Source organism: Heloderma suspectum, chromosome 2 (assembly GCF_057233095.1).
Source record: "Heloderma suspectum isolate Gila_16-S chromosome 2, 16-S_ref, whole genome shotgun sequence".
Classification (NCBI taxonomy): domain Eukaryota; kingdom Metazoa; phylum Chordata; class Lepidosauria; order Squamata; family Helodermatidae; genus Heloderma; species Heloderma suspectum.
In genome coordinates this window covers 284,962,120-285,084,015 of record NC_139459.1, presented here as the reverse complement: position 1 = coordinate 285,084,015, position 121,896 = coordinate 284,962,120, and the positions used below count along the sequence as shown (strand labels likewise).

The window sequence follows — 121,896 nt, the reverse complement described above, 5'->3', positions numbered from 1 at the left end:
GAATGTGCCAAGGTCTGAACTGATCCAACACTAGGTCCAGGTGACCTTAGGTTATGCAGTCCCACTGAGGATTTGCCAGGGACTGCTGCAGAAACCCCCATTTGACTTATACCTCTGGGGGAGGGTACTGCTTTCTGAGGCTGCTCATCCAAGTCGAATGTTAAACTGGACAACCAACAACGAGCCATTGTCTGCAGAAAGCCAGAAACAAACAATGGCCTTTATCTGCCAATTTATTCCAATACTGATCATTAGCGATAATAAATCTTCCTCCAGGAAATGGTCACTTGGAGGACCTTCCAGGAAAAGTCTCTTCACAGCTAGACTTCCTAATCTCTTCACAGAATCAGAGTGGCTTGAGTTTTATTCTCTTGCCCCTGGACACATATATTGCTCTATAAGTATTTGGGGGAAACAACCAACTTCTGATTGCATAGTAACATTGTAGAAAATACATCTTAGCAAGAAATTTCAGTCCCAGGTATAGCTTGCTACGAGACCATTCACTGCACCAGTGAAGGCCAAATCACTGAAAACAAGAGAAGAAAAGCTTTCCCCCGAGTCTGAGCTTGCTGCATAAGGGTTTCATTTATTTGTTGAACAAACTGGTGGTTTTCATTCAGCTGTTGCTGTTTAAATCAACAGAGGCACAGGAGTGAAAGACGGAAGGTACTTAAGGTAAATACCCTGATAGGGTTCTGACACTGGGTCACAGAAATGTTGCACGGCCCAGTGAATGTTGCTAGGAATGCTTGGAAGTCACAGATGGGGAGGATCTTGCATATAGGTATGTCTGTTCTGGGCAGAATGAGATTGCATGCAAAGCACAGGAAGTCCACACACACATATGGTTGAGGCCCAACTATGTTATGCTGCAGCCACCTGCAGTATTAGCCTGGTGGCTCCCTCTGTGTTCCAACACGCTCTTGGGAGGGGGCACTTTGCAGCAGAAAGGGCTTAACTCCTCTCCTGCCACTCACTTTCCCCATGAATCCCCACCCCCACTCCAGCTTTGCAGCTGAGAACAAGCCACCTGCCAAAATCAAACATGACTGCAGTATAACATGTGAGCCTCTTTTTGCACTCTTTATGCGATCGTATTTTATGCAACATTGTTTTTCATTTGAAAGGGAAAGCAGAAGAGGGGCATTTGTAATGCAAATGTGCATTTTGGTCAATGTAGGTATGACATTCACATTATAAAACACAACTGGGCACTTTAAGTTTCATGTCTAAAAATGCCCAGAGACTTTAGACTGCTTTCTGTCTTCTGGCCAGAGCCAGGGTAAGCTTGGGACAATAAGGTTCCTTAGATCTATGAATAAATATTTGCCTCCTCTGCCACCAAGGACAATTACATCCACAGCTCAGTGATCACATCCATTCGCTTTCTAACCATATGCATTATATAGGGGAAATCCACTGGGATCAGGTATCTGTTTCTTCAAACATGTGATCTTGTCTCCTGCTGCATACAGCTGATATTTCTGTCACTCGTCACCTCCAGGACAGCACTGCCTTCCAGCATCCACCATCCCCAGCAGCAACTCCCCACTATTCCCACCCAGTCTTGGAAGCACAGTGTTGGCTGTTCTTCCAATACGTAGTGCTGGTAGCCTCCCTTTGCCTTCGAGCTGCCACAGGGTGAGATCCCTAATGGTCCCTTCTCTACACCATGTGGCCCAGTCATAGTGAACACCCTACTCCTAGGGGGCAGCGCTGAGTATAGACAGGGTCTTCCTGAGTAAGGCCGCCCCACACCTTCCCAGCCCTGATACCACCAACCCGCAGTGTGTGAGTGAAAGACATCAAGACAGGGCAGGGGAAGGTAATGCTTTGGTGTCTTTGGAGTCCTCGTCTCCATTGCTAGCGGCGGAGGGAAGTGCTGTGATTCCAGCAAGGAAGGTCTCTAGGCTCAGCTCATCAGCAAGGTGATCCCTTCCATCAGGACAAGTCCCATCGCAAGGACAGTTCCCAGAGAGGTTGATTTTCATCCACGAAGAGGAAGGTTTGTCCATAATGCCTCTCTTCCTCCTCCTCCTCCTCCTCCTCTCATGTTCTCCTCTTGCCATGTGCTGGCTCCCCCTTCCGCTTATGTGGCTGCTGCCTGCCTGGGCACCCGGTTCCTCTCACTGTGCTGCTTGCCCCTGCCCTTTTTGCCCCCGTCCAGCATGTTCTTGCTCTTCGGGGGCCTGCCTTTGTGCCGCAGCTGGCGGTCCCCACACCACACGCGCTCACAGTACTCCTCTACTTTCTGCAGGTTGCCATAGCCAATGAGGTGCATGATGTCTTTGAACCACATCTTCTGTCCGTGCAGCTGGCGGGGATCAGGACCCCGGCAGGGCAGGCGAGGCGGCTCTTCCTCTTGCTCCCGCTGGAAGACCTGCTCCAGTTGCTCACTCTCAATCACCTCCAACAGGATTTTGGTGACGGTCTGAGTGAAGCCATGCTCGTGAGCCTTGCAGTAATAGGTTCCGGCATCCTGGCGGAAGAGCTTCCGGAACAGCAGTCCCTGCTCGGTCTTCATGATCCGATCATCTGTCTTCACCTGGAAGAAGCGTCAGGGAAAAGGAAATAAAATAGGCGGCTAGATGGGACCAGATTTCTGCGGGTGCACCAGGACTTTCTCAAGGCATCACAGGGAGACAAGAGAATGGTTGCCAGTTTGTCAGAAGGAAGTAGTGGCATGGCTGCCAATATTTACACAGATGTAAACCCTGTTGTGTTATGTGCAAAAATACAGCATCCTGAAAAATGTCACGATTCATATGTTTTTGACAGCTGTGACAATGTGCTTAAAAATATGTAGCCGATGCCTGGTAAAGATTCAAAAGGGGGGGGGGTGCAAGTGCGCGCGCACATGCATTCACAGGCTGGCATCAAGGGTAGTCATGACTGGGCACCTGTCAAGGACCCACACCCCAGCAGGAATCCACTGACAAGTCCCCTGGAATCCACTTCACCACTGAAACCTGCTTGTTCATCTGCCTCTCACTCTGACCCAGACAACAGTGGTGGTGAAAAGGTGCAGATGCTCACTGGCTCTCTGCCCGTCAAACAAGCAAATGGGGTCAGTGATGAGAAAGAGGATGAGGAGCAATGGCAGCTGGTGACAATGGTGGTGAGAAGGTGGACTCGCTGATGGGGCCCACTGAGGGTGCCTTGCCCAAGGGCCCTCAGCAATCTGGAAATGGCAGTGTGTGTGTGTGTGTGTAGCATTTCCAGTGATCAGAAATGCATCTTGACCCTCCCCACAACTAGGAGACATATTAAGTTATGAAAAATAGTTGTTTAATACACATAATTTACACGGATCATATAATCCAGGACTCCTTGATAGGGATATTTAGAAATGAAAACTACATATACTCCTACATAATGGGGATGCTGCAGAAGATTGGGTCAAGGGAGAGGAACGTCCACACAATTAGTGAAATCCAGAGGAGGAAAGTCCTCAGGATCAGAACAGAACAATTCCATTGGTTGTTCACATTGGTCTTGAGTTCTTTTTACTTCCTGAAACAGCAAATCAGGCTACAGGCTCCTCTGAACCACATGGAGCATGCTTCAATACGACAATGGAACCAATTCCCTAGGGAGGTGGTGGGCTCTCCCACACTGGAGGCATTCAAGATGAGGCTGGACAGCCATCTGTCAGGAATGCTCTGACTTGGATTCCTGCACCGAGCAGGGGGTTAGATTTGATGGGGTTGTAGGCCCCCTCCAACCCTACTGTTCTATGATTCAGTGTCCCAGCCTGCAGTTCTGCCTCTTGCTAAGGCATGCAAGCCCGAGCTGCTCTCCCTGTCATTCTCTCAAGTTTGCATAGTGTTGGACTTGTCAGACCCCTTGACACAACGGAGTCTGCAGGTTGAGATTTGGTGGCCTATAATTTCCTGGAAAGAAACCACCTCTTATTTCAAACTCTCCCCAGCTGTGCACACCCGCTAACCCTATCCCTTCTTTGCAATTAGGCCGTGACCTTCTCTGGCTGTTTCACTCCTACTTAGACGCTTTGCCGCAAAACCTTCCACAAGCGAGAAAGGATCTTTCCAGGGAAAGAGCGCTTGCCTAACCGGCTGCCCCACCAAAGGGCACCCAAAATGCTAGATGGAGAAGCTGTCTTTGTTCAAAACACACACACACGATGGCACAGCAAGCTCTGTCTTGAGGGAGGCTTTGTTCCCCGATAAAATCTTCCACCTGTAAAGATCCATTTCAGTCAGGTCCTATGACATGACTCTCACCTCCTAGGGGAAAGCTGCTGCACCCAAAATCAGTGCTGAGGAGAAGGGGGTGGAGGCACACAAGAATCCATTTAATTTCCCCCTTTTTGATGACTGACTTGTATTTATTTGTCTTACATCCAGAACAAGGAACCCAGCGGGAATGACACATTCCATTACTCTGTGTGGTCCCTGAGAAAGCTATGGGGATCAGGGGGGCAAGGGAGAGGTCTGACACCATTCGCTCTCTGTACGACACCAGTGCTGTCCTGATTAGCAGTTGACAGTCTTGGACTAGAACTTCCTCAGCTGTGTTTACTCGCCAGTCCGCCTTCTATGCCCCTTTTGCTCCAGAGAATTCCCCATTAACCATACACTATTATCACATCTTTCTCAGCCCAGCTTCCTGGGAATTAGACTGGCTTGCTAACTCTGGGAAGAGAGGGGCAAGACCTCACACAGTAGGAGCGTGGGCCTCTCTATTTTCAGTTTAATTCAAGAATTCCTTGTGAAGCTCCACAGAGCAGACAAGACAAAGAAACCAAATGTAGAAGGGTCATAGAAGTGGGAATTGGGGGGTGGGAGGGACCACATGAAGTAACAAGAGGCTGAAGGGAAGTACAAAGAGAAGGTCCTGAAGAATCTGTCAACATCTGGACAGGAGGACTCAGCTGTGTCAACTTGGTGTGACACAGACTAACACAGCAATACAATGGTCCCTAGGAGAGCATCTCAGGGACCACAGGATATGTTGGATTCCCCCTCCTGAGGCTGTAGACACTCCTATGACCTCGGGAGGGGGAATCCAACATTGGGCCATTCTCCCTCCTCTGGCCACGCCCCCTCACAGCCATTGCAGCAAGCACCATGGCAGCTGTTCATCCAAAGACCTCAGAGAGGTCAAGAAGGGGGCATTCCGGTGGGCGGAGGGGAGAGGAGAGGCAACTGTCAACAAGATCCTATGCCCTCTCCATCGCCACAGGAACATAGGAAGCTACCTTATACTGAGTCAAACCCTTGGTCCATCTGGCCCAGTATTGTTGACACTGACTGGCAGTGGTTCTCCAGAGTTTCAGGCAGGGTCCTTTCCTAGCCCTACCTAGAGATGCCAGAGACTGAAACTAGGACCTTCTGCTTGCAAAGCAAGGGCTCTGCCACTGAGACACGGCCCCTCCTGACCATCCCTGACCACTCTCCGTAAGTCAACTAGATGGGCTCAGAGGCCTGTCTTGCTGAATTTGTTTTTTGTAAGGAGGAAAGGGAAGTGAAATCACCTCCTGTCCTGCTCTCTAACTCATCTATGGTGGCCCTCAATATAGTTCTCCAGGGTCAGCTCTGCTCTGAGTACACAGAGGGTGTACTTTCCTTCTCAGGCATCTATTCAAGTGCTTTCCATAGATGCTTCGTATTTCAGTATAGATACTCCCTGACCTCCTTCAGCTCAAGCTTAAAGGGTTTGGAAGATAACTATAGCTCTAAATGGGAAAAGGCAGTAAGAGTCCAGAGGGAAATTGGGTGAGGCCTGGGCAGCAGGGCCAGGCCTTGCTGCCTGGAAATGAAGGGAGTTGTAATCCAACACATGTGGAAGGTATGAGTTTGAGGCAGGCTGGCTAAGACAGAGCCTTTCTACACATTGTGCTCAGAATGGTGGTGATGGTGGTGGCTGGGGGGAAAGAATGCTGGAGTGCAGATAACTAGAATCCACAGTTATCCTGCCAGGAGAAAAAAGGTGGTAACTGAAAGAGACAGCAGGAGCAATATTTGGTTAGGTAGACTGGTTATTTGTATGCATTTAGGGTCTAAATGAAGAGAGGGGGGGAAAAAAGTTTTCCTTATTGATGAAAAGGGAAAAAGAGAATCGAGACAATGGGGAAAGGAAACGGCCTCACCTCGTCTCTTAGCTCCTCTGGGGACCTGTGTACAAACCACTGCACTGCAGCCTGGGGTGACTTGGGGATGCACTCCAAGAAGGTGCTGTTGTGCTCTGTCCCATACACCACTTTCTCCTCCGTGCTGTCAAAGTCATCCACTACGGAAACATGAGAGTGCTCATATCAGAGATCAAAAGCTTAGCATAAATCACCAAATTCCCTACAGGGGATCAGCCTGGCCCAGTATTGTTGCTGGGCCAGGCTGTTACATGTCAGGGGCTTGCTGGGTGGCTCTTCAGCACAGAGAGATCTGTTTCATTCACAAAAAAGAGAGCGCTTACAGCACAGGTTATCCAGGAGCCAGCAGAATGGAGGTTTCCTCTACCTCCCTGTATTCCAACTAAGAACACAGTGTTTTGTTTTTATGTTTTTCAGACCACAGAACTGCAAAAGCTTGGCCCACGTACCTGAGAACTCTAAGAGAATTATTTCAGTGTTCATGGAGGCTCCCCTGCGGCACATCTTTGATAACACAACAGAGGCCTCAGCTGATGCTTACTAACCAAGCTGCTGTCATTTTCACACCACCCATACTTGCAAGGGCAGTGGATGTGGCATATGACAGGGTTCTCCCTCCACAGCTGCCCCATTCTCTCCCACAGTCCATGGCCATTGGCCCAGGCATGCATCACCACCTTCCCTCACCTGTCAAGTTTTGATCCAGGCAGTGGTGCATGGGGTTCCCGTTTCGGATGTCTTGCCGCCGAAAACGACGCTTGCCTGATACCTGGTACCTGGTGCAGGTGTGGCCATCCCAGGCACAGTAAGGGTCCCGTGCCAAGCAACACTCTGCGCAGGCTGTCCCGTATGTCTCACACTGGTGCAGCTTCACTTGGGCAACTCCCATCCGGGAGCCCACATACAGCATTTGCTGTCCAAACACAGGAGAGCAGGGGTGGTCAGACTGATGGATCGATCAATTGGTTGGTTTACTATGTTTATATACTGCCTTTCTGTAACCAACCAAGGTGGTTTACAAGAATTCAGACAAGAATAATATACAAATACAAACATAGCAGTGGTACAGCAACTAGTAACACGGTGGTGCAGGCGCTTGTAACTTCAAAATTGGATCACTGCAATGCGCTCTATGTGGGGCTGCCCTTAAGGTTGGTCTGGAAGCTGCCACCAGTGCAGAATGCAGCAGCTCAGCTGTTGTCGGGGGCTGCCCCTTTTCAGCATGTACCACCTCTACTGAGGGAACTGCACTGGCTGCCTGTTTCATACCGGGCCAGGTTTACAGTTTTGTTATTGGTGTATAAAGCCTTCAACAACTTGGGATCAAGGGATCTGAGAGAGCACCTTCTCCCTACCAACTTGCCTGGTCACGAAGGCCAACTGATGAGACACTCCTGGTGGTTCCCCATGGACCTGTAGTCCGTTTGGAGTCCACTCAGGGCAGAGCCTTCAGTGGTTGGGTTCCTCTCTATGGAACTCCCTGCCTGTTGATGTCAGGCAGGCACCACTGTTGTTTTGTTTTCGGCGCCCGCTGAAGACATTTTTATTTAAACACACCTTCCACGACTAACCAGCCATGTTTTTATTACCATAGTTTGACTTTAATGATTTTAACTTTGTATTTTGATTCTTTTTGCTCCTTCCTTTTTATTGTTCACCTCTTGGGAATTTTATTGGATGTAGAGTGGCATATAAATCTTGTAAAGAAATAAATAATAAAATATTAAAACCAACCTTTAAACCTTAAAAGCCATAGCACTTTAAAAAGCCTAATTAAAAAGATGCATCTTGACCCCCTTCTTAAATGCAGAGAGAGTGGGGACAGTCGTAACTCCAAAGAGAGCGCCTTCCAGAGTTTGGGAGTAACACAGGAGAAAGCCCTTTCCCACATGCCCGCCAAGCAGGCCTCTGTAAGCGAGGGTGTCTTCAAAAGGGCCTGTCCTCCTGATCTTAGTAACCAAGCAAGTTCATACTGAGTAACTGATAGCTGAGTCCTAATGCTCCAGCCAACATTTTCTATAGCATTCCCATCACAACAACAGAAGTAAACCAATGCATTGACGTTAGTGCATTGTTGTCTCCAGCAGAAACTCCTCCTCGGCTTCAGTAGAAACTTGGGTTCCACCTACCATTTTGCCTAAGTTGGTCATACTCCAAATTCACTACTCGACCAATAAACAATAAATTTAACTGTAAGTTGCCTTGGGGGCCATATTTGAACTGAAAGGTCACTCATAAAATTACAAATAAGTTAGAATAAATTAGGTTTGTGGAAACTTAATCTAGAACCATCAGGGCATAACAAAATATACTGATAGCTCTAGATAGGGAATCCAAGTGGAAAAAGGTTATAAAGGAATCTGGCAGGCTACAATAGAGGCACACTGACAGACTATAGATGACTAAAAGAGGTGTTTCAGGTCATGAGAAGTAAAGGGCGCATCTTGCATGCTGGGACAGAAGTGCAGCACTGTGTGGTTTATGGGAACTGGAATACAGTAGGAAGGCTCCAACCAGTCCTGCTACTTATCTTGGGGACTAAAGGGGAGATAAAGATTAAAATCAAGGGCTCTTTTACAGGTCTAAACAAATACTACATCTGCCCTGGCTCTCCCATGAAATTTTGGGCAGGGCTTTCTTTCAAAAACAGTGCTGAACACTACCACCACTACTTGAAGTAGCCTGCAACATGGATGGTATTTCTATGGCCTTCCTGAACATTGGTTTTTCCACCACCACACTTGTCCTGTAAAGAAGCCATTCATTACTCACTCGTTTGACAGAGATTTCCATCTCAGTAATGGGGATTGATGCCTGAAGGAAGAAAAAGAAACGGCCTCAGTTAAAATATGTCACAAAAATGACCCCTGCCACTATCCCACAGCTGCACATTTCTGTCCTGCTTTTCTTACAGCCATATAGGGTCATTCAGCTCCCAGCTACCTTCACGCAGAAACAAAGGAGCACAAAGAACATTATCAGGCTGAGAGCCAGAATAATGCTGGAAAGTCATGTCCTATGGAAAGTCATGGAAGTCATGTCCTATGGAAAGTCACGGAAGTCATGTCCTATGGAAAGTCACGTCCTAAGGGGAAACTGAATGGTTGAATGGCTACTACTAGCCATAGTTCATTCCCCATAGGCCCACTCCATTAATCCCGGGAGGAACCTGTGGAACAAATGGACAGAGTGGTGGACTGACAACCCAGGAGACTGCAGCTCAAAATCCATCCAGTTCAGCTCAATAAAATGCGAGTATTAACTATCTTTTTGTGAGGACAAATGGGATAACAATCATAAAGTGACTTATATGTTACACATAGTATAGACATTATTAAATAATGAGTGTTTGAGCATGGTCCTACGCATGTGCAATTACCCCTGCTATATATGGGAGCTCTGGATATGTACATTTCATTAGGCATATGTGAACCAAGCCTGAAAACAGTCATTTCTGTTCACTGTGGTGTTCACATCAAGTCCATGATGGAAAAGATGTATACCTTTTTACCAAACCTTAGAGGTAAAGTACTATATATTGCATGGGAGCGTCCTCTGTTTACAGGGGTTGAGGTTACTGGAGTTCATTATAATATAGTTTTCCAGTTTCCAATACAGACGCATCCTAAGTACAGATGTATGAAGGGAAGAGGCCGTGTGCACCTTGTGAATGCAGGCTGATTAATACCATAATCTGGTTTAACTCCTCAAGAGCTTAACCAGTGGCTGCCAAAGCTAAAAGCACACATCTCTGTGGCATAAGATAAATGGATAGTCTGTATGGTAATCGGGCTGTAACAAATACACAAATACACTTCTTCTGTGACCTGAACATAAAGTGGGACAGGTAACATCCGTACACAAATATGCATACAGGCTGCCAGTATGTGCAAGAGGAATACATGCAAACTGAATGTGGACGAAGACAGAGTGCTGAGCCAATTACATCTCCACGTGCATCACATGATACTTTCTTTGCTGTTCTGTACATATGAAGCACATCACTTTGTGCACATGCTGCCTTTTAAACTTCACCTTAAACACTTGAAGCTCCTCCAAAACAACTTCTTCAGCTGCTGCGAAGTTCCCTCTCTGAAGGGCTATGACCTTAAGTACTGAGCCAGCATCTAGAAGACAGGAAGGAGAGAAAGAGCACACTGAAACAAGGCCGTCTCTTCGGTCACCTGGCATCCTGACAAGGACAAAAGCCTGCTCCTTTTTGACGGCTCGCCAATGAACAGAAATGTGCGAACACAGCATGTCCTTTGGGATCCTGCTATGCCAATGGATAAGCACTGTAAGGATACAAAGAGCAGCTCTTGGAGGTTAAGAGACCTGTAATCTGACTCTTAGTTTACACCACTGACTGTATGTGTGATCATGGGCATCCTTTTTACTCCTTCTGCCCCAGAAACCTATTTGATGAAAAACCTATGCTAATGAAAGGAAAATCGGTTTCTGAATAGATGGAGGATTGCTTGCCGAACTTCTCAGCGCACAGAACAATGGAGAGGTAGTTTCACTGGCTTACTGGGACAAGATGAAAGAAGAGAGTCCCTTCAAAAGTATTCTGCCCCCTTGTCTAACCGTCACCTTTAAAAATACTTTCCTATTTCTCACACCTAGTCAAACAAGCACTTCACCTCACCTTAGAATGGAGTACACCTCAGCATAAGGCAAGGAAAAGACAACACTTCTAGGATGGGCTAGGACAGAGCAGTAATGGGAGAAATGCTAAAGAGAAGCCTCAAAAGGACAGTCTCAAGCAGAAGAGTCCAGAAAGGGAAATTGTGGTTGTAAGTGGACAATTCAACAAGAAAGAACTAAGGAGAGACAGCGGCTGAAAAGCTTCAGGAGCAGTTCTGTCAGCAAACAGAAGGCTTGGCTGAGACCATTAGGGTTTCACCCACATAGGAAAAGTTTAACTTGATCCAGGGATCACCAGTAGTCAGCCCAGAACTTGTTTTCCATAGCAGGAACAAGTGAAATTCCAAGACACTGCCTCCAAACACACACAGTGTTCCTTTCCATAATGGCAACCAACCCCACACAGATGAGATTAGGGAGAAGGCTAGTCCAGACCCAGAAGATGTGACTCCCCAGGCAGTGCTAAGCCCCGGCTCGCCTCGTGACTGGCGTTCCCCATTGCACCTGTGCCAACGAACATGACATCGTACTGCCCATCCTCAGCTTCCACGCGGTCCACCACTATCTGTCGCAGGCGGTGCTGCAGGTTGGTCTTCACCAGCACAGGCCAGCGATGCAACGGGTACACAGACTTGCTCATCAGTGGGTGGGCACGTGCAAAGTGGAGAACCTCATCAGGGTAGTCCTTGGTGGAGGAGTACTGTCGGCTTGGCTGGTTGGTGGTCTTGCTGGGGCACTGGCCGGGAGGAGAAAGGACACCATTACAGCAAAAATGGCGGCTCATTTCATGCGGCTTATCTGTTTGCAACCGGGGTCACTTGGCACCATAGAAAATCCACCACAAACCCTGCTTTACAAAAACGATTCTGTCTCGAGCATTTAAAAACATAAGGGTCGCTCTGTTGGATCAGGCTAAAAGTCCATCCCATTCAGCTCTGCCTCTGTCCATTATCAGCCAGAAGCCCCTGAGAAGGTCATTTATGAATTAGCCAAATAGCGCAGGATCCAGTAGGGATTCTTGGGGGGACTCTACAGCTTACTTCTGCCTTACATTCTAGAAATATATACAAGTTACACTAGATACCTTGATAAGCAATGGTTCTGGCTGGATAAAATTGATGAGATATAGCCCCTTACGTCATTTAGGTTTTGAAATCTTTATAAATGCTATTTGTTGGGAACACAGGAAGCTGCCTTATACCGAGTCAGGCCACTGGTCCATCTGGCTCAGCATTTTCTTCACTGTCTGACAATGGCTCTCCAGGGTTTCAGCCAGGGGTCTTTTCCAGCCCTACCTGGAGATGCCAGCGTTTGAAACTGGGTCTTTTTACATGGAGCGTGCATGCTCTGCCGCTGAGCTGCGGACCCTTGGTCGTCCTTGGAAGCTGTTCTGCATCGGCCTTCCCCAGCCTGGTGCTCTCCAGATGTGCTGGACTACAACTCCACACCATCTTGGCTGGGGATTACGGGAGTTGTAGCCCAACACATCTGGAGGGCGCCAGGCTGGGGAAGGCTACTCTACATGGACTGTGCTTTTATCTTTTGAGATGTCTCTCTAAGGTGGCTGGCAGTGGGTGGGCCATTTGGCCATTTGCAACGAAGTCTTGGTTTTGGACTAGATACAGAAGTGTCTGCTTCTTCACCAGAATGCCGAGTCTCTGAAAATGTAACTTTTCAGTTTGGGTTACTGCCTTGGTATGAGCCCTAACACTGCTCCATCAAAAGTGATAACCACTTCGCATATGCTTTTAAAAAGTATTCTAATGCCATATTTGCATGCTTGTAAATCTGCAGGGTAGTTTTCCCTGGAAGTCCATTAGTTGGTTTGAATGGAGTTTACAGCTTACCCCATGTCTTCTAAGCCATAAAACACTGCTAGTCACAAACCACTAAGTGGCTCTTCAGTATGGTCAAATAACACTTCAACCCAGATTAAATTTGCATTTTAAGTCTGTTACACCCCCCTGCAGGGCCCCCACTGGCATTAGTTTATTATGATAGCCCATAACTAGGAAGTTCAAGGTTAAAAAAATGGAGATAGCTATAAGGCCACTAGGCCAGATTACCAAAAATGCTCTGCTCTGAATTCGTAACAAAAACATCAATATCCTGTAGCAAGGTTACCCTCTTAGGTATCTTCTCCAACTACTAACAAATAGCAAATATTTTTCAAAACATACATATGAGTTACTTACCACTCCTGGTCTCGGGTAAGGCACCTTGCCCTCATAAGCTGCCCACTGGTGGTCGGGGCCATCTTTATGAGCAAACGGTCCATTAAAAACCTCCCAGATGTCTGCCATACGATATACACAGATGGCAAAGCCTTGGAAGACATTGCTGTAATGAGAAAGGTTTGGCCATAGTAAGAACCTATTTGGGGGAAGTACTTTTTTGCCCAAATATTGTTTTCATGTTTATTAGAGTGTACATTCAAATCAAAGGTATATAAGAGGGGGAAGTAAATTACAGAGTTACATTCCCAGGTGCAAATGCTTTAAACTTAATTCCTCAGTTATCTAGGATGAGCTAATATCATCCAGTATTCAAAATCCCAGATCACAGCATATATCTCAATTCTTCATATTAAGAGAATGCTGAAAAATCATAATTGTTCCTTGACTAATGAAACATATATCAGGACAGGACTGGTACATTTCTAATATTTTGCTAATACCCAAGACTGGCACAATTCTATGGGCAGTATACTAGACCTGGGCTGAAATAATTAAAAGGCAGCTCAGAGACTTTTCACAAGCCCATCTTTGGCAAGTTGTAGTCTTTAAGCTTCAGATCCCATCTGCAAAATAGCCCTTAAAAAAGGCTCTTGAACAGCACCAGAGGTGGCTACCAATCCCCAACATACCAAGATACAATTTGGATGGTGAACTGAAAATTAAACCTAGTTGAGATTTGTTTCTTATCTCCTTGGGTTACGGTCCTAATTAATGGGATTTATTTTCAAGTAGATGTCCATAGGATTACAATCACCAGAAAAATTCATTGTTACTTATACTGGTTTTGTCCTGTTGTAGGAGGTAGAAATAGTGTCCACTCTTTTTCTCCTACGTATTTCAATTTCTTAGGCGGTAATAATACATTTTAATGACATTTATTTTGAGACCTAAATGATTCATGCGCGTTGTCATGAACCAGCTAAATGTTTGTGTACTAGCCAGTGCTGCATACACATAACCATAATCAGGGACAGCACTGATCAGTCATCAGGAGAGAAGGAAACAATGGAACTAGATCTAGCCATCCATATTCCCTTGCCTGAACAACTGATTAGCACTATTGCTTATTTTCTAACCAAGATTACACACATACACACACCTGGATAGATTCAGGAACCATGCATGCAGAGCTCATTTGTGCATGTGACACCTGACCCACCTAAGGATATGTACACTGAAGCCAGTTTCCTCATGCATATGACCCTTGTTGAACCAGGGTACCTTTTATAACTGTCCAACTTCAGACTGTTTCACAGTCATATACACCTGGTGATACATATATTTTAACAGTTCAATATGTTCTTGCTTATGGTGTCACTGAAAGTAAGCTGCCTATTTATATGTTTGCAGATAGAGAAGGAACCAACAGCAAGCAGTTGTCAGCACAGATGGCTGACAGATAATACAGATGTTAAAATCAAGATGTTAAAACCAAGTATGTTCAGAGCCCCCACATGCAGGGGAGTACAATGAAGGTTGGAATTAAGGATATTTCCACAGTCAGCTATTTGTATCCTCGCCCTTTTCACATGCAAACACAGAAAGGGAGGAACTGGGGACCTGCTAGATTGGTGAAGATCTCCTGAAAAGTAGTGGGGGCTTGTTTTGAGCCCCTCCTTTTGCACCTCCTGCCCCAACCTGCCACAGGGCAAATATAGCATATGAACACTGCTCTCTGCTACTTGGAAAATCTTTGGCAGAAGAGAACAAGGTGCAACAAAGCCCCAGGCTGTGTTTACATGTACTTAAAATAAATCCCATTCATCATTATTGTAACCTAGGGAGATAAGAAATATCTGAACTAGGTTTAACTTTCAATAGAGTTTGAAGTTCAGGTGTCTGAAGGAAAGCAAATGGACAGCCACTTGCTTCCCTTCAGCCTATCAAGAGCCCTTATGATGAAGTGAGGGCCTAGAGGGAAGCATGGCATCTCTCTCACACACACATTCCCTGCTATACAGTGCTGAGGAGGACTCAGGGATGTCCTACAAGACACCTAAAACTTCTACAGGGCAAGGACTGTGAATGCCCAAGACAAGCAACAATGCTGGCATCAGGACAGAAGGGGAGTGGGAACAAGCTCACCCCCCATCTTCCTGCCCCACACCCCTCATGGGGGTTGGGGGGGGGAACCCAGAGGAGACATCTATGGTCCAGGAGAAGAGGAGCTCAAGCGCCAGGCCTTCCCAGGTTCTCCTTCCCCACCTAATGAGGAATTCTCAGAAAGGAGGGGGAGAATGTAGCTTTCTCTCTGCCCAACCTCTGCATTCTCTTCCCCGCAAGCTCCTTGCAGGGCCACCACTTGTTCTTCTGTAATCCCGCAGCCAGCAACTAGAAAAATTTCTTTAAATAACCATTAAAAATAAGGACCACAGAGGACCAAGCCACAAAAGCAAAACATTCTCACCTGATGGTGCTAAATAGTGCGTAAATCTCAGGGCTCTTCCCGTCTTTAGTCCTCAGAAGAAAGACATCCTCTGTGGAAGAGAAGGTTGGTGCACAGCATTTAAAATGGGCTCTGATTACTGGCATGTCAACATATCCATTCCAAGGACCTAATTCCTGTTCCATTCAATTACATTTCTTCATCTTCTGCCTGAGAAGTGGGGTAGTGGAAACACTATCAATTGCTGAAGAGCTCTGGTACCAAAAACACAACAGACAAGATGGGGAGAGAGAACCCTTTAACTTTACTGCAGTAAAACATTCTGCTAAGGAGAATCGCATGACCTAGAAGGCATTCATGTGGTCCATTTTGCCATATTGCTCACAACACCCAAATCTTGCAGTTTGGCAGCCCATCCAGAAGACACTTGCAGGCTGCAACACATCAGTAGGCCCAACCTACCATTTTGGGATCCCCATTTAGAGATCTATCTTACCCATACAGGGATCTATCTTATATAGTGACTTCCTAACACAGGAATTGTACCTTCGTCACTTACTCTTACATGGGGCTCCCAGAGGTCTCCCATCCAAAACACATTTACCAGGTCCACACGTGCTTCATTTCAGCACTGCTGTAGCATCGGACGCCCCATTCTCCTCATATTGTTACTGTGAATCTCAATATTCAGGGCTTGACTTCTAAGTAACAAACTGAGGAGCTAATCCTATGCAATGCCACCAGTGTTAGCCCCAAGAGAGAGGAGGCGCTTAAGGCTAGATCTACACCACTGCTTTATAGCAGTATTGAAGTGCACTGATAACTGTTGGGCACATTATACATTCAATATACTGCTTTTGTAGCATTATTTCCTGCTTTTTATTCCACTTTATCCAATATACCGCAACAAATGTCATTGTGTGTCCTATGAGGAATAAATGCGCAAAACGGATAGAGCATTACCATGATGGGATCGTAATGACATGACACAAGGTGTAGATCTGGCCTAAGACTCTCTTACCCAGTTCATCAAAATAAGTGTCAATGCCATCTGGACCTGGGACAGAGCACACCAGCCGGGCCTTGTTGAAGGTGCTCCACTTATTGACTAGTACTCGCTGTCCCCCAGCATCATTCTGAAAGAGGAACAGTAAACATTGCTCAGAAATGGAAGCAGCTGATGCTTTTGAAGCCTCTTTACAAATAAACAAACAAGGAGTTTAATGTAATTAAGTTGTGTTTGGAGAATCCTTCCAAGGGACATCAAACTAAAAACTGGGAAATAAGAAAAAGGCAGTTACTGGCTTCTATTCGGATCATGCTAGTTTCTGCTCTTTAGAACAGTGACCTTCAAGCATTCAGCCACCAGGGTGTGACAGCCTCCAAATTGGGCAGCTTGAAAAGGGGATTAGATAAGTTCATGGAGAACTGGGCTATCAATGGCTACTAGTCATGATGGCTATATATTACCTCCAGTACCAGAGGCTGTATGCCTCTGAATAGCAGTTGCTGAGGAACATGAGTAGGAAGGTGCTGTTCCACTCATGATCTGTTTGTGGTTTTCACATAAGGTTTTGATTGGCCACTGTGGGGACAGAATGCGGACTAGGTAGGCCAAGGGTCCCCAACATGGTGCCCGCAGGTGCGATGATGCCTGCAGGCACCTCCAATAGTGCCCATGAAGGGGTCATTAATATGGTGCCTGCAAAACTTTTTAATTTTTTCTTTTTAAAAAAATCCCATTTTTATACACGTACATGAATTTGTATATATCCATAGCAATGAATACATATGAAATGCATACAACTTTCTAGCAATTATACATAGGCTTCAACAAAAGTGGGCCAAATATCCAAATAAGTATCTATTTGAAGGTAGCATCTATATGCCACCCATTTGAATATTGAAAGTGTTGTCAGGTCCTCAATCCAATTCATTATAGGAGGTGAGTGTTTATCCTTCCAATGTTGTAAATCAGTCTTTTAGCTGTCAAAAGTGTGCGGAGAATCCATTTACACTGACCATTTGTTAATGTCCATGAAGCAGGTAAATAAGTGTGTACATCAGTGAATATTAAAGACTGTTCCAGTACAAAATTTACCTGTGTAATAACCACCTCCCCAAAAGAAGCAACTACTGGACATTGACAAAACATATGTTTAATTACTTTTATTGCACTGCCACATTAGACAATCACTTATTAAAGAGACATCGTGGTGTCCAACAGACACGAAACCAATGTTTTTGCTGAATAATATGCAGCCTAAGATCTGTAGATGTGACAGGTAAGTGGCAATACACTGATTAGGCATTTTGTGGTAGTGCCCACAGCAGTTTCTCAAATTCCTAAATGTGCCCACGGGTCCAAAAAGGTTTTTGGGCTGATCTGGCATGGCTCCTCTTACATTCTTAACCCTTTCCCATGCAGACTTGCTGCTGCAGAATCTGCATGTAGGACATGGAACTCATGTGCATGGCAAAGAATTCTGGGGTATGTTTCAAAGCGTACAATGAGATCTCCCTTGCATAGCTAAACGAACTAGTACCAGTACTCAAAATATATTGATAAGGAAGCATCAGCCCTATGCTTCAGTTTCCAAATTATAACCTTTAGCAGCACCCAAAGATCAGGGGTTGTTTTTGATTATCTGTTTGTCCTGAACATTATCCCTCTCATATAAAAAATGTGAAGCCAAAGATTTACAAGGCACATTTCTTGATCTGAGTTCCAAAAGATGGGCCCACCATCATATTCCCAAAGATTTCTCAATGTCAGTAGCAACAATTCAATCAAATATTGTATCTTTGCATTCCCTGCTTTTTGGGGAAATCCTTTTCCATATGCCATGAGCCAGCTAAATGAGATCTGTTCTACTGCAGCACAGCACAAAGTAGGATTTTGTCAGCTGAAGATCTCGGTTGTGAAATGCCCTCTTAAAAAAGTCTTCCTGCAAAGCTCCCTGTTATGCCTTTCGAAGGCAAACTGAAATTTTATTCCAGCAGACATTTTTATTATTAAATCACATGGTTCATCAACACTGGCCTTGCTTTAGAGCAAGGGTGGAAAACATGTGGCCCTCCAGATATTGCCGGGCTATAACTCCCATCAAATTTGGCCATGCTGGCTGGGGCTGATGGGAGTTGGACTCCAACTTCTGGAAGGTCAGGGTCACAAATTCCCCACTCAAGGAATTTAGAGCAGGGGTGGGCAGACTTCAGGCTTACAGGATCTACTTTGTCTTTTATGAGAACCCCAAGATTGACCAACCAAAGCCAGGTACACAAGACACATACACTTAGAATGAAAGGACACATTATCTGAGCCTAGGAATTTGTTTTCAATACTTTCACACAACAGTCCACTCCTGCTTACCCCAATCTTTCTTCATTTCAGCAGCCTAATTTGTGGGGGGAAAGTCATTTTGGGTTTGCTATTGTTAAACAATTGGAAGTCAGAAACTCTTGCTGATCTACCACAAAGCATCCACAGATCTAGCACCCAGGAGATCCTAATATACCTCTGTCCACATTTGCTCTAGAGTAACTGTTCAATCTGTTGCGTTTTTTCCCCACTTTTGTGTGCTTTTTTAAGTATGTGGGTTTTTTTGGGGGTGGGCTGTATTTTGATCTTCAACTTTTGTCTCTGTAACATTTCTGTCTGGAAGTTGTGAACAGTTTTTAAAATTATCCCAAGACATATGTTTTATATCTCCCCTCCCCACTCTCAAAAAATGGATGGGAGTTTGGTACCACACAAGCACAGAATCAAATGAAAAATTCTCAACATTGCAGTTGAAGCCCTGTGTCTCTGAAAGAGACTGCTGGGATTTGTGTTGCTGCTGTTGAGGCTTGCTTTTATGAGTTCACAGACACACCACTACAATTTCAGACACCTACCAAGAGGAGCTATTTTTATTTTTAAATACTCACTGCCTGTAGTCCCATGTTATAAAGCAGGGGCGCGCAACCTTTTTGACTCTGAGACCACATGTGATGCTGACCTGGGGACCACACGCACATACATATTTACATAAAAGAGAGATTGCTCTTTCATGGATGTGAGAGCAATCTGTATGAGGAACTCTGGGAAAAGGAGTGGAGAGTAGAGATGGCAGGGAGGAATTTGGCAGTGGCACCCTTAGCGGGCTGCAGTAAAGGCCTTGGAGGGGGGACTGCAGGCTGTGCATTCCTATTGTAAAGGACAGTACACATTAATCGGTGTTATACTGTCCTTTTATTTCACAGTTATCCAACCTCCATACTTTTGTCTTAGAATACTATTTTGGTCCTTATTGTCTGATTGCATTCCTTTCAATCTGCCTTGCCGCATGAACAGTCTTGTTATATCTGCTTGCAAGTTTTTACTGCAAGTGGATAGTTTTAGAGTGGAAATACCAATGAGTGGAAAACCACAAGGATCTGAAAATATCAACAGAAATATAATTCCATGTTTACATGCAATCCCTAAATATGAAATACATCATTTTATAATAATCCTATAATATGAACATACACAGTTGCAGATTACAGGGGAAAAAAACAGTGATTCAATAAGACGTTCCAGATACCCATCTAAAATATGTCTTAAGGTATCAAAGCTCAGCCCTTGGGTAATGTTGATGATGGTTGAGGCGTATGTTCATGAACAGAAGGATGTCCAAATTCAATTCAACTTGCATTTTGAAAACAGTTAAGTTTCCTTCACAATAAATACTTAACCAGGTCTCCTTTCACCTGCTTGAGCTGAACCTGTTCCCTCCCCACTGCACCTTACTTCACTTATTTACTTATTAATTAAAACATTTATATAACGTTCAGCAGCAGGAGCATCTAGTTCTGGGCACTGCACTTTCAGGAGGATGTATACAAATTAGAATAGGTTCAGAGGAGGACAACAAAGATGGCCAGGGGTATGAAAAGCAAGTCCTACGAGGAAAGGAACTGGATAGGCTTAGCCTGGAGAAGAGAAGACTGAAGGGTCATAATAATTTCCCGAAGGGCTGCCACACAGAAGAGGGCAAAGACTTGACCTCAGCTGTACCAGAGGGCAGAACTAGATCTAATAGGGTTAAGCCACAGGAGGCTGACATTAGAGTTGAACGTTAGATAAACTGCTCTTAAATGGAAGCAATTACCTAAAGGGGTGGTGGCTCTCCCTCACTGGAGATCTTCATATCTGTTGGGGACACTTGAGCTCTTTATTCCCTGCATCAAGCAGGGGATTAGAGTAAATGCCCTACAAGGCCCCGCCAACTCTATGATTCTAAGGGCTCCAACACACAGGCGGAGAATTCCACGTCAATGCCGGTTCTTTCCCCATCCAGTATCAATGCAGGACTGGGTCGTTCTCTTTAGATGGCTGTCCCCATCATGTTATTTTTTGTCTCTTTCCTTCTCACGGGGGTGGTGATGCTGCTCAGGGGCATCGCCACCTTTCCGCAAAAAAGCATTACACGCGCTTGGGGTGTGGTGACAGCTCCTCCCTGGCTCCTGCCCCTTTCCCTCCCCCTGCATGTTACTGGTGGATGGGGACTGATGCTCAGACAGTCCCCCCACCAATCTCTCCGGGGGCCCCACCTCCCTGTTCAGTGTTTTTGACAATCTCTGCCATTTACTCACTGGGAAAGCACAGCAGGGGGGGCGTCCCAGCAGGCCGGCACACTGCTCAGCCAACCTGCTGCCTTGTTCAGAATGCTGCAGGTGGAAAATAGCAAGGGCCCAAAGTGGGGCAGGCATGGGAAGGCAACACGCCCCACAGCCCATCGTCACCACCTTCGTCATCATGACCGCACCCCCAACAACCCAAAACAACCGCCCACAGCCACCAACACACAGCAGTTCATTCGCGCTAGGGGAGAAATACATGGGGAGGTCACGGCGCTCCATTTGCGCATATTTGAAAAAATACCACATTTTTTCCATTTGAGGAAAACACGGGATAGGTGGGTGGAAATGGTGAGATAATGACTGGACGATGACAACGTCATGTAATGGACCTGCACAATTCAGTGAGTGGCCAATCATGAATATGCAATAAACTAGAAGTGTTGAGAGGCTCTAAGATTTAGGAGCCAGCCAAACCTGCTGGAATAAAAGCATCTAAATTTTATGCTTTAGATAAAGCATATCTATCTTTAGATGCTAGACCCATATTGGGTCTAGCATCTAAAGGGAAGGGGCAACCTGCTCTCCAAGGACAGGAACTACCATAGTCTCAGCACTATTGTGGAGAAGGCTCTCTCTGTTGTCCCTGCCAACCACACTTCTGATGGAGGTGGAACCACAGAACAGAGCTCCCCCCACTCCTCGAAGACCTGATTGGATAGACAAGATCATCCACAATTGAACAGCTGGAGGTAGATATCCTGAGCAGAACCTCTGTTTACAAAACAACAGGACAATGAGAGAAAGAGAGTTGCTTTCTTTCCCTTCCCCCCACCCCCCTCTTTCCCCCACCCCACTTCAGGAATGCTTTGGTGGCATAAAGCTTCATCCTCTATATTGCTAAAACCACTTCTCTTGCCACATTCTGTTCCTCTAAGGCGCAGAGGAATCAAGGCTAGCTCAGCCTACATTTCCACAATCACAGGCCACCAGGTTCCAATGACAATGCTAATCTTAGGACTGGAAGAAATATGTCTCAGAAAAAAACACTTGTTTTTCTTAGACAAAGCCCCACTAGTTGCAAGCTAAACACAGCTGCTAATTGAGTCCTGAATCCCTTGGACACAAGTTTGTTGTGTGTTAACACTCCTGAGAGATGCGATGGGTGCAGCAGCTTAACCTGTTTATTGTATATATTTTCTGCCTGCCAAAGACACTGGAGAAAATAAGGCAACAGATTGTCTCAGCTTTACTGAATAGAGCATCTCCTTTGACTCATTTGGCAACCTGCCTGCTCTGGAAGTCAGACTGCCTCCACGTTCCTGCCTCTCAAGCAAACACAGAATCCTTCTCAGTGTAGGGATTAATCCAATAAATAACCACTTCATTTCTGTGACTTAATGTTTATTTCTAGGATTAGGGGGAGAGCAAGGAATTCACAGCCAGCAGAACTGTTCTGTTTGTGTGGAAAGCCGCCATCTCCTCCTCTCTGTGGTATGTACTGCTTGGTGCTTGTTCCAAGGAAGCAGAGTTATTGCAGGCAGCCACCGCCACAATCATTTCCAGCAGGCAAATGCTTCATCTCCCCTACACCTCTGCAGCCTGGGCAAGTTTTGCTTTTCAGTGACGGGTAGGAACAGAACAGTACCTGTTTCGTTCTATTGGGTGCTCCTTGGGCTTCCCGGAGGTCAAAAACATGCACCTGCTCCTATTTATTGACTATGCTGCTGCTAGTGACTGTATCAACTTCATGTTCATTCAGTGGGGTTTGGAGCACTGAATCCTAACGGGGATGCAAGCCACTCTAGTGGGCCTTTAGATGCTAACTCTAACTCAGGGATCTCCAGGTTTTCTAAAATGTCTAGGCTCCTGACATTAGATTTCCTGTCTGGGACACCCTTGCATTTTAAAAGCAATATTTGTTTGAACATTTCCCTCAGCTAAAAAATATTAATAGACCGAGAAAGCATACCATCCGACATTTCACAAATGGAAATAGGGAGATGTTTGGAACACCCCCAGCCAGTGCTCTTGCCAAGAACCACAGCCTGAGCTCCCTCCCCTCTCTACTACACATGATCAAAGGCTCTTTGCTGCCTGCTGTCCAGCATATCATTTTATTCTGCAATAACCTATCCTCCGTTGATTTAAAAGCCAATCCAGTGTGCATTCTTTTAGTTAGGGACATACCTGGAAAAGTACCAGCTGCCTTACAATATGTTATTAACAGTTCAAAACATACTTCAGCAGCTGCACTGTGCGAAACAGCGGACTGCACACCACATGGTGCATCACAATCTACATGCATGCATTGACCTATATGTGCACTAGAGACATCTGCCTACCCACTGAGAGATTTGAGTCCAGGGAGGGAGCTGAACCCTGAAGAATGATGCTAGAAACTCAGATTGGGTTGTATCCAGCACCTGACCATCTGCCAGCAGAACAAAAACCACTGGCAGAACGGATTTCCCCTTGCCCCTGCAGCCCCCGTGCCCTCCCCAAATCTGCTCCAAGGGATTAGGGGACCCTCCGGAGCAGATTTGTGGAGCTGTAGGGGTGCGGAGAGCAAAGGGAAGTCCTGTTGTGCAAGCAGAAGTCCACTTGCGTGATGCTGGATTCAACCCATTAACGTAATTTTTTTTACAAGGTGTCCTCAGATAGCAAAAATAGGGGGAATGAATTACCAAGGACAGGTCACCCAAAAAAGAGGGACAGTTGGAGCATGTGAGAAAGGGAACCCCATGCTCGAACAATCTTAAGCTTCTGGAATGTGACCTCTTGTTAACACACCCATGCAGAGGTCAGATCTAGATGGCTTAAATGAATGTTTTGTATTGCATCAGTATTGCAATGGAGCATCAATTATTATGAGGGCTGATGACATGGAACAGTGATGCTCATTCATCTACATGTTAATCTGGCAGCGTCCCTCCAAGAGGGAGCGCAACAGCTGTGGAATCCCAGGAGATATAATGAGAGGCGGGGTGGGGGGCACTGAGCATACTTTACAGATTCCTTATCCAAACGTACTAGAGTAATCCCAACCAAATGGTGCTATGATAGAAGGAAAACTAGGCAGGAGGTAGATCTTCACTGTTCCCATATGGTGGAGCTTCTCTTCAACATTCCAAACATATGATGCATATCCAATATACATTTAGGAACAGGGGCTCTCTCTTGACATGCGAGAAGCGCCCCACATACCCTCATGTCCTATGTTAATTCCTCAGTGACCACCAATTCTTCCACTAAGATCAATCTGTCCCTCTTTTAACCCCACTCCTGCCAAAGCAGATCCAATGAAGATCCATGCTCTAATGAAAGAGAAACTACATCTTCCACCTTACATTTCCCACGAACAGAAAGAATTCTTCAGGCTGTTCATATTCAGTAAAACCAAATGTGAACAGCCTTAAGTAAACAACCTGGTCCTATTATACCTTACAGAGCACGTTTTCCTATATGAACCCCTTTCTGCCAAGGTTTGTAGGGGATGTTCTGCTCCTAAGTCTATCGCCATGGGAGATTCGCACTGATGTTGCATGGAGCAGGGCCTTTTCAGTTGTGGCATTGTGCCTCTGGAGCTCCCGCTCAAAGGTGACCTGCCAAATGTGACTCTTCCCGCTTTTTAATCTTTCTGAAAAACTCAAAGGCCAATTATACACTTGTCAATTTTTTTTAAATGACAAGAAATAAAACCAGGCTGGTGAAAATATATGGCATAAATATCACTGAACCAACATGGGATTTCAGTGATTATATTCCAGTGAATGTCCAAAATTTGGTGCAATCAAACTTGGGAGGCTGTCCGCACTCACTGGTATAATTCTTTGAGTTTTCAGGTAGTCACAAAAGTTGTCTAGGATTGTCAAAATTGAGGTGAATGCCAACAGTCACCATATTCTTTCTTTGTAACATAAACAGTACATGAGCACACAGCCCTTAATGGTATAGCTGAAAGCTTCCATGTTAATTACACTGACAGAAGGAACATCAGACCAAGTCATTTTTGCTTCCAGCCCTTGGTTACTGTCATGCCCCCACTGGAGGAATCTTCCTCCTCCAAGGAGCTAGAGCTCCCAGAGATGTATAATACCATGGAACCACCCATATCAGGAGACTTGGGGGGAGCCTGGGCCCTCAGGGGAGAGGATCATAGGTCTGCCCCCACAGGAGGAAAGGAGTTCTGCTTCAGAGTCAGAGACTGAATGACCACCCAGTCCCAGAGAGCATCATTGCCTGAAGAGGCAGATTTGTACGGCTCCTGTAAGAAGAAGCACTCGACTCCAAATAAGGACTCCTCAAGAGCAGGAAACTCCTAGGGAGCAAGGCTTGTAATGTACTGCAGTTGAGCCTTGGGTGGGGTTCAGGAAGCTTAGGTAACATAAGCCTGCTTGCTTAGTTTAGCCTTTGGTGGAAGCAACACTGTTGCTGCAGGTCCTGTATCTTGTACCCTGCTGATGTTTGGACGCCTGTGTCATTGACCTTTGGTCTTCTGCCTGATGCTGCTTTTTGGAACTCTGATTGCCTGATATCCAGCGCATTTGACCTTGGCTATGTCTCTGACTTCTCTTTGGAAAATCCATGTGAGCCTGGTAAGTTCTGCTTGACTGTTGGCTTGCTTTGACTTCTGTATTGTGATTAGCTTTGTGTTTGCGTAACAAAGAGCTGCACTTAGTTGAAGCAAGACAGTTACTTGTTTGCAAATGAACATATGAAAATGCTTTATACTGACTCAGCCCACTGGTCCTTTGCGAGCCAGAGTAGAGAAGTCTGCGCCAAGTAACTCTCACAGGTCTCCAGCAAGGATCTTTTCTTATCCTGCTGCCTAAGAACTAAAGATGCCAGAGTTTGAATCTGGGACCTTTTACATGTAAAGCAAATGTTCTGTCATTGAGCTATGACCACCTCCCCAAAGCTTTACAGACAATATGCCAGCTTTCCCTAACCTGATGCCCTCCAGGTATTTTGAACTACAACTCCCAGCATTTACAATCACTGGTCATGGTGGCTGGGGCTGAGGAGAGTTGAAGTTCAGAGGGCACCAGGTTGAGGAAGTCTATAACAAACTTATCTTCTTTGTATACGCCATCTCAATTTATTGAACTTTTCTGCTTACCGCGTAGCCGCATCTGTAAATCTATATTGTTATATTTCAGACTGGCTTTATGAAAACAAACACCCAATCACTCAGCGCTGAAAGAAAATTCACTACCTGAGGCTTGTTTAAACAACGCCTGCTTAAATCTCAGTTACAGCAGTTTACTTTGCCTTCCAGAAAGTGAGATATTGTTTAACTGAAAGAGGCATTTGTACATGCAATGAATAGCTTTAATTCAAGTGAGTATAATTAGGAGGCGTGTATTTGGTATGTCACACACAGAGGTTGACTCTAATTTTTTACACTGACATTACTCAACAATGGCTAAAAAAGTGAACAGGGATGTCCCCAGTTCACATCTCGGTCACAAACTCAGTAAGTAGCCTTAAGCAGCCTACTTTTTTTTTCAGCCTTCCACCACCCATTTTCAATATTGGGATAAAAACACTTTCAGTTTTGTCGTACAACAGAGATCTGAGCACTACCCAAGGAGTGTTTCCTTTCCTGCTTTTCCACTACATAATCTCTAGGTGGCACTGTGGTATAGCAGAATAGCACAATTACACAAGAGGGTATCACACTTCCTTTCTTTTTCGTCATTAAATGCCACATTTTCCCAGTTTTAAAAAGACTTGCCGAAAGTGCTGGTTAGACACAGAAGTGAAACTGGAGGGTCGCAATGTCATCTAAAGTACCTGTAATCAACAGGTATGAGTAGGGAATGAGGAGCACATGATAAATGCCAGTACAGAAAAGCCCTTAATGTCACATGTATCTTTTTAAAACTCCAAATAGCAGCCATGGTCCTGATTCTGACTGCCCTTACCCCCAGCACCTGCTATTCGGAGTTTTTAAAAAAGAGACACACATGACATATTTAATGTCACCTGTAGCTTGGCCCTGCGTGGAAATAGCCTGCTGATTCCAGTTTAGCACTTTAAAAAACAAGAGCTGCTGAATGCAAGGGCCACTTTACATGTTACATTTTTTAAGACAAACAAGTGCTTCCCCCAAGTTACTCTCCTACCTGAAAACACCAAGTGGATCAAGTCAACATAATTAGAGAACTAGTTACTGTTAGGGAAACAACACCAGTCCCTCCAAACAACTAACAAAAACTTCTCTATCGCTTTCTGGGGATATTATGGCAATGAAACAAGTGAGAGCCAGTGTGCTGAGACAGCTTGTGTGGTGTAGTGGTTAGCGTGTTGGACTGGGCTCCAGGAGATCTGGGTTCTAGTATCAATTCAGCCACGAAGCTCACTGGGTGACTTTGGGCCAGTCACTGACTCTCAGCCTAACCTACCTCACAGGGTTGTTGTGAGGATAACATGGAGAAGAGGAGGAGGATGACCATGTAAGCTGCCTGGGGTTCCTTGCAAGAGGAAAAAGGCAGAGTATAAATATAATAATGAATTAAAAGCATTTTGAACGTGGGCAGAGAGAGACATGCCCTGAAATCTCAGGGACGGGCATGAGCTCTCAATTCTGAGGCCCCTATGGAAGAATGCCATCACAGAAATCTTTAAAAAGTGAATGCATAAGCGCTTCAGCAAGACAGGGGGCAATGAGCACAGAGAAAGTACAACACTATGTGAAGGATCTGGGATTGTGTGGGCAATCCCTGTGACTTATTCAGAGAAAGCAATAACATGACATATTTGCCATAAAAATGTAGTCTGGGAAGTGATCTCTACAGCTAATCCCTTCTTGCTCCAGCAGCATCACTGAATACGTAAGGGTTCACTACAAAGTGAGGAAAAGTTTCTTGTGGTATCACTCCATTATTTGCACAGCTAGTTCATTTCCTTACAATTCAAGTCTTTAGTTAAATTAGATGCACAGCTGATGTACTGGAATCTAGAAGAGGGAAATGAAGCTGGTGTCAAAGACCTTTCATGGGATCTTTGTGCAGGAGGGAGTGCTCATGAAACAGCTCTGGAGAGAACGTTCCAGGAAGAAAGGACGGCTGTAACGGGAAGTGACTGGGGAGTTTCCATTTGCATGAAAGACTGAAGAACAAAAAGGCTCCAGAGGATTCCCGCTCCCTTTCCCTTTTTATTTTTGCCAATGACATTAAAGACAATTATCAGAAAGAAAAAAAATCCACTTTCCTAACTTTGGCTGGGAAAGAAACCATTAAAGCCATGAGAAACTGATGCAGCCCTCACGAGCCAAGCACTACCAATGATGAAGTCTTGACTGAAGTGCTTAAAAAATGCTGTGTGCACCAAAAGGCTTCCTATGCCATACTATACTGTGCATCAGGAACCAAAGGCAATGGGGGAGCAGATCTGATTTCAGAGCTCAGGTCAGTTTATATATATGTGAACATTTTCTCCACCATGCCTGCAAAACACACCTTCCCTTTTTTTGTGATCTTTTGGGCTGAGGCCTTTTTGGTGGGGGGTTACTGTTGTTTGGTTTTTCGAAGTAAGGTGCTGTATAGAGCACCTTACAAAAGGCTGTGAACAGCACTCCATTATGAGCATTTTACAGCAGCAATTGGCAGCGCTTCAGTGCCTTTTTTGCTTAGAACAGACCTCCTGGTAACAGCGACATTATCACATCACCAAATCTGACTGGCTGTGTGATGACATCATTGTTACTGAAAAGAAGGGCAGTTTTCAAAATGGGGGAGAGAGGTGATGGAGTTACAGCTGACTGAAGCGGCAAGCAGTGGTGAACCACCATGAAACACATCATGGTGTTGGGGTCTTTCAGGAAACACGCCGAGTCCCTTGAAAGCGTCTTTTTATTTTTGTATGCACCAAAAACATTCTACGGAAACTTGTCTGAGCAGCCATTTAAGCCCCTCCAAGGCTAACGCAACCCGTCTCATTAGTTTTGGCTAGTGTGATCAATTGTTATTCCCAGGGAGTATGTTGGCCCCGACATCCAAAAGCCAGGGTTAAGAGTTAGGGATGTGTTAAGCAATTGAAGCAGATGCAGCCACAGATTCTAAGCAAGTAGGAAAGTAGAGCCAAAGCCTCATGCTGTGGCAAAGCCATCAGGGATCTCTCTGAAGTTACCTCCGTGCACATGCCACTTTCTTTCAAATGTATAATAATACGGGGGCTGCTCCTGAGCAGCCCATCCTGCATGGAGAACTGAGCGGCCTTGTTCTCTGGTATGCAGTACATTTCAAATGACACTGGTGGGAGGGTGCTAATGCACACTTGCACTAATGCTATGATTCTGTGATAATGCGAATTAGCATAGATGCAAATTAGCACAAGTAGAATGACATTCTTCTTTTAAAACTGCAATTCTGTTAATGAGTGGATGACTGAACCTAAGACACTTGATAATCCACAAGACACAGATGGAACGGATTTAACAATATCCGTACATCCCTACTCTCACCCCCGCCCCCAACACTGTTGCTGCTACCTCTGCCACATAGGGTGTGTGAGGAGAGTCATTCCCATGAGCTCTCTTTCCCTGCAGTATTGTGGTCCCACCCACCCACCAAACAGCTGTTTGGAGGAAGCCCGATTCTCCTGGGAAACAGGCGTGCAACGATGACGTGCCATGCTTCCTTGTTAAACCGGGTGTGCTGGGAACGAGGCCACACGAGGAGAGTCATCCCTACATGCTTTCTTCTACAGCAGGATCACTGGGAGGAGGGCCTCTCTCTCCTCCCAGCGATCATGAGCAGGAGCACTGGGCTTGTGGGGATGGGAGACTTTAATCTTCCCACTACCCCCAATCCCAGCAATCCTACTCAACATTTGTGGCAGATCAAGCAAATCTTTCATATCTGCATTATCTTATCCCTGATGCTCCATTAGGAAATTCTGTAATCAAATGCCTCCACATTGCTGGGATGAGACTGAGATTACAGTATCTTCTTCCTCCCAGTAATCTGGATCAGGATGTGGGAGCGGGGGGGGGATGTGTGGGGGAGCGGGGGGGCATGTGTGCAGCTCCTGGGTCCCAATGCCACAAGTACAAGTTGCCTACCCTTGGATTAGGTAGAATGTCAAGAGATGCAGGTTTACTCTGCTTTTAGCGCCATGCTTGCAGGCCTTTGAGAGATGCTTTGCCCAGCACTAGGGACTTCTCTCATTCACTTAAGGGCTAAACCTCCAGAGGAATTTCTGAGGCAATCTAAGGTTGGGTCTCCATCCATTCAGTTCCCAGTACAATGTTGGTCACCCTTTGCACACAAAAATGGTCCCGTGAACTCACCACACAGATCCTCCCCACGCGGCTGAAGATGGCACGTCCTTTGCTGTCTGATTCCGCTGCCTTCTCAGTGAAGAAAAAGTAGACCTTGTCATTGTCCCGATCATCGTTGTCTGGGATCAAGTAAGCAGCAACAAATTTGGGGCCTGCGCAAAAGAATATGGGGCAAGTTAGGAAGAAATCGGCAGAAGAAGCAGTTTGCAGCTTGGCACAGGAACCAAAAGATACAAATCTTTGCAGGCTCTCTTCTGACAGTTGGTTGAGCTATTGCCAACAGAGTCAGTACATCATGATTCCTCTTATTAACAGTCATATATGCAAAGAGACATTGTTGTACAACACATCCCCACCTCACCCTTATTTTTCAAGCACGAATTCCTTATCATCCTAAATTCTATCCCATCTCTCATCTCTTTCTTACGGCCAACGTAGATGATATATGTTAAATACGTTGCGTAAAGCTTGCCCTCTGCTTATTTTTAACTTACAAGTAAGCCTGTGGACCCCCAAGCTGGATCAGGACCAGCACACATGGGTAGGGTTAGTTTAAAACTTCCCCTCTCAGCTGCTTCTTTTCTTGAATTTGCTCCTGCCCTAGCACTGGGACTACAAAATGGGAAAAGGCCTCCATTGGTGCCAATGGAGGCTTTTTTCTTTTGCTGGGGCTGGGAATTTAGAAAAGCAAGTATCTGGGAGAAGCCACTTGTTTCCCTAAATGTACCACATAGGCACGTGTGCACACACACACGCATGCATGCATGCACACGCACACACACACTAAAAAAGAGGAAAAAAACCTCCTTTGGCACCAATGGACACTTTTTTCTTTTGTGTGGGTGGGGGTGGGGATTTAGGAAAACAAGCATCCAGGAGGGGAAGGTTTAAACCTTCCCTACCCATGCACTGTAGTCCCAATCTGGTTCTGTAAGTGGATCTGTGGTCCTAATCTGTAAGCAAAAAAGAAAGAGAGGGTAAACTGCACACTACATTGTTAATATATTGTGTACTTTAGTCTTTAATTCCACTGCCAAACTCTTCTTTTTCCATTAACAATTGTGTGGACTACCTCCTTCCTATTTGCTTCTGGCTCCTTCCATCACTGCCATGTTCCAGTGCCTAAAATATGTCAAAGGGACACATACTTTGTTTGCCTAAAATGAAAGTTATTCCGACCCCCCCACCCCCAGATCACACAATATGCCATTTGGTTTGATGGAATTGCTTAGCTTTCTCCTACCATTAAGCAGCCGCTGGTCCATCTCAGTACGTAGAGAGGAGCGTTGCCCCATGGTTCGGAAGATGACAGAGTCCCTGCCCAAGAAATCTGCTGTTAGTCCAGTATACAAGTCTCCACCTAGGAAAGAAGCCCCACAGAAATAATAAAATTTTGCTCGACATTCTTGTGCTTATGAGAGTAATAATATTGATACTTAACATTATAAAGCACATTAGCATATTCAAAGAGCTCCCCGCGCATCATTATTATCTTATAACAAGTAGGTCAGAATTTGCAGATGGGAGGCTAAGGCTAAGAAAAAATGGCTTGCCTTCATTAATAGCAGAGATGAGAGTTGAATGGGGACTGTTTGACTCACAGTTCATGTTCTTGGCAAGTCCGCCACACCAATTCTCCAAATCCACAATGAAAAGCCAGGTAAACCTCTTTTATGCAACTATTGCAGAAAGGAGAACGCTTTATGGCCTAAGTGAGGACACTCCAGGACAGCAATCTTGAAAGGGTTTGGAAATGCTTCACACACACACACAAGTACTGCTACTGGACTTCTCCACACCAGGCTTTTTATCTCACAACTCTACTGGGCTTTCTGGTTCCATATCCTTTGTGTGATTAAGATCACCCCTTTTCCCACAGAGTTCCTTTATCTGTAAGCTCCATATGTTTCATTATACAGCCACTAGATGGTGCTGTGTTATAGCACCACTTCCTCTTTTCAATGAGAAAATCAACTTGTGATAATGAAATAGCTGATTATCCGTGATCTTAAAAAAACAGGGATAAAGGTCAGAAACCATGGGAGAAGTCCTAGAGGTTGACGACGTCATATAAAGGACCCCCAAACACTTCCATGAGTAATGAATCTCAATCGCAGGATAAAAGCCCCATGTGGAGAAGCCCACTGTGCTGGTTCCCCTCCTTTCATAGGCCAAGAATAGGCATAACCAACTTTTGAACTAGGGAACAGAGGAAAGGTGCCATGTTTTCTGAGAATTTCCAGAGGGGTAGCTGTGTTACTCAGCTGCAGTTCGTTTTTTAAGGAGCAACCAGTCTCCCTGATGTTTTCTGAGGGCCTCTTCCCACATGCTTTTTATATATCTAAATTTACATAGCTAAGCACAGAAAGTGATTTTATTCTGAGCAAGCCCTTAGAAAGAAGGCATGCCCACATCAGGCATGTCTCCTTTATATCTAAATAAGAAAAATCATTCCAAATATCCCTACTGGAAATTTAGGAGCACTGCACTAAGGAAACAAACCCTTCAATAACTGGTCACAGCTGTGATGGACATTAGTCAACTGAAGGATGAAAGCCCAGGCCAGGGAGTTTATGTCATCTTCTCCTGAGGAGACCATTAATGGCCTGAGGCAACACTGTTTTTTAAATCTTTTGTAGTGTTAATTTTGTTTGTTTTAGTGTTCTACACTGTAAACCCCCTTGGGTGCCTTGGCAGAAAGGCTATATATAAACATGCTAAGAAATAAAATAGTTTTTTTTGTTTATGCACTGCTACTGGGGTACACTCATTGGAAGGACAGATACTGAAGCTGAAGCTCAAATATTTTGGCCACCTAATGCGAAGAGAAAACTCTCTGGAAAAGACCCTGATGCTGGGAAAGACTGAAGGCAAAAGGAGAAGGGGACGGCAGAGGATGAGATGGCTAGATAGCATCACTGATGCAATGAATATGGACTTGAGCACGCTCCGGGAGAGAGCGGAGGACAGGAAGGCCTGGCGTGCTATGGTCCATGGGGTCACAAAGAGTCAGGCACGACTGAACGACTGAACAACAACAACAACTGGGGTACAAAACCCATGTTGGTCTAGTTTGGTACCTACCAATGAAAGTGCCTGCAAATGGCCGATTGGGCTCATGAGGACATCTGCCCCGCCCACTTTCCACACTTGTTCGGTCCAAGCTGAACACATGCTGGGAAGACAAAGGCAAAAAAATGATAAATGAAGTGGCAAAATAGAGCTAATAGAACCATGACTATATAGGTCATCTCAGATTCAGAGGTAAAGTGGGGAGTACTCATTGAAAGAATGAAGACAGCATGGAAAGATGCTCAGATCAGAGGGTATGTAAGGAAGAGCATACCATGCCAGCATGGGTTCACCAGAATGAAGTAACTGCGGCTTCTTACAGTAAGAAAAACAAGCAACCGTTTGCCTGTTATTAAACCTGTAGCTTTCTCAAACCTGTAGCTTTCTCAGTACTGATGGACCTTGAATGTGTATATATTTAAAATTGTTTTGGATCTGGCGTATTCCTGGAATAAGTAATATTCCTTATTTCAGATTTGATTGCAAATAAAATATTAACAATGTTGATCTTTCCTAGCTTCTTCCTCTAAGTTTAATCAGTCATACTTTCAGGGAAATAATGGACAAATCCACGAAGATAACAGCTGGGACTTGGAGAGAAAGTAGCAGAGGAAACTCAACCAGAACAAGATGAAGCTTTTGGGTCAGCCAGGCTTTCAGGAGAACAAAGCAGCTCCACTCAGCCCGCAATTTCTCCGGTGTGTCAGGAAATCTTCTTATAATCCCTAGAGAGAGTATAGTGATATAACCCTGAGTGAGATCACAAATAGGGAGGGCCAAGATTCTTAAAAATTCTTAGACTTACACTGGATCCTAACTTAAAAAAAGAGTTCCCTGTCAAACTAACCTGCTGGGGTGGGGGTAGGGGGTAATTTGTACTATGCCCATCCTCAGGAGGCGTGCAATTATTAAATTTTACCTCCAGTATTGCAGACCATTATAAGAACATAAGAAGAGCCCTGCTGGATCAGACCAAAAACCCATCTAGTCCAGTATCCTGTTTCACAAAGTGGTGGACCAAATGCCTGTGGGAAGTCCACAAGCCGGAATTGAGGTCAATAGCCCTCTCCCACGGTTGTTTCCCAGTGACGGGTATTCAAAGGCATGCTACCTCTGATCCTGGATGTACCATGACTAGTAGCCATTCATAGCCTTATCCTCCATGAGTTTGTCCAATCCCCTTTTAAAGTCGTCCAGATTGGTGGCCATCACCACATCTTGTGGCAGCAAATTCCATAGTTTAACTATGAGCTGTGTGAAGTACTTCCTTTTGTCTGTCCTGACACTCCCACCATTCCGCTTCAATGGATGACCCTGGGTTTAGGGAGGCCATGTGTCCTTTTTCCTGTTTGTGTCCTGTTTGAAGAACAGCCAAAGGACCATCCTCTATTTGAACAGCTGTCCTGTCCAATTCCAGTTTAAAGATAAAGAACCATAAGGCTGGTTGCCTGGACAGCAGGCTGAACAGGCAGTCACCTGGTCACAGTCTTCCACGCTATGGTGAGATGGACTGTATTTCTATTTAAATTATAATAATTATTTCTAAATTTGCAGCTATACATATAAATTAGCATATGCAAATGATATGCAAATTCATGTCCTCTTTTCTGGTGATGCATTTCTTCTTTTTGGTGATTCATAAGAGACCACCGTACCTGGGTTCTAGTATTATTAGAGAGAGAGAGAGAAACTTTTCTCTCAGGCCCTATTCCAGGGCATGTATTTTAGTTATATGGCTTACAGCTGGGGCCTCAGTGCCTAGAATTCTAGATTTTCCTTTTAAACTCAAAGAAACAGCCCACTATTGATAAAAATCAAGCCCCATTTAAAAGGAACATATGCGAAACAGTGGACCTAAGGGTGCTGGGAATCTGTATTATCCCCCTCCTGCTTTGTAATGCTGATACTACTTGGGCAGTTTTTGACCATCTGCTTGCCTGCCTGCCAGTTATCCACTTGGCCAGACAAAACAACCTCTTCAAACTGCCTAATTACGGGTCTTCATCCGGCCCATGACTTTCCACCCACACCCAGGCCTAGCGCTGTCCCCAATGCAGCTTGCATGCCAAGCTGAGGCCAAAGTGAAGCCTTGTTAAATTGCTGAGATGCAGCAGCTGCAGCAACAGGGCCCCAATTGTGTTTTGCTACGTGTTTCATTACCAGGGTTAAATCAGTACGAATGTTCACCGGACGGGTGGGGGTGGGGGAATGGCAGATATGGTTATGGTGTGGGAGGCCAGGGGGGCAGTCTGATCATCTCTTCTGCTCATGATAAACAGCTGTGCTGAAAGGGCCCTTTCTCTCACGCACGCAATAAAAGCTTCTGAATCTGCCAGGGTGAGAGGGGTTACAGGGTGAAGTTGGATGACCTTCCTGCTAAGGCCAGCTTGATTTATGGTCAACGACTCAGAGAGAAAGCAAAAGGTTGAGAACAAGTAATGCCACCCACAGATTATCTATCTATCTATCTATCTATCTATCTATCTATCTAGGCTTTCTAATAAGAGTGGTTTTTTTCGACTGCTGCTGGTTGGTTTTAACTGTTGGCTGGGACTGTATTTTAAACTTGTTTGTTGTAACTCTGGCTTTTATTAATGTTGTAATGTATTGAAGTTTACCATCCAAATGTTTTTTGTGGCAGCTGTCTTGAGGGGGTTTGACCTGTAAAGGCGGCATATAAAATGTTCATTTTATACACATATATACACACTCCATTTTTTATTAACCCCAGCTTGACATGAACCCAGACATACTGAAGTCAAACTTAATGATGGTTAGTGGAACCAAGCCAACTTCAATCCATAGTTGATGAAGCTGCTTGTTTTCACTAAACATAGGGTTCAGACAACATGCCAAGCTATGGATAAAACGGAAGCTTCTGATCTCCTTGCAGCTGCTCTGGAGGGGGAGGAGAAGCCAGGCTCATTCTCATAACGCAGAATTTCCAAAAGAGATGGGCTTTGGAACTATCTAGCTTTGTGTTTCCTCAACAGCCAACCTTTCCTCATCATACACTCATTCCCCAGCAGGGAGCAAGTTTGCAAGGCTTCAGAGATTAGTCCAAAAATCAGTCATAGGGTTTCAGCTAGTAAGTGAAATCCATGTCAGACAAGTGGAACGGGCCTTCCTGGCTTGGAGGAAGTTTGGCAATGTGAACACTGGCTCCCACTGCCAAACAGATGACCTGCAGGCCAACACTGGTATCTTCTATAGACTCCCTTGTTGTGAAATCAATCAACTGTACCTCTGTAGCTCACACATAAGGCGGCCAAGCAATATCCTCTAGGGAGAAAAATAACAGATGCTCCTGCATTCCTCCCACCAAAGCAGTCAGGTGATTTAATACTGATCTGGACAGTCATCTGGGTCTCAGTTTCACCTGCCTCTTCCTTTCCTTTTGAATCTATGCCCACGTTAAGCTTTCTTTTCTTTATGTAGTCTTCATTCCTTCTTCCCTTCATCAGCACCTGGGGCTGACAGAATATGCTCAGAGTGCAAGTTCAAAAAGGGGATTTCTTATTTTAAAAAAGAGAGAACAAGCAGTATGGGGTGGAGTTAGATACGGAGTGGAGCAATGCATCAATCACCCTGACAGCTTAATAGATCCAAAATCCGTTTCTTCCCTGGATCCTTGTGAGGTTGGACAAATTCCACACAGGCTGCCATCATGTTAAGTTGTAGTAGCTGGAAGGCCAAGTGTGGTGATCTTAAGAGACTGGTTTGTTGAGCAAGGAAGGGCTTTTTCCTGTTTAAGAGATATGAGCACTTAAATCAGCCTCTCACTGTTTAATATGGCGCTATAAATAAATAAAGATTTGATACTGAAGAAATGCAAAGCTAGATAGTTCCTGAGCCCATCTCTACTGGAAAATCTTACTATTCAACTTTGGGCACTCTACTGGATGAGGTAAAACATTGCAAATAAGAACATAAAAAGACCCCTGATGGATCAGGCCAAAGGCCTATCTAGTTAAACATCCAGTTTCCCACTGGGGCATCCGATTGGCCACAGTGGGAAACAGGATGCTGGACTACACAGGCGTTTGGCCTAATCAGGCAGGGCTCTCGGACTAGTTCAGATGTACTGCTAAAACTGCCTATGGTGCCCTCCAGTTGTTTTGGAGTACAGCTCCCAGGGTTCCTGACCATTGGCCATGCTGTCTGGGGTTGATGGGAATTGAAGCATCTGGAGGGCACCAGGTTCATAGCAACATAGAAAGCTGCCTTATACTGAGTCAGACCACAGGTCCATCTAGTTCAGAATTGTCAACATTGACTGACAGCAGCTCTCCAGGGTTTCAGGAGGGAACCTTTCCTAGACCTCCCTGGAGATGCTGGGGATTGAATTTGGGACCTCCTGCATGCAAAGCTGGTGCTATACTGCTGACCTACAGCTCCTTCCTTTAGGCTCGGGAAGGCTGTGCTAAACCAAGTTTAGAATTGTGAGAATGAGCATAGCCTCTGCCCCCCTCCACCCAGGCTGCTCCCCCTCCCTCTCCAACATGGCTGCAAGGAAGAGTCTGGAAGCTTTTGATTTCTTTTTATTAACAGCTTGATGTGTCATCCAAACCCTGGCAAACTGTGGTTAACCTTAACTATAGTTAGTGGAAGCAAGCCAACTTCAATCCATAGTTTGGCCTTGTTCACATGTAATGCTAAGCTATAATGGTTAGGCGTTTTTTGCTAATCACAGTGGCTTAGCGTGTCATGTGGGGGGAGAAAACCACATTCCTCGTTGATAGTAAGCCATCCTGGCTAACCACCCCCCTGCAACAGCGTGGCGAGCTCCCCGGTGGTTAAAACAGGCTCTGGAGGACTTTCAGGCCATGACCATAGAGTCTGCCAGCTAGAGTGTCCACCACTGCCAGCGATGCTGTGGCTGCTGTGGACTTCCTCTGTGGTCATGCGGCTATTTTGGATGCTGGAACGGCCGTCAGGTGCCCATTCTCACCACAGAGGATAACAGGATGCACACTAACAATGCAGGGACGATCGCCAGGGAACTACAGAGGGGGGTGCTTAGCAGAACCACATGGCGCCATGTGGTTCCGCAATCGTCTAGCGGGCCTGCGTGTCACGTTTTGCTTAAAAAAACCTCTCCGTAGTTACCCTAACCACCCTCTCCCCCTTTGCACATGTGAACAGGCCCTTTATGAAGCTGACTTGTTTCCACTAACCATAGTATTTGAATGACATGCTAATAATTGAAAACGGATAATCTAAAATGGAAGCTTCTGATCTCCTCCCAGCAGCCGCTCTGGAGAAGGATTGGGGAAGGGAAGCTAGGCGCATGCTTATAATGTAGAGTTTCCAAAAGACATGGGATTTGGATCTATCTAGCTTTGCATTTCCTCATGTTCCCTCATCATGTATTTATAGGGACATATTGTTTTTTGTTTGTTTACTTATTTATTTCTAGCCAAGGCTCTCTGGGCAGTTCACAACAATTCATAAAAATACATACAAAAACAACAACATTATAAATGCTATAATACAACATTATAATAAAATGTGGTCTAAAAATTTTTAAGATATAAAATGTAAAACAATTAAATAGCTAAAACAATTTTAATTCACAATTTCAATAACAGACCTGTTCAAGACAGCAGACATATGTACCCCATCATATGCCATTAAATGGCATTAAAAGTCTGGGGGCAGAGGGCAGTCTTAACCTGGTGCTGAAAAGATTACAGTGTTGGTGCCAGGTGGGCCTCAGTGCGGACCACAGTCAGGGGGCCACCACTAAGAAGGCCCTCTCCCTTGTTGACACCTTCCCCCCGATGTTGATCCTAGTGTCCGGGTAGGTTCATGTTGGGAGAGGTATTCCATCAGGTATTGTGGTCCCAAGCTGCGTAAGGCTTTATAGGTTAAAGCCAGCACCTTGAATTGGGCTTGGAAGCACACAGGCAGCCAATGGAAGCAGGCCAGAATTGGTCTTGTGTGCTCAGACCTTCTGGTCCCAGTTATTAATCTGGCTGCCACATTTTGCACAAGCTGCAGCTTCTGAACAGTCTTCAAGGGCAGCCCAAGTAGAGCGCATTGCAGTAATCTAATTCGGAGATTACCAGACTGAAACCAGGTTATCCCTGTACAGATAGAGTCATAGCTGGACCACCAGCCAAAGCTGGTAGAAGACACTCAGAGCCATTGAGGCCACCTGAGCCTCAAGCGATAGAGATGGCTCCAGGAGAGCCCCCAAGCTACCAACCTGCTCCTTCAAGGGAAGTGCAACCCCACATTAAAAAGAGAGATGTCATAATCTGTTACCCAATGGCTAGTATTGTGGGAGATAATTGCTATTAATGTCATTGTGCAGGATACTATGGCTTTAACTGCGAAAGGGCTTGATCCTTCACTGTGTAACCTAGGCTGACTGTATTAGATTCCACAGTGAACTAAAAGTGGGTTTATAATAGCTAACACCATCTCAGAGAGCAAAGCACTTCTATGCTTCCTTCCTTACCTCTCCTCGGTGTCCCACATAGATAAGAGCACAGATGGGGTGGAAAGCTCCAGTCCCACAGGCCAAAAGGTGTGTCCGGTTTAAAGGATAAAGCACTCTGATATAGTTGGCACATTCCGTCTGGAAAACAAACAGCAATTTGTATTTGTGATGCTTTATTTGCAGTTTAGAAAATGACTTTTAATAAGGGTTAAAGCTGCCAGGCACAGTGGTTATGGTCGTGGACACTAAGGTCAGAGCATAATGACTGTGGTATAAAAGGAGGCAGAGTAAAGCTAAAACAATGTAAAAATGAAAGCTAGTGTCACACAGGACTTGCCAGCATTGTCCTTGGGTCAAAGTCAGTAACAATGCTAAAACCAGGGATCTGCCAATTGTTTTCCCACCCTCCCTGAGGATCAAAATAGCAGGAAGCTACATGCCGAGGTAAACCATAGGGGTTTTCCATCCTCTAGGGACCAACGTAATGTAAGGACTCGGTACACAGAACAATGCCTTTACATGAGGCATATATCTCTCTTACTGTCTCCGAGTCACACAATTCGTTCTCTCCAAGGTCATGTGACTAATTCCCATTGTACTGCCTGCAGCCAGGCAGCAAGCTTTCCTTGTTAGTGCAGAAGCAGTCAGCAAATACCTGTTCCCTTTTTAGGCTCCCTGGCACATATCCCCCATTCCCTGCCACTCCACTCTACCCAAGGCAAGTCCTTCCCCACATCATACTGCACCATGTGACCCCTCTGTCTCAATCCCATTGTATTATCATCTCAGGCCAGGAAGTGAGGTCTTCATATTGCCTTGTGCAGTGATTTCCTGTATTAGCCCAGATACACACACCGTAAAAGGTGCTGTTAGGTCAGCAGAAAACAGGAAGAAACCAGCACAATAGGACTAAAAACAGCAGCTTTATTTAGAAATTCTGAGAAATAGCTTTGGCAGTGCTTCATCTTAAAATCTAATTAGTTTGTTCCTGCATAAAATCATGAGATTGTTGTCTGAAAATCCTAAATTTTTAAAAATACATGTATCACTGAACGTTTCCCCCTTTACTTCTCTGAACTCCTTTGCCTTTAGGCTGTATCATAGTCACTGTTATAGTTATTTACTTTTTAAAAATACTACATAAATGCTAGGAATTGTGATTAATAACAATCAAGTATTATTAAAAACTCCAAGAGCTTTCTGTCAACATAAAATTGTTGACAGGAATCCTCAAAAGGGCAGCTTAATAACCATCTTCAAATATGCAATAAAAAAGCCTGCCTCCGAGAGGATAGGGAGCAACTGTCCTTTACCTCAATGAAACAAGAGGCAATCAGTTGAACAGGAAGGCAGATTACACATTATTTCTTCATTACATTATATCCAGCATTTTCCTCCAAGGAGCTCAAGATGGCATACTCCCTCCTGCTTTTATCCTCACAACAAGCCTGTGAAGTAGGTTACGCTGAAAGATTGTGACTGTCACTGAGAGAGCTTCAGGGCTGAATGAGGATTTGAATCCAGATCTCCCCACTCCATGTCCAACACTTTAATTACTATTCTGCACTGGCTCACAAATACTACTCTGGACCACAGCTTGCTGAAATACACACACAGCGGGGTTCCTTCCAACATCAAAATCAGAGAGAGTTTGGATCCTGTGCCAATATGCCAAAGCGCTGGATTCTGGGAGCTCAGTAGCTGTCCGAAGCAGTCCATATAAGCAAACTAGGCAGTTGCCTAGGGCACCATGTTAAGTGGGGTGCCAAATTCAAGGAAAACAATACAAATTTAAAAAATACAAATAAAATAACAAAGATGTCATTATTTCATATTATGTTTATAATGTGCCAAATATCATGGCCATCCGCAGAAATTTAAGCATAAAAAAACTTGCTTCACTGTATATCTTGGCTAAAATGACGTAACAATTATTTTATCTCATCTCAGAAACACTGATTGGACGGATGGACGGAAAACTGAATAATTATGATTCTGTTTAAATAAAGACACTTAAAAACCATTCAGTGGAAAACAGGGGCAAAATGTTTCCCAGTTTACCAAAAACCTCAGCCTATATTTGCCCTTGGGGACTGGGGTGCCAACTGCATGGTTCACTTAGGACACCAGTTGCTGGCAGCTAGTCTAGGGCTGCCTCTTGTCTGAAGACCACAGATCAGACAGCAAGATGCAGAACAGCAAGAACCCCAATGAGGCCATACCACTTAACCAGACTAGATATTTGGCTCTGTTTGTGTGTTGTTGTTGCTGTTGTTTTAAAAAGCATGGTATGTAACGATTTTGGGTCCATGAATTTAAAACACAGAATGAAGACTGGCTCAGGAATGTTGGGAGTTGTAGGACTTTTTTCTGTCTAATCTAATCATGCATAGGATTGCACTCTCAGTTTTTAACTACCATTATATGGTGCTTCACACTGAACACTGAGAAATGTAATGGTCCCAGCTCCTTTATAACTGAAGCAAGACTTCCCAATCACCTGTTGCCCTCTGAATGTTTACTAAGAAAATGCTCCTAAACCATTTTGCTCTCACCCACAAGAAGGAAAGGTACTGCACTGTATAAAGCCAACATCAGCAAGGGGCTTAAGTTTCAGCTGCCCTCCAGTTCTGGTCAAGACTGTGTGTGTGTGGTGGTGGGGGAATGTAGCGCGGGGGGGGGGGGATGACAATGGCAGGAAATGAAGGAGACACACAACCTTGATCTGGACAAACCAGTCATTTAAAAAGGAAGCATAGCTAGTTACGCAGCAGGATGACAAATGACCATTCATGAGTCTGACCTGGATTAATTGCTCCCTTTTCCGGAGCAGCAATCTTTGGCAGATAAGCACAGAGCAGTCAGGGAGGCTATTGAGGCACCTCCAGATTCCGATGGCCTCTAAAGATCTATCTATCTCACAACGCAGAGGAAGAACTGTGTGTATCACTGTAGAAAAACAGGCCCTTCATCACTCCCACTCCTATCCTGGCCTCCTTGCTCCAGTCTCTCCCTCTGCATCACCTCATCAAATGGGACACACTATATCCTAAATCTGATCTCCCTTTTAGCTGCACCACTTTTTAAAATTATTAATTGTGTGCCTTGAGAGAACTGAACCCTTCACTTTGAGTACACAGGTTCAATTACAGGCCAAAGTTGGTACCCACCTAAGGCTACACAGGGATTAAAAAGTGAGACATCGGTCTGGTTCATAGCAGGGAGGTATTACACCTTACCCAAACATCACAACTAAGCAAAAGGTTTGAGATCTAAATATGCTCAAAAGAAATAAAGCATTCCTTAAACATCCCCTTCAAGGAGAACTCTAACTCATCTTCATCCTATTTATTATTTTGACAGAGATTGTGGTTGTAATTCACATTTAAACGCCACCAATTATTTATTTGCTAGTCTTCCAGTGGATAATTAATTACACTGCCAACACCAGTGATTTCATGAATACATTTTCATTTTTTGCTAAAGAATGTGTCCCATTCAAGCAGGGACCTGGAGCATCAGCACTCAGCAGCCAGGGGCTGGAATTTTAAGTCAGGAATTTATACTGAGTAATTCCCATGTATTTATCCAAACTTTTGAAATGGAAAGTATTTTCCATTCCAAAACGTAATAAAAGCAACCAATGCCCCCACCGCCTCCACACAAGACGTTTATGTCTTACTTCTCTTGTTTAGTTTCTGAAGAGGAGCGATTCATTTGAATTATTGCATTACTTATCGTGTCCATATCTCGGGCTTTGATTTCCCCCTTCAAGTACCATACCAGAAAAGACAGTGGATCAATCAGTAAAGGATAATGTGTAGTTACTTTAATAGTTGCAAGTAATTTTCATCAGGAAACTTTATTGTCATATCAAGATCTCTTTTCCAACATTTTATGAATTGTGATTTAGCAAAAGTTTGCTGATTTAATACATTACAGTACAGCTAACAGTGAACTTTTTGTACAAGAACGAGATTAATTTTTCACATAATGATTGATTTATTGGATTGCTATCTTTTCTAACTTATTGGAGGAATTAGCAACAAAACTTGAAAATACTGGAAATGGGAAAGGTTAATATCCCCATTTTGGAAATCTTCAAAATGTATGACATGAAAAAGTCATTTTTAAAAACAGTTCCATAACTTTGCATTCACTGACATTTTTTTAAGCTCAAGAGGGGCAAGATTAGAACAACATTCCAGTGACGTTCTAATACATCTATTCCTATGTTAAGTTAAAGCAAAGCAGGGGAGTTTAGCATCAAGTTACCCAGATCCTTAGTCCAGATAAACAACCAGAATTTGCTACTGATAATCTAATTGCTTTCATACTCCCATTTCCCTTTCCTTAATAATAAGAAAGTTGGCTCTGAACCTCTTGCTTCCATTGCTTTAGCAACGGCCACTGCTGTTTTTCTAGTGACATGAGGAGTTCTAATGAGTCTATTTAATCCTGTCAACCAAGATTAATCTCTGTTTCCATTTAGCTGAATTATGGCGTTTAAAGAAGCCTTCTGACACTCCTCGTCTTGCAAACATACTTCAAGAGTGACTGGTTTTTCTCAGGCAAGAGGGCACCAGTGTTAAATCGGGAAAGTCCAACCACAGAACCTGAATACAAGCAACACGCAATCTAGCTCCTATCTTCCCATTTGCATCTTCTCCCCCTCTCCTTACTAGCCAACAGGCACCTGAGGCACCTGATTGTGGCAGGAACTTTTAAAAAGAAGAGAAGATGCATGAAGTGATGTGAAATTGAAGAACCTTTATAAAATTAATTTTAAAAAACAGGGTGCTCAGAATTGTTGCTTCCTCACCCACATGACTATGTCACATCCACTACAAGATCTATACACATACACCGTTCTGTAACACCCCCCTCTCCACTGCCCCCAAAGTGTTGAAAGTTGATTGAAATTTTGCATGCAGCTTACAGCTGAAGAATAATGATTGGGTAAGTGCTAAGAGCCTCCAGTCTGGAAACACTCATTCACAGCACCAGAGATAACTTATTTCTTCTGTTATTCATTGTGACAGTTTTTGTCTAATCTCTCTAAAAGCATTTCTGCATTGATGCTTTTCATTGTTCATTGCAACGAACAGGTGTAAGGTAGTCTGGTTTAAGTTTAGGTGAATTTGCATGGCCAACTCACAGGATTAAGGTGCAGTGGTAGAAAGGTTCTTACAGAGCAAATAATTCAAATGGCTCATAAATCACAAACTAGATGAAAAAAGTAAAACAAAACTCCAGGGTTAGTAGCCAATCTGTTCTGGCCAAGTGCAAAGAATTTCTGCTTCTGCCAACCTGTCATCAGCACCAACGCTTGGTTCATTAGCAAGATCTAGTCCAGCCACACAGGAGTTAAGGATGGGTGTTGAACAGAAAAAGGAGGAGGGACAAGGCAGAATAGTAGCCCCTGTGATCCCTTGGAGATCTAAAACAGCCTGCTCTTTGCTATCATCCCTGATTGGTTTTTAATGTATTAAATGATCAAATGGTAAGTCAAATTTATTACAGAGCTTTATTTTACATAAGTGGATGGATTAAATGGTAAACTTAGGATATGTCTGGCAATGTGCCCATGAAAAGATTTAACAGCATCATAGGCCACAGCTTACGAACCCAGTGAAAACTGGACATTTCACTCTGAACTCTGTTTAAAAATGTCAATATAACTAACAGGCTGGATGATGAAGATAAAGGCATTTTATCTTCATTAAATCAATAGATCTCTAGTGGCCAGTATATTCCTCAAAGTCAGTATAATTACTGTTTCCATTGCTCTCTTCCTTCCAAGATCTGTATTTTAAATTTCTGCATTGCTGCTAGGTTTTATTCTGGTTTTATTGTTATATTGTGGCTTTACTGTTTTTAAATTGTATATTGTTTTACTGTGTGCTTTTTGGTTTTAATTTCTGTGAACCACCCAGAGGGCTTTGGCTATTGGGCAGTATAGAAATAAAATGAAATAAATAAATAAATAATAAGAAAGATGCTATTGGTCAAATTCCCATTTATCCTGCTAAGAGCAGGAATACTGTACTACCCTTCTCAGAGGCCATTTGCCACTGTATACCAGTTGCTCCGGAACATGAGCCGATGGGTGGTATTGCACTCATGTCCTACTTGTCAGCTTCCCATAGGGCACTGGTTAGCCACTGTGTAAACACAATGCTAGACTAGATAGGCCTTTGGTCTGATTCAGCAGGGCTCTTATGTTCTTAAATGGTTCGTTTCATGGATTCTGTCTTTTTGTTTCTGTAAAATTTACCTCCTAAAATATCAAGGAAGAGGAATTTTTAAAGGCTACCTTGGAGCCTGCAGCCATTGGTGACAGATTGCAAAATAAACACGCGGAGGCTGAAGTGAGTGATGGCCACTCTTGGGAGCAATTACTTTGGGATGGACTGTCAACAAGGGGTTAGGATCCCCTCTTAGGCGTCCTCAATTTCCCCATCGTCTCAGATTATGTTTTTAAATAATTACTTGCATGACTGCAAAGTGAAGTGATAGTTAAAGAACAGACGCTATGTGGCTGGAAGGAAAATGTGCAATGAATCCTGCAGCAAAAGTTCCATTAATATTTCCCTTGTTTCTTCAGGGACAGACCAGCAGCACTAATGGCTAGTCAGACTGGGCAACCTGGGTGAGGTTTGTAGCCTAGGCTTGAGCTCAATGAATTGCTCTGGGCAAGTCAGCCTCAGTTCCCTACTATGAGGATGAATAATGTAAAGACAGGAAAGCTCTGCAACTATGGGAAAAGCACCATAAAATGATACCAAGCATGAATTTGTTTATTAAAAATATTTTTATCTGCATTTTATACCCAAATAAGGTACTCAGAACAGTTTACAGTCAAAATACCATAAAAACAAACCCAAACAAAAACAGCAGCAACAATCTAAAAGAATTAAACAGCAGCCAACAAAAATCAAGAACAATGAACAGTACCACAAAATGCACTTTCCCACAAGGCCATTTTCTGCCCTGAAAGGCAGCCTGAAATATTAGAAAGAAAGAAAGAAAATTTTAGCCCGCGATCTGAATGCACCCAATGATGTGGAAAACTGGATGTCCCAGGGCTATGAATGCCACAACAAAACTGCTACTGAATAGAAAGCCCGATCCTGTTTCCGCATCCTCTGCATTTCATAGATAGCCTTCCTCGATAAGTGCAGCATGTGGGCAGGTTTATGTGGTAGGAGATGGTCTTTCAGCTATCCAAGTCCCAAACAGTTTAGGCTTTAAAAGGTAGGAGCTAGCACCTTGAATTGGACCTAGAAACTAACTGGAACCCAGTGCAGCTGATATATTGATGTATTGTGGTCAAATAGCCAGATTCTTATCAGCAACCTCACTGCTGCATTTTGCACGACTGACATTTCCAGACACTTTTCAAGGGCAGTTCCGCATAGAGTACATTACAGTAGTCCAATTTGGAAGTAATCAGGACATTTGTAGCTGTGGCAAGATCAGCCTTTCCCAGGAAAGGCCATAATTGGCATACCAGCTGAAACTCGGCAGAAACTCTCTTGGCCACAGCCACCACCTGACTATCCAGGAGCAAATCCAAACTATGCGCCTCTCCTCCCACCCCCACCCCCAGTGACATTGACTGGGATCGTTGCCCCAGTGCTGCTTAAAACAGCCCTGGAATAGCAGTCTTTTCCTCGAGGAAAAGCGGATGTCACTCCTGAGCCACACAGAGAGCAGCAGAGGGCTGCAAGTGGCCTGTGGGCCATGGGTTTCCCACCCCTGTTACAGACACATTCATGGAGAAAAGGCGTGTATCAGCCTCCCCCACCCTGGTGCCATGCTGGCTGGGGATGATGAGAGTTGTAGTCCAATGTATCTGGAGGGCACCAGGTTGGGGAAGGTTGGTCTACTGCCTTGTGCCACGTTCATTGGCAGTAGGCCACTGAATATGATGTTGGGGAGAAATATCAGGAGAGTCAAGTCCTGCTTGTGGGTTCTCCGAGAAGCCACTATGAGAAGCAGGAAGCTGAACTTGATGGACTGTTGGTCTGATTCAGCCAGACGCTTCTTATGTAATTGTATTTCCCTTGTAATACCTCTGAACGGGGAACCATTTTAACTCTCTGTGAAGCCGTCTTTGCGGCTCTCCTGATTTCCCTGCCACCACCTTGACTGGGAACTTCATATGGATACTCAGGGCGGGCAGACACTGCACTTGTATGCCAGGGGTGCTTCTGTGTGCATCTCTTCATCTCTGCCTGACTGCTCCCTCCAGTATCATAGAATCATAGAATAGAAGGGTTGGAAGGGGCCTATAAGACCGTAGAGTCCAACCCCCTGCTCAGTGCAGGACTCTAAGTCAAAGCATCCCTGACACTTGGCTGTCCAGCTTCATCTTGAATGCCTCCAGTGTGGGAGAGCCCACTACCTCCCTAGGGAATTGGTTTCATTGTCGTATTGCTCTAACAGTCAGGAAGTTTCTCCTGATGTTCAGCCGGAATCTGGCTTCCTGTCACTTGAGCCCATGATTCCGTGTCCTGCACTCTGGGATGATCGAGAAGAGATCCTGGCTTTCCTCTCTGTGACAGCATTTCAAGTACTTGAAGAATGCTATCACATCTCCCCTCAGTCTTTTCTTCTCAAGGCTAAACATGCCCACTTCTTTCAGTCTCTCTTCATAGGGCTTTGTTTCCAGTCCCCTGCCCTCCTCTGAACCCTCTCCAGTTTGTCTGCATCCTTCAAGTGTGGTGCCCAGAACTGGACACAGTACACAAGATGAGGCCTAACCAGTGCTGAGTACAGGGGAACTAGTACTTCATGGGATTTGGAAGCTATGCTTCTATTAATGCAGCCCCAAATAGCATTTGCCTTTTTTTCAGCCACATCACATTGTTGGCTCATATTCAGCTTGTGATCGACAACAATTCCATGATCCTTCTTGCTTGTAGTGTGGTTGAGCCAAGTATCCCCCACCTTGTAACTGTGCATTTGGTTTCTTTTTCCTAGGTGCAGAACACAGTATTTATCTCTATTAAATTTCATTCTGTTGTTTTCTGCCCAGCACTGCAGCCTATCAAGATCACTTTGAATTTTGTTTCTGTCTTCCAAGGTATTAGCTATCCCACCCAATTTTGTTTCATCTGCAAATGTGATAAGCATCTCCCCCTCTCCTTCACACGTTGCTTCCTGTGAGGTCACAGGCAGGTGAGCGACACACCCACAAGGGCTGGGCTACACGCCCCATGGGCAGGACTGTAATACCGAACCCAGTGTGGCTGTGGAAACAGGTCAGTAATGGAGCTGGAGTAAGCAGGAGAAGTCGGACTATAACCAGTCTCAGAAGAAGTGTTTTTTCTGTGATAAAATGCGGGGCTGCTGCTGAATGGCCAGGATGCCACAGAAACACAGAGACCGCATCATGCAGCCAGGCTGGAGTAAATTGCTGGTGGAAACATAGCCCAGGACTGTTTTGAGGTAAGTCATCAGCTGAGGAAAGCTTCAAGGGTTGGATCCAGACTACTTACAGTACAACCACTGAAATCAATGAGACTTAAATTAGCCATGACTAACTTAATTCCCGCTGATTCCAGTGGGTGTACTCTGAGTATGACAAATCTGGATCCAACTCCAAGTTTGTAAACCATTTGTACCTTTGAGAGACAGGTGTGTGCCCCTACCCCCCTTGTTGCATCTCAGGTGCCCTCACCTATGTCTCTGGCACCCCCAAATTGTAGGAAACTTCCTGTCACTGGTTTTAGTTACTTCTCTATTTAAGAAGTCCTCCACCTGCCCATGTCTGCAAAAACAAGCATATCTAAAAAGGAAAGCTACGTGCCGCATCTAGCAGTGAGCAGATATGTGAATCTGGCTATAGCTACGGGAGACTGGACCATGTTGTTGTTGTTCAGTCGTTAAGTCGTGTCCGACTCTTCGTGACCCCATGGACCATAACACGCCAGGCCTTCCTGTCCTGCGCTCTCTCCCGGAGTGTGCTCAAGTCCATATTCATTGTATCGGTGATGCTATCTAGCCATCTCATCCTCTGCCGTCCCCTTCTCCTTTTGCCTTCAATCTTTCCCAGCATCAGTGACTTTTCCAGCGACATTTCTTTATGCATTAGGTGGCCAAAATATTTGAGCTTCAGCTTCAGAATCTGTCCTTCCAATGAGCACTCAGGGTTGATTTCCTTTAGGATGGACTGATTTGATCTCCTTGCAGTCCAGGGGACTCATAAGAGTCTTCTCCAGCACCACAGTTCGAAAGCATCAATTCTTCGGCACTCAGCCTTCCTTATAGTCCAGCTCTCACAGCCATACGTTACTACTGGGAAAACCATAGCTTTGGTTAGACAGACCTTTGTCGGCAAGGTGATGTCTCTGCTTCTTACTATGCTGTCTACGTTTGCCATAGCTTTCCTCCCAAGGAGCAAGCGTCTTTTAATTTCATGGCTACAGTCACCATCTGCGGTGATCTTGGAGCCCAAGAAAATAAACTCTGTCACTGCTTCCATTTCTTCCCCTTCTATATGCCAGGAAGTGATGGGGCCAGATGCCATGATCTTAGTTTTTTTAATGTTGAGTTTCAAACCAGCTTTTGCACTCTCCCCTTTCACCCACAACAAGAGGCTCTTGAGATCCTCTACGCTTTCTGCCATTAGGGTGGTATCGTCTGCGTATCTGAGGTTGTTGATAATTCTCCCGGCAATCTTAATTCCGACCTGTGCTTCATCCAACCCGGCATTTCTCATGATGTACTCTGCATATAAGTTAAATAAGCAGGGCGACAATATGCAGCCTTGTCGTACTCCTTTCCCAATTTTGAACCAATCGGTTGTTCCATGTCTGGTTCTTACTGTTGCTTCTTGACCCTCGTACAGGTTTCTCAGGAGACAGGTAAGGTGGTCTGGTACTCCCATCACTTTAAGAATTTGCCACAGTTTGTTGTGATCCACACAATCAAAGGCTTTAGCTAGTCAATGAAGCAGAAATAGACGTTTTTCTGGAATTCTTTTGCTTTCTCCATGATCCAGTGAATGTTGGCGATTTGATCTCTAGTTCCTCTGCCTCTTCAGAACCTAGCTTGTACTTCCGGTAGTTCTCGGTTCACATACTGCTGAAGCCTAGCTTGTAGGATTTTGAGCATCACCTTGCTGGCATGTGAAATGAGCGCAATTGTGCGGTAGTTTGAACACTCTTTGGCGTTGCCCTTCTTTGGAATTGGAATGTAAACTGACCTTTTCCAGTCTTGTGGCCACTGTTGAGTGTTCCAAATTTGTTGGCATATTGAGTGCAGCACTTTAACAGCATCATCTTTTCATCTAACAGCTTTGTTGTAGGTAATGCTTCCTAAGGCCCACTTGACTTCACTCTCTAGGATGTCCAGCTCAAGTTCAGTGACCACACTATCATGGCTATCAGGGACATTAAGATCTTTCCTGTATAGTTCTTCTGTGTCTTCTTTCCACCTCTTCTTAATCTCATCTGCTTCTGTTAGGTCCCTGCCTTCATTGTCCTTTATCATGCTTGTCTTTGCACAAAATGTTCCCTTGATATCTCCGATTTTCTTGAAAAGATCTCTAGTCTTTCCCATTCTATTGTTTTCCTCCATTTCTTTGCATTGTTCATTTAAGAAGCCCTTCTTGTCTCTCCTTGCTATTCTCTGGAACTCTGCATTCTGTTGGATATATCTTCCCCTTTCTCCTTTGCTTTTCGCTTCCCTTCTTTCCTCAGCTACTTGTAAAGCCTCATCAGACAGCCACTTGGCTTTCTTGCATTTCTTTTTCTTTGGGATGGATTTCGTTGCTGCCTCCTGAACAATGTTACGGACCTCCGTCCATAGTTCCTCAGGCACTCTGTCTATCAGGTCTAATCCCTGAAATCTATTCCTCACCTCCACTGTATATTCATAAGGGATATGATTTAGGTCATACCTGAATGGTTTAGTGGTTTTCCCTACGTTCTTCAATTTAAGCCGAATTTTTGCGATAAGAAGCTCATGATCTGAGCCACAGTCAGCTCCAGGTCTTGTTTTTACTGACTGTATAGAGCTTCTCCATCTTTGGCTGCAAAGGACATAATCAATCTGATTCCGATATTGACCATCTGGTGATGTCCATGTGTAGAGTTGCCTCTTGCGCTGTTGGAAAAGAGTGCTTGCTATGATCAGCGTGTTCTCTTGACAAAACTCTATTAGCTTTTGTCCTGCTTCATTTTGTACACCAAGGCCATGCTTGCCTGTTATCCCGGTGATTTCTTGACTTCCTACTTTAGCATTCCAATCCCCTATGATGGAGGACATCTTTTTTTGGTATTAGTTCTAGAAGGTGTTGTAGGTCTTCATAGAACCGATCAACCTCAGCTTCTTCAGCATCAGTGGTTGGGGCATAGACTTGAATCACTGTGATGTTGAATGGTTTGCCTTGGATTTGTACTGAGATCATTCTATCATTTTTAAGATTGTACCCCAGTACTGCTTTTCCCACCCTTTTGTTGACTATGAGTGCTACTCCATTTCTTCTAAGGGTTTCTTGCCCACAGTAGTAGATATAATGGTCACCTGAATTAAATTCGCCCATGCTTGTCCATTTTAGTTCGCTGATTCTGGTGCTACTTGGAAATTCCCTCTGCTCTTCCCCAGTAGTATATTGGACACCTTCCGACCTGAGGGGCTCATCTTCCAGCGTCATATCTTTTAGCCTTGTGATACATTCCATGGGGTTTTCTTGGCAAGAATACTGGAGTGAGTTGCCATTTCCTTCTCCAGTGGACCACATTTTGTCAGAACTCCCCGCCATGACCTGTCCGTCTTGGGTGGCCCTGCACGGCATAGCTTATGGCTTCACTGAGTTACGCAAGCCCCTTCGCCACAACAAGGCAGTGAACCATGAAGGGGAGACCGGACCATACTGACATTTATTTTCTAGTACTAAAATACTAAATCCAAGAAACAAAAACTGTTCAAGCTTCTGTTTTGTCTCAATAGCTGCATCTGGAGGTGGAGATGGGCATCAATTTCCAGATACATGTTATCAGGATGAAAAAAATATGACTGCGCATATTTCTCAAATTAATGCTAAAAATACATTAAACAAATAAATTACAAATGCAAACATTTTCACATTAAAATGTGGATTTCAATGCACAGAATAACGTAACAGAGTCTTGGAGAAAATTTATTTCTTTATCAGTGTATTTAGTCACTTTTCTATAAAAACATACATTCAAAAGCAACCTACAAGCTGTATGGGTGACTCATTCCAATAAAGCCTATCTTTATGTGCCTGTAGCAGTGGGAATACCTCCAAAATCCAACCTGTGGAAGCAAAACATTGAACTGCCCCTCAAGCTACTTGCATTCCCATATGCTGAGCTCCATTTCCCAGCAGCCCAAAGATATGATTATGTATGGACACATCGGGAACATGATACCTGAAGAGCTGGTTTCCTATCTACCTGGTTTTCATATGAGTAAAATGATGGCAAAAAACTTGTGATTTACAATGTTTGTGTCAGGAGTCTTCAACCTTTTTGGATCCATAAGCACATTTAAGAATTGGAGAAACTGCTGTGGACACCACCACAAAATGGCTCCCACCAAGGATGTGGCTAGTCACATAATGGCTGCCATGGGGGCCTGGCTAGTCAAGAGATGGTGGGTGGTGGGGAGAAATACCGAGGTCAGAGGCTGGGAGGGAGGGAGAAATGGAAAGAGTTGCTTCCTGTGCCACCCAATCTTCTGCCCACACAGACCTTTCCGCTTTGCTCTCTCTCTCTCCCCACCCCTAGCCTCTAGCCTTGCTCTTTCTCTCCCATTCATCCCTTTATCTTGCTGTTTCTCCCCATCCTGGCCTCTAGCCTTGCTCTTTCTCTCCCCTCTACCCCTTTGTTTTGCTTTCTCTTCCTGCCCATTGAACAGCTGATCAGTGGCAGGTTCAGGAACAGGAAGGAGAACCTGGAGCCCTAAGGTTTTTCAGTGTTTTATTAAAACATTTTTTTTAAGTGAGCACTGAATGAAGAGCTGTGTGAGCACCATTGGAGGTGCCTGCAGATGCCACATTGGGGACCCCTGGTTTATGTGGTCTTGGATCTATCACATTCTAAGTGAGCTTAATCAACGACAATCTTTACTCTTCTTTCAAGGTTATGACTACTAATCTCCAGTGTCCCATTCTATTACAGCCTGTGAAGATAATGTCTCTAACCATCTACTCTCCAAACCTCTATTGGCTTTATGCAATAAGTACCATGGTGACCCACAAAGAATTTTGGAAATTGAAGTTTGGTGAGGTGTTAAGAAATCTCAGGCCAGATCTACACCTCATGTCATATCAATACGATCCCATCATGGTGACGCTATGTCCCTCTTGTGCATTTATATGTCGCAGCACACACAATGACATCCCTTGTGGTATTTTAGGTAATACAGAATAAACAGTGGGAAATAATGCTAGAAAAATGATATGTGGAATGCATAATGTACCCCAACAGTTATCAGTGCACTTCAATACTGGTAAAAAGCACTAGTGTAGATCTACCCTCAGTCTGATATCCCCACTGTCCCTCACAGAACTATAATTTTGTGTTATCCATGGTGAAACCATGGATAAGCTCTCTGTGTAGGAGGAATGGATGGAAATGGTCAAAAGGAAAATAGGATAAATTGATAAAGTTGATTGCAGAGAGAGATGCAATTTGCCCTTTCCCAGTAGCTGCAAATTCATTTCAAATATGTCATTAGAGCTGAGCTGAAAGGCAAAGCAAATCTATCAAGATATTTTACTAGCAGTGGGGTGACTTACCACTGGGTCTTTTCCTTTCCGAAAACATTCTTCTTTCTGTCCAGGGAGTGGCGGCCAGTAAATCTGTAATGTAAGGCAGAAACGTGAGTGCAAGAGATTTGGAGAACATAACATTGGTGAGTGGGGTTCCTTGGTTCAGGAAACCTCAGGCTTTCAGGATCTGCTTCATCACTGCTGTTTAGGGCGCATCTAAAATTCTTTGTTAAATTGGTATTGATTACCAGGAATGAAATTGTTCAGCACTTTTCCTGAGAGAATGTTAGCTATTTCTCATACAAGAAGCCTTGCTCATCATACGTATGAGGAATCAGTACTAATGAACAGAGGTGGGCAAGCAGGCAGGTAGGCAAGCAGGCAGTAGTGCTTGAGTTTAACTCTGTTGTTTCCAACAAAATACTCCCCAACATGAATCAGCTTAGAGAAATAAGTTTGCAGAAGACAGAACAAGTAAAACAAGAAGCATACATCTAAAATTAGTAAAACCAGAAAGGATGTATGATTTAAGTCATCCTTACCCAACCTGTCACCCTCCAGATGTTTTGAACCTAACTCCTATCATCCCTGACCACTAACCATGCTGGCTGGGGATGATGGGAGTTGTCATCCAAAACATCTGGAGGGCACTGGGTTGGGTAAGGCTGACTTAAGGCATGGCCATACAAGTTCAGAAGCACAAAAACAGGAGCAAAGGCAGTGAAGGAAAGGAGCTAACCAAGAATAAAGTGTTGAGGAGGGGAAGACTACCAACAGCATAAGACAGGTAGGACAAAAAGAGCAAGTTGACAAAAATGTAGAAGAAAATAAAAAAGCAGCATAATTGGGAGAAGGACAAGACAGAATAGGGGCTTAAAGAGGAGCAATATGACAAGAAAAGGAATTCATACATATTGATTATTATGAAAAAAATGTCTTAACAAGAGAATAGAGAGAGTTAAGAAGGCTGGCAAAAAAGAAGGAAGTGATCAGGCAGAGAAAAAGGAGACAACACAGATCCACAGAGAACAAGAATATATTACAATACAGTTAAGGGTAGTCCAACATGTTGACTAGGAGACATGGAAACAGAAGGGTTGAAAAAACTAAGCAGAGAAGACAAACACCAAGAAGATGGATCAGTGACTCAATCATAATGAAAGTTAAAATCACCAAAGATAATAATAAGAGTAAAACATGAAAGAAAAAGAGAAAGTATTTATGTAGGGACTGAAACAAAATCTTATTCTGTTGCCTATAATGGATCTTTCACTCCATTAAATCTGATAAAATGAATATAAGATGCCAGATCAATATTTGAGAAATAAAGGAATCTCTGAGGTTATCTAAAACAAAGGACAACCATTATGCTACACTGAGTTGCAGTTTCATGAATTAGGAGAGAATTAAGATAGTTCCTTTTAAATAAGGGACATCTGGTTAACCCTAACCTGGCCTTACAACTTGGCTCTTTATCCACAATCCTAGCAACTGTTTATGCAAGCCAAGGACTGATTTATAAAGTTTGTTTTACTGGCTAATGTGCTGGCAGAGAATTTAGAAGAAACATTCCTTTTTTAAAGAAGAAGCAGGGGAGAAGGGTCTCCTTTGACCTTCAATTTCCCTTTTGTGTGGTCTGACACCTTCAAGCACATAGCAATGCACAAACAACAGTTTGATCTTGCTGTTTCTAAATAAAAACTAAAACTTACAGCTGACTAAGAACTGAACTCAGTAATACTCAAAAGCCTCCTTCCAAAATGGCTTCAAGACAAAAAGCCACATGATTAGTGATAATAAGTTTGCTCTTGTCCCATAGAACATTTCATAGGTCTGTCTTGATATGTTTTACCAGCTAGGGAATGGGATGGGTGGAGTATCTTAAACAGTAGGGTTAGTGAAACAAAAGCATGCAGAACATCTAAGAACAGAACCAAAGTTCCATTTCCTAGCTGCTATTTTTAAAACCTGAAGAGCCCAGCATTGTACTTTATAGCTACACAGGAGTTTGACAGTTGTCAAAGGAGCTGTAAAACTCCAGCTTGGCTAGTGAAAAGGGGAAACAACTGGATCTGGTTGGAAAAGACTCTATTTGTCATAGAGAGAGCTTTCCAACCCGATCCAATTGTTTCCTTCATTTCCCCACCCCACCCCCACCCTCCCATTTCCACTAGTGGAGCAGGAGTTTGACAGCTCCTTTGACAGCTGTCAAACTCCTGCACGGCTAATAGAAAACCAGTGAAAAAGGGGCGCACTTTTCAATGATAATGGGGTCCTGCTGACTTGGGGTGGGGTGGACTAGAAGGAGGCACCCCATTTGTCGTGGCAAGACTTTAAATCCAGGGGGGGGCACTCAACTAACTGGGTGACCTTGAGCAATTTCTCCACCTGTCAAAGCACTCAAGATCACCCAGTTAGCCAAGACCCCAGGGATTTAAAGTCCCACCCTGACCTTTGGGAATCCCCTCCTTTTAATGGATCCAGCCCTGAGTCCACAGCAACCCGTTTTCATAGAAAAGTGCATGCCACCCCATTTTTCTACCCCGAAGGGAGTAACTGCTTCTACTCTGAGAGCTGTCAAAATAGAAGCAGTTACAGTGATCTGAAGATAAAATGGGGGTGGCACCTCGGTCACCCTTAGAAACAGTCACTGGGGACTCGGGCAAGTGGGGACTCCTAGCAGGGTACCCTCAAGGTTCAGGGCAACACAATGAACCTTGGGGATACCCTTGCTAGGGGGGTGATCGACACCCCATTTCCTCACCCATCAACTATGAAAGGCTGTCAAAACAGCCTTGACTTTTCCCTTGCATGTTTGACATACAAGGGAGCAGCAAAGGCAAACCCCAATATTGTGGATACTCACGGTTGTGCAAGTGTGTAACTGCGAATAACCAAAATAAAATCAATCAATAAAGGAGCCATTTGTGCACATAAAAAGGGGCTGGAAAAATGTGAAAAATAACTTTCCAGCCCCATTTTTGCACGATAAAATAAAATAAAAATAAAAGGCTCTGACTGCAATCGGAATCGCAGTCGGGAGTAGGTATGGAGGCTTGGCAGTGGCAGACAACATGGGTCCTGCCACCAAGCCCCCTGGGATGCTGGGCGGAGATGGCTGGAGGATGGAGGGGAAGGGGGGGAACAAGCTAGGCCCTGTGGGTTAGGCACCCTGTGGTGCACCAACCCCGCACTGTAGGTTGTTCACAAAACAACCCACAGTGTATGGCTTTTCATCCATCATGAGTTAGCATGTCGTGCAAACGTGCTCAGTAGCACAAAGAAGGAAGGGTATTTTGTAAAATCCATTTTTTCAAAAGTATCTTTGCAGAACAGGCACGATCAGCCTTGTCTGAACCAACTGCATTGTCTCTTTTCAAATCACATTTGACTTGATCCCGTTGTTCTAGCTAAACAATGTAAAAAGCTTATCTCTCACGATGCCACATTCTCTGTTGCCAGATTCTGTGCACCAGCTATGCGCCTGCAAGGAACAAATATAATACAAGCAGCCCACAACATCCATTTAGGTTCCAATCCTGTTCACTTAGGAATGGGTTCACTTCCCAGTAAAGATGGAAAAGATCAGCATGCACAAACGGTTTCCCACAATGGCCCTCAATGTGCATAATTCAGTCAGGACCCATCTAGACACCCTCGTCTTTATAGCCATAGTTCTCCATGGGTAAAATGAGCATGTGAACGACCTACCTCAATGAATTACTGGAAGGAGGAATGGGATGATTACCATGAAGCAATTTGCATGCTAAAACATACTAGAGATATCTAATCGGTAAAATATCTCATTTCCTGGCACAATTTTGCTGGGTTTTGACCTAGCAGTTGATTTTATCATTTAACATATATGATAGGCAGTTCCTTTTGTAAACTTATATTAATTGCTCATAACCTGATCACGCGGTCCAGACTTCCCATGCTTCCAATTACATTTAATTGCAGTATAATCTCTCTGGGGCTGGAAACTTTCTTACACAAACTCCCCACCCTGACTGGTGTCACATTTCTGGCTTCTATTTAATGAAGTTGTCTGCCCTGTGGTCTAAAGGCGCTTAAGGCCTGACTTTGCTGAGCTCCTTCTGTTCATCTCAAGTTTCAGTTTCTATGGAAGAAAACCTCCCCTGAGGGATAATTTTAAGTATCCTTATGGAGGCCGCTGAAAAATCCTTGCTCGTGCTGGTGCACTAATCAATGTGTTTAACATTTTAAAGCCATTTCCTCAACACACCACCCCGCAGGCATGCAGAGTCTACTAGGGATGTTAGAGAAATCTGCAATGGATTCAAATGAGTTCGGAGTTCTATTAATCCAACCTGGGGATTCTACAGTGGAACGCCTTTTTCTGAGTCACATGGATTCTGTAGACTTGCAGACTATTTTTTTTATGTTTGGGGGGGATTTGTGCAAATTCACACTTGTGCTAGTGGGCATTAGTGCTAATGCACATTAGTGCAAGAATACACTTGCAGCGATGGACATTAATGCTAATGCACACTTGCGATAATGTCCACTTCAGCAAGTGGAATGAAATTCTCATAGATCCCTAAAGAACAACAACACCCGATTCCTTCCATGAGTACACAGTGGGACAAAAGATGCCTGACAATCCACAAAACACAGATGGAACAGATTTGGCAAACTTAGTACATCCCCAGAGTCTATTCACTAGTGCAGCTACCAGGGATATACGGTGCTGGTGTGTAGACAATGCACACGCAAAAAGGCCAGCACACAAGATAGGACCATTCATCATGCGCTCATCATGCGGAGCAGCAACAAGGGTACACGCTATCTGGCAGTCTCTTCCAAGGAGGCCATAATGCTTAATTGTCCCCAAGAGGCTTAGGCAAGTGGGCAGGGTCCTGGGTCCACAACACAATACAGCAAGAGGAGCCAGCAAAGAGCCTAACTGACTGCTTTCAATAATTCCACTTTTAGATTTTACAAAGTAGTCATATTAGAGGTTGGTGGTAGCAACAAAAGCCAGCCAGTAACAAGCGTGGGTTTTGTGCACACTTGTTGTCTTTCCTAAAGCCTGAGAATCAGAGCCTTTTCTCTGCTAATCTGGTCATATTCTAGGGGTATCATCCCCATTTCAATCTATTCATTTATTTTCTACCCAAAGCATCCCTCCCACTATTCAAGGTCTTGGAGAAACATGAGCATCTGCCAATAGAGAGGTGTTGAAGCTCAGGCTCATGGGCCAAATCTGGCCCTCCAGCATTCCCCACATGGCCTCCCCCCCCGGCCTCCCCCCCCCAACTGGTGGTTTCCTGGCTTTGGCATGGGTTCCCCCCCATTCTGAAAGGCCAAAATGCCTCTTCTGAGGCTTAGTTACAAGCAGTAAGAGCTAAAAGCTAAAAGATGCTGGTATGTTTGGCCCCGCCCCTTTTTGCCTTTTGCCCTGCCCACCACTTGAATGCAGCCCCCGAGAGCGTCTTGGAAAATGAATTTAGCCCTTGGCTTGAAAGAGGTTCAACACCACTGCACTAACAAGACCTAAGTACCTTGTGTATAATAAACAGGTACCTAACGTATGTGATGTCCTGGGGTGCTGAAGTGCATGAGCTAGAAGTCTAGTTCAGTCAAAACTTCAGCTGAGTACGGAACTCACTTGGGTGGCCTTCAATAAATCCTCATCCCATCTTGAATGTGGGCAGTGGAGGCTGGTGGCTCCTATTTCAACGGGGCTGTGAATCTGCTCTGGGTTTCAGTCAGAACCAATCAGAACCCTAAAGGAGCACTTTGGATAGCTCCTTTAGAGTTCTGACTGGTTCTGACTGAAACCCAGAGCGGATTCACAGACCCACTGAAATAAGAGCTACCACCCTCCGCTGATGTAGGTAAGAAAGCTGGCCTACCTTCAGTAATCACTGTAAAGAAGCTGTATGTGAAATGCTTTGAGCACGTCAGAAAAATGCTATATACATATTAAACACTACAGCAACATGTATGATTACAAACATTAGATTTGCATAAAACTCAAAAACATTACCTCTTTAGCGTCCATGTTGGTTTGATCCAGCCGAAGAGAGTAAAGAGTGTCCTTTCCTCCAATGAACAGGCGGTCACGGTATTCATCAAGGTACAAGGACCGGAAGTCTAAAACTCCTCGGTGGCCAAGAAACAGGACTGAGCGGTTAGTGGCCGAAAGATCTACAAGGTAGGAATCAAATGGCAAAGGAAAACTGTTGGTCGGGTTAAAGAAACTGAAAGAATAAGGCCCAAACCCCCACGTTAAACCGACTTGTACTCTGTGTATTTGCTCACTTGAGCAATCCATAGCATTCCTTAGAAACAGGGCACAATCCAACAAAAGTTAGTAGCAACTAAGTCTCACCAAAAACAATGGAATATGCTGTGACATAAACAAGTCCCACTGCTTTCAATGGATTTTAGTAATGTATTTTTCTAATTATGTTCTATTTTGCTATCGGAGGGTTTGGAGCAACTGCTGCATAATACCGCTATTTAGAAACACATGAAAAGGTACTATGTGACATGTACATCATATAACACATGGGATCTTTGAGGCAAGGGCCTTGTCACACATGAACAATCAGCAATCGATAGCCCATCATGCTCCCATATTGCCTGATAACAGTGGTTACAGAGTATCTCTACACCAGTCTAAAATCCCACGTTTAAAAGGGGGCTTTCTGCTTCCATTTTAAATGCAGGATCATGACACGCTCTTTACACGTGCTTCCTTCCCCCACCCTTATCGCCCTTATCGTAGTCGTCCATATGTTTAATTATACAGCTACAAGATGGTACCGTGGTCTAGCTCCTCTTATTGCCAGTTTTCCTCTTTTCACGAAGAGAACTCAAGTGTGACTCAAGCGCTGTAACTTGGTAGCTCATTATCTCTGATCTTTTTACAAATGGAATAAAGGTCATTTAGTGCAGGAGACACCCTGTAGGTTGACGACGTCATCTTCCCCCATGTCTTCTCTTGCATTCATCATTATGAAATCCTCTATACCAGCCTTCCACAATCTGGCAACCTCCAGATGTGTTAGACTACAACTCTCAGCATCCCCCAGCCAGCTGGTCTGCACCACAGAAGATTCCAGAATGATAAATGCAAGAGAAGACATGGGGGAAGATATTGCTAGGGATGGCTTCTTCAAACCTATCCATGCATAGGGGGCAGAAAGGGAGACCTGCTTCCCAGAATAGCTCTGTGATGTCACCTCTCTTACTTTCAAATCCCTTCTCAAAACCCACTGTTTCTGTTAAGCCTTCGGCAGAAACCCTTAGTCCCCCATACCTTAGTACAGATGTAAGCAGATGTTTTGGACTACATCTCCCATCACCTCCATGGAGAGTGACCAATGGTAAGAAATTATAGGAGTTGTTGTCCAAAACCTCTGGAGTGCACTGGGCTGCCTGCCCCCTGCCTAACTGTAACTAAATCCAAGTATCCATAACTGAAAGAAACACATCTGTCCATTTCTGCCTCCATTTCCCCCCCTCCTTCTCCTTTTGTTTACTTGCATCCATCTTTAGATTCTAATCTCCTCAGAGCAGGAGCCTCTCCTCTTTCAGTTTGTTATGTTCCATGAATATATTTTTCCTCTATTTCCAAAGTTCAGAGGTGAGTGGGGATTCTTATGTAGCCAAAATGGCACCATCCACACACAAGAAGGAAGTAACAGGAGGCTTGGGGGACCTCAAAGGTTTGCAGAAGTACAAAACAGCCTTAGGGTAAAAAGCTCTAAGGGTGCAATCCAATGCATGTTTAGACACAGAAAAGGCCTACAGCTCCCAGCATTCCCCAGCCAGTCATGCTAAGCGGAATAGAAGCAAAAATAGGCCTGTGAGGACTAAGCATGCTCAGTGGCCACAGAATACTGGCTGACTGTTGGGGTGAAAAACAGAAATCCAGGTAGGAAAGGGGATGGAATGGAGTACCCTGGAGAAGGGAATGTCTGACTGACTGTGACACTGAACAGAAGCACTCTACATTGCAACATTTTGTTGCAGATCCCACTTTATGTAACCACACACATACACACTTCCCCTTTCTCATGTTATAAAATCAAGGAACCAGCATTTAGACTGTATCAAAATGTCCATCTTCTGTGGTAAGGTAAAGAATCAAATGCACCCTCCACATTATAAAGATCAGTATATGCCAGATTACAGCGGGCACAAAAACTGGTAGAGCAGAAAAGTTAGCAATCACAAAACCAGTTTTAAAATAAATTTTAAAATTACAACTTGTGACCATTTCAGAAGCTTTATTCTTATTAGATTAAAAAAAAAACTTTTGAAAGCTGAGAATTATCACATGTGAGAATGTTCATGTGGCACTTAAAAAACAATACCTGGCAAAACTTCTATAAGGCCACTCCTTCCTCTGCAACCATACCCCATTGCTTTTAAAAATATTTTTCTTTCTGAAATTTTGAATATATACTCTTGTCCTGTACAATCTCCTGTGCTAGGTTTTTTTTTTGGGGGGGGGGGGGTTAACGGGCTATTCCCTCTGCTTCAAGGCCAATCACACTAATCTGTTACATGTACATAGAATATTGCAATACTGGTGCTGTGCTGGGTTAATTGCATTAATGAGAAAGTATGAAGTTGTATCATCTTAAGATGCTCTGAGTGAGTGGTATCCTCAGCTGTCTGTTTCAGCTCCATGAACTCTGCAAACCAGAGTGAATGGGCAGTGAATGAAGACTTCTCTAGATCCCCTCACGGCCATGACAGTTTCTGCTGTTGACCTACACTGGGTTTTTCTAGAGTCAAAGTGCTTAATTTTCTTTATTAAAGAGGGGCCAGTTAAACTGGATACAGTAGAAACAGATTTGACCCTCAGCTCAAATGCCCACCTTACCTTGAACCACAACAAAGCAATATGGCTTGGGGCTGGAGAGCTCTAGAAAGGCAATCTTTTGGCACACCCACCCCACTTTTGCAGCACTGGGGCAGGTGGGGTGTATGTGTCAATTCTGACCTGTTGGAAATTAATCTCATCAGTCTGTGAGGGTCATCTTTGTACATCCTGACATGAAGGCCCAAGTCACCAAGCAATTTCTGCAGCTAGGAACACTCAACTGTAAGGGTGGAAGGAGCTGTCATTAGCTGGGAGTGAAGACAGCAGAGCTCTTTGCTGCTGATAAAAAGGGCTAAAAGATAAATGCCCTATAAACAGTCTATCAGTGTGACAAAGATAACTCCCTGACAGTTGCAGAATGGAGCTTTATCAAGGGCTGCTGAAAGCTGAGGTGGATCTGAGGTCTTGGAGTGTGAAACATTGTAGGGGGAAAAGGTCAAAAAATAAAAAAACACACACAATGGGATGGGAAACTGGGGAAAGATGGGGCCTTGGTGGAAGAGGAAATGTAGAGACAAATTCCCCCATTTAAAGATTTCCAGAGGGGTTGCCATGTTAGTCCATTGCAGCAAAAACAGCAGAGTCTTGTGGCACCTTAAAGACTAGCAAATTTGTTATGTCATAAGCTTTTCTTGACTACAGCCCACAGTCAGATGCATGAAGTGTTGTCCTGAGTGTGTTGTCCCCACGGAGAGCGAGGTTGTAAACAGTGATGTCAGAGAGAATGATAATGCAGAAAATACAGACAATGATAGTTACCTTATTTGACAGTGGCCATTCACAAAACAATTGTTGGGTGATAATTGTTGGTAAGTTGATTAATACATGTAATGTGATTTTATTTTTTAAATGTCCCTATAGGAGATAAGAGTTGAATTTCTTGATGAAGACTTTTACATTGAAATCTCTCTTTGAAGTTCCTTTGTTCAAGAATGGCCATGTTAAAGTCAGTGACAGAGACTCAGTTTGCACATCTCGACAATTCCTAGGTTGTTTAACCTAGGAATTTCTGGGGCCAAGCACCAGTGAGCAAGCTGCCTCCCGAGTGCTTGTTGCTTCCACTTTCAATTAACAACCCAAGAATGCCCGGTTCCTGGGTTATTGTGATGTCCAAATGTGGAATCTTGGGTTGTTAAGGGTTAAACAACCCAGAGTTAACCCAACAATTGCTGCAGCTCATCCCCAACAATTCCTGGGTTAAACAACCAAGTCACAGTGTCCTGGAAGGTTGAGGCATTTCTCCACTGCTTTTTGACTATTGGCATTTCTGGTATCAGATTCATGGCCATTTATTGTTTTGCGTAGAGACTGGCCTCTTTGTCCTATGCTGGCTGAGGATAAAAGGAGTTGTAATCCAACACATCTGGAGGGCACCAGGTTGGGGAAGGCTGGCTGAAACAACTGCTTATTACTCTCTCTCTCTCTCTCTTTCTCTCCTTCTGCTGCTCCTATATGCTAAGATTTATAACATCTAAAAGCCAAAATGCATGTAACGGGTTCAGGGAAATGCACATTTTGATAGTAGCATTTCAGGGAATTTGCTGGATTGGCTCTGGAAATGTTTTGATTCAGGATCATGTCCAGGGACACATAAACAAAGTCTCCAAGTTGGATATGTGGCTAGAGCAGCCGATCAGAAACACATGCAAGATTTGGGCAAGGGAATTTAATCAAGGAGATCATCAGCTTTCAGAAAGGGATTTTCTCAGGTGTAGAATGGAATTAGTCACATAGCAAAGGGAAAGTTCATGAAAAACATGAAACAGTGCAGTTGTTGACTTAGGCTGAAATCCTAAGAACATACAAAGAGCCATGCCAGATCAGACCAAGAGTCCATCTAGTCCAGAATTCTGTTCATACCGTGGCCACCCACAAGTAGGACATGAGTGCAACAGCACTGTCCCAGTCGTGTTCCCCAGCAACTGGTGTACAGAGATATACTGCCTCAGATACTGGAGGTAGCATATAGCCATCAGGACTACTAGCCATGGATAGCCTTTTCCTCCATGAATGTCTCTAATCCTCTTTTAAAGCTAGCCAAAGTGGCCATCACTACATCTTGTGGGAGCAAATTCCAGAGTGCACTGTGTGAAGTAGTTCCTTTTATCTGTCCTGAATCTCCCACCAATCAGCTTCATGGGATGATCCCTGGGTCCTGAGAAAGAAAACTGTTTCTCTATCAACTTTCTTCACACCCTGCATAATTTTGTACACTTCATGTCTCCCCTTACTTTCCATTTTTCTAAGCCAAACAGTCCCAGACATTGTAAGCTTTTCTAATAGGGGAGTTGCTCCAGCCCTTTGATGAGGGGTAGGCATAAAGTAGATCTCCAACATTCCATGCTGCCAGGGGATTCTGGGAGTTGAAGTCCAAAACATCTGGAGATCTATCTTCTGCCCACCCCTGCCTTAGATCATATTGCTTTCCCTTTTCTGCCCCCTTTCCAACTCTACGCAAGTTTTTAGTTCTTCAGTTTTAAAAATTGTATTAGTGCATTTTTAGATCTTTGCACTGCTGCCGGCTTTCATCTTGATTACTACTTTGGTTTTATTCTGTTTTAAACATACAGTTTTATATTATGTTTTACTCTGTTATTGTAGTTTATGGTTTTAAGCTTTGTCTTATAAATCACCTAGAGAGCTTTGGCTAATGGGTGGTATAAAAATGAAATAAATAAATAAAAGATCCTTTTTTAGGTACAGTGACCAGAACTGCACACAGTACTCGAAGTGTGGTTGAAGAATAGATTTGTATAAAGGCAATTTGATATTGCAGTTTTATTTTTGTTCCTTTCCTAACTATGCCTTACATGGAATTTGCCCTTTTTTATACCAGCTGCACACTGGGTCAACATTTTCATTGAGGTATCCATCACAACCACAAGATCTTTTTCTTGGGGGGTGTCTCCACCAGTGATTTACTCTGAGGTGGCTTAGTGTGGAGGTCGTTAGGGATACATGGTGTCGTGGCCATCCAGCAGCCACACCGGAGCTTATCGGGGGGGGAAAAACTGATTTCCTGAGACTGCTTAAAGTCTGGTTCTTTTCCTTAAGTCGGGTTCTCCTCAGTATAGTTGCTGTGTGCCCCAACCTCCGCATTTACTTCAGGTATGCTAGCCCTGCCCAGGGGGTGTGCCTTTCACCATGCCCCAGTAAAGAGGTGTTTCCTGTGTGTTTCCCATCCTGGCACAAACCCATTAGTGTCTCCTCAGAAGTAACTCCCATTGTGCTGAATGAGACTTGCCCTCTGAATGCTCACATCAGAACTTACAGAGATCCCCCTCAATTGACATGGCACAGTTTAAAGCCCAGTTCCCTAAGTGCGGTAAAGCACGATCTCCAGGCTCTGATTCTCCTTTGTTTTGTTTCTTGCCTTAGGAAGTAACTACTTCGACCCTTCGTTATAGAGATCCTGCGAGTTAAAATGGGGGCTGGTCTCCCGTCTTTGTGTTCTCCCTCTTTCCCAGCATATGTGTGTCTACTCAGAAGTAACACTGATTGCGTTCAATGAGGCTTGCTCCTGAAGTACAGGTCATCTGGACTCTCAGGGAAAAGGAGAAAGGGAGGGAGGGAGGGGGCGGGGGGAAGCCTCTCTTGTTGGTTGAGTAGCCCCTGCCAGTCAGATAACATTCACTCCAGCCCCCACCAGGAAGTATGTTCTGTGAAGTGATTTTTACTAGTGTAGAGAACCTGCTCATGGAGCCCTGCATGGATCAAAGTGCAGCAAAGCTGATTCCTTTTAAAAAATCTGGTACTCCTCCAATCCCTTCTCCATCCGTTGTTGTGGAAACATGGCCTTGGTCAGTCACTGCTAGCTCAGATTCCATTAGTGTATATATGAAGTTGGAATTTTTTGCTCCAACAAGCATCACTTTACAGTTGCTTACACTGAGTTGCATTTGTCATCTGATGCCCATTCTCCCAGTTTGGAGAGCTCCTTTTGGAGCTCTTCACAATCCCTTTTTGCGTTAACCACCCTAAATAATTTTGCGCCATCACTGGCTACCTCGTTGCTCATCCCCAACTCCAGATCATTTATGAACAATTTAAAAGCATTGCTCCCAATCCTGTACCCATTCACCTGGAAGTAAGTCCCATTCAACTAAAGTCTGATTAACTTGTGAATTGACACATATTAAGATTGCATTTTTGGTTGTTTCAATTTAAAATGTAGGTGCTGTCCACTGAAACCTTAGGGAACTCTTTAGGGATTTTCTACATAAGGCTGTTAGTCCACTGCATCTACTCTCAGTTTCGTCATAGAATTGAGATCCGAGCACTACACAAGGAGCATTTCCTTTCCTGCTTTTCCACTACATAACCTATGTAGTGGAAAAGCAGAACAGTGCAAATGAACAAGTGAAAACAGTGTTTTCTTTTGCTTTCAGAAATAATACCACATTTTCCCTGAATTTTTCTATGAGAGGCATTTATGAAGCGTTCATCATTCCCCACTCATGGTTGTTTATGGGTCCTTTAGATGATGAGGTGACCCTCCAGTTTCGCTTCTGTTTGTAAACGGCACCTCAGGCAAGTTTTTTTAGAGCAAGGGAACTTTTCTATACAATACTGTTAATCCACTGTTAATCCACTTATTTAGTTTTGGCTTCATCACAGAACTGAGAACCAAGCACTACACAAAGAGTGTTTCCTTTCCTGCTTTTCTGTTATATAACCTCTGGCTGGCACTGTGGTATAGTGGAATAGTACAAATACACAAGTGAAAAAAGCAGTTTCTTTTGCTTTTACAATTAAATACCCCACTTTCTCTGCTCTAAAAATACTCGCCAAAAGTGCTCTTTAGATACAGAAGTGAAACTGGAAGGTCACAACATCATCTAAAGAAAAGCCATTAAAAACGGGGTATTATTTCTGAAAGTGAAAGAAAATGCTGCTTCCACTTGGGTATTTGCACTACTCTACTATACCATAGTTCCACCTAGAGGTTATGTAGTGGAATAGCAGGAGTGTAGTACTTGGATCTTAATTCTGTGACAAAACCGAAAGTAGATGCAATGGATTTAACAGCCTCATATAGAAAAGCCCCCTGCTCTAAAAAAAAAAAAAAAGAAAAACTTGCCAAAAGTGCTGTTTACAAACAGAAGTGAAACTGGAGGGTCATGACACCCTCTAAAGAACCCATAAACAACCATGAGTAGGGAATGACGAGTGCACAATAAATGCCTCATGTAGAAAAGCTCTTAGTCTTTCCACACAGAAAGGGGCTACAAGCCTTTGGTCATTTTTAAGTGGCCTTTTTTGTATATCCTTTTCAGCTCTATGATATTCTTTTTTTAAGAAAGGATACCTAAAACTATACACAGCATTCTAAATGTGGCTGTATCACAGGTTAAAAAATGGCGTTATATATTCTGCAGCTAGCAGAAGAAGAAAAAGAGAATATCTGAAATGAGCTAATATGGAACGTTCTCTTGCTACTATTCTAGTTGATGTAGAAATAATATTTGTGGACTGAAATTCATCTGTCCTCCCAGTGGTCAAATATGACTGACAAAGATCAGGAGAATGTGGTATTAGTATATGTAAATACCATATTTAAAAATATAGAATTTTCCTCAAGTTATTTATCCTTGCTATGTAATTCTTATAAAATGTATACAGTTCTAAGAGTTTAACATTAATCTGAATAACACATATCTGAATTGGTTCAAGACAAGTTCAAGATGACTGAACTAGTTATGCAACTTCTTTTTTAGTTTGTGTCTACAACAACCGAACTGAAGTGTTAAGAAACCTGAATCAAGAATTAAACCCAAATTGTTAATTGCTCCCTGGGTTGATCGCTGGTGCTTTAAGCACCATGTTTTCTAAACGCAACCCACACAAAACAATCGGTGGATCACCAACTGTCTCTTGGCATTACCGCTCCCTCGTGCTGTTGCAACAGCGAAGAAACTTACGGGAAAACATTTTAGAGTCAACACACCCTTAGTGGGAAGAGCCCAGTGTGTGGGGGAGGAAGGTTTAGAAAGTCATATGGTCTCCCATAAGCAGCAGGCCTCCACCAGGTCAGATGGTTCGTGTCAACCCTACAACGTATTCGTTCCGCTGTAGAGCAATGATGAAATATGGGAAGATAAATCTCCAAAGGGACTGTCAGTCTGGCACACGTGCAGCAGTCTATCTTTCACCCGTAAAGGCAGCAAAACTCCCATCTCCAAGGGTGGAATCAGGTGCTAGCAATCTTGAATATTTCCCCAGCTGTTGACACACGTGCCAATACTGAAAGGAACCTTAGCAACTAGCATTCCAGTTTGCTCCCTTGGAATCCCCAGCTTTCCCTGGTTGGGGCACGCTGGGAACTGTAGGACTTTTTCCTCTAAACATGCATAGGATTGTGCCCTTAAATTCCCTCTTATCACTGAATTGAGTTTTGCAGGCATGGAAGCTACTGGAAGGAACTGAGATATCATTGCCCAAATCTGACTACTGGAGTAGACCCATTGTCAGACTCTCCATACCCACTGAATTCCCAGACTCAATAATATATCTTTCATTGGTCTGCATGTGTCAGGGCACACCTCTCTTGTATTTATTGTGGCTTTGCTCAATTCAATAAGTAGTGGCTCTTTGTCACCCCAGTCCACCCCTCCAAGACGAGTATTTCCCAGCAAAAAAAGTTCCCTTTTACTGTAAGGTTTCTGAACTAAGCAGAAATGTAAATCAGAGCAGCAGAGGAAGGGAGAGAAAGAGAATGGCATGTGGGAGACACTGCTGAGCAATTATACGCTGGATAGCCCGGCAAAGTTTCACACACACACACCAATAAATCCTAACCTGAACGTATTCTCCACATTCCAGAATCAGTTTGGGATGAGTTAATTCCCCTCATCCTCTTGGCTCAGCTTTTAGTAATTCTGCACACCTCTTCGTCTGGCCTACAACAAATCTCAGCAATGACCAGATAGACACTAGCCCAGCCTACAGCCAACTTTTTGGAGGATGATTCACACTTAATCTGCCCAAGATACAAAGAGTTCATGGCTAAGGCTCCCCATCACTCAAAGGCAACTTTTCAATAGTGATTTTACACCCCATTTGTAAATAGCACAAGGCTAGGAAGGAAGCTCTGGGTATCTGGGGAAAGGAACAAGGAAGCTAAAATGCACAAATGATCCAAGGTAGTGTGTAATTTGGTTTACATGTGGTTTAATGTGCATGATCATGGAGCCATTCAGAGCTCAACCACCATTCCACACAGGTGCTTGTAACATGACAGGGTTTAAGGGGAAGGTAGGAGCCAGGGAAATCAGCAAGCATGGGGCATTCTGGGACAGAATCATACTGCATATTCACTGCAGAGAAAGGAAGAAGCTATACACTAGGGTTGAGAACCTATGGCCCTGCAGATGTTGTTGGACTACAGCTCCTATCATTCCTCACCCTTGGCCATCCCTGTGCAATTGGAGGCTACATACTGAGAGAACCCTGTTAGGGAACTCATCTAATCATGCCAGATAGTAGTAGACCAATTCTGCTGCCCAAATTCATTCTGAACTTGTGGTGAATTTGGAAAGAGTGTGTGTGTGTGTGTGTGTGTGTGTGTGTGAGAGAGAGAGAGAGATTGGTAGTATTCAAATTATGTAATTGAAGTTATCATCATCATCATTATTATTATAGACTTGTATTCTATTGTAAATTCTTATTGTGAACCCACCTGAAATATGTTTGAACGAAGCGCAGTATACAAATACACCCAACCAACCAAATAACTGCAGCTGTACCCAGTAAAACAAACACCTTCGGTGTTTTGCCCTGGCTGCTGTCCCCATGGTGGTGCGAAGGTATGCAGATAGTACGGCTTAGGATGGAAGCCATTTGTGGCATTTAAACACCATCTGTAGACCTCCTTCTCTCCCACAGTCAAATGAAACTTCCAGCTATGCTGAAGAACTGGAGATATTGTCCTACGGTACTGGTCTCCACGGATGCCATGCCAAAGCCTACAATTGCAACAGCTGTTCCTACGTCTCCGTTTGGATTCCTTTTTGCATGGGTTGTACTTTTGCTGAATGGGATTGTTCATAACAGGGCAGAAAGCAAAGATGGGTCATTCTGTTCCTCCCCATCCTTCAATCCACTGGAATTTTTTCCCACTAGTGTGCCTGTATGTGGGCCCCTCTCCCTAAACTCCCCAGTTGTGTCGTTTCTTTACAGAAAGCGGCCCTTCTTCACCACACATCTGGAACGGGTTTGATAGTCTCCACATTTTAATTTCCAAAAAAAGGAAAGATATTTCATGCTTCATTGCCAAGCCATGTAAGACACACTGCTCTCCCCCTCTCCATGGCTGTCAAACCAGAATTAGGATATAAAAGGGAGGCAGATTATTAAACCAGCAAAAAGGCAGATGGGCCACAACTCAGTGGGGGTCTCTGCAAACCTGGCTATCAAACCCCAAAAGAATAATTACCCCTGTATCAAAAACCACAACTGTGCTATTGCGGTAGATTAGACAGAGGTAGCTGTATCACATACTGTAAAACCCCAGTTCCTTCACATGTTATCATAGGATTCGGTGCTACTGGAGGCCTGAGTGCCAATTTACACACTACCTGCAAATTGAGAAAACCAGAAGCCACTACAGTGCTAGCACCTGGGAACACCTGCAGCACCTGATGCTCTGACTTGGATTCCTGCATTGAGCAGGGGGTTAGACTCGATAGTCTTATAGGCCCCTTCCAACCCTACTATTCTACGATTCTATGATCCACCTCCTCTCTATATCCAGAGCACAGCTAAAGGACACAGAGCCCTGGGCGGAGTCTCTCTATTTGCTCAATAAAACAGCTGTTAGAATAGATTACAGCAGGATGAGTGTAAGGTGATGGCTGGGTGTCACTCTCCATGATCACTTCCACTTGAAGGAGTGATTTTGGGGCAGGGCCAGCTCTACCATTAGGAGCAGTGAGAGATGGCCACCTCAGGGAACAGATGCTGAATGGGATGGATTGAGCTGTATGTGTTCACATGATTTGCTGTGCCCCCCATCCCCACCCCACTACCCTGTGGCCTGGAGGACATTGTCCTGTCACCAGTGTTGAAATAAGATTCAGCTGCTAGTCTGGTCAGCTTTTGTACATGGAATCAGGGTGGGTGGGAGGCACCATCTTGTCCTCTGCCTCAGGCAGCAAGATACAGCTGTCACCTGTGGAGAGAAAAGAACCAGCTCCCTTCTGCCAAGGACCAGCAGGAGTGGGTTAGATTCTACGCATTACTTCATTTAAGGGATAATCTGTGAATCAGCTCTTAAAAAAAAAAAATTAAGTACACTCACAGTATTTAAATGCAACCTAAAGCTTAAATGTTACTGCTCCCTGAAGTCCATCAGGCTACTAGAACTGAAGGCTATGTTAGAAAGTAATAGCAAAGCAGATGGAAAACCTGAAGAACTCTACTGGCAGAAACCCCAGCACAAATGTAAAGGCAGCCCAATCCCAGGTTCCAGTGTGGATAGATAAATTAGTAAAGGACCAAACCCCAATATTAGCTGCTCTAGCTATTGCCTCCCCTCCTCTTTGCTCTATATCAGCCTGGCCCAACTTGGTGCCCTCCATATGTGTTGGACTTCAACACCCATCAGCCCCAGCCAGCATGGCCAATGGCCAGGAATGCAAAAAGCTGTAGTCCAAAACATCTGGAGAGCACCAGGTTGGGGAGGGCTGCTCTACATGCTTTTTAGACCTTCTTTCATCAGCCCTCCCCGCTCAGCCTCGTTAATCCCCTTCCAAATCTTCCCCTTTATTTCCCCCCTCCTCTGCTTTTGATGGGAGTTTATTTTAAAAGGCCAACATCCTCCCCACCCCACATCCCAGTTTTGTTTTCTTTAGCTGTGTCATTTATTTCCAGTTGACTCTTTGCTTATTTGCATTGGGCTATGTAATTGTTTCTCAAGAGAAGCTGGCTGGGCACTGACAGGGCCAAAGTCACCTGACCCTGTGAGAGACCAGGGACACAGAAAACCATTTATAACCTAGTTGGGGATCACAACAAGCATCCTGTCAACAGAACTGAGAGCATGCAGGGATGAGGGGGAGCATAAACAAGAGATGTGTGAAGGAGGAGGAAAAGCAGTGAAAACAATTCCCAGAGATGGGATGTGATAAAACTCTGAAGAGGTTATAAATAAATGGAAGAGTGTGTTGACATCAAGGAAGAAAAGCTGTAAACGTGGGAGAACCTGCTTGAAATTAATAGCTGCCCCCTTTCTTGTTCTTAAAATGTGTCACAGTGTCCCCATGACAAAACACAGGTAGCTGTTTACTTTTAATAGTTTAAGGGTGCAATCCTATGCATGTTTAGACAGAAAGAAGTCCTACAACTCCCAGCATGCCCCAGCCAGCCATTAAGACTTCTACAGCACCACCCAACCAAATAAATTGTGGGGCGATTTACTAATGTGCAGAACTGTACTGGGGGGAAGGAAACAGGAGAATCAACCAAAATGCTCATGGATTCCCACCCACACCTGGAAGAGAAGCTATTGTTATGTGTTCTCCCCTATCCTAAGTGGTGGGAAGTTCCCGGAACAGTGCAACTGGGATTTGTTCCTTTGAATAAGAGAGCACATTGGAGAGTTATGTTTTGTAATACTTTATTTACAAATCTACAAACAAAGCATAGTGGAAGCAAACAGGCACTGCTACAGCAGGCAAGAGATCCCCAGAGAGCAACTTATTTACTGAAGACATTTTTCAGTTACTCTTCAGCCATGGCTTTCAGAGCTTATTATAAATGAAATAATAAGATACAATAAAATCCAATGAAAACTCAGGAGCAGAAGGTTGTTTAAAAACACACACACACATAATTAAAAGCAGGCCTAACACAGAACTAAATTGTCTATGCATTTTTTAAGTGTTCACCTGGCACCAAAAAGAAAATAAAGACAATGCCAGCCATACCTGTCTGGGGAGGCAGTTTCCACAAATGGGGTGGTGCAATTCATTCAGCCCCTCTTGAAGGCTGCAGTCCTAGTTCCAGCTATCTCCACCTAGAAAATCTCAGCTCTCTTCCTCCTCACCCCACCACCTTTCTTCAGCCCTTTTCAGATGTTATAGAGAAACAAAGCACACAGGCAGAGGATGCCTTTGGGATGCTGAACCTATGTGCGTTCATGTTCTGAAATAAGCATGCCTATCCATGTGACTGGGAACCCAGGGGTCCTGATTGCATGGATATAACATCTGCAATGGGATCACCCCTTCATGGATCACTGCCTTGTTGTGGCGAAGGGGCTTGCGTAACTCAGTGAAGCCACAAGCTATGCCGTGCAGGGCCACCCAAGACGGACAGGTCATGGCAGAGAGTTCTGACAAAATGTGGTCCACTGGAGAAGGAAATGGCAACCCACACCAGTATTCTTGCCAAGAAAACCCCATGGAACGTATCACAAGGCTAAAAGAGATGACGCCGGAAGATGAGCCCCTCAGGTCGGAAGGTGTCCAATATACTACTGGGGAAGAGCAGAGGGAATTTCCAAGTAGCGCCAGAAAGAGTGAAGCGGCTGGGCCAAAGCCGAAAGGACACTCAGCTGTGGATGTGTCTGGTGGTGAAAAGAAAATCCGATGCTGTAAAGAACAATATTGTTTAGGAACCTGGAATGTCAGATCAATGAATCAAGGTAAGCTGGAGGTGGTCAAACATGAGATGGCAAGATTGAACATCGACATCTTGGGAATCAGCTAACTAAAATGGACACGCATGGGCGAATTTAATTCAGGTGACCATCATATCTACTACTGTGGGCAAGAATCCCTTAGAAGAAATGGAGTAGCACTCAAAGTCAACAAAAGGGTGGGAAAAGCAGTACTGGGGTACAATCTTAAAAACGATAGAATGATCTCAGTACGAATCCAAGGCAAACCATTCAACATCACAGTGATTCAAGTCTATGCCCCAACCACTGATGTCGAAGAAGCTGAGGTTGATCTGTTCTATGAAGACCTACAACACCTTTTAGAACTAACACCAAAAAAAGAAGTCCTCTTCATCATAGGGGATTGGAATGCTAAAGTAGGAAGTCAAGGAATCACCGGGATAACAGGCAAGCATGGCCTTGGTGTACAAAATGAAGCAGGACAAAGGCTAATCGAGTTTTGCCAAGAGAACACGCTGATCATAGCAAACACTCTTTTCCAACAGCACAAGAGGCGACTCTACACATGGACATCACCAGATGGTCAATATCGAAATCAGATTGATTATGTCCTTTGCAGCCAAAGATGGAGAAGCTCTATACAGTCAGTCAAAACAAGACCTGGAGCTGACTGTGGCTCAGATCATGAGCTGCTTCTTGCAAAATTTCGGCTTAAATTGAAGAACGTAGGGAAAACCACTAAACCATTCAGGTATGACCTAAATCATATCCCTTATGAATATACAGTGGAGGTGAAGAATAGATTTCAGGAATTAGACCTGATAGACAGAGTGCCTGAGGAACTATGGACGGAGGTCCGTAACATTGTTCAGGAGGCAGCAACGAAATCCATCCCAAAGAAAAAGAAATGCAAGAAAGCCAAGTGGCTGTCTGATGAGGCTTTACAAGTAGCTGAGGAAAGAAGGGAAGTGAAAAGCAAGGGAGAAAGGGGAAGATATATCCAACTGAATGCAGAGTTCCAGAGAATAGCAAGGAGAGACAAGAAGGCCTTCTTAAATGAACAATGCAAAGAAATCGAGGAAAACAACAGAATGGGAAAGACTAGAGATCTCTTCAAGAAAATTGGAGATCTCAAGGGAACGTTTTGTGCAAAGACGGGCATGATAAAGGACAAAGAAGGCAGGGACCTAACAGAAGCAGATGAGATTAAGAAGAGATGGAAAGAAGACACAGAAGAACTATACAGGAAAGATCTGAATGTCCCTGATAGCCATGATAGTGCGGTCACTGAACTTGAGCCGGACCTCCTAGAGAGTGAAGTCAAGTGGGCCTTAGGAAGCATTAGTAACAACAAAGCTAGCGGAGATGACAGTATTCCAGCTGAGCTATTTAAAATCCTAAAAGATGATGCTGTTAAAGTGCTGCACTCAATATGCCAACAAATTTGGAACAGTCAACAGTGGCCACAAGACTGGAAAAGGTCAGTTTACATTCCAATTCCCAAGAAAGGCAACGCCAAAGAGTGTTCTAACTACCGTACAATTGCGCTCATTTCACATGCCAGCAAGGTGATGCTCAAAATCCTACAAGCTAGGCTTCAGCAGCATGTGAACCGAGAACTACCGGAAGTACAAGCTGGGTTTAGAAGAGGCAGAGGAACTAGAGATCAAATCGCCAACGTTCGCTGCATCATGGAGAAAGGAAGAGAATTCCATTAAAGCGTCTATTTCTGCTTCATTGACTACGCTAAAGCCTTTGATTGTGTGGATCACAACAAACTGTGGCAAATTCTGAAAGAGATGGGAGTACCAGACCACCTTACCTGTCTCCTGAGAAACCTGTACGAGGGTCAAGAAGCAACAGTAAGAACCAGACATGGAACAACCGATTGGTTCCAAATTGGGAAAGGAGTACAACAAGGCTGCATATTGTTGCCCTGCTTATTTAACTTATATGCAGAGTACATCATGAGAAACGCCGGGTTGGATGAAGCACAGGTCGGAATTAAGATTGCTGGGAGAATTATCAACAACCTCAGATACGCAGATGATACCACCCTAATGGCAGAAAACAAAGAGGATCTAAAGAGCCTCTTGTTGAGGGTGAAAGAGGAGAGTGCAAAAGCTGGTTTGAAACTCAACATTACAAAAGCAAAGATCATGGCATCTGGTCCCATCACTTCCTGGCATATAGAAGGGGAAGAAATGGAAGCAGTGACAGATTTTATTTTCTTGGGCTCCAAGATCACCGCAGACGGTGACCGTAGCCATGAAATTAAAAGACGCTTGCTCCTTGGGAGGAAAGCTATGGCAAACTTATACAGCATAGTGAGAAGCAGAGACATCACCTTGCCGACAAAGGTCCGTCTAATCAAAGCTATGGTTTTCCCAGTAGTAACGTATGGCTGTGAGAGCTGGACTATAAGGAAGGCTGAGCGCCGAAGAATTGATGCTTTCGAACTGTGGTGCTGGAGAAGACTCTTACGATTCCCTGGACTGCAAGGAGGTCAAATCAGTCAATCCTAAAGGAAATCAACCCTGAATGCTCATTGGAAGGACAGATCCTGAAGCTGAAGCTCAAATATTTTGGCCAGCTAATGTGAAGAGAAAACTCTCTGGAAAAGACCCTGATGCTGGGAAAGGCTGAAGGCAAAAGGAGAAGGCGACGGCAGAGGATGAGATTGCTAGATAGCATCACTGATGAAATGAATATGGACTTGAGCATGCTCCGGGAGAGAGCACAGGACAGGAAGGCCTGGTGTGCTGTGGTTCATGGGGTCACGAAGAGTCGGACAAGACTGAACGACTGAACAACAACAACAACAACAACAACGGGATCAACTCTCTTGTCATTCCAAACTACAAATTGTTTTTTGCACTCTCCTGACAGGCCACTAGTAGTTGGAGGGGGTCCTTCAAAGTAAGGCAACAGGTTATTTTTGATTTCTCACGCTAAATGACACATTTAGAAAAGGCTCTCCCTTTTCTTGATTTGCATTGCCTGTTACTTGTTCTAGACAGGGTGTGTCAAAGGATGTATACTGTTCATATTCTTGCCTGCAGTAAAGGCTCATGTTGGGCTCAGAGCAACATTTGCTCTGCTGTTGAACTAATCTTGCCTTACCTAACCTGCTGAATAAAACTTTGAGGGCTAGTCTGTATATTACATTATATCCAAGAATGTGTCTCATGTGTAGACTACTTATGGTCTGAAGCCAGAGTGGGGCCTCACTTCTAGTCCTGTACCTGATGTCTTGCCCCCACACTAGCCCTGTCCTCCAACATGTGTGTGTTGAGCATGGCTGTCTGCAAAGGTACCCCTAGGTCTGAGCAGCTATGGCTACTGGCGAGCAATGTGTGTACATCACAGGATGGGTCCATCCCTAGAATATGACGTCAGTGGTGGGGCTAGGAGTGTGGTTCTGCTCCTGCTTCAAACTGTGAGTGGCCTACATGGGAGTAACACATGAATGTGGAACTGGTCATTTTGTTGTTCTTCCACTTCATCTTGAGTGTCTCCGTGCCAACACTGCACATTCTGACATGGAGATGTTCCATGTGATGTAGAAGTACAGCTTCACATGTTACGGTGACAGGGTTTAGTCACTGTCAAAACCAGGCAAAAACAACAGGGCCGTCTGGTGGCCCCTTAAAGACTAACAACTTTAAGATGGCATAAATGTTTGTGGACCAGAGCCCACTTCCATCAGATGCAATGTTGTTGCAACAGACTAACATGGTTACCCCTCTGGATAATGTGTGCAGGCAGGCAGCCTCTTATGTTACGATAAATAACATGAAGACCAGCTCTAAGCCTCTGGGAGTGAGGCGGAACTAAATAATATAGTAAATAGCACAAAATTGTGTTCTAAACCACTTGAAAGGCACATCCTGGCAATGAATTTCATTTCAGTTCTATAACATTCTTATGAGAGGGAAATGCAGTGGCCATGAAGGCAATGGCAGACTGTTCTGCCCAATGACCTCCCAGCTATGCCACATCTGGAAATAGAGCCATTTGGATTTGCTAATGTCTATCCCCAGAGTCTGCTAACCCAAGACCATAAAATCTTGTTATAAAAATAGGGGCAGCATGCCCAGACTTTCTCCCTAGGGGAAACAGAGGTCAGGAAGAAAATGTAATGCAGGCGCAGGAGCCCAGTGCCTGTCTATAGGTAATGAGATGGTTAGGAGGGGCAAAATTTTGAACATGGCTCCTACACAAGGATACATGATAACCTGGCTTCAGTTATCCATGTTCTGGTAACCTCCAAGTTAGATTACTGCAAAGTGCTCTATGTGGGGCTGCCTTTGAAGACAGTTCAGAAGCTGCAGATTGTGCAAAATGGTGCAGGCAGATTGATAAAGAGGGCCTGCTTGCACCTAGCACCTGTATATTTCTGAGCCCAGTTCAAGGTGCTGGTTTTTATCTACAAAGCCTTACACAGTTCAGGACTGCAATATCTGACAGAATGCCTCTCCCAGCATAAACCTGCCTGTACACTTGGCTCATCATCTAAGGCCCTCCTCCAGATGCCTCCTCTGAGGGAGACTCAGAAGGTGGCAACAAGGGAGAGGGCCTGCTCGGAGGTGGCCCCCCAATTATGGAACAACCTCCTCAGCAAGGTCCACCTGGTGCCAACACTGTTATCTTTTTGATGCCAGGTTATTTTATTTATTTATTGCATTTATATCCCACCTTTTTCCTCTTGCAAGGAACCCAAGGCAGCTTACATTATCCTCCTCCTCTCCGTTTTATCCTCACAACAACAACCCTGTGAGGTGGGTTGGGCTGAGAGTCTGTGACTGGCCCAGAGTCACCCAGTGAGCTTCCATGGCCAATTGGGGACTACAACCCGGCTCTCCCGGCTCCCAGTCCGTCACTCTCACCACTACACTACACTGGCTCTATAGTGGTTAAGACCTTCCCCTACTTTCAGGCATTGGCAGCACATGATAAGGTTTTTTAATTCGGGTCCTGGATTTATTATTGTTCACTGTTAAAATTGTTTAAATATATGTGAGTGAGTGAGTGTGTGTCTGTGTCTGTGTGTGCTGTCTGTATGTTAACAGCTTTTATATTATGTAAAATATTGTATTTTTATGGTTGTTTAATCTTTGTAAACCTCCAAGAGAGCTTTGGCTATTGGGCAGTATAGAAATGTAATAAATAAATGAAAGAAGGAAGGATGGGAGAAGGAAGTACCCTGCTGCCAATGTTAGCTTTATACATGCATGTGAGAACACACACCGAGTTAGAGTTGCCAGCTTTTGTTTTCAAAAATTCTGCTGCTTTGGGCTGAAACTCAAAGACCCTCCCCCCTTACCAGCAAGATAATTAATATTTTTTAAAGGACCCACAGGCCAAGTGCTTCTAAGCATGTACAGACTGCCTTTTTTGTGTGAAGAGAGTGCTCTCTCATCTATAAGGAGACTGTCTACATTTCACCCTGAGGGGACCAAACTGCACGTTCCATGCCATTCAATGTAACTTCCCCTCAATATATATTTTTTATCAGCAGGAGAATCAACATAATTTCCTCTGTGCAGAGACTGAAAGTCATGCTCAGTTTGGGCACTATCTCTAATGTGAGATTAAGCACATTAGCCTCAGCTTCCTGCTCAACAAGCACCCTCTCCAAAAATTCCAGTTCCCACTGCCTGGAAGAGAAGCCCAGAGAAAAAGTGGTGCAACCCTTCTTAATAAGCGAGAGGCTGATACCAGGCATTCCCAGGAAAGAAAGAAAAAACACTTCTGGCCAACAGCTGCCACCCGCCTGGCCAAGCCCCATTTCTCCTGTTGCGTGTATGGCATATAGTCTCCTTCCTTATATTCATCAGTATGTGAAGGATTATTATTTAAGGGCAATGGACCAGCACAGGGGTCTTGCAGCTGTTTGGTACGAGAGGTAGAGACCCTTGCCCTTCCTCCTCATTCCCATGGATTCCTACAGAACACACACATGCACAAATCAAGGGCATAAATGAGAAACATAAGCCAGCCTGAGACCAGGATTTCTTAGCTCTCAATTCTTATAACAAATCCCTGCAGACAACCATCTAGCTCAGCCTTCCCCAACATAGTGCCCTTCAGATGTGTTGAACTACAACTCCCATCACCACAACCAACAGGATTGGTCATGCCAGCTGGAGGTGATGGGAGTTCTAGTCCAACACATCTGGAGGGCACCAGGTTCGGGAAGGCTGATTGAGATGTTCCAAGAACCGTGATGAAGAATATAGCACTGCACTGGGATGAACATTAAAGGTATCAAACGTGGTTCATGTTTTAAAATGAACCCAACTTCTCACAGCTCCCATTCACAGTAACTGGAGCTGCAAAAAGGGGGGAGCATAGATCTCCCTTAAAAGGACCTGCTGAAGACTCAAGGAAGTGTGGAATGGAAGCAGGGCACGCCCAAGTGTCAGTTCAACACTTAAAATCCTAGCAATCACCTTGCTAAGGGGGCGATCTGGTTTCCCAACCTGTCAACGGCTGTCAAATTAGCCTATATGCAGTCCTGTCTTGTCAATTACTTCATATGCTTTATAAACTTCATTCCCTTTGACAGCTAAAAAATACAAAGCGATAGACAAGACAAGGCTATTTTTGACAGCTGCAAGTGTGCACTTGTGCAACTGCAAAAAGCCATAAAATAATAATAATTTTAAAATAACAAAGACATTTGTGCAAATTCCGGGGGCCTATCTATCCAACTATCTTTTAAGGGGCTGGTAAACAAGTGACAGTCCCTTCAAAGTGCCATTTGGGCATTGGTGGAGGGGTTTTCACCACGACATGGGCGAGATCACTTGGAAAGAGCAGCGGGGGTGGGGGTTCTGCTCTTGCTGAGCAGCTCACTGTCCAGTCACTGCAACCCATGATGGGCTGGTTCTGCCAGGTTCCGATGACACACCAACCCATTGTGGGTTAAACAGCCCCAAGAACAAGCCATGGGCTGTAAGGGTGGCTTGTTGGGGAAAAGCAAGCCACCCTGCAGGAAGCAGCCCAGGTTCAGATGACACAACAACCCACCATTGCTTATTTCACACAACAACCCACGAAGGGTTGTTGTGCCATGTGAACCCAGTCACGATGAACAAAGATGATAAAATGGCACCTACCACAAAGGTTATAGTGAAGGTGCACTGAGCTTCAATAGATCCACTTGTCCAAATAATATGCTGGACCAAAAGTGCCTCCTTACCTTTGCAGCCTCATTCTCTGGCTGTGAAAGTGGGGAAGCAGTTCCACCACTTTCTGGCAGGTGGATGGAAAAGTGCGTACACATTTTGAGGGGCAGGTTGCAGAGGCTTTCTTCCTTCCTTTCCTCCATCTCTTTCTTTTTAAAGCATTTTTTGCAGCTGCAGCATTTTTTGTTGTCCCAGTGAGGCAGCAGGAGCAGCCATTTTCCCCGCATAATGGGGAAAATTATTGGCTCCCCAATAATGGGGAGCACTATTATTTCTTACAGTGGTAGCAAAAGATGTCTAAAGAAAAGAAAAAGAAAGAGGGAAGGAAGGAAGGAAGGAAGGAAGGAAGGAAGGAAGGAACCCTCTACTACATTCTATTAAACACAAGTCCCCTACCCCATAATTTTTAATGAATTTCTCAACCTCACCAGAACTTGGGGGGGAGCAGTTTTCTTCCCCTTTTCATCCCCTACCAATACCCCACAGATGTCCCAAAAACATTTGCAGTGGAAGGGTCTGTCCAGTACTGCAATATATAACTGCACACAAGGAAACCACACCTCTTGAAGAGATGGGAAAGTAGCTCTCAAACCAATTCTTCAAATCAGTCAGTCAATTCTACTGCATATAACCATAGGTTCTTGTAAAAATTTGCAACAACAACAAAAGGAGAGATAGTTATATAAAGAAAAAGGTTGAACAAGCTACTCAGATCAGTTCATTTGCACACTCTACAGCAAGTTTTTAAGGCTGTTACTCTAACCTTTTTAGCAGCCACTGCAGATAATGCTACATGATTAATTACATAAGGATCCATATCTACAAGTAGTTTACACATCTGCTCAGCCAAAGTTCTATCAGACCTTCCTCCCAGCAAAGATACAAGAAATCTTTTCCTGGGACTGGCATACAGTTCACTAAAATACATACATAATGAATAATATCTTCTATTTGTGGAGCCCCGCATATACAAAGGCATTGAAATATGGGAACAGTTTTAAGTCAGATTTTCTGTGGTGTGAGAAAAGACAGAAGCAGCTGTGGGAAAACACAGAGGGGATGACAACTGGATGATGACATCATGTGGATGCCCCATTATGAGTGGGTGAGTGAGCGAGTAAGTGAATGAGGCACAGTGATTCCACACTAGAAGCCGAGGGCAGCGTCCAACACTGCCACTCCACTTACACCATTGATGTAGTGCTAACAGAAGTGACCTCTAGTGCAACACCAATAGCATCGACACAAGAGGTTTCCCCAGAAAACCTGTCGCACCAGCATACACCAATGGCACTGTGCTAGAAGTCACTTATGCTAGCACTGCGTCAATGGCATAAGCAGAGCAGCAGCAGTGGATACTGCCCCTAGTGCAGAAACACCTTTGGTGTTTTCTTTAGGCGCTGATATTATTTCCAACCCATATCTCCAACCACATTTTACCACTAGTGCAACATTCCTGAAATTCCTCCATGGTTTGATACCCACTCTGCATATTATATGTTTGCTTTGGGGAGTGAGCAGTCTTCTTGCTGGTGTTCATCACCCTTTTAAAAAACCCTGTAGGGCTCTCCAGAATGAGGAGGAGGAACTGATATAGCCAGTGGAGGATGCTAAAGGGGAGACAGCTCACAGACCTTGTGCTTGTGCTGTAAAGTGGAGGTGGGAACTAATCCTAAAAATAATGTTCAAAAACTCCAAACTTTCACAAAATTACACAATGGGGAGAGCAGAGAAAGGTCACGTCACTGGTCAATCATTCATGTTGCACAGGCATGATTCAGTGCGTGCCTGTCACAGTGACATTCACACAACCTCCTTCCACATGGAAACTGTATTAGCAGTGATAGTACCGTTAATACAGAGAGCTCTGCTACTGGGCAGTACAGAAATGTAATAAATAAATAATTACAAAAAGTACTGGGGGACAGGAAAGAAAAAAAATGTGTTTACCCAACAAAAACAAATTTGAGTGTTGTGAAATCCGAAAATTCCTACTGTAGAAGGGCCAACTAGAGGGAAAGGTGTCTGGATTGACTCCAACAACACATGCGCATTTATTGCACACCACATGTACCAATAATCTGGGAAGACCCTTCAATACACAAGAATAGGACCTAGATATGGGTAGCTGGGCACCCACATTTATCTAGTTTGCTTCCCATAGTACAACTGTTTGACTATCTACTCCCGTAGACTTACTAGGCCTCTCAGCAGTACAAGTGCCAAAAATGACCACTTCAAAAGAAGCCATCTATTTTTCTATTATTAAACAGAAATATTTTCCTGTCTCAGAATAGCATTGACATGGGCTCTCAGCCCTTTGTTGTTTCAGAAAACTTCCCCTAGCAAATTCCTTCTTGAATGGGGAGCTTTTATATTTGTGTTAATCTGGCAGGGCTTTCCTTCTGCTCAAGTGTTGCCGCCATAGAGAAAGAGATTAATGGTGACAGCAGAAGAAGAATGGACATGGGTCAAGTGAAATAGTGAGGTTCAGGATTATGCCCGAACCCCTCCAGAATGTGATAATTCACCAAAATCCATTCTCTTGGGGGAAAGAAAGGTGGATTTTGCAACATCATGTAACAATTCTATCACACAATCTTCAGTGAAAAGATCCATTTATAATCCGAGCCTTCATTGCAAACATGCACGACAACTCTTGCGTCTTGAGAGCTCCTTGAACCTCATTACTTAGGTCACATCCAGAGAGAGTTTGTCATGCCAAAAGTCCCTTGCTGCCAAGTTACTGCGAATTCCTCCAGCCTCTGGGGCAGTGGAGCCTCTACCAAGAACCATTTTAATGTATGGATTTCTATTAGTAGTTTTAATGTCTACTACTGTTTTAATGTTCATTAAAACCCCTATACTCTTTCTAGTGGTTCACCAATATCAATCCTAGACAATATAGTTCCTTCTATGAGAATTGAGGGTCAGGGTACATCAACTTCAGGTTTTGTGAACCGCCCAGAGAGCTCTAGCTATTGAATAAATAAATATATATTTATAGCTCTAGCTATAAATAAATAAAACTAGGGTAGGGGTGGGCAACGTGTATAGCCCCTAGAGCACTTTCAGGCCTAGCTAGGGTGACTAGTTGTGCATTGCCAAAAAAGAGAAAATGCATCACCAAAAAAAGAGAACAAAAGAGGACACAGATCTGCATAAAATGTACATATGTTAATTTCTGTGTATAGGTTCAAATCTAAAAGTAAGTCACTTTATCACTTAAATTAAATATGGTACATCTCAGCACAGTACAGAAGACTATGACCACGTGATCTGTCTGTTCAATCTGCTGTTCAGGTGCTAAATGTTGATGGGCAACTGTTCTTATGGTTCTTTATCTTTAAACTGGAATTGAACAGGACAGCCCTTCAAGTAGGGGATGGTGCAGTCCTCTGGCAACCCTTCAAATAGAGGACTGCCTCTATAAAAGAGGACACCTGGCCACCGTATGGGACAGGTCACAAGGGAGACCTGTGAGGGCTTCATGTGGCCCATGGGCCACAGGTTGCCCACCCCTGAATTAGGGCTTCACAGTTTGGTTGTGTCACACCTAACAAGAAGTATATCTGGCAGTATATGTTGCAGTGTGGAATATGTTCCAGCCAACCAAGTGTGCCTTCTTTCAGGATACTTCGTTCCATGGGTCTCCATTTCCCCACCCCAACTAAGCAGCCAGCATTCCATGATCACTGAGCATGCTCAGTCTTCACTGAGCAGTTTGTGCGTTCCCCTCCCCCCCTTTACGTGTTTTCCCCCTTAAATATTTTGTGTATTTTTGCAAACCTTGGGGTTCCCCCAAACTTGTTGATACCTCCCTCTTGTGCATAGATGGTGCTATTTTGTTTAACTAAGTTCAACAGTCTGCTGCAGCATTCTGGACCAGCTGACGTTTCTGAACACTTTTGAAAGGCAGCCTCACATAGAGCATGTTACAGGAACAGCATGGTATGAGCCTCAGAGATGTTCATAGGCCAAACTATAAAACAGCATTCTATGGCTGAGCTACAAGAGGCTCACAACTCTATTACTTTGGCAGAGACAAAGACTCATTACCCTTTCCTTACAGGGCCTGAATCTTCCACACTGCTCTTTGCCCTGTTCACTACCATTGAAATAAGGGTCCCTTTCTTCATCACCTAACTTACCAGTAAGCAAGGAGAGTTCAGCATCTGTGCTGAGAGCTCCTTCACACACAGACAGCAGCACTGCCCCACCACCACCACTTCACCCAAGCCTGCTGCTGCCAGGTCTCACAGACCTGAGCAGCTAAGCAAAGAGTCACTTCTTCCAGCTCAGTGGCGCTGTTGACACATCCCTTCTGCAAAATCTCCGCTTGGCTTTTGACAAGACTTCATGCTGCCCCTTTTCCTTCCATATTATTGTGTCACCATGGTTCTTTGGGAAAAGACAAAAACCTGCCTCCGCTTAAACAGCCTCTTTTTCATCTCGCAACATGACTATGAGCTGATCAGAGTAGGCTGCTGGCACGTCATATGGGGCGTTGCCAAAACAAGGGCCCCACATAGTCCGGGAAACCTTCGTTTGGGCATGGGAACTCATGGGAATTGGTAAAGCAACCTCTCCTGAACGATCACTACATTCCATCCCTTGAAGATTGTGTCTCCTTTTTTTGCTGCTGAGAAACTCCATGAAGATTACAGATGCATCCGCCCACAATTCCAACAACTGTTATTTTTGGAAAGGCAGAGCTGGATTAGCCCAAACAGGATTAGGGGTGGTCCAGAAAGATAAAATTGGTAGGGGGAAGGAATTCTCCCCTTTCTGAATTCAGGGTTTTAAAAACCATAAAATCTATAGAAAAATAACTTATAAATCAGAGGTGGAAGGCCTGTAGCCCTTCCAATATTGTTGGACTACAACCCCCAGCATCTCTGACTACTGGCCAGCCTGACTGGGGCTGATGGATCCAACATCTGGAAGGCCACAGGTACCTCACCCCAGCTATACAGGAGGCCCATGCAGACACTGGAGCACTGGTGCAACATGCCAGGCACAGTACAAAGGTTCAGGGAGCAAAAGCACAAAGTGCAAAGATGAAGTTGGGTAGTGGCCAGGTGGAAATTCTAGAACAGCGCTCCCCAACCTGGGGCCTGCTAGATGTGCTGGACTCCAGCCCCCATCAGCCCCAGCCAACATGCCCATGCTGTCTTGGCTGGGGATCATGGGACTTGTGGTCCAACGCATCTAGAGGGCGCCAGGTTGGGGAAGGCTGTTCTAGAGAAATTAGGAGCAGAAGGAGGCCAGAGAACAGAAGGAGGTTATAAAGCAGAGTGTTGTGGAAGAATCAAGTTGTTCAAGCTACATAGAATCAGCCTGCAATCTTTATATGTGGAGTTGCTAATTCAAGTTGGGATTACTACAAACCATTTGGAATAGAAAAAGTTACTCCACCTGCCTGATATCAGGTATCTCAGAAGAACTCAGTGTGTTGGAAACTTGTCCTCATGAAAAGAGTAATACCACTTCCACCTCAAGTAGAGGAGGTCACTGCTCTACCCCAAAATATCCCTTTAAAAAAATCATGGTCTTTCCATCTGTACATATGCTAAAAGTCTTCCTTCTGCACATGCAAAATTGAATTCTTCCTCTTCCTGTCAAAAGTCTTTGTACACAGGGCTGTGTAGCCTGCACATGAAGTTTTTAAGTCAGTGCATTCATGTCATAGGCTCAGTTGAAAAGAACAGAGCAGGCAGTTCAGACACAAGATGCTCTTTGCTGTCCACACTTAGGAACATAGGAGGCTCCCTCATACCGAGTCAGATTGTTGGTCCATCTAGCCCTGTGTTGTTGACAGTGACTGGCAGCAGTTCTCCAGAGTTTCAGGCAGGATCTAGCCCTACCTGGAGATGCCGAGGATTGAACCTGAGACCTTCTGAATGCAAAACAGATGCTCTACCACTGAGCTATTATGGTCCATGTGACTCAAGGCCACTGTCATACAAGGACTGCAACAACTCTGCTTTCCAACTGTTGGTTTTAGTTTTGTGCCACTAAGGATGGAGCCCTCAGTTTCCCAAGAAGCACCATGGTGAACAGCACACATTAAAATCTGGAGCAATCAAAGTGGAACTTCGGAGGGGGGTTGGTTTTTGTTTTTAGTTTCCAAGTCAGAAGTTTAGAAATAGATAAATCTTACATATAGGAGAAAAAGATTAATTTTAGACTGGAGGGTTGACCTTTCCAAAAACTCATTTTTAATGTCCATGTCTGGCAAAGGCTAGTATAGATGCTATTTGCCTCTCCCTTTCTACAAGAAAAATCTTGGCTGCGTCTGCCATGAGCAGCTGTTTCCTTCACAGCAGATAAGCGTCAATGAGCCTTAAGAAGACCACTCACAAACAGCCATGGAGCACGCTTCAATTCCCTGTGGAGAAACAGGCTGAAGCTGCTTTGCTCATGGGAGGGTGGGGGGACGGATGACAGGATTGCAGAGGCAGGCCTGTCCCCCACACCTACACCCACACCCCTCCTCACTCATGGAAATTCTGAAGGGATAACGTTCAAGGAATAGCATGAATTGTAGGCACTTGGAGCATAATTCTAGCTTGTCCGCCTCTTTAAACGCTTAAGCATTTCAAACGTTGGAATCTGCATGACCTAGGATGCTGGGAACTTGCCAAATAAAAGAAAATTGGCTCTGGACAGCAGCTAGTGATCTTACAGAATGGAGCAGAAGGAGGTAAAGTATTAGGGGGTTGCACTGGCATCCAGCATCACAGAATTACATGGCTGAGAGGAACATGTATTTTTTTCAGTTTCACCCCCCCATGTCCTATGACGGGTTTTCTCCATACAGATGTTGCATATAGGGCCCAAGTGATCTCTCAATCTCTCCCTCTCTCACACACACACACACCAACTGTAGTTATTATTGAAATTGCCCTGTCCTGCTTACAAAGAGAGCTTCGGCTATTGGGCGGTATAGAAATAAATAAATAAATAAAAATTGGTTTTTTTCCCCCATTCCTAGCTATTGAACTACTAGTTATTTAACCTGGCGGGACAAAGCAATATTTTATAGACTCTTGTGGTTACAATAGAGGCAGGGAGGCTGTGTTCAAATTCCCATTCAGCCATGAAGCTCACTAGAGAACTTTGGGCAAGTCATTCTCTCTTAGTCTAACCTCCCGCACAAGGTTGTTGAAGGGATGAAATGGAGTAGAGAGAACTTTGTGCATTGATCTGAGCTCCTTAAAAGGACAGGATAAAGATGTTCCCTCCCCCCGTCCTGCCCCTGGATTACATTTTTTACTCTGAGGACTGTATTCACTTGTATGTAACCTTCTGGGGCCACATGCCAGTGGTGGGCAACCCCAAAGCCACATACTCCCCCCTCCCTCTATTCTCTAATGTATCAGGAATGTAGAAGCAGTTGTAAAGCATGGAACTGGGGCATGGTGGGAAGAAAAATGTGAGTTGTGTGTTTCACAACTGAAGGAATACGGATGGCCATCTAAAGGTGGCAGGGCATAAGAACATTAAGTCCAGGGTGTCAAATTAGCTATTTATTTATTTAATTAGTTAGTTATAGAATACCTTCTTATCAATTTGGAGAATTGGAAGGTCTATATAGGCAAGACTAAGGAATCATAATATATGAGTTTCTTCTACATAGGCAATAGATGGCCTTAGGCACATTCCATTTTATTTATTTATTTATTTATTTATTTCATTTCTATACCGCCCAATAGCCGAAGCTCTCTGGGCGGTTCACAAAAACTAAAACCAAACAACACACAATAAAACAATTTAAAATATATAGAACATTAAAACCACAATATAACAATACAACCACAATAAAACCTAGCAGCAGTACAGGAGTTTAAAATACAGATTTAAAACAGCAAAGATAAAAATTTAGAAAGCTAAAATGCCTGGGAAAATAAAAAGGTCTTCACCTGGCGCCAAAAGGAGTACAATGTAGGCGTCAGGCGAACCTCACTAGGGAGCTCATTCCAGAGCCGGGGTGCCACAACAGAAAAAGCCCTCCTCCTAGTAGCCACCCGCCTCACTTCCTTTGGCAGGGGCTCACGGAGAAGGGCCGCTGATGATGATCTTAAGGTCCGGGCAGGCACATATGGGAGGAGGCGATCCTTCAGGTAACCTGGCCCCAAGCTGTTAAGGGCTTTGGAAATTCCATCATTTCTTTAGGACAAGAAGAACATTGCAACACCTCTGGAATCTTGTAAAAAGCCATCACAAATAATGGGCTGAGTAGCCATGGTGCAGCAACAGCATGTAAGATCATATTAGCATCCCTGCTGGATCAGACCAAGGGTCCATCTAGTCCAGCATTCTGTTTCCACAGTGGCCAACCAGATGCCTCAGTGGGAAGCCCACATGCAGGACATGAATACAACAGCATCCTCCTGCATTCCCCAAGAACTGGTATTGAGAGGGATACTGCCTCCGGTACTGGACATAATACATAGCATGTACACTAGTGTGGTTGGTTAATTCCAAAGACTGGAATTATGCCCATTAGGCATTCCTCACGAGTAGGTACAGGTTTAGGAAGAGATTAATAGGGTGGCTACCTTAGGCGCTGATCAATAAGGACCATTAAAATGCGGCCAGTATACAATCAATGTGATAAGGTCACCAAAGACTCAGCAGAAGACATATTCCATATTTTACCCTGTACTCACCTTCAGTGGTAGACAGTGCCAAACCTGGGCACATTACCAGATCTCCTGAGCTCTCATACCAAGCTGTGTATTGATGTAATGGGGTGTTGGACTTAGACTGGAGACACTTAGGTTCAAATCCCTGCTCAGCCATGAAGCTCATTTAGTGCTCTAATTTGAACAAGTTACTATCCAGCCTAACCTACCTCACATGCTTGTTCTGTGTCCATAAAATGGGGAAACTTATGTCTGCAATCCTGAGGTCCTTGGAGAAATTGTGGGACACAAGAGAGTTCAACAAATATAAACAAACAGTGGAATCTGGATACATTAGCATCAAGGATAGCTCTACCATGAGGTCTGATGAGGTAGCTACCTCAAGCAGCAGATTTTAGCCTCCATTTGCAGCCAAGTGCAACAACATTATATTCTGCAAAATACCAGTTTTAGATTCTCAAACCATGGTTTTAGTGTATTTAAGGTGATAGGAGATGGAGTGTAATGCAAACACCCTCCTCGCTCACCTTCCAACCTCCCTTCCAACCTCCCTTCCAAGGAGAAGGGGAAAACACACTTCTCTCTTCACCAGATGCAGAACAATGGAGGGCACATATTTAAATTCCTGTACTGGGGGTAAAAAATATGATCTATCTATGACCTACAAAAGCAATATGAGGTCCTTCTAACTTCTAAGTACAATTTGAGGCAAAAGAGATGCTTAGCAGGTTTCGCTTCATACAGGAACTTCCTCAGTGAGTTTCCCCCAAACAAGCATGTAGCTTAGGTGTCATGTGCAAACAAACAAACCAAAAAGTCCCCACCACACAAAAGTAGCTGCTCTTATCAGGGTAAGCACACGACTTCCTAATGTGCACACTGTGAAGGAAGCTATGAAAATGTGAGGCAACTTAGCTGGTCTCTGGAGGTGGAAAACAACATCCAGAAATGCTCACAAGAGCTCCAGAGGGTGGGGCAGAATTTTGCTTCTTTCCAGTTAATCCTGCCTCTTGATGCATTCATCTCACTTGGCACCTCCTCAGACAGACAGCTCTTGCTCATTGAAGACGTTATCCTCCCTCCCTACAGCATCCAATTGCAGTATCTCAATGTGCAAATCCTGACCCAAATCCCTATTTTCTGCCACATCCCTTCATTTCAGGCTGCCTCCTGCCACCCCACACCTGCAACCTTGACGGTTATGGTGGCTCTCTAACACAGCCAAGTTCTGTGCCTTGTTCTCTCTTCCATCGTGTCCATGTGTGATCACAGCTTTTGTGCTTTAGTTACCCATATTTTGGGTAGGGATGGACAACCTCACATGTGCAAAAAGAATGAGTCAGTCAGCTCTTCAGATGACACAATCAGCTTGGAAACCATAAGACAACACAGTTTGCAAACCGTCATCAGACTTTAAAATAACAAGATTTGTTCATTTGTATTTGTGTTCTGAAACCTTGGGGGTTGAAAAGATTACAACATAATGTTTTGCTTTATACAGATCAGGCTCAGGGCTCCTTCACACAGAGCTTTTATCCTGCTGTCTAGATTGCTCACTCACGGAAGTTTGCAGGCCCTTTAGATGATGCCGTGAACCTCCAGGGCGCCTCCTGCACTAAATGACTTCTATTCTGTTTTTAAATAGATTGGAAATAATGAGGTATCTAATGACCCTGCTTGTGTTCTGCTTGAGTTCCCTCTGTGAAAAAGGAAAAGCTGAAAGAAGAGGAGCTAGATTAATGAAATATATGGAAGACTCAGATAAGGGGGAGAAGGAGGGGGAAAGGGAAGGGGAAACGGAAGCGCATGTAAAGGGAATCCATTGTGATCCTGCATTTAAAACAGAAGCAGAAAGCCCCATTTTAAATGCAGGATTTCAGGCTGGTGTAGAGATGCTCTCAGATAGTTAAAGGGTATGGAGGCTTTCAAGCCATACAAGCAGAATGGAGAATAGATTTAGACACTGGCCACATTTGGACGATCAGCAGAGGAAACAATGCGGTATGGGTTGTTTCCCTACTCCCATGCATGCCGGTCATGCAACCAGCATTCTCCTAATTACCCGCGCTACATTGTGGGTTGCTGTGTCGTCTGAAGCCGTGCATGGTGCAACAGAGCTAGCTTCTCACCCACCCTACAACCCTACTGCAAGCTATGAGTTGTAGGGTGGGTGAGAAGCCACCCCCCACCATGCCACACACCGGGTTCAGGTGACACGGCAACCCATGACATAGTGCAGGTAATTAAGGAAATGCTGGTCATGCGACCGGCAGGGGCAGAGGAAACAACTGATACTGCATTGTTCCCCCGCTGATCGTCTGAACTCAGTCACTATGTATCTATCGCGGGGGTGCAGAACCTCAGGCTCACGGGCCAAATCTGGCCTGCCTTGGGTACCAATCCTGCCCTCTGGGATCTCCAGATTCCCATGACCCATTCCCACTACAAAGGAGATGCATAAAAGGAAATCTGGCACTGGTTACATTTGCAACAGTCCCGGGCCTTCTGTGTCAGCTTCCACAAGTTCTGCTGTGGGGAACTGTGAGCCTGACTGTGAGAGTCTCCTTCTTGACAAATAAACCACAGCACAAACGGATGAGCTGTTTAAAAATAAACTACAAGGGAAAGGAAGCAGAGAGGGTGAGAGGTGAGCAAGACACTTCAGTGTGTCAAGGGAGAAAGATGAGGATGTTTTGGTCCTGCTTCTTTCAAACAAGAGGGAGGTGGGGGGAGGTCATCTTGAACATGAGATGTGATAAACTGTGGTCCGCAAAGCACTGTCCCCAGACAAAGCCACTCACAGGCACAGTGGCCTTCCCATAGCATAGCACTGGAGACTTTCAACACTGAGCTGTATTTGTGCCCATGGCCTGATGCCCACAATTCCTGCACAGCTTGATGTGGTATTGTATTGTGGCTGTTTATGGTATTGTGGCTGTTTATGGCTCCAGGGGACAGGTGCTGCCTCTGCTTCTTACTTCATCTCAGGAGGAGGCTTGGATATCTACCAGAAATCAGAGGGCCATCCAGCAGTCAATGAACAAGTGTGTGATGTAGAAAATGGTTTACAAGGATTAAAAGCCTCTGTCTATTTTAACAAACAGGCTTTTATCAAAACTCCAGAAGACAGCTGAAAACTTGTCTTTGCAATGGAACATATGTACCTCGTGCAACAGGGTGGTCTAAAAGCTATCTTAGTCCCAGAGAAACTTGACTTGTGACCACTTCTGACCTGGTTGGATTCCCCCCCGCCATGAAGTAAAAAAAAAAAAAAAATGGCCCAGAAACCTCTTTGACATGCTCTCACTTTGTACATCTGCCCCCTCCACATATGTCCCTCCATGGTGAACTACCACAGCTTTAGAACTCATGGCTCAGCCTTGGGCCTAACTCAAGTGGCAGCTGTTATATTTGAGGGTAAGCATACAAGTCTGCCCCCTCTGCACCTTAAAGAAAGGATGAGCAGCCTACACAGCAGATGCATTTCAAGGAGAAAATGGTTCTTGCTTATGACACAGGGCGTCTCTACACCAGCCTAAAATCCTGCATTTAAAATGGGGCTTTCTGCTTCCGTTTTAAATGCAGGATCACAGACTCCCTTTTTCATGCGCTTCCTTTCCCCTCTCCCCCTCCTTCTCCCCGTATCTGAGTCTTCCATTATCTTTCATTGATCTCGCTCCTCTTCTTGCCACTTTTCCTCTTTTCACCAAGGGAACTCAAGCGGAAAAACAGGGTAATCTGATAGCTCATTATCTGTGACCTATTTAAAAACGGGACAAAGGGCATTTAGTGCAGGAGACACGCTGGAGGGTCACAGCATCATGTAAAGAGCCCACAAACTTCCATAAAGGAGCAATCTCAATTGCAGGATAAAAGCTCTGTGCGAAGAAAGCCTCTGTCCCCCTCCAACTAGTAGGCAATGCCTTTGCCTGTCCCCAACAGGGCTTGCATTTCTGTTCCCACTTATATGCTTTCTGCTGGCAAGGATGAGAAGAATTCAAACAAGGACATCATGCTCACAAATCATGGAGGGTACAGGAAGGGGTAAGGCAGGAACTAAAAACTCTACGAATTAAGCCAGATTATAGCGGGCTACAATAGGACAGCATGTAGAAACAAGATGCTCCATGCCAGAGATGCCTGCAATGATTTATAAGATGGATTAGAATTTTATCTTTCTCTCCTGTGTCACAAACGATGATAAATGGAATTCTTTCAAGTTGCTTTTGTTTGGAGTGGGGCATAAGGCAGGGCTGTCCTCTATCTCCCTTGAAATTTGATTTGTGCTGGAAACCCTTGGCATGTGCAATTAGGCAGAGACATTTATAGTTTTGTGCATGAGCAGGTTGAATATAAACTGGCTTTATACACAGATGACTTGTTATTTATCAGTAGTTTAGAGTTTTTTATACTGAAATTAGTAAGATTAATGATGTGGGCATGTCATACAGAGGCTTATTTTTGTTTGGAAGTCATTGCTTGTATAAATTTTGTTCTTGAAAAGTCTGTGATAACTGCAGATATTCATTAAATTATATTCCTGTGATGTGGGGATTAACAGATGGACAACAAAAGTGGACTTTGAGAGCCCTTACTGTTGCAAAGAGACTCATACTTAAATCCTGGAAGGATAAACACCCACCACTTATCATTCAGTGGTCTGAAGATCTTACTGCTCTTGTTGCATTTGAACATGTATCCTACAGTCATCAGTTTTATATGGATGCTTATTTAGCAATATGGACTGCTTATATTAATGTATGTATTTGAAATAGAAGTGTCAAATCCTCTTTTCCATCTTTTTTTCCTTTCTTTTATTAACGGTATTGTAAACTATTATTGTGAATGGAGATGTTTTATACCATGTTCTTCAATTTTTCTTTTTTGTTGCCTTGCCTTCCCTCCCCACCACTCTGTTTCTTTTTGTTTCTGTTGTATTTGCAAATTATTTTTTTAAGGTTCCTGCAATGATTAAAAAAACCTCACGCAAGACAGCCAAACCACAGCCTACAAGGAAAATTAAACCCACACAAACACAAATCCCCAAGTGTCCCATCCATCCATCCATCACTGGCATAGCAGACTCCAAGCCTCCAGTGCCAATAGCTTAATGATCACATCCTGTTACTTTCAGAGTATTCCAGCATCATCTTGAATGGATGTCACACCTCATCCTGGGATTTAGACTTTAACATTATGGATCCTGACTGCATTCAGCCAAGTACCACAGCAGCCAAGTACCACACCACTAGCCACCCACCAATGTAGATATAGTATTGAGAGGGAGCCCAACCTTGGTCACCCCCCAGTCAGGTTTCCAAAACATTAAGTGGAAATAAGATGCATGCAGATGGACACAAGTTTAAGTGGTAAGCCTGCTTTGGAAGTGAACTCACCACATTCTGGTCAGGCTCAGTGAAAACCAGTTCTGCCAGTTTCCACCAGAACCCAGTGGCACTTAGCACTGAAACTGAAGTGGTAACTACCCGGAAGTTACACCGATGATAATTAATGGCTCCATTTATGTTAGTATTTCAGTCAATTGTATCACTGAAATAAGCCTGACATCATAGAGAAAAAGAGGCCACATGTTATTCTGCAAAATGTCATTGGCAGTTATTACTGCCCCTCTGTTATAAAATAAACAGAAGACTGAATCTTAGAGGAAAGCACACTAGATGTCAACATGGAGATATTTTAGTTGGGGCTGTGGTCACTTTTGAATCTACTTCCCCCTCAAGCAGGTCACATGGGAAGGAAATACAAGTATTACTGCAGTCATGTAGAGAGATTTTCAGTAGCAGCCACACCACTGAGACCATGTTTGAATCAGTGTTAGTTGAATCCAGGGCTTGAAAAAACAACAAACGTAGCCCTTTTAAAGGGCTACATTGAAAGAATGCTGTTTTCCCCAAAACTTTCAGTCTTAATCCAAAGTGGTAGCCTTTTTTCCTTTTTGAGATCTGTACCAAGCTGTAGCTGGGGTGGGGGGAATCTAAGTTGTTAATAACATTTGTATTTGGGATCCAGAGTGGCATGTGGTAGGCTCTGTGTGTCAGGATTCTCCTAAGCTGTACCATTCCTCCATTTGGAAGTTCAGTGTATCTTGTGGCTGCCTCCTCCCTGGCTTCCTATTCAAGAAGGAGTAGGAGGTGCAGACATGGCCTAACCGTACTCTTATTTAAAAAAGAGCTTTTTATTTTTATTAAATTTTCAGCTAATGCAGGCCATGGATCAACACCAGGATGTTTGTGGGTTTCACTGCTTGCTTTGGAATCTCCTCTCCTTGGCATTCCCTCAGACCCTAACAGACTTCTTTTCGGGTCGAAGTCTGCAGCTGTGCTCCACACCCATGAAGAAGTCTTGTGTCACTTTAAACACAAGACTCTTTCTGTGTGTTTGTGGTAACAGATGAAACATGGCTATCCCTCGGGAATTCCATGCCCACTGTTATCTTGAGCTACTCATTCACATTCGTAGGCACTGCTCCAAGTGCCTTGATTATCACCGGAATAATTTGTGGTCCTTTTTTCAGTAATAGCTCCCATTATTGTTTCTGTGAGCATTCATGTGCTGCTAAACAAAAACGGCCAGAGAAGTGTCAAAAGAGAAGCCATTTTAAATGCCAATTCTTGCTGGGGTTTAGTAGGACAGGACTAGAGCCATTCTCAAACAAATTCTCCTAGTTTGAATCTGACTGAACATTGTCAGATGTATATTTCCCTTGTTTTGTAACACTACCGACTGTGGATTTTGTCCGATAAAAGATTTGAGAAAACCAAGGTGTCATATACAGGCTATGACAAGTTAATGCTTTCATTATTGCCTTACACTTTTTAACTCGATTTGTTTTATTTCCTACTATGGTGAGGCAAATGGCCTCGATGACTACAGAGTCCTTACTTAAAGGATAACTCCACTGAGGATTCTATGTAAATGCAATCATTACCTTTCCCAGTTCCAAGGCTCTCAGATCATTAGCTGAAGTTTCACATCAGGCTGGGCCTCAGCCAGTACCACATCTGTCCTCTGGTGAAAAGTCTGCATCGTATTCAATCTAAGCCAGCACAAACCCAACTCTTCTGTTTTGTGTTTCCTGCATTCCCCCGGCTGCTCCTAAAGACAGACTATTCCCCATTTCCTTTAGCCTGTTTGAGGTTAAGAAGACTTTGTTTGCTGGCCACAGATTCCTATTTTGCATGCACTTGGATCTGGGAGCAATGAAGAGAATATCCAGTCAGAAAGCGAAATTTCCATCTAAATATATGCAGCTGTTGCCTTAGCTTTAGCAGCACCTCAGTGGGATGTCATGTGCCAAATTACTCACAAATATAGGCCCCTATAACTATTCCCATGAGAATCATGAGGATTTTGCTACTGGCTTCCATACGCACTAGCCCTCAAAATAAGCACCTTCCTACTATGACCTGAGTTCATTTTTTGTCCATGGTTACTGCCCTTTATGCCAACTTTCCCCAACCGGGCGTCCTCTAAATGTGTTGGACTTTGTGATATGCGTTGTCCAACCTGCAATTCTCAAGAACCTCTGAGCTTTACTCCCTTTCTTACTGGAACCCTGCCAAGCTTGTCATGCCAGGAAACACTAGGAATTGCTGTCCAGGAACTTTAAAGTGCTACTTACTCAGCCTTCAAGTCCAAGATGGATACAAAAGTTAACATATTGTTATGCCATTGCTCCCCGGTTCTCCGAGTGATGAGAACTGCTGGGTTGCAAGCATTTTACCAAGGATTTGGTTTCTTTTGAATGCGTTCACTGGAGACTTAGGGCGTTTAAAATAGTTGCATGTACTTCCAAATACACAAGCTGAGCATGACTTGAAATTCACAGGATTAACACTCCAACAGATATAGCTCCTCTCCCATTAGGTTTCTTGGGGGGCTTTTGAAATTCAGCTCAGCCTGATCTTGTCGGAGACTCTGAGATGGACTGATTCTTCACACATCTTGAACTACCTCATCTAAGTGGAAGATGGAGATGGATGGAAGAGCCCATCCATTGACAGACACCTCCATAACAAAAGAAGGGTACTTCGCCACTCTCTCCAGTAGTCCTACTGTCTCCAGTAACCCCCTCCCGACCAAATCCCAATCTTACACCAAGAATCACATGGCTGTAGAGAAACCATGAGGTCATTTAGTCCAACCTTCCAAACCCAGTAACAATATTATTACACATATAAAAGGCAGATTGCAAGAGACTGAGGAGAGATGCCTGTTTTCAGTCAAGGAAGGGGCAACAGCGAGGTACTTATCCATAACAGTTTTCAAAGTGAAATGCTAATAAGCAATGACTGAACTCATAAACTTTGCTACTACAGCATAATCAAATGCTGACCTGAAGGCTGCAGCTGTGTCCTGGCTCCTGCTTATATACTTGGTGCTGCCATTGTTTTTAAACGCCCCTGCCCTTTGTCTAATCTCAGCAGCAAAATGATAAGCATCCCCACTGCCAGAAAACAGCAATGTTTTCATTACAACTGCAGACATGACAACTCTGCCTACCTGTCACTGACCTATCATCCGTACTGCACATATTGTTGTACTATGGATCTGGCAGTAATCAGCATTTGGAGGAATGGACATTGCAGGTGAATGACTAGGTGTTGAGATATCCTTAACATGCAATCGGTCTGAGCTCATGGAACATTCCGGTGAGGAAACAGCATGCAGACGTGCAGAGCAGGCATTCCAAATATGCACGTGCTTTCGCTGCTCCCAAGCTCCTGATTTCAATTCCTGTGGCCCTGACCTCGTTATTCATAATGAGAGCGGGGGGGGGGGGCAACAGCAACCCATCTAATCCTTGTATTGAAGGCTCTAGCCCTGGCTGAGCTAATCCTGAGAGACTTCAGAGAACTGCCCAAGCATCTGTGACACCTGGAACATCTCCACTTGTTCCCCTTCACACCACCTGTTCTGAGATAAGATTACCCTGTCTGCCCCCTCCTGGCCAAAGAAAACAGCCGTGACAGCTGAAATTAAACAGACTACAGTTGTTACAACTTTCTCGAGGGAAAGCTCAGCACATAGCTCAGCACGCAGCTCAGCAGCAGAGCACATGCTTTGCATGCAAAAGATTCCTGGTTCAATTCCTAACATCTCCAGATAAGAAGCATCACAGGTAGCAGGGCTGGGAATTAGATCTCTGCCTGAGACCTTGGAGGGCTACTGACACTCAGATAAGGCAATGCTGGCTATAAAGTAAGAGAGCATTGGTTGAACCTCCCATGAGCTACATTTAATGTTCTCTTGGTGACAGGTTGCTACTCGTGTTGGTAAGAATTTCTATAAGGGGGACTACTTACTATTTTAATTTTTATTGTATTTATTTATATAACCCACCTTTTAGGATAACTCCTTACCAGACAGCTTACAAAATTCAAAATCAATAAAAACAGCACATAATTGGTAAAAGCAATAAAAGTGTAATGTAATATAAAGCAGAACACTTAAAAAGTCCTTAAAATCATACACAAGAAGAGAAAAAGGGCAAAAAGACTGAGAGACAGAGACAGAGAGAGAAGCAAGCCTCAAAATGGTACTGGAAAATGTAGAGAACAATAAAATAGTCAATTGCCCAACAAGTTTTGCTTCAGTGGAAACCTTGCTCAGGGGCTCAAAATTCAATTTGTTGCGTTATTTTAGTGAGGCTTCCCTCTTTTTTACATTTTGTTTCTTTAGAATCATGCCAGCACATCCAGATTACAAATATGTATGCAGCCATAAGTGCTGCCCTGATCATGGCACTTTCCTGAACTCCCACAGTAGCGCAAATAGCGACTGCTGCCTGGACAGCCCTATTGGGAAGCGCCCTATAAGCAGTACCTCCATGAAAATGCTGCCCATTCACAAGGCCACCAGTGCAACTGCACGCTCCTAAGCTGCTGACATAAGGGTGCCATTAAGTGTGAACCAGCCCTTATGTGACTCCATGAATTCCAGGCACGCACTCACAGGATCATGTGGGAGAAAACTGCACAGGTGTCTGCTTTACATCTAAAAGTGAAGCAGAATTTATAACACCCCACTGCAGTTTTGCAGTGTAACAAAGGGAAAGGGTCGGAGAAGCCAAAGAAAATCAGCAAAAATTTACGTCTAGACTCAGGATGAATTCAAGGGTTGCCAGCTTTCTAACTGGTTCCTGTAGCTGTACTTTTACAGAAGTTTGATATGCAGGTATTAGCAGGTGATCATGTTTAACTCCATGCTGTGAAAAGCTTCACTTGTTGATTTCTACACATCAAGTTGCTGCTGAAAGCACAAGGGGAGGCTGATTTTTCTTTCTGATCAATTGGCAGCCTTGCTGGAGCTGCACATACTTTTTGCATGCTGTTTCCTGTGTGCGCTGCATTATACTAAGTGTGTTACTGGAATTTATCCCTTCAGATGTGTACTTGCATGCATGGTATGAGACCGCACACAGAGGGGGAAATGTGGGTTTTGGCATGTAAAAACTGCACACAACTCTGCCCAGTCCCATGTGATTGCCTCACACCCCCATACTACTTCATTCTCACAACCTTTACATTCTTGATCCCTAGGACACTCACATTCTTACACAAACCCAGTCAAGCGTGGCTTCCCACCCAATGCCAGCATCTCTCACCTGCCATCCTACTTCCTATATGTTTTCTTACCCAGCTTAGGAAATAAATCACAGTCAGACCTGTTCAGTGGGTTCTATCATCTCCCGCCTCTTTTACGAACTTAGAACTTAGTCCAAAGAAGCTCCATGTGGGATCTGAGGGCCAATAAGAACCCAGCAAGCTTCTAGAAAAAAGTGAGCATGAAGCTCTCCCAGCCTGAAAACGTGCAGACTGTTAGTGTATTCCAAAATGTTGGACTGGTGTCACTTATGAAAATAAAGAAGTACCTCTGAGCCTCTCTTGCACTTATTTGTGCCTCAGATGCACACAACAGAATGTGGTAGAGCCACACAGATCAACACAATATACATTCTGGATAAAGCTATGTTTATATTCTTATTATAGAGCAACATAAGCACAATACACACAAACACACCGTTGAAGCTTCACGTGTGTAGGCAAGCTTGCTTGGCCCTGGGAAACAAGGGTTCAAAATCTAATTCTTCCCTGGACTCACTGCCTCAAGGGCAACTCCATCAGGTTGCACTTGCTCAGCCTCAGTTCCTCATCTGTGGAATGGGAACATTATGGACCTACCTCCAAAGATGATTAGAAAGAGAAGAGTCACAGAATAGTGAATAGAAGGGAAAAGTGCTTGCTACTGAAAGAGGTCATCATATGCTTACCTTTATAGGAGAGCCGAAGTCGGGGCACATTGCCCTTGGTGGCATCGCAGTGGGCAGAGAGATTCCAGGTGAGACAGCACCAAGTCACCAGGCCAGCACAGATGTATCCACCGCGCCCCATGGTCACTCACTTGCCTTGCACTCAGCTCTTGCCCTGCCTTTGGAGGGACCCCCCCTTTGTCTCTGTAAGCTCAGTGGAGCTGCCCCTGAACCCCTCTCCAGTCCAGACTTGTCAGAGGTACATTCCAGCCGGCCAGGGGCAGCTCTCGCTCTCTCTCGCTCTCTCTCACACAGAGCCTACTGCTCTTTCTCGCTCCCAGTTAGCAGACGCGGCTTGCCCATAGGAGCTCAGCCTGCCGCGCCTCAGCCTACTGCAAAGTTTTATACAGACCGGGCTCCACCCAGCTTCTCGCAAGGAGATTGCCACAGAACCAAGAGCTGAGGCGGGAAAAGACGAGGGAGGCCGGGCCCGCCTTCAAGGACTTCCCAGCAGCTGCACGCGCCTGCTGAAGTTGAGCTGCCCACTGCAGGCTCCCCGAGAATGAACCACCCTCAGAGTGGTGGGGTGGGGGGTTGAGGGAGAGAGAGGGAGAGACTGTGAGTTGTATGTTACAGTCCCCTCAGTTCTGCCCTCTCTCTCTCTCTTTCCTGTGGAGCTGGAAAGGCGACCACAAAAGCTAAATTCCTCCCTGCTGGAATTCCACCGACCGACTCCCATCCATTTACACTGAGGGGGATGGAGCTGATCCTTGCCAATAGAGTGGGATAAAACCCACACACCCCAAGGCAATGGATCTAATCTCCTGGAATATATTTCCTCCTGACCTCCTCTCCATGCCTGCAACACTTTTTCCATCCCAAAGAATGCACTCCCCACCTCACCCCCGTTTTTAAAGAATATTGATCACAACTCCAGCCAAATGGAAAGATACCAGAAATGTCCTTCAAGCTCTCCTTGCTGCCAAATGTCCATTTGGGCTGCCCCATACCTGCTCCTTTTTGTTTTTCTGTACTAATATCATTTTATGCACGCCCTGTCTTGGCGCCAAAAGAGTGCAGAGAAACGTACATTGCTTAATATTGGCTTGCTTTGGAAATCCTAAACCTTTCATAGGTCTGACCATCCTGGTAACCACACCAGAACAATAGAATGTAAGAACAAAAAAGACCCATGAGGGCTGCACTTAAATATAGCAAGACTGGGCAATTTGCGGCCTTCCGGATATTGTTGGCCCGCAACTCCCATCAGCCCTATCCACCTTAGCCAATGGTGAGGGGAACTGCAGTCCAATATCTGGAGGGTCACAAGTTGCCCACCCTTGCTATATAGTGAACACAGCATGTCTTACTTCCAGGTAACTATGCATAGCGTGGGCATGATTAAACTATATTCTTCTGCTACATTTTTTTCAGAGGGAAAGATAGTTGTTGTTGTTGTTGTTCAGTCGTTCAGTCGTGTCCGACTCTTCGTGACCCCATGGACCATAGCACGCCAGGCCTTCCTGTCCTGCGCTGTCTCCCGGAGCGTGCTCAAGTTCATATTCATTGCATCCGTGATGCTATCTAGCCATCTCATCCTCTGCCGTCCCCTTCTCCTTTTGCCTTCAGTCTTTCCCAGCATCAGGGTCTTTTCCAGGGAGTTTTCTCTTCGCATTAGGTGGCCAAAATATTGGAGCTTCAGCTTCAGTATCTGTCCTTCCAATGAGCACTCAGGGTTGATTTCCTTTAGGATGGACTGATTTGACCTCCTTGCAGTCCAGGGCACTCGTAAGAGTCTTCTCCAGCACCACAGTTCGAAAGCATCAATTCTTCGGCGCTCAGCCTTCCTTATAGTCCAGCTCTCACAGCCATACGTTACTACTGGGAAAACCATAGCTTTGATTAGACGGACCTTTGTCGGCAAGGTGATGTCTCTGCTTCTTACTATGCTGTCTAGGTTTGCCATAGCTTTCCTCCCAAGGAGCAAGCGTCTTTTAATTTCATGGCTACAGTCACCGTCTGCGGTGATCTTGGAGCCCAAGAAAGTAAAATCTGTCACTGCTTCCATTTCTTCCCCTTCTATATGCCAGGAAGTGATAGGGCCAGATGACATGATCTTAGTTTTTTTAATGTTGAGTTTCAAACCAGCTTTTGCACTCTCCTCTTTCACCCTCAACAAGAGGCTCTTGAGATCCTCTTCGCTTCCTGCCATTAGGGTGGTATCGTCTGCATATCGGAGGTTGTTGATAATTCTCCCGGCAATCTTAATTCCGACCTGTGATTCATCCAACCCGGCATTTCTCATGATGTACTCTGCATATAAGTTAAATAAGCAGGGTGACAATATGCAGCCTTGTCGTACTCCTTTCCCAATTTTGAACCAATCGGTTGTTCCATGTCTGGTTCTTACTGTTGTTTCTTGACCCTCGTACAGGTTTCTCAGGAGACGGGTAAGGTGGTCTGGTATTCCCATCACTTTCAGAATTTGCCACAGTTTGTTGTGATCCACACAATCAAAGGCTTTAGCGTAGTCAATGAAGCAGAAATAGACGTTTTTCTGGAATTCTCTTGCTTTCTCCATGATGCAGCGAATGTTGGCGATTTGATCTCTAGTTCCTCTGCCTCTTCGAAACCCAGCTTGTACTTCTGGTAGTTCTCGGTTCGCATACTGCTGAAGCCTAGCTTGTAGGATTTTGAGCATCACCTTGCTGGCATGTGAAATGAGCGCAATTGTGCGGTAGTTTGAACACTCTTTGGCGTTGCCCTTCTTTGGAATTGGAATGTAAACTGACCTTTTCCAGTCTTGTGGCCACTGTTGAGTGTTCCAGATTTGTTGGCATATTGAATGCAGCACTTTAACAGCATCATCTTTTAGGATTTTAAATAGCTCGGCTGGAATACTGTCATCTCCGCTAGCTTTGTTGTTACTAATGCTTCCTAAGGCCCACTTGACTTCACTCTCTAGGATGTCCGGCTCAAGTTCAGTGACCGCACTATCATGGCTATAAGGGACATTCAGATCTTTCCTGTATAGTTCTTCTGTGTATTCTTGCCACCTCTTCTTAATCTCATCTGCTTCTGTTAGGTCCCTGCCTTCTTTGTCCTTTATCATGCCCGTCTTTGCACAAAACGTTCCCTTGAGATCTCCAATTTTCTTGAAGAGATCTCTAGTCTTTCCCATTCTGTTGTTTTCCTCGATTTCTTTGCATTGTTCATTTAAGAAGGCCTTCTTGTCTCTCCTTGCTATTCTCTGGAACTCTGCATTCAGTTGGGTATATCTTCCCCTTTCTCCCTTGCTTTTCGCTTCCCTTCTTTTGTGAGCTACTTGTAAAGCCTCATCAGACAGCCACTTGGCTTTCTTGCATTTCTTTTTCTTTGGGACGGATTTCGTTGCTGCCTCCTGAACAATGTTACGGACCTCCGTCCATAGTTCCTCAGGCACTCTGTCTATCAGGTCTAATCCCTGAAATCTATTCCTCACCTCCACTGTATATTCAGAAGGGATATGACTGAGGTCATACCTGAACGGTTTAGTGGTTTTCCCAACGTTCTTCAATTTAAGCCGAAATTTTGCAAGAAGCAGCTCATGATCTGAGCCACAGTCAGCTCCAGGTCTTGTTTTTACTGACTGTATGGAGCTTCTCCATCTTTGGCTGCAAAGGACATAATCAATCTGATTTCGATATTGACCATCTGGTGACGTCCATGTGTAGAGTCGCCTCTTGTGCTGTTGGAAAAGAGTGTTTGCTATGATCAGCATGTTCTCTTGGCAAAACTCTATTAGCTTTTGTCCTGCTTCATTTTGTACACCAAGGCCATGCCTGCCTATTATCCCGGTGATTTCTTGACTTCCTACTTTAGCATTCCAATCCCCTATGATGAAGAGGACATCTTTTTTTGGTGTTAGTTCTAGAAGGTGTTGTAGGTCTTCATAGAACCGATCAACCTCAGCTTCTTCGGCCTCAGTGGTTGGGGCATAGACTTGAATTACTGTGATGTTGAATGGTTTGCCTTGGATTCGTACTGAGATCATTCTATCATTTTTAAGATTGTACCCCAGTACTGCTTTTCCCACCCTTTTGTTGACTATGAGTGCTACTCCATTTCTTCTAAGGGATTCTTGCCCACAATAGTAGATATGATGGTCACCTGAATTAAATTCGCCCATGCCTGTCCATTTTAGTTCGCTGATTCCCAAGATGTCGATGTTCAATCTTGCCATCTCATGTTTGACCACCTCCAGCTTACCTTGATTCATTGATCTGACATTCCAGGTTCCTAAACAATATTGTTCTTTACAGCATCGGATTTTCTTTTCACCGCCAGACACATCCACAGCTGAGTGTCCTTTCGGGTTTGGCCCAGCCGCTTCACTCTTTCTGGCGCTACTTGGAAATACCCTCTGCTCTTCCCCAGTCATTTTGTCAGAACCCTCTGCCATGACCTGTCCGTCTTGGGTGGCCCTGCACGGCATAGCTTATGGCTTCACTGAGTTACGCAAGCCCCTTCGCCACAACAAGGCAGTGATCCATGAAGGGGGGGAAAGATAGTACAGAAATGTTAATCATAATAAATTTGCAGACCCATCCAGAGTAATATTATCTCTCCGACAATGGCCAAACCCAGGTGTCTCAAAACTTTATTGTAGCATGGGTTTCTAACAGAATACTCCATTCCATCCTTCTGCCCAGCCTGTAGGAGTATTAGATCTGTGCTACTTTGGACCAACTGAAGTCTCTGGACCATTTTTAAAGGCAGCTTCATATATATAATCAATTGCAGTAAGTCAAATTAGAGGTTACCAGAATGTGGATAACTCTAGCTAGGCTATCTCTATCCAGACAAAGTCATAGTTGATATATCAGCCTGAGCTGATAAAAGGTGCTCTGAGCCACCACGGTCACCTATGTCTCAAGAGACTGGATCAAAAAGCATCCTCAAACTAGGCACCTGATCAGTGCAGCCCCCTTCAGAACATGTTGAACGTCTCTTAGCCACAGATGAACCAAAGGCTAACAGTACTGAGTCTCAGTTCATTGGCCCTCATCCAGTCAATTACCACACACAGGAACTAGATGAGAAGGTACTCAGTGAGGGAGGGGGCCCATTGAGAGTGTCTTTCCCAAGGGGCCTCTGAAAGCTGAAGCTGGCACTGCTCCACATCTCCAGATAAACTCTCACAGTGGTTTCACATAGATGTTAAACAGCATGGGGGATAGAATCAAACCATTAACAATCACCCATTGACAATGGGAGCCTCACTTTTGAAAATAGCTTAAGGACCCTTGTGTTGTACTTCCGTTTATCATCACACAACTTCAGGAAGATCTAGGACTGCTAGAATTAATATGAAATAGGCTTCCTGTGCTGTTAGCAGCTGGGTCAAACAGGTGGGAGGAAAGCTTTGATTAAGGGCCTGGAACTCTTGGAGAAATTCCCAAACCTGCTCAGGTTCCTTCTTTGTGATTTCAGCATATATACAGTGTGTGTGTGTGTATATATATATATATATATATAGCCAAGACACAGCCTTCCCCAACCTGGTGCCCTCCAGATGTGTTAGAATGCAACTCCTAGCATTTTCAGCACAGGCTATGCTGGCTGGGAATGATGGGAGTTGCAGTCCAACACATCTGGAGGGCACCAGGTTGGGGAAGGCTGCTTTTCTCTTTGACCCCCAATTTAGGTGTTGCAAGGATTTGCAGAGCCAGTCTGGTGTGGTGGTTATGTAGGGGTGTTGCTACATACTTAAAAGGTTCGGGGCCCGATCATTCCACTGGCATCAATTGAAGTTTCTTTTTCTAAGCTTAATTGCCATGTGGCGGGGGATTAGGGGGGGCACAGTGCACAGATAAGGAAGGGTTAACCTTTCCCTCTCCAACAGTGATCCCCCAGAAAATTCCTCCCCTACAAGACAGGTAAGCTTGGGGTGGGGGGCAACTCCCATTGGCATCAGTGGATACTTAGGACTCTGGGGAAGAGATTTGGGGGTGTGGGGAGAAGATTCAGGGCTGGGACCCCATGGGCCCAGGCCTAGCAATGCTGGTGGTGGTTAGAGTTCAAATCCCCACTCAGCCAAGGAGCTCACTGGGTGATCTTGGGCCAGTCACTACCTCTTAGCCTTAGCCTAGTGTAGCTGTGAGAATAGAATGGGCAAGGGGAAACCCAAATGCACTGCCCTGAAAACTGTGCAGGAAGGCGGGAAGAAAAATACAATTTAAAACCTTTCTGTCCTGAAGATCTACATGCTAATCAGTTATTGAAAAATACAACATGAGACATTCACACAAGTATTAGGAGCACCAAAAGAGTGTTGTGTTCTGTATTACATAGGTCAGATGCTAGGAGACATAGATGCTTTCAGGCAAAGCTGAAATAGCAAAGAAAATGCTTTAAACAGATGTCGAGACTGGGCAAGGAAGTGCTGGGGGAGACCCGGGGGGGGGGGTCCAGCATGCAATCAATTACAGCATGTCATAGAGAAGGGAGTGCTAATTGAATTCAATTAGTTCAGGGCTTGCCCCAGGATCCCCAAAGGAAGAGTTTAGGAAGGAGGGAGAGGTAAAGGACTTGTATTTTAGACAGGAGGAGCAGTAGAGATATCAGAGACGTGGGGTGGGAGGAGACTGTAGCCAAATTAACAACAATGCAACTTCAGCCTCTGCCAGTAGCCCTTGGCCCTTTAGCAAAGAAGCGGACGGTGTGTTTTATAGTGAACAGTCTGATAATTAGCACATTTATACTTGTCAAATAACCACAAACAGGCTGTCCTGCAGAATGTGTTGCATGTATGAAACTGAGTTGAAAGGGGAAACATCTAGTCTGCCAATATAACTAGTGAATGTTTGTGTTAAAGGCTTTGGCAGAGATACCTTCTACTCTATATTCCATAGCCAGGGTTGGAACAGTAAATAAACGAGGAAAACAATTGTGTGGACTTGCTCATACTTAACAGAGATCTTGTAGAGAAAATCTCTACATTTAACATACAGATGCACAGATGCACAAACACACATATTTTATCATATTTATAGGCTGCTTTGCCACTTCTCAGTGGGACTCAAAACCTTAACAATTCAAATCAATTAATAAAATGCCATAGCAAAAACAATGATGACTCTTGTGGCACCTTAAAGACTAACAAATCTATCCTAGCATAAGCTTTCATGGTCGCTGTCCACAAAATGCATCAGATGCACTGATGAAGTGGTGATGATGCATTGGATGAAGTGGACAGTGTCCATGAAAACTTATGCCAGAATAAATTTATTAGACTTTAAGTGCCACAAGTCTCAGCATTGTTATCTTTACTTCTGTTCCTCCTGGCTCTGTCACAAGCAGATTTACTGGGAGGTAAGTTCCACTGAGATAAACTGGACTTGCTTTCCAATAAGTAGGATTGCAGCTTTAGTAACACATTGGCAGAGGCACCGTAGTTAGTATTTCTATTGGTGTGGTGCTGGAATGTTATTTTTACATATAGCAAATAAATAGATTTTCACATATTACAAATATTGCAGTTTCCAATGTTACCCTTTACCTCCCTGGGGTCCTATTGGTGATAAGGGTTCTGCTTCTGTCTATTCAAGTAGTCTTTACATTATTTAAGATTCTCAATTTGTTCTTGCACCCATGCACTTTTCTACCCCCTTGGTTCCTTTACATCTTTCTCCTATTTTCCCATTTCCTCCTAGTTTTCTCTTCTTGCACACTTTTATTTATTTGCCTTGTTCACCCTCTTGCAAAGGTTACATTTTCTTGTGAAGTAGGAGCCAATGGCGCCTAACCTGGACTTCAGCTTGCGCCAAGACTGACATGCCTCTGGGCATGGGAGTTTCACACTTGGAGCGGTAGCACACAATGCAGGGTTTGTGACACAAACGCTGGCATAGGTTTGGAGGAGATGTGGCAATGTAAGCTTTGGGTGTTCAGTAGGGTATGCCATTTTCACACTTGGGGCAGAGGCACAGAGCAACACGAAACTCTGGCATAGGTTTGGAGGACATACCAGATATACAAGCAATCTTGCAAAGAAGAGTTACCATTTCAACTGCTAGCATGAAGAAAGAGGGAAGCCCATCATAGAAAAGAAAAAAAAGTATCTAGGCTCAGTTTAATTATTTTCCTCATTCTCTGACTTCCTCTATGCCAATCTGTCACAAACAGGAGTAAAACCTGGAAGCCTTGTTATCACCTCATTCACTTTTCAGAGCAAGGGGGGTCTATTGGTAACTCTGGCAGTCCAGCAGATAATATCATTGCTCCTGCTCTGAAAAGCATCCTGGAGCTCCACTCCCCTGCATTCCTCCTCCACTACACCACTGGTCACTCTTTATGTAAATTATATATATCTAACACTGAGACACATACACACACACACATATCAATCCATTTTCTCCAAAGACTTGTCAAGCCTCCCGCTAACCTATCCCATCATCTCACTAAAGTTGTAATCTTACTTGCTCTTCCTTGGAATTTAGTGCCACTAAATTAAGTGAGACTTGCTTAGAATCTCATTGCATCAATTGTTGCTTAGAGATGCCTATCATATATGTAAGGAGCATAGTACACTGTAAGTCCTGGGGCCCGTCTACATGGGAGGTTTTATCCGATGCTGCTATGCATATTCTGTGGTTTCCCTTTTCAATTATGCAAAATTATATGCTGGTTTTGGACTTTCGCCCATATTCTTGGATTGTTTTGATGTTCTCCTCCAGGGGATGGCACCCTGTTCTCTCAAAAACCCTGACCCTAACTCCCCTTCAATGCAAGTGTGATGGGCACTTTTTTATTATCTGTGATGTGCCATTAATCATGAACTGGACACATTCCACACCCCTGCTGCCTCTGTCATTCTGTGATTTTATTTTTCTAACTTCAAACAACATTGTATGTCTTTGGCAGAATGTTCTCTTGCTGTGCCACGAGCATCCAGTCCTTTTAGATATGTTTTTAAGCTCAAAGATCAGCAAGGCTATCCACCTATTCTACATTTTCACACTATTTCCAGAAGCTTTACTTTTAAAGTTATTCTTAAACATCTTTTCTCTCTGTGTACTCCCTTGCTGCCCAAAGCCAGTACTGAATGAAGCATGCATCCAGCCCCTTCTTACAAAAACAAATTATTTGGCAACATGGTATTTATTTGTAGCATTATTATTATTACTACTACTACTACTTATATACCACTTAATATAATAAATCCCTAAGGATTTAATATAACAATATTAAAATCACCACTTAAAATACCCTATTATAAATAATTTCAGCTGTAAGAACAATAAAAAGTAATACAAAGGCAATAAAATGGAGCAGCAGCATGATTCATTATGATTAATTACAAGCCGAGAAAGCCAGCTTAAACAAATGCATTTTAAGGAGGTGTTTAAAACATACCTCCCAAATATTTCTGCTTCCAAGCCGCATGGGGTGGGTATTCCAGAGTGTTTACTCCACTCTTCAGCTGAAAAGGCTCCCAGAGAGGCTTATGTAAGATCAACAAAAACTACACAGTCCCTGACCACAAGCTAACAATCTAAAATACATGACACACATGGAAAATGGGATGAGGAGGGAAGAGGAAAACAAGTCAGCTCAGGCACCATAGTAGTATTGTATAATGACCAGATGCACTGGAAATTGTTCTGTGAGAGAAGCCAAATAGAGTGGTGTCAAAAAGGCCAAGGGTGTGGCTCTGCATCCCATTTCTCCTTCTGCTGCAGGCTACTGGAAATATTGCACTACTGCCTGGCCCTTGCTTTGGGCTTGCTAGACTGTTTATGCATCTATAAAATGCAGTTGGTGCACTATTTTGATTGTTTGGAAAAGCCCCGCCTCGCTCTTTGTGTTGCCTCAATATTACAAATGGTCATGATGATCACCATTTTGCTCTCAATTATGTTTACAAGCAGTTTGAGAAAAATTTGCCCAAAGATCAAAATGGGTTTAGTTTTCTCCAATTTTAAGCAGACAAGATGCCTCTTGTACCAGTGGTACCCACATCAAGGAAAACACAATGACACCAGTCCCTAGACATCTCTGAGAATATTACTCAAAGGAAAATAGGCTAAAGAATGTATGGGTTATATCCAATGTTACGATAGGAGAAGAGCTGCCATTGTTGTGTTAGTGGCTTACAAGAGCTGGCATTGTTGTGTTAGTGGCTGCACAACTGGTAGCAGAACAATTAGCACAATTAGCACAAGCCACACCTGACGAAGTCATAATGAGTTGTACAATACCTTATGGAACAACTTTCAGAAGCTGAAGCAAAGTACTGGATTTGACCCTTGCAAGAATGAAAATGGGGTTTCTGTAAAGGGTAGAAGCTTTGTGCCAGTGGAATGGCATGATTGGATGCAACCTAGATGTGTATGTGTGTGTATAGAGATTCCGAAATCTAAAGGACTCTTTCTACTGTATCAAGAAAGCCCATGTGCTTCTACCAAAAGAAGAATTTAGCACCAATTGCCTTTACTCATCAGTCCACAAAATACAAAGGCACATTGCTAGGGGGCAGTGTGCTGCAGCAGATGATAACACTGAGCTAATTGCATGGCACACAGAAATACCAAACCCCTGGAAACTGTGACCCCTTCAGACTCATATGGAACATTTTGTAACAGGTTCTTCCTTTCTCCATCAAGCAGGGGCTTGGACCAGATGGCCTATTAGGCCTCCTTCAGTTCTATGATACTAGTACTTAAATCTGTACTGTAGCTGGAAGAGTCATGTTTATACCACAAACTTACTATTTTCTCTTCCAACTGACAGATGCTACAGACATCTTAACAAGTTAGAAGTGGGAGACACAGTGAGGGATGCTGCCACAGGCTGGAATAGTGCAAAACAGCCTAGAGATGGCAGCAAGTGCAGGAAGCGAAAAGCATCTTACGTACATGACTGTACTGCCAGATGTTCCTATTCTATCATTTTGTGCATTCATTCATTCATTCAGTTTCTATACTGCTCAATAACCAAAGCTCTCTGGGCAGTTCACAGAAATTAAAACCCTAAAACACAACATGCAGTTTTGGTTTAATTGGTTTAATCATATATCTTTCCTGTGCTCCCATATTATCCAATTTGCATTTTCTTTCCCTTGCATACATACACTGCATTATGCCAAAGTAACTGGGCTGTCGCTAAGGAGCCAAGGATACGGTTTCCTTGTACATCACTTGCGAAATTCTAGAAAAGTACATTCACACAGACAAGAAAGGGACAAGCTTTATAAAACCTACTGAGATGTGGCCCAAGTGACTCCAAGCAAATCAGAGAGCTGCCTTGGCTGGGAATTATAAAAAAATCCTATACTAAATAAAAATTCATACCATCTCCCATGTTAAACTCTATGCCTAGAACCCTACTTGCCCCCATGCACCCCTTTCCAGGCACTTGACTTTCCTCTCCTCCTCCTAAATTCTCTCCTCCAGTGTTTGGTCTTTTAACAAAGCCATTTCTTGATCCACCACAGACTTGGTTTTGGGCTGTATTATGCTATCTGGAGGTGATGGACTGGACCTTGGGGGAGCTGGGGGTGGCGACAGCCGATAGGAAGCTCTGGCGTGGGCTGGTCCATGAAGTCACGAAGAGTCGGAAGTGACTGACCGAATAAACAACAACAACAACAACGCTATCTGTTGATCCATCCCTACATCAGTCTTCCCTGTCCCTTTTATTATCTTCCTCTCCCTCCATTTTTATCTTGTTTCTCCAGCATTAAACCTTCCATAGAGATGATGACATTTCTGTGTTCCATGCAGCAGCTAGTACACTGTTGACCCTGATGAGTAGTATAGAATTGTTAAAAGGATGAAGTCTGTAAGACACTTTCCATACTAAAATGCTACTGCGTGCCAATCAGCATAATTTTTTTTTAAAGTGCATTGTTAGGGAAGGTCCTGGTACCCATCATTCCCCTATCTGCATAGACTTGAACAAAACCCATGCAGCCCCCTGACACTTCATTCGTTCTTCACATACAAATTGGTGTCGTACCATACTGTAAACTCTGATCAAAGCACAGGCAAAAATGCTGGCCACCAACAGGTCTTCATCATGCTAACTATGTCAGACACCCCAGCAAGGGATCAGCATCCCATTTAATCAATCACAGAATCACTAACACAGAGGCATCTCTGATACCTTGGCTCCAAAAACCCCAGCCGGCTCATTTTGCATCTTGCCTTTCTCCTCCTTTTTTCTTGCTTTTCTCACTTGGGCTCTCCGTGGTTTGTTTATTTTCCATTCTGGCTTAGGCACATATTCCTGGCCAAGCTCTTAACTCTCTTCCCACAGATCCTTTTAATAAAGGCAGCATTAGTTAGCAATAACCAGCCCAATCTGAATCTCCGCCAACCTTCGAGAATCCCATATAATCCCCTCCTTCCATCCATTCCCTTTGTGCACGAAACTCTGCAGTTCATACACAGCTGAAATTACCTCATCTAGGTTGTCTGGGTACATGTCACACAGTACCAAGGACGATCACATTTCTTCTGGGATATAGAAAATACCTGACCTTTGTCCTTCTGCCACCACCCCTGCTTTTGGCCACTGGATGGGCTTCTTCATTAGCTAGAGTTCTGTCATCGGCACCCTGTGCCATCATTCTTCTGACCTAATTTTCTGTTCTGAAACCATTATGAGACATCATGAGGATAAGAGTTGCTCAAGCAACCAAACTTGTTTGCAGAAGCAAAGAATTAAAAACTCAAAGTGTGCATATGGGTATTAGGAGAGATCTTAAGACAAGTCATCCTAGGGGGGAAACACTTGAATGATGCCACAGTGAATTAAGAGTGCCCCTTTTGGCAATACCAGTCTCATTATGTAAACTTAAAGCCCCCCTCCCATTTTATCTGGGCAGGATGGGAATATTTATCCCTCAACAGCAGATTCCCACCTCCCCCCAAAAACGCATTCACACCGAGAGCACAATCCAACAAAATTTTATCACTGCCATGTCCCACTGAAATCAATGGAACTTAAATTAGCCATGACCAGGGCTACAATCCTATGCACATTTACCTGGGAGTAAGCCCCAGTGCCCCTTCATGGATCACTGCCTTGTTGTGGCAAAGGGGCTTGCGTAACTCAGTGAAGCCATAAGCTATGCCGTGCAGAGCCACCCAAGACGGACAGGCACTGTGGTGCTGGAGAAGACTCTTACGAGTCCCCTGGACTGCAAGGAGGTCAAATCAGTCCATCCTAAAGGAAATCAACCCTGACTGCTTATTGGAAGGACAGATGCTGAAGCTGAAGCTGAAGCTGAAATATTTTGGCCACCTAATGCGAAGAGAAAACTCACTGGAAAAGTCACTGATGCTGGGAAAGATTGAAGGCAAAAGGAGAAGGGGACGGCAGAGGATGAGATGGCTAGATAGCATCCCCGATGCAATGAATATGAACTTGAGTACACTCCGGGAGAGAGCGGAGGGCAGGAAGGCCTGGCGTGCTATGGACCATGGGATCACGAAGAGTCGGACACGACTTAACGACTGAACAACAACAACAACAACAACAAGCTCCAGTGTACTTCCAAATAAGCATTCATTGGATCAGGATGTAAGTTGCATTCCATTGCTTTCACCACTAATGGGACTTTGTGATGATTAAAGTTCGCAGCATTGTGGCCAAAATGTCATGTTTCCTGTGGGGCTGGCCCTACCACTAGGCTCAGCGAGACAACTGCATCAGGCAGCAGATTTTGGATGTCATGAAAAGGCAAATTGTTAGTTATTTGATTTGTTATTATTGTATTTTTATTGCCAGAGAAGGGGAGTGGTGCTTTTTGAGTTCTCTGCCTCAGGTGTCAAAAATAACTTGACTGGTTTGGGGTACTTTGTATCCTGATGTGAGCTAGTGGGGTGGGCATTGACTGCTCTGCCTCAGGCAGCAAAATGTCTTGGGCCAGCCCTGTTTCCTGGACAACAGGAACAAGAATATCAGTCCTTCCACTGGACTAAAACCTTCCACTTAAGCTTCTTCCTTTCACCAGAAGGACAACACACACATTTGTTGGCTACTGGTAGGAAAGCGATAGATTTCTTGGATGCCGCAGGCACTGATAATGTGGTCCTGGACTACAGAAGCTGTTTTGAACAGGTTCTCTTGAGTGCAGGTAGCAAACATTTGTGAGGACAAGCCTGTTGTGTGCCAAACTTGTTGAAGGCCGGGGCCTGCATCCAACTCTTCCTTTTCAACCTGTAAAAGGCATTTAAAAAGATTTCCACACATATGCCATAAGCCTCCACTGCACTTTCCTCCAAAGGAAGCTGGCCTTGGGAAGGTGAACCTGTAACAGCTTGGGAAAGGGGAGAGAGGAGAAATACTAGGTATTAACCAAAGTGTTCTGGCAGGAATGCAATAGCGTGCTTGGAATGTATTGTATAAAAGCCTCTGCCTGCCAGAATTTGGTTCCTCTCACCACTGAGTAACCACAGTCTGCCTCCAAATAATTTGAATTAAAGACCATGGCTACCAGCTGAGAGCATATGGGTTTTAGGCAGACATGAGCTCTGTCACCTCCTATTTTATGCATTGAGTTTGCCAGTGCCCTATTATGCTAGGCACTTTGTAAATAATCTAGAAAACTGGTAAACACACTCCATTCTATTCCCTCTCACATCCTGCAAATTTTGCCTTATGAACTCCACAGCCTAAAATGGGGTGAAAACCCTATTTTTCTTTATTTTGTTTTTTTTTACAAAACTTACAAATACCTTATACTTCTTCTGGTGCACAGCACATACTACACCTTTTCCCCTTACCTAAGATGACAAATTGTCTTCCAAAAGATGCTGTACAAATGGAGACATTTTACTATAAACTAAATCCTATGTAAGTCTATGTAAATAAAAAGAGACAATACCTGGTAAACTGCTGGTGGGCACTCATCAAATTTTAAACTCCTATAAATAAGTAATTTCTTGCCCTTTCTACTTCAAAATTGGCATGGCCCATCTTGAAATTTGCCTCTCCTTGTTGTTTATTTGTTCAGTCACTTCAAACCCTTCATGATGTCATGGACCAGCCCACGCCAGAGCTTCCTGTCGGCCGTTGCCACCCCTAGCTCCCGCAAGGTCGAGTCCGTCACCTCCAGATTATCATCCATCTATCTTTGCCCTTGGTCGGCCCCTCTTCCTTTTGCCTTCCACGTTCCCTAGCATCAGCATCTTCTCCAGGGTATCCTGTCTTCTCATGATGTGGCCAAAGTACTTCAGTTTTGCCTTATATCATTCCCTCAAGTGAGCAATCTGGCTTTATTTCCTGGAGTATGGACTAGTTTGATCTTCTTGCAGTCCAAGGCACTCTCAGAATTTTCCTCCAGCACCACAGTTCAAAAGCATCTCTCTTCCTTCACTCAGCCTTCCTTATGGTCCAGCTCTTGTCACATTTCAGTCTGTTAAGCCATGTTCTCAGTATAAGCCATAGAACCTACTCCCCCCACCCAAATTTCTCGTTATAATGGCAGAATGTGATTCAGCCAATTCACCCCTAACACAGAAACATGAATGTGGCCTTGTAATTGTGTTCAGTACCATAGGAAGACCGTAACCCTGCAGAGATGATAAAATAGTATAGAAATAAAGAGAGGGACAAGATTGCAACAACCTCCTTTCTCTGAACATACATCCCAGCATGCAGTTGCTCTGAGCTCACAATGCTTGCATGCCACATATTTTTGCAAGGCACATATTGAGTGCCAGTATGGTGTAGTGGTTAGAGTGCTGGACTGGGACTTGGGAGATCTGGGTTCTAGTCCCCACTTGGCCATGTAGCACACTGGGTGAATTTGGGCCAGTCATTGACTCTCAGACTAATCTGTCTCACAGGTGTTGTTGTGAGGATAAAATGGAGAGGAGGGGGACTATGTAAGCTGCCTAGGGTTCCTTGCAAGAAGAAAAAAAGATGGGAATAATAATAATAATAATAATAATTCAAGCATTTCAGAGCCTAAAAGTTCCAAGCAATGCACAGAGGTTCTTGGGGCAGTGGAGGAGGGTGGGATAGCAGACGTGGTCCTGTTCCTCTTTGCTCATTCATTTCTATGCTGTTTGACCACCAGCACAGGGTTAGACATTTGCCCTGTTACTTTATATTACTGAATTCAAACAGATGTGGTCTTCCATACCAAATTGGCCATAAAATCATCCTGGCTGGAAGACATCCCACAGCCACAGACCAACTGTGTTTGCTGTCTTGTAAAAATCTTCTCCCCCACTTCCTGTCCCACGTTTGAACCCTGGTGTTAAATCTCTCCATAGTGCGGAGGGTTCATGGAGAACAGAAAGTGAGTATGGTAAGGGATGCTTTCATGAATCACAGAATCTGCACTCAGGCCAAAGAATGCCCATAAAGAGTGGAAGAGCCAATGACATGTGAATTTCAGCTACAATCAGATGGTGGTGGTAGAGGAGGAAGAGAGAAAGCTTGTTCCATGAGCTATTTATTCTGCATTTAATTTGCCACTGGCACTTAGATAAAGGAGGCCCAAAGAGTCTGCTTTGAGATGGTTTGGAGAATCCTCCCTAAGGAGAATTGAAAGAGGAAAGGCATAATGCTAATGCATAGCCATTTTGAGCAGGCATCTGATCGTGGGCTGGCAACACTGGCTAATGAGAGGAAGGTAAGCATCTCAGACAGATGAACATGGATAAATCTGTATATGACAGGATTATAAAGTTACAAGGCACACATATCAAAGCCTACCTGTAAGGCAGGATACCTGGTGCCTAAAAATCCAGAGCAGGGGTGGTTAACGTTTTTCTGCCTGGGGACTGAATTCCAATTGGGAAAGATCTGAGGCTGCATTCTAGCAATGGGCAGGGCAAAGGGAATGAGGCGGGGCCAAGGACAATGTAATTCTTACCTATTTTGGACATTTTGCCACCAAGCATTCAGAAAACAGCTCAATTCAATGCATGTCTACTCAGGAGTAGGCCCCAGTGCAACAGCTCTCATGCCTTCAAATCGCAACTCAATTCTGTGCAGAATATTCAACATTTAGTTGCCTTTAAATACCCCCTTATCTAAGATCACTGATCGGAGAGAACAGCAGAAGTAGCTTGTGATCAGAGGGGGAATCTCCAGGACCATATCCAGCCCATGGGCTGGAGGTTCCCCATCCCTGATCTAGAGAGATGTTTATCCAGTCTTCCTGGAAAACAGAGATTTCCCCTAAGCAGCCTGCAACTGAATGCCAAGTAGAGGAGGATAGGGTCAGAGAAACAAGCCAGGAAAAGCTTGGGTAACTAACTGACACAATCATTGGCTTTAGGAGCACAGCAAGCTCACCAAGCCAGCTTTCACACCAACTCCCCATGGTGGGATTACTTCATAACTACCCAACGCTAAATTGGTTCATTTCATTTATAGCTGAACAGGGCTTGATATTCTTATGTTGCAACAAAACCATATATTGTTTCCGCTGTAGGTATGGCTCTTAATATGCAGCATGAGGTCTGCTGTTGACTTCATTGAGAAACTCACAATGAAATTTGCTTTTTAGACATTAGCTTTGTAACTGTTTTACTGCTTGCTAAGAAAGCCAATCTCAGGGACTGATAGTTCTAGGCATCCTGCTGTGGCTGTTTGAAAATCCTGGATACTACAATGTTTATATCAGCTAGTAGAGTTAGAAAGAACAATTTCATACGATTTGTTTATGACTTCTGTGATCTAATGAGAATATATATATTTACTTAGGAGAGGGTTGAAACACCAAAGATTACACTGGGTTGGATCTAGATTTAGTCATACTTAGAGTAGACCCACTGATATCAATGGGACTTAAGTTAATAATTACTTAAGTCCCAATTATTTCAGTTGGTCTACTCTAAGTATGACTTTCAGGATCCAACCCACTATGAGTGCTAAATTTATGTTTTGTGTATTATGCTATGACTCTCATAGTGATATTCTAGGGATTGGGGCTTCTTCCTTCTTAAGTAAACCCTTTTGGAAAGTATAATGTGTTTCGCCTTGGAATTCAACAAACTGTACCTATCTCTCAGTTAACATTGCTGGTCTAATTGATTAACAGCACAATTCTATGCATGTGTACTCAGACGTAAGCCTCATTAAGCTCAATGGGGCTTACTTCTCCGATATAGAATTGCAGCCTTAATGTGCCACAAAGGACTTATGCTCTGAGTGCAGCTGGGTGATTAGAAGGCTCTCATCTGGAAAGGAAACCCTGAAAAGGAACTGGGATATCCACACGCAGGTATCTTATACCCAACTATAAAATAAAGACCTTGATAATGGCAGCCCCACTGAGGCTCTGTGCTAAATTCATTCATATCCTGCTGTTCCCCTCAACAGGTATACAAGGTGTAGTACCATAATAAAACTGTGAATAAATTAAACCCAACATGCTAAAAACTCACACAGTTTTAAATTAATATAGCAGCACAGGAAAAAAAAAAATCAGAAAACACTTGAAAGCCTGAAATATGAGTGAACGTCCAGCAGGAAAGAATTCTATAACTGGGATGACATTACTGAAAAGACCCTGCCTCTAGTGGAAGTAAACATCACACAGGGTTCCCAGAGCAGGGTTCCCATAGGATGGTCTCAATTCATGGGGAAACTCATGTGTTTTTCATCTTACTCCTGTCCTTCATGTCTGTGGATGTTGGATTTTACAAAGAAAGATATGATACACTGGACCAGTCTCTCCCAACCTGGTGCCCTCCAGAAATTTGGAACTACAACCCCCATCACCCTGTCCATTGGCCATGCTGGCTGGGGCTGAAGGGAGTTGTATTCCAAGATATATGGATGGCACCAGGTTGTGGAACACTGCATTGGACCATATCTCTTGGTTAAGGAACAGGCAGATGATACTTAACCATACTGTTTATCCAAGGTGAGATCACACAATGGGAATATGTTCCTTCTATGGCCAAATTCTTATATTACAGGAGTGACATGGATGCATCTCCATCACATGCTTTTCTGACATTTCAGAAACCATGTGGGAGAGAGGCAGATCACATAGAAACAACCATGTCAATATCAGAGGCTATTTCAAGGGGGTAGAATGATTTGTGCATTCCCATGTTACTGGTGCAGCATGGAACAGGAAGAGAAGACCTGGCCAAGTGCCCAAAGGGAACCCCTTCAAATGAAGAAAGTCTAGAGAAGGACTTCACCAAATACCACAACTCTCATAATTGGAAACACTGGATTTGCCAGGCTTTGACCTCAAGGTCACAATAAGTCAGAGGTCAACCCTTTAGTTATATACCAAGCAGTAACTAGAACTGACTTTATTGTGACTGATCTCCTGATGAGAGGGAATCCCCTCTAATCCTTGTCTTTTTGCCTTGCATCTTCAAAGGAGGGCTGCTTCACAAGCTGCTTTCCTTTGTCTAAAAGCATATCAGTTCTTTCGTATGGGCTGCTGGTTCACAAAATTGTGCAAAAGACAAAATGGCTTGCTTTTAGCCAAGCAAAATAATGACTGGTTTATTTAATTCACAGAGTTAAAATGGAATGAAAGTTGCTATGTGTGTTCAGGACACCATTCTGCTTTTAAGTATAAACCAAAGTTCATCCCCTCAAGGGGGCCTGTGCAACCTAATTGTCCCTTTGAAGACCAAGAATGAAAATGAATGAAAGCTTTCAGAATGAAAGCTGGTGTGTGTATTCAGGACACACTTCTGTATATCGTATTCAAACCACATCCTGACCCCACATAGACCCATTTTCAAGCGAAGCAAGCAGGAAAGAT

The 121,896-nt window shown here is 44.2% G+C and overlaps 1 protein-coding gene across 1 annotated transcript; it reads right to left on the bottom strand.

Moving 5' to 3' along the window:
* Window positions 1-206: 206 nt before the first annotated feature.
* Window positions 207-102,615, bottom strand: SEMA3G (semaphorin 3G). Its single transcript, XM_084839701.1, has 16 exons — window positions 102,174-102,615; window positions 60,564-60,724; window positions 54,578-54,640; window positions 39,817-39,936; window positions 33,363-33,453; window positions 31,522-31,638; window positions 30,288-30,430; window positions 16,407-16,521; window positions 15,407-15,476; window positions 12,958-13,102; window positions 11,267-11,498; window positions 10,151-10,242; window positions 8,888-8,929; window positions 6,803-7,028; window positions 6,116-6,255; window positions 207-2,548 (listed from the first exon to the last, which is right to left on the bottom strand). The coding sequence occupies exons 1-16, from the start codon at window positions 102,292-102,294 to the stop codon at window positions 2,093-2,095; spliced, it is 2,334 nt and encodes a 777-aa protein (XP_084695827.1). The 5' UTR covers window positions 102,295-102,615; the 3' UTR covers window positions 207-2,092.
* Window positions 102,616-121,896: the final 19,281 nt, after the last annotated feature.

What these genes read in the sequence shown, in the direction of transcription:
- SEMA3G (XM_084839701.1), bottom strand. Translation starts at nt 102,294, where the DNA reads ATGGGGCGCGGTGGATACATCTGTGCTGGCCTGGTGACTTGGTGCTGT. An exon ending in CCAACATGGACGCTAAAGAG is followed by an intron (nt 54,641 to 60,563) that starts GTAATGTTTTTG and finishes CTTACATTACAG; the next exon opens with ATTTACTGGCCGCCACTCCC. An exon ending in CTTACCCGAGACCAGGAGTG is followed by an intron (nt 11,499 to 12,957) that starts GTAAGTAACTCA and finishes CCTCCCGGCCAG; the next exon opens with TGCCCCAGCAAGACCACCAA.